This window comes from Cornus florida, unplaced genomic scaffold (assembly GCF_030987335.1).
Source record: "Cornus florida cultivar Cherokee Brave unplaced genomic scaffold, ASM3098733v1 CherokeeBrave_3.0.0_Hap2_Chr02, whole genome shotgun sequence".
Classification (NCBI taxonomy): Eukaryota; Viridiplantae; Streptophyta; class Magnoliopsida; order Cornales; family Cornaceae; genus Cornus; species Cornus florida.
The window spans coordinates 3,687,673-3,830,230 of record NW_026775572.1 but is presented as its reverse complement, the minus strand read 5'-3'; the positions used below and the strand labels follow the sequence as shown (position 1 = coordinate 3,830,230).

Genomic DNA, 142,558 nt, shown 5'->3' with positions numbered 1-142,558 from the left:
GAAACTGGGGCTGTCGATCAGAGCACACCATGATTTCAATACGCATCTGAACCGAAGAAGGGATTTCACCGGTAATCGTGAGAGTATGTCGGCGATCACTTCCACCGGAATGTCTGACATCTTTAGGGTTTGTGTGTGTGTGTGTGTGTGTGTGTGTGTGTGTGTGTGTGTGAGGAGAAGAGCAAATGAAATGGCAGAAGGGCGTTTGGGGTTTTGGAACAAAAGTGGGGGTTTTTGAACAAAAGTGGGGGTTTTTGAAGAGACTAAATTAAAATAGACTTTTTCACTAGCATTTATCAAGCCCATCAAATAAAGTCTGTTTGTAAAAGAAAGAAAAAGGTCAATAATAATTTTGAATTAAAATAAAAGAGACTTTTTCACTAAACATTTATCAAGAAAGTTACAATTAATTATCATTCTATGTTCATAAAATTTTATAGAGAAATAATTTTATTTTTTATTATTTATTTTTTTTTGCAGACAGATCTTTTAAAATTAGGAATGTTTTTTCATGGCCAAGCATTATTAGATTTATCAACGAAGTATTCAAACCCAAATATCTTCCCAAAACCAACAATACTTTTTCCAAATACAAGCTCATTGGCGCCACGATTTAAATTGATTAGAGAGAGAATGAGATCCACAATAAAGAAAACAATTCTTGCTTGATAGAGATATATTTTTTTTTACTTTTCTAAATTTTTATTTTTACTTTGTCTTAAAAGCATTTTAAGTTTTTAGCATGTATTTATCTGCTCAATTTGAAAATGTATGAGGTTTTTTTTTTTTTTTTTTTTTTTTTTTTTTTTTTTTTTTTGCAAAAAATGTTACATGGCCTTTGCACGTTTTGCAAACAACAAGTGAGCATTTTTTCACTTTATCCTTGACAATATTATAATGACTTTATATATATGCCCCTTAACATTGATTTATATATATACAATGTGCCACCGAAAAAAATTTCTGCCTCCATCCGTGGTGTTTAGTGCACCCCGTGAATGAAGTACCAGCCGCAGCCTTTGCTCATGGACTAATAACCTTCTTCAAAGAATGGCCTCTGCCCCTTTTGGTTTTTTTAATCGATTATGGTGGTATGAAGATATGAACAGATATCAATAAAATTCCAACTTTTTTTTAATTAAAATTAAAAAAAATACTAGCCCCAATTGCTGGATTCATGTACTTTATTGTTTATTTTGTATCAATAAAATTACCCACATTCAAGAAAGAAAAAAAATTAAAGAAAAATGGCTTACCTGAATTCTCCCTGCAATAACAATGGTTAGTGGCCGTAATAACTGATAGCAATGGTGAGGCCAAATAGAGAACTTATATTAATGGTGAGGACAAGCAGAGAAAAAACCGCGGTGGGTAGTTTTTGTATTTTTTATATAAAAAAACACTATCAATCCTATTGTTATTTAGTTGACTATTTATTGACTAATAGAATTATTTAAAAGTAGGATGAATCCCTAACATTTTTTTTATAAGAAAGTCCAATAACAAAACCTCTACAGAATGGCGGGAGTTAAAAGTTAAAAATAATAATAATAATAATAAACCAACTTTATTTAATGAGAAATTGATGATAGCATGCATTGCTTTTGACATATAATCTTATTTCATCAATACGAGTGTTATTTGATAGTGCAACTGACCATAACTAAATCTTTATAGTTACTATATATATATATATATGTATATGGGGATTTGAATATCTCTCTCTCTCTATATATATATATATGGGGATTTGAATATCTCTGTACACTTATTTGAAAAGTTGAAGGTTCCACTAATTAAGTGAATGAGTAATATCCTTTTATTTATTATTTTAAGCTCACCCTATCGGCTAACTTTGTAGAATGTTCCATTGCTTCTCGACATTTTTCACAAAAACAAATTACATCTCATATGTAACTTTCACAGTGAAAAGGGGAAGACAATTTTTTTAACATGACTTTGAAAAATGAAAGAATTTATTTTCAAATATCGAAAATGAAAAAAGAAACACTAATTTGGAAATGAAAGAGAGTATTGAACTTAGTCACATAAAGCGAGAGCGAATTAAAGAACGGGAGCGTGAGAGCGGCAAAATTATATCATAAATAGTGAGAATTTGAACAAGAGCGTGCGTAAAGCGTAAGAACAGGAGCGTGCTCGGAGCGTGAGACACACCTCTTGAAAAAAATTGTGTGACTTAAGTGTTGAATAACACTAAGATCACTACAAAATTATGAATTTATGCCAATTCCTAGATAACCAAAGACCACCATCTCACCAATCCACAAAAAAAAAATTCACATTCCCTTACCATAAAACCCAGCAAAAATAAACATTTTCTTTTTAGAGTGCATCATTAAAAAGATAACAAGATTATTTAAGGTTTCAACATATGTCTCATTTTTCTTTTCTTTTTTAGAGTGCATCATTAACCTTACTCCGTCGTAGACCTCTATTATCGTTACCGTCCATAGAAAAAGTCAGTTCCCTTGAAATCATTTAAAATAAAATAAAAATTCGGTACTTGCCTAGTATACGTGAAAAAGGAAACTAAACATGCAGCGGTATACTGTATGGTGCTCTAAAAGTCATAACACCACCACTGTCAAAAAAAATAAAAATAAAAATAAAAATAATACCTCTCTAAATAGGTGATTGTGTAAACTTGTACAGTATTATTCAAACAAATGACAAGCTTCATGTTATAATTATTTTTTATAGAGTAAATAAAAATTTACCATTCCATTTTTCTAATTAATTGGATGATGGATGAGTTTTGTGTTTTCTTTATTAGAATTGACTTCAAAAGTTAAAAAAAAAAAAAAAAAAGGAATCTTTCTTTCACTTCACTATGAGAATTGATCATAAATGTGTGTGTGAAATGTAGAATTTAGTGAGTTTAATTATAAGAGGATGGAGAGGAAAAGATATTACAACTGTTTATTTTTGGCAAGGAAGAGATTAAAATTGTTACCTCTCACTTTGTCTTGGATAGTTAAGAAAGAAATTTTGGAGAATGGAAACGGAAATAATGGAAGCTTTGTTATGTGAGTGAAAAATAAAAAAACACAAATTCATTTGTTAAGTCCTTTCACTTTTGAAACCATCCCTGAAACCAAAAAAAAAAAAACAAAAAAAAATTCAAGAAATTAACAGATTACAAAACTTGATAACAAAACTTACTTACCCAAAAAAAGGAATAACAAAAATTTAAGAAATCAAGAAGCAGAATAACAAAATATCATAAAATAAAATAAAATTTCAAGATATCCAGAAATATTTGGATGTCGAAAAGATTATTTAATAATTTGAGAAAAGTGGTCAGATAAAAGAGATCAGATAAATCCATTTTGGGTCAAGCCAAAACATTGAACAAACTTCAAGGAACAAAATAGGATGCAAACATAAAATTTACCAAAGAAAAAGTAAAAAGATGCCCATCATTTGAGGTGAGGTGACAACTCTCAAAACTACAGTTAAGTTTCAGTATGTTAAAGATGAGATCTTTTAACTACATGACTATGGCTGCTTTAACCAAAAACAGAGTACGTAGCATATTGGAAGTAAAATTCTTCAATCATATTCCCTTGCTTCCATCCTCGGACTTTCTAACATGCCCAATTACTGCCTAATCAATAATTCTGATTCCCTGCGAGAGAAACATATTGTTATATTAGATATTGAAATGAAGCAAAATGATAGAGCAGATGAAGTATAAAATGGATCTACTCATATAGCCAATCTCTCCTATAGCATCAAATACTCAAATCTCTTCTCTGTTTCTATAATTATCATATCATCTATACGACAGAATGCCATTAAAGTTAAATTAGTCCATATAACCAAGTAAAAGCCAAAAAATTACTCAACAAAGTATTGATTTGAAAGCTACTACAAAAATAAATTACCCATACCTCTGCACCTTTGTTCTTCCATTTGCTCAAAGTACGAGTTTGAACCCCTCTGATAGAAAGTCATCTCTAATAAGAGAAAAAAAAAAGGCTACATGTAAGGTTTTGATAAATTCAATGTAAATATAAAGTGCATTGCGAATTCTCGCTTGTTGGTAAAGAGCAATTTAATAATGAGGGTGCTCTTACCATGAATGAACTCACTCCCACATCCATTGGATGAGTGTGTGGCATCATGGAACACTGATGGGAGCTCACAATGGAATGCCCTCACGAAAGCTTTTCCCCATGGTAAAATGCATGCTTAGAAGGTGTGAACTCAATACTTGGCCTCCGCATGTTAAAATGTAGCTCCAATACTAAAGATACTAGCTCCTATTCCAAAATATATTTGCCGTGTGATTTAAAGAATCAAAATTTCTAAGGTAAAGTGTGGAAAATAGCCTTATAGTATGTTTAGGGTGCATATCATACCCCTTGCGTGCGGAAAACAACATCCCTAAAGTATCAATTTGTATAAATAAGTCTTACCTCACATTTAAATTAAAAATTGTCCTTACTGGGACATTTTATAAATTATTTAAAAATACATTATTTTGTGAAATTGGAGAAAAGGATACAAAACAGTCTGCATCCTAAAATAAAATTTTAGGTCCGCCACATGGCGTTTGCCGATTGGAGGGAAAGGTGAAATAGTCAATTGAAGATTGTTTCCTTTTAGAATCCTATTCAAAGATAATTACCACTTTGGTATTATTTGCCAAGAATAAGACAAATACAAGTGACAAAGTGACAAACATTATGCAAGTATAATGCCAATTCATCAAGATGTTTAGTTTCATGTGCAAATATGTTAACTTCCTCCTCTTTCTTTTCCTTTGCTGCCTATTTCTTCAAAAGCAAACTTCTAGAGACAAATTGGCTACTTATAAAATTGAATTTATTAAGGAACCAATCAATACTTTCCTTGAACATCCATATTCTTCAAGTTAAAGCCACACATATCTTCACGTGCTAATTCAAATTGCTCCAGAATATAATTCTTTAAGTACTAATCTCCATATGTCATCACTTGTCCTAAAGAAAAAACAGCATATCTTCTCCAATCACCTAGGGCCATGTGGCCAAACTTAAAATCTCCTTTCCCAATTGCCTCACACCATGTGACCAATCTAAAATTTTATTTTAGAGTGCAAACAAAACGAAGTGACGTCGTATGGTTTAAACACATGTAAAGTTCATCTCCACACTGTCACCCTTTTTGCAAAAAAAACAAGATCACCTATAAGCTTGAGTATTGCTAAAGCAAAGAAATCAGGATCACTGAAGGACTCGACGAGAGAATCACTTTCTCAATGACATTGTTATGCATATGCTTCATATTGCAAGTGTAGACAACTCCAGCCTGTGATCGGCGAAAGTATTCGCGATGGATGTCGGAGAAATTGAAGCCAATAACGTTCGCAAATGATGATAGCGGAGGGAGGTGAATCTTGGAGCTGCTCAGGGGATTGAGAAGGTAGATCTCCAGCAACTTGTGGAGGAATACAAGCCAGCCATGGGAAGATCCGCAGGCTCGCAGCGGCGATGGTGGTGGTTGGGGACATCAGGTAGATCGAGGAGGTGGATTTTGTTGGTAGAGAGGTTGAAGAAACCACAGGCATGGCTTTGGTGGGCCAGGGAAATGGGGAGCATCAGCCATGGGAGTTGGCAAGGGAGGTGGAGAGGGGTTCTAGAGATTGAAGATCTCCAGTTGAGGCATACAGCTCGGAATCAGATGTAGTTGGTGAGGATGGTGAGTTTTCCGGCGATGGTTCTGAGCAATTCTGGTGGGAGTTCAGACCAATCAACGGCCATGCATTGTCCGTCGGTCTCTCTTTGCGTTGGATGGGGGTTTTGGCAGAATTTACTGTTGAACTAAAAAAGAACTAATGGGATTGAATTTTATAAAATATACCCCTTTTTCAAATTAAATGTGTACATTTTCATTTTTGGCCCGTCTCAAAATAAATGTTCCATTTTTAAAGTCAAAGTACTGTTTTTTTTCAATATTACCAATATAACCTTCCTACATTGAATTTATAAAAAGTAAACCATCACATCCTATGGATCCACTATAAACATAATTGGTAATTCATTCACTACCGATACAATAAAAACTATTAAAACTCACCTTCTTATAAAGTTAAATTCCCGAAAAGGAACATTTAATTTGAGATGGAGGGAGTACATCATAGGAAATTTCATTAAAATATTATATATCATTGGATTATTTATTTATTTTGGGCCTTATTTCATATGAAATTTATCACAAGTGAAATTTACCGTTTATCTAACTCTCTATCACACTTTTAGTATTTTAAATTTCAATTTATACTAAAAGCATTAGGACTCATGCGAATAAAACTTAAATTTTTAAATATTTATATCTCTTAAAATTTAAACTATACACTGCTAGAGGAAGTATAAAGAGAGAACAACACTAAAGGGGTAGAGGAATATATATATATAGAGAGAGAGAGAGAAATAAATAAATAAATCTTCAAATGTGGGTTAAATTTAGTTTATGTGCACGTAACATCCCTCTACTAAGAGATTATTAGCATTCACACCCCCTTGGCATTTTCGGAAGGCTAAAAGGGCAGACATCAAAGCATTACTTTATGTCAAAGATTTGTAAAAAGTAATTTAAGGAGTCTTTCCGAACAATTTTAAACATTAAGGGGGATAATAACACACGTTTTAAAATAATGGGTGAAAGTGCTATGAGCAGAGGCCGAGCCAGAAAATTTCATATGGGGTCGAAGTAATAATATAAAATTAAAATTTGAAAATAAAAGAAAAAAAATTGTAAAGATTTTTTTTTTTTTTTAATGTACATTTTTTAGAGCATATTTATAAATGATATGAGAAAAATAAAGAGAGAAAATTGTTTAAGATAGATGAAGTTGTCAATTGTCCACCTCTCTTTTTCTTCTCTCTTTAAATCATAAAAAATAATTTTTACAAATACATATTATATATATATAATATATATACACACACAAACATAGTAGTAATATGTTGTAGCAAGGATTGCAACACTTTTTTTTATTGGATTTGAAAATTTAAAAGCAAGATTAAATGGATTTAAAATTTTAAAAGGAAGATTAAAGATTTTCAAAGGATCACAAGGGTTTCCTTTGCAAACCACAGCCCGAGTATACTTTTAGGGGTGTTTTTCTCACTTTACCCAAATTTCTATAAAACCAATGCCAAGCAACATCAAGTAAAGCAATGAAAAGAAACGCAAAAATAATAATAACACGAGTTACCTCATCTTTCTATTCATTTTCTTCTTCTTTTCTTTTGTAGTTGCTCCTTCTTACCATCCATTTCACCATCACCACCACGAAGCGGAACAAGGCTTGCCACACAAATATAAGGTTCTATTAAATGGTCTAAACCATGAATCCTAACATTTTTTACTGTTTTCCTTTCTAAGTCATACCAAACAAGCTTTTTCCCATCCTGTTCCAAAAGTATTTCCCCACCACTCCTCGAATAATCCAAAGGCCTCACATAATCGAATGACCTAATCATACTTGGTTGAGTAACAGAAAACAATTTAGTCCAAGACTCTTTAACCCCATACTCCTCCATCACCCATATCTCCACACGAACCTCAAAATAATTGCAAAGTAGTGACAGACATCCTCCAAAATCCTTCAAATTCATATGAACATTCTGATCCAAAAGCTCAGGCAGTGGCACCAACCGATATTCCTCAACCCCAAGATCAAAAGCAGCAATCAAGTTGGCCTTATCCGACTCCGGTCTTCGACTCACAAGCCAATGCAAAGCCCCATTAACCACCATAGCATGCTCTCGCTTGTATCGAAGGTAATAAGGGAAATCTTCATCGCCATGTATTCGATTTTAGACTGTAAACCTTGACTTCACTATCAAATGAATCATCACCTTTGCCATAGAACTGTACCACCCTCACCACCTTGTAGTCATCACTCACAGAATCATACCCAAACCCATAAACAATGAACTGGCAAATGCCGAATCCACCCGGGAACTCAATCGGCGTGACGGGTAACTTCTGGTGTTTTCGGGTGGAAGGGTTCCATAGGAAGATGCCATCCTCTTCGAGGAGATTGTTGCACAAACAGACCAGGCCATCGCAAGAACCCATCACTTCACCTCCATCGACTTTTTTTCAAGGGGTGGTCAAGCTCTACGGCGTGATCGAGAGAATCGAAGTCTATGGAGTAGAGGTCGCAATCTCTGCAAATGATGCTGCGATTGGTTTTGGTTTCGATTGATCGATTCAGATGCGATTTGATGAAACTTGGACTATCGATTAGGGCACACCATGGTTTTGAGACGAACCTGAACTTTAAAAGGGGTTTCACCGGTAATCTAGAAAGTATATCGACGATTACATCCGCCGGTAGTTCACACATTTTGATTTCCAATGAATTCTAGGGTTTTGGATTATCCAACTGAGAATATATAGGAAGAAGTAACTGTAATATAGAGGCCTTTTTTCAGGATTGTTTTTTTTTTTTAGTTTTTAAAAATGGCTGCTTCCACACCATAATGTCATAAATGGAATTATGACTCTATGACATTAAAAACTGGAACAGGAAGTGCCACTTACTTTATTGATTGTAATACCTCACAGTCCTCATCTGTGACAACACTGTATTCATTTTTTATTGGTTAAGTATATTAAAAAAAAAAAAAAAAGGGGATAAAGTACGTTAAACCAAACCCTATGTGCCATGACCTAATTGCAAGAAACCTTTCTGAAGGAAGTGAAACCTTCCTAAACTGTCATTTTGTTGCATTCATTGATCAACCGTTAACTAGCTGTTAACTAAAAATTGAAATTACAGTTTAGCCCTTACCCCTGTTGAATGATTTTTTACCTTTTCCAAGTCAGAGTTAAAGGCCAACGAGAAAAAATAATAATAATAGGGAGAGAGGAGAAGGAGGAACAATTTCCATCAGCGAAGGTTGTGGGTGTCGGGTGGTGGCGGCAAAGGTGTGGGTGAAGCTCCACTCTTGACTTTGTAGGTATGGTTAGAGGACAGAACAAATCTTCACCCTCACCCTTGAGTGACAGAGACAAAACGACGCCGTCTGAGCAAACCGGTGAAGACATCGGTAAAGAGTTCAGATCGTTGGAATCCAATTCAACCTGCGACGGAGACGGTGGTGGGAGTGTATCGTTGGCTACAGCATTCTTTCCAACGTCCCATTTGGCTTTGCTGTTATGAGTCGGAGCCGGAGATGGTGTTCCGACACGTCTGAAATCTGAAGGTCCACCGGAGAAGCTCGGCGTTGGAGGGTTAAGTGGGTGGAACCAGATTCCACCGGCGACGGAGACCCATGTCGGCGTGTATCGTTGGTCACAGCATCCTTTCCAACATGCCCTTTGGCTTCGCCGTGATGATTTGGAGCCGAAGATGGTGTTCCTACACAGCCGAAAAACTGACTACTCACTGACTTTTTACTGGAGCATCTCGGCGCTGAAGAGTTTGAGTGGGTGGAAGCAGATTCCACCAGCGACGGAGGCGGATGTCGGCGCGTATCATTGGTCACAGCTTTCTTTCCAACATCCCCTTTGGCTTCGACGTGATGATTCGAAGCCGGAGATGGTGTTCTGACACGGCTGAAATTTGTAGATCCACCGGAAAACTGTCTACTCGCCGGCTTTCCTAGGGACAAGTTCCTCGCCAAAAAGTCCAAGGCTTTGGAAACAGATTCGGCCGGCGACGAAAAGGGCGGTCGGCGTATAACTTCGGTTACATTATCCTCACCAGAAAACTGACTATTCACCGGATTTTCATCAGAGAAGCTCGGCGCCGGAGATTGAACAACAGTGTTTTGGGAATCTGAAGATCTATCAGGAACTGCAGGTCAAGATGATGCAAACTCAACCCAGTCCTTGGAGTGATGCCTAAAGAAATGAAAGAAGGTGATGTTTTACACAACAAAGACCATATGAGATAAATTAGTTTTTAGGTTTGCAAGTGGGAGGAGGGATATGTGGCTCAATTGACCAACGGCAGAGACTCAAATTCACTCCGGCGAGGGCAAGTGTTTTTTATCTCATGTCATAAGGGCCAATTTTGTCCTTTAAATTTTTTTTGATCCCTCACTGACTTAAGTGCTCTCTGTTTCTGTTAAATTTACAACGGTAGTTAACATTTGCAATAAATGGAATAGTTTAGGGGGTTAAGTGTCTTTGTCATAGTTTAGGGGAGTTTTGTGAGAAAAAGAAAAAAGTTCAGGGGGTTTAATGCATTTTACCAAAAAAAAAAAAAAAAAAAAAAAACAAAGAAATTGATAATAAAATGTGGTGGTAAGGTTTACAAAATTGTGATGGAGGAGGAAGTACTTTCAATGTAATTTCAAAATAGAATAGCTGATGGTTTTTTTAGTTTCAATTTAGACAAAAACAAATTAAAAAAAGAACAATAATTGTCTATTTATTAAGGAGTAGTTATTCATTGGTCCAATTAAACAAACCTTCTATAAAATTAGGAAGGTGATAAAAAAAAAAATAAAAAAAAGATTATAATATTTTTCAACTTAGTAATGATAATAAAAATTGAGAGATTTTTTGGTCACAAGTATATGCATCTTACAAATTATAAATTAAGGTATGTTGTGAACAAAAATAAAATGATAGACTCATGCCACGTGCGAGATTGAATCGCCGGACCGGTCAATTCTTTCTTTTGCTTTCTATTCTATTGCCCGTGGATGCATTGACATTCTCCTTTTTTTTCAATCCAGTTATTGACATGGGAAAGAATGACGACAATTAATATCTGTGACTAACCCCTCTTTTCTCCTTTTTCCCTTTTTTTTTTTAGAATAAGGGAGGAAAGAGAAAAAAGAAAAGTAGATTCATCATCTGCGACACTCGGGTTCAAGTTCGAATTAAATTAATAATAAAGGTAGAACGAAAAATACGGGACTAGGACAAGAGTATTATCCAAGATACTTAAATGAAATACTGTACTTGTACTTAATAAGACATTCATCTGCTTTCATTCGTAAAGGCGGAAGTTAAGACGAAAACAAAAGAATCGACCGTTCAAGTATTCGAAATTGCATGGAAAAGTTAAAAGAAAGAGAGACATATATGGGGTATATACCCATCTATATTGAATTGCGGATACAGAAATGATAGAATCAAGCTACATCTCCTAAGTCCTAACCAAAGCTCAAATTTGAAAATATTTTCAAGTATAGATTAAAAAAACATATATATTAAAAAATATTATGTAAATGTTTTACATAGTGCATTACTAGATATTCAAAGACAAACACATTTTTTAACTGCTTAGGAAGAAAATGAGATTAGATTTCGTACCCTTCACTTGAAAATATATATATATATATATATAAGTAACATTGTGTTTGAGAAAGTTGGTGAACGAAAATGGTAAAAAATGAACAAAATAGAATTTCATTAGAATAAAATGAATAATAACTAAATTGTCTAAACTTGAGCCTATTCTTCAATCTTATTTTTTATTTTTTACCCAAGATAAGTACCCTCACTTTGCCCTTGCAGCAACTTAAGAGTTTACGAATTATTCAAATGCATTGTTAGAGTGTAACATTAACACTAAATTGTGATTCAATCATAGTTCGTCTTATCATTCAATATGCTGCAGTTACACTAACTTTGTCCAAATCCGTTAAACCGCAACCGATAGTGCAAACTTATACTAACTATACTCGAGTCCGTTATACCGTAACCGATACTGCAAACCATGCATTCAATACAATTTGTATTGTTTCAAATTTTGAAATAATAGTATTGACCTTTGCTTCAACACATTAAATTGTAATTTGATAAAATTATTTTGCGTTTCAAAATAATTGTATCGAACCACCAAATAATGTATTACGGCCTTTACAAAACACAGGGGCGCACACAATCATATAGCAAAGGATCATAATCCATCAATCAAAATTCCAACTGGAACCAAGTTGAACTTTAAATGAAATTGGACGACTCTTTCTATTACTCTTGTCGATCAACAATTTTCAAAATTTTAGAGAGACGTTGGACACTTAAAATCACTTTTTTTTTTAGATTATCTCACTAAATTACAACTTTTTTTTTTTTTTTTTTCGATAATTTAAATTACAACTTTCCTTAAGGCATGCATTACTCATTCTCATATAGTAGCTTTTACATTGTCAACATACAATGTGTACTCCGTTATTTCTGCCAATAAATAGTCTGAATCAGAGTAGCCAAATTATAGAGGTTAAATGCAGCAACAAGATCAATTGAAAAAACCTACAAAGCTTTTTCCACTTGACGCAAGGGAATAGTCCTGCTCCGAAGCCGGCGAGGACACCCTCCCATGGTCAAAAACAATTAGGAAACCCATAAATTCATATTCCTAAAACAAGAACATTAATTTAACAAAAAGATTTATGATCAACAAAATTTCAAGCAAAATAATTAAAAAAAAAAAAAAAAATCAAACAAAATTATTAGAAATTCAAGAAACTCAGAAACACTTAGATGTCTGAAAACGAACTAAAATTTTGACAAATGTTGTCTGCTAAAGTCCAATGATCAGGGTTTGGACAGAGTCAAAATGTCCAGTACAGATTTATCAACTTATAACCAAGCTTAGATAACCAAAAACTTATCATGGAGAATTCACCAATCCACAAAAAGGCAATTCGAATTCCTTTATCACAAGTCTCAGTAAAATACATCTAAGAGGCACATAGTAACAACAAACCTTCATGCATACTGTACAAAAGAAATTATAAAATATATATTACACATTATATGTATCCTGACTCTTTCACACCTGTCGCTTAACTCAATTATCATTGGTGAACATTAGACTCATAATATATATATATATACACACACACACACGCACACATAACTTAATTAAGAAGCAAATAACTAGGGAAGCATATACGCTATAATTTAAAAGGGTATTTTTTTTTTTACTCCTTTGAAAATCAATAATAACACAATCAAATCAATGACAAATCACAGAGTTAATTTACAACATTTCTGAACGTAATTTTGAATCTTTAAGCTTGTTCATTGAAATGACCATATGAAGTATGAACCTTATCTGGGCTTCTCTATTGTTAAATGACACCTCCTTCGAAAAGATGAGCTCAACAAGAGCATCCTCGTACAATTTGTAACCTGCATACATGGTTAATTGAAATAAAGATTGTTGCTCTACTTAAAATCTAGTTGTTAGCTTTTGTCATTGAAATTTACAAGTTGCATTTTGTTTATATCTGAAGTTTGTCCAAATCACAAAGTTTGGGAAAAGTATGCTAAATGTTGGAATATGAACGTAAATTCCTAAACTGAGGAAATCAGTGAATATCACCTTAGAGAGAAAGACAATGAAATTCTAACGTTCACCAATTAGGAAACCTAAAAAATCATATTCAAATTGAGAACGATTGTAAGATGAACAAACTTCTAAAGAATTTGAGAAATTTCAAAGGAGATGAAAATTAGTTGAAACATTGTTGACAGCCAAAACTCAATGGCAAAATGGAAAACTTCCATTGGATCTTTGTCAATGTCTCGCATGAAATTGATAAAATAAAACTATGCACGAGACAGCCAAAACAAACCACAAAGAGTCATATTCCTTTCTCAGGAAACCCAGAAAATGAAAGGATGCACCACCTGCATTATGTCGTCACAAATCACCTAATAATGCAAGCCACCTTATAATACATAGTTTTCAATCCCCCATTTATAGCATAGAATTGTCCTGGATCAACCCAAGCCAAGTGGAACAAACTCAGAGCCAAAAATAAAAGCACATATGCATTAAATCTAAAAGTCTTCAGAAACACATAGAATTAAGCATTGCTCACAAGACATTATTCAGAATTTAATATTGACGTCAAATGTCTGAAGAATGCTCAACTGTTCATTTACCTTGATGAATAGCACTGTCTTTCTGCCTTTCACCAATAACATGTTAGAATGGAACAGATACAGAGCTCAAGAAATTGTGAAGGTGCATGGCATCCAGTGGAAGCTCCCATTCAATTGGCATCTACCTAATAAAACATAAATTTACACAATCAATAGTTCAAGGAACAAGCTAAAAAGTCCAAACAAATTTATTAGAAATTTAAGAAACTCAAAAACATTTAGATGTAAAAAAATGAACTAAAGCAATTCTAAAATATATTGGCGGTTAAGTGACATTTTTTTTTTTTTTTTGGGACTTAACCCATTTGAAAATCAATGACACAAGCACAGCACAGAATGAGTTTACAACATCTGGGCTTCTATTGTTAAATGACACCACTTTCAAAAAATATTCAACAACCACTACATCTCCCTCCAAATATATTCAGATTAGTATGAAACATATGAGCTCTAACAAAGGTATACTTGTACAATCCCCTAATGTTGGATACATAAACACGTGTAGTTCAAATAAACATCATTGCATGACACTGGACGCTTAAAACCCAATTGATCTATGTTGTCATTGAAGTTTGTAATTTATCTTAAACATGTCACTCCTTATATAGCTTTAATAGATAATGCACATTTTGTTACCTCTCTCTCATACAAGAGGAGTAATAATTATTATTGTTCGTAAATAAACACGAAGTTTGAGAAATGTTGGTACAAGGACATGAAGCAGCGGGGATGGTGGAGATCACGTGTCAGTGGGGTGATCTACACCCTCTCCATTGCATTGGACCATCCCCAATGTACAAGAGAGAATCCTAATTTATATGAACAGAAATTACTAAATTGAGGAACCCATTGAATCTTGCCTAAAAAGAGGGAGAGAAAAAATGAGAAAAAAGAATGAAATTCCAAAATTCATCAATTAGAAAACCTAAAAGTTCACATTCAAATTGAGGATGATTTTAAGTGAACCAACTCACAAAGGATTTTGAGAAATTTCAAATGGGATGAAAATCAGTGATAACATGAGAAAATTTAGGTGAGAAACAAAATCCTGACCAAATCAGTCATGAAAACATTTTTCTGAGCCAAAAATCAAATGCCAAATGGAAATGTCTGATTGGATCTTTGTCAAAGTCTGACAAGAAACTGATGAAATTAAAACAATGTAAAAGAGTAGATCCATTGCAAACCCACAAAGGGTCATTTACTTCCCTCTCACAAAACCCACAAAAAGAAAGGAAGCAACCTGCGTTAAGTAGACATAACAGATATTTAAAAATCAAATTTAATGTCACAAATCACCTACAAGATGCAAGCCAACTTATAACCCAGAGTTTCAATCCTCATTTATAGCATAGATCATCCTTGATTAAACCAAGCCAAGTAGAACAAACTAAAAGCTAAAAATACAAGCACATATGCCTTCAACAATGGTATCTAAAAGTCTTTAAGCACTGCTCACAAGACATCATTCAGAATTTAATAGCGTCAAAAAGTCTGAGGTTTATACCTTCATGAATTAGATAAGAATGCACTCTCATTCACCAATAACATGTCAGAATTGAATGACTACAACGCTCAAAAAATTGTGTAGGTGCATGGCATGGCATCCAGTGAGGGCGTTCAATTGTGTGACGGCCCGAATTTCCATAACCCGGAGCGCGAGTAACCCAAAAACTGACCTGATAATGAGTCCGAAATGGGAAAGCAAGAAAAGAAAAGGAGGTCTCTAATTTGGAGTTAGAATGAGTGAAATATGAAGTTTCAAAGTTTGGTTAAAAAGCTGCCAAAAAAACACCCTGTTCCCAGGTGCGATCTACGTAACTAACAAAAAAAAAGGCACAAAATTATGGTGCTCAGGTGCAATCGATCGTAAAAAAAGTGCGATCGATCGTAGAGTACGAACGATCACTTGAAGCTTGAAATTTTTGAAAATCATTGGGAAGATGAGACTTTTTGGAAAAAAAATTGTTAAGTAACACCCCTCAAATTTGATACTTAGGTCCCTATGGTCCATACCAAGAAAGATAAGTTAAATAAAAAGAAGAAAATGCCTCCAAGTGCATGAAATGCAAAAAGAAAAAATGAATATTTGATACAAAGCGCCCTAATTTACATACATTGAAAGTACTTGGCCCTTGGCCTCATCACATACATGTCAAGTTAACATAAAAGAGAGTACTTGGGTGGAAGTTACACAAACAAAAAGAAGCTAAGCAAGCTTCTAAATATATTACACATTGGCAACCCCAAAAGATACATACAACATGCTAACACTTGCATGTGAATATTACACAAAAGATGTTCAAAACATAAACATAAGTCCGAGCTAAGGATGACGTGCATCCAAGAAGAGTACCTCCTTGCCTGAAAAACAATGATCAATTAGGGTGAGTAATTTGAATTACTCCGTAGGACAATGCATATGCGTATAACCTAAAGTTTCAAAAGCTTTGCAAGCGTAATATAGACAAATACATGTGGATCATGCCTCCTAACGTCTAGTTTCAAGGTGAAACTAAGGAATCATAATAAAACTAACTTTGAAGCATTTTAAACATAATCCACAATAAGTAATGCATTTAACAATATTGGAACATCCAATGCAAAACAACAAGTTACAATTACAAACTATTGTCAACTTGAAAATAAAATGTGAAATCAAACAATAGGAATATCTTGGACACGGCGTCCGGTTATGAACATCACGGCCAAGACAAATTAGCTATTTTGGATTACTAGCCCGCCGGCAACTACCCAAGTGGCCACTATATTGGGGAGAACTCGTACCTTCCGCACTAGAACCGTACTCAAGCCATGTCACGAAATAAATGCCCCAATAATCCAAAATCAACAAATAATGTCACAACGTATACATAAGTATACAATGCACTTAATCACTTCCCATGCACAATCAAGGTTGGAACCACACATTCCATGCTCTAAGTCTTCAAGACTAATATGGCATTATAATGACTAGTCCACAATGTGAATAATACTACACTAGTGTAATGATATCAACTTATGAAATCAATTCATGCTAATATAGTAAGCCTTAAAATTACATAATATTGTCAACTTGGAAATAAAATGTGAAATCAAACAATAGGAATATCTTGGACACGGCATCCGGTTATGAACATCACAACCAAGACAAAATAGCTATTTTGGGTTACTAGCCCGCCAACAACTACCCAAGTGGCCACTATATTGGGGAGAACTCGTACCTTCCGCACTAGAACCGTACTCTAGCCATATCACGAAACAAATGCCCCAAGAATCCAAAATCAACAAATAATATCACAACGTATACATAAGTATACAATGCACTTAATCACTTCCCATGCACAATCAAGGTTGGAACCACACATTCCATGCTCTAAGTTTTCAAGACTAGTATGGCATTATAATGACAAGTCCACAATGTGAATAATACTACACTAGTGTAATGATATCAACTTATGAAATCAATTCATGCTAATATAGTAAGCCTTAAACATTTGATTAAACAACACATACTATTAAGCTCACAATGAAATAATTGGCAAGAATCATATAAGAAGTCCACAATTGCAACTATATGAAATTACTAGAGATTAATCCTCCACCAAATTAAACAACACATAGTATCAAGCTCACAATGAAATAATTGGCAAGAATCATATAAGAATTCCACAATTGCAACTATATGAAATTACTAGAAATTAATCCTCTACCAAATGAAACAACACATAGTATTAAGCTCACAATGAAATAATTGGTAAGAATCATATAAGAATTCCACAATTACAACTATATGAAATTACTAGAAAATAATCCTCTACCAAATGAAATAATAAGAGCTTTACGAGGGATATATCATACACATGCTTGAGTAATATAAAAACTTAGGTCAAAACAAATACAACCCTTATCTATATGCAATCCTACAATTCATATAACATGCATACAATATATATTAGATTTCAAAAACACAATAAAACACTAAACTTATAAACATAGTACACCCCCTACCTCACTAGAGAAAGTCTCCCTAGAATCCAAAGGAAATGTGTGCAAAATGATTCCAAGACAAAGATGTTAAAGACAATGGTGTAAGGAAGCTTTTGTCTTGCAAAGGTTAGGCCAAAAGGTGAAAGGAAGACGGGCTAAATCAAGGTATAAGGTAAGCTTCAATGGAGGCTTAGTGAGAGAGGAAGAAGAAGATGAAGTGGAAAATCACAAGAAAATCCACTAACTTAGTGATATACATACACTTTAACTACACTAGCACTACCTCTCTCACACACACTCTAATCACAACCCTCCACTTGTCACAATCCAAGGCATCCTCACAAGACTTAAAATCCACCTTACACTTGTCATCATCCAAACCCTCCAAATGATACCAACCAAAAATCAACACTTGGTCCAATGAAAGAGTGACACTTGTCACACTTTCCAAAAATTGAAAAAAAGTCCCTCTTCAAAATATCTCACAAAAATAATTGCAAAAAGGTCTCTAACCCAAAAATATTTCAAAAAGATAATCGCACAAATAACCCCAAAATGAAAATGTCTCCCAAAGAAAGAATGCAATTATACCCCCAAGAAATGAAAATAAACTATGCATTAACAATAAAATAAATTAAAGTGAACGCATGAAATGTCGGAAATCAATCTCGAACACAAAACCCCACCTTGGGTCCTACAAAACCCTAAGATAACAAGAAGCGAAATAATAATAATAATAATAATAATAATAATAATAAGAGCGAATTGCAAAAGATAAAGAAAAAAAAAAAAAAAAAAAAAAAAAAAACCCTTAACTATCACTCACTTGCAAAAAACCCCCCTTATAAATACTTTTAGCAAGAAACTCTCCTCAACTATTCTGAGGGCGGTATTTTAACTTAACACTGTGTAATGATTTTTTGAGGTAATTTTTTGGACCAAATTACCCCTCAACATTGTGGATTTGGGTCATGAAAAAGCAGACGAATTTGGCAGTCCGACCAAGCCACTCCCCCTCTCTGTTCGTTTTGGTACTGCAGTAAGGTTTTGATAATGGATGAGAGAGATGTTGTAGTGGTGGTACGGAGAGAGAAAAAGTTGGGTGCGGTGGGGGTGGTGTTGAGAGAAAAAGTTGGGGAATAGAAAAAACGCTACTTCTTCTTCGCATCTTAAAAAATAAATTTCTTGCAAACGTAACCTCTCTCTCCCTGTTATATCCAAACAAAGAAAACTAGGATGAGGGATCAATAATGTATGATGAAAGTGAGGACAATGTAAAACTAAGATAAAAAATAATAAATAAAAAATAATAAATAAAAAAAAAAAAAAAAGAGAGAAAGTGAGAGACATAGAGAGAAAAAACAATTGATGAGCAGATGGTTTTAACATGTTTTGTCAATAAGTTAATTACTTCTTTGAGTTAGCATTATAACTGTGGTTGAATATGTAATGGAATGGCACAAAAATCTGCTTTTTTATTTTCTTTTCTTTTTTTTTTATTATAAATAGAGTCTGGAAGGCTACCGCATCTGGAACTTCTTAAAGTTCCAATTAGTTAATCTAAAACTTGATTTTGATGAAATTCGCACCATTTTGATCCTTCTTTGACATTCCCAATGGTGAATACTTCCATTGACTCTGAAGGGATTAACTTGTGTTGCATCACTTTCCCAAAATAATTCAGCGGCAGCACAAGAAAAATGCAAATGAAGGCAGCAATATAGAAAATTCGGATACTGTGCAGAAGCATTCCAGCAACTGGGTAAGTAAACTAAAAAATTGAACAACGGAAACTAATTTGACAAACATGCAAGGTAAGTGAAATTAAACACATCCAAGGAAGATGTTTGCAGAGGTATCCGGTTCTTAAACCGTTACGGCGTGAATGTGAATGGGGAAGAAGGAGGACTGAACATCACCGGATTTAATGGAAGACTGAACAATGACCCAATCCACAAAGTTGAGGGGTAATTTGGTCCAAAAAATTGCCTCAAAAAATTATTACAGTGTTAAGTTAAAATACCCCCCTCAATACAGTTGAGGGGGGTTTCTTGCTAAAAGTATTCATAAGAGGGGTTTTTTGCAAGTGAGTGATAGTCGAGGGGGGTTTTTTGCAATTCGCCCAAATAATAATAATAAAAATGTCGGAAAAACGGAAAAAAGATGACATGGTCATCACAAATTGACCCTAATAAAAACATTAATTTACAATCAAAATTTCAAGCATGAAGATAAAAAAATCCAAACAAAATTATTAAAATTTCAAGAAACTCAAAAAAATTTAGTTTTTAAAAAATGAACTAAATATAAACAAATGTTGTTTTCTAATCCAATGATCAGGAACCATGATCTGGACCAAGTCAAGTACAGTACAAATTTATGAATTTATCACCAAGAATAGATAATCATAGACTTATTATTGGCAATTCACCAATCCAGAAAAAGGAAATTTAAATCCCCTCATCAAAACTCTCAGCAAAATACATCTAAGAGGCACAAAGTGAAACAAACCTTCACGTGTACTGTACAAAAGCAATTCTAGCATATATTTACACATAAAGTGTATCCTAACTCTGTTTCACACCCTCATTTAACTCAATTACCATTGATGAAAATTAGACCCATAAAAATAGATCAAACTTGAGAGAACTAGGATGCAAACAGGCCATGATCATTTAAGGTGCCAACTCTCAAAACCATAGGAACTACACAAGTAAAATAGAAATCTTTAACTATGCAACCTGACTAATGACTTCACAAAAAAGAGTATATTGGATGTAATAATAACAATACTAATATAAAATATTCCTAATCTTCTTTTTGTAACTCCATCATCAAACTTCGTAACATTCCTAACCTACCCAATCAGTCCTGTATCAAATCCTAAGAGAGAAATTTTAATATTAGACCCTTAAGGAATGCAATGTAATTAGGTAGGTGAAGTATACAGTACATTCTGTAAGGAAGACTACTAGAATGCATTCCATTGTAAGATGGAATCCAATACTGTCGGGTTTTTTTTAAAACTTAAATTTTGATGCTGATTTTAGTTCTCACTCTGGATATGCTGCTGGTGGGATTGTATTGAAAGATGAATTCGGTAGGGTACATAAAGTTGTGGTCCGCTACTTCCCCCTTCAATTGGTTCTTCTGTTGTGGTAGAGGCTATGGTTGCTAGAAATAAGGGCAACTTAGGGTATGATTGAAGTAGTGGAGGGGGACTGCAATTTAACTGCAATATGATGATCATTCGAGATTTGGATGGGTCAAGAGAAAAGGCAATGGAATAGCTCAGGGCGAAGCTAAATATGCATTTCAGAAAAAAGAGAACAATTAATTTCACGAAGCTATTCCTACCTTCATAGAGGAATTGGTTAAACCTGAACGTACACTGTATTGCCTCTATTCCTGTTATTAAAATATCATAATAATAAAGAATACCATAAACTAGCCAATAAAACCAAGTTAAAAGAGAGAGAAATCGACCCTATTGTGTTTACTGCTTCTCCTCATCAATTCCACCTTCACCACCGAAGCGGAACAAGGCTTCGAAAACATAAGTCAGCTTCCATTATAAAGTCTACACCCTGAATCTCAAAATGTTTGATTGTTTTCATTTCTAAATCGTACCAAAGAAACCTTTCACCGTCCTGTACCAGTAGTACTTCCCCACCAGTCTTTGAAAAAGCCAGAGGCCTCACATAATCAAACCACCTGAGGGTACTGGGTTGAGCAATAGAAAACAATTTAGTCCAAGATTCTTTAACTCCATATTCCTTCATCGCCCAGATATCAACACATAAATCAACACCAACCATGCGATAGTCAGTAACTAGACAAAGCCATCCTCCTAGAACCCCCAGACTCATCTCAAAATTCTCATCAGAATAATCAGGCTGTGGCACCAATCGATATTCCTCAACCCCAAAATCAAAAGCAGCAATCAACCTGGACCTATCCGAATCCGGTCTTCGACACACAACCCAATGCAAAGATCCATTAGCAAGCAAAGCATTTTCCCCATCCCAGAGGTGATAAGGGAAATCTTGAACCCTTCGCCACAAATTCAACTTCAGACTATAAACCTTAACTTCAGACTCAAACGAATCATCACCGTTGCGAAAATACTCTATCACTCTCATCACCTTGTAGTCATCATTGACAGAATCATACCCAAACCCGTATACAGTATTCTGGTAAACACGACGTTTGCGCGGGAAGTCAATCGGTGCGACTGGTAATTGGTGATGTTTTCTGGTGGAAGGATTCCACAGCGCAATGTCTTTGTGTGAATTAAACAAACAGAGCACCCCATCACAAGAACCAATCAATTCAGTATCCTCCTCTTCATTCTTCAACGGGTGGTCAAGCACTACCGTACCATCATCGTCGACAGAGTCCAAATTTAAGGAGTAGAGCTCATTTTCCATGTAAATGATGCTGCGATTGGTGTTGGTTTCGATGGATCGATTTAGATGCGATCTGATGAAATGTTGGCTGTCGATCAGAGCACACCATGATTTTGACACGCATCTGAACCGTAGAAGGGGTTTCACCGGTAATCTTGATAGTATGTCGGCGATTACATCCACATGAAGATCTGACATTTTCGGGGAATTCTAGGGTTTTCTATTCAGAAGTCTAAGAGAGGAACGGCGCTTGGTACAAATAGGCTACTACCACATAGGTAAGTAAGGCCCAATCGATTTCCAGAATAAAATGGGCCTCCACCTTTGATCCCCTAACAATTAAACTTTCGTAACTACCTAATTCTTTTATAAATGTTAAAGAATCAAGACATAAGTCACATAACTAACACTTAAAACTCTGAGCCTCAACACTGATAAAATTAGTAGATTATTGTTTTCCTACACATCCTCTTAAGATTAGAATTATATTTTTATTTCTATTATTTATAATTTAAATATTTAATTACTCTTTTACAATTTTATCCTTTAATTAATCACTAATTTGAGTTATTAGTTTGAGTGGGTCACTACATACCTTCTTTCTCTGTTTCTTTTTCTTCGTCACCTTTTCTTTTGTTTGCTGCTTCTGCCCAACGCTTCCACAATCCCTATCCTCTCTCCCTATTCTACGTTTGCATTCCCATCTTAATAAAAGTAACAAATTTAAAGTGAAAAATTATTATTTTTTCAAATTACACAACCACCTTTTTAAATTTGAAATGATCATTTTGGTGATGTTTGATAAGACTAAAAAGATTTTAACTAATAACTAAAAAATAATATTTTTTATATCCTTTTTAATTTTCTTCCGCCTCTAGTGACAAAGTAATATTCATGTCACTTAAAATTTTATCATTTTTAAGTGGCCCGGACTATTTTTGTGATATTAAAATTGAATTAGCAAACAAGCTTAATTAAATAAGTATATTCGTTCAAAATTAAGTGTTGAATTTAACTATCAAACAACACCTTTGTCTTCCCCTCTCTGATTTTTTTTTTTTTTTTTTTTTTTTTGGAGGGGGGTCTCTTTTGGCAGGACAAAAATAAAAATAAAATAAAAAGGTTAAGAAAAATACTCAAAAAAAAAAAAAAAAAAATCAAAAAACAGAAAATTTTAATTTATTATTATTTTTTTTAATAAATTGTCTATTTTGACGGGAGCATCACTAAATGAAATGTACCCAAAGTTAAGAGTGTTACCATTGTTATTGCTATTTACATATGTAGTGTCTAACAATAACTCTGTGTCCTGTTAAATAAAATTGGATTCAGTGTTCAACAATGACTCTGTCCCTAAGACAATACTTGTCTATTTTAGTTTTCTATAAATAATTGTAGAGATAATTTCTTTCCTAATGTTGTAGTTTAATTCAACTCTCTTAATTTATTATCCTATTTTGATTCAACTTCCTTTATTAGTTATTTCCTTTGCATATCTTCTCCAATATTAATTTCCATTTTATTCCAGTTTCTTGCAATTTCAATTCACGTTAATATATTTCCAATAGATTTTCATTTTTTTCAATTAAGTTTATGTTTTATTGCAATTCGTTTCCACTTTAAATCATTTTTCATCCAACGCAATTAGAACTCATTCTACAAAGTTCCATGTTCTCTCTTTCTTTAAATCATTTGTGGTTGTAAATATGAAATGAGTAGGAATTAAATGATAATAACAATTCTAGTTGGACCAATTTAAAATTTAGAATGAAATAAATTTCAAATTGAATTCTCTAAAATATCCCTAATAATAACAAATAAATTAAATTAACAAAATGACATTCTCTAATAATTTTTTAAAAATAAATAGTGGCAGTGATGATGGTGGAAGTGGAAAGTGATAGTTGTGTAGGTAGTGGTGTTGGAAGGCGACAGTGGTAGCAATGGTGGAAGGCGGCGGTGGCAATGGAGGAAGACGACGGCCGTGGTGGTGGAAGACAACGGCAGTTGTGTGGTGATGGAAGAAAATAATTGTATTGGAGGCGATGGTGGAAGCCAATAGAGGTGACTATGGTGGTGGTGGAAGGCAGTGGAGGTAGCGGTGGTGGCGGTGCTGAAAGGCGGTGGTGATAGTGGTGGTGGAAGGTGGTGCTGGTGAAGGAAGGCGGTGGTGGTGGAAGATGGTGGCGGTGGTGGAAGACAGTGGCGGTGGTGGTGGAATGCGATGACGGTGGTGGTGGTGGAAGGTGATGACAGTGGTGGTGGAAAGTGGTGGAAGGCGGCGGTAGCGGTGGTGGTAGACGGTGGTGGTGGCGTAAGGCAGTGGCGGAGGTGGCGGCAACATTGGAAGGAAGTGGCGATCGAAGGCGGAGGTGGCGGCAACATTGGAAGGAAGTGGCGATCGAAGGCGGTGGCCGTGATAGAAGGTGGTAGTGGTGGTGAAAGGCGATAGCGGTGGTGGCAGTAGTGGTGGAAGGTGGTGGCTAGCATTCATGCACATGGTACAGAAGCAATTCTGACATAATATAACCTATTACTTGTCTCCATACATTATTGATTCACACCCCATTTGAGTCAACAACCATTGCTAAAGATTAGACCTGTGAGATTCTTATAAAAAATAAATAAATAAATAAGTAGAGGAGCAGAAGAGGATGCAAGTCTGCCACCATCCAAGGATGTTCCAATTCTAACAAAAGTGAGTACATAGCTATTATTCTTTCCTTCCATCTGCGAACTATGAAATTGCCCAACTATCGCCCCGTTAATCCAGCATCAATTCTGAGAAAAAACAAGAATTTTCATATTAGGAGCAAAGTGATCGATTATATGATCATTTCATCTCTGTTTTATACCCAAAATATACAAGAACATTAAACATAACAACGTCAATAACAAGAAGTCAATATATATCTCTGCATTTGCTTCAACTTCATTTCTTCATCCAGGTGCTTAAAGCACCAATTCAAACACCATTGACAGAAAATCAATTCTTGGAAAATGTACTGCTAGAGGTGAGGATCAATAATGGCCTTAACAATGAAATACAGCATTACTCTTCACAGAACACAGATATTAAAGAGAGAGAAAATCTAATATCAATCTATAATTTACTATAGATAACAACATAAATTAAAGGATCAAAATTTTTATGATGCAAGAAATATCAACTTAAGCAAAGTAAGGAAAATATGCAGACGAAAAGATTGAAAAATTTCAACCCGATGTCAAATTTGGGTTCGATGTGGCACCTTTCATGTTGTACAAAGGCATTCCCTGATCGTAGACTACCCTTCCCTATCTTGACTTTATAAGTGAAGTCCTTTGATGCGCAGGTAACTGTCTGAAAGTGAACGGTTTTCTTTCACTAGTTATGAGATTTCGAAATCTCGAATCGTGAGACTAGAAAAAGCTAGGATGTGGCTCTGAGACTAACAAGCTGGTGATCCTAGGTATTGTGACTTCACTACAACGCCATTATTATGCTATATAGAATGAAAAAATAAATACATAAATAAGAAAATAAGAATGAGGCTGACAACATAATTAATTGCATAACTGATGTTCCAAAAGAAAGAACCATCATACAAAAATTGTCTCAAGGAAAACATTGAGAATAAACCACACAATCACATAATTTTTCTTTTTCCCTCAGCAAATTACTCCTGAAGATTTGAACTCTCCACCTTCCACTATGAAAAAAGTCAATATATATCACAAAGCCACATGACTTGATGGTACACGATAAAGTAGTTTAATTGAATATGTTTTCCTATGTTAAATTTGAATCGGCTCATTCGTAGAAAGTGTCATATGAACCCTGCACGGGCTCCTATTGGCAAATGATGGCTCCTTCAAATATTCAATAAGCCCTATATTTCCCTCTAATATATTCAGATTAGTCTGTAACAGATGAAATCTAAAAAAAGTACACCTGTACAGTCCAGTAGTGTTGTAACATGCATCAACTAGATGAATGGTTTTCTCCCTTTCCCCAAATAAGCTTTCTACCACCAGGATGACAAACATATGTGTAGTTAGAACAAAGATTGTTGCTTTACGGTGACACGGGACACTTAAACCACTTGTTTCTAGGTTTCATCACAGAATTATAGTTTTCCTTAAGCATGCATAACTCATTCTTCTATAGTAGCATTTACATATTGTCAATCGATAATGCCTATTTTATGATTTTTGGCAAAAAAAAAAAACTCTGAATCCCGAATCTGACAGTTGCTGAATTAGATCAGAGATTATATAGATTATATGCTAGGTCAACTGAATGGATTACAAAAATTTTGCCACTTGGCCTAAGGGAATTGTCCCACCCCTGCAGTGGGTGGAGAGTGTTATCACCCAAAAAAAATAATAATATTAAATGAGAGAAAACTTTTGCATCACCTTCCAAACAAAAATATATATATTCTTTTGCATCAATCAGCAGGATGAGGATGGCGTACAAGGGATAGAAATCTTCTTTTTTTTTTTTCTAAGTGTTCAGTGAGATTATTGACAAGCCTAACCTTCTCCCAAAATCTCCATATCACCACTCTTTATGAGATTTGAGAAATTTCAAAAGAAATCATGCTGTTTTATAGTTTGGAGGAGATGGAAATCAGTAAAAACAGGAGAAATCTAATGTAGAACAACAAAATCCTGACCACATAAGCTAGCAGATGAACCAAGTAAAAAGGAAATAAATCAACTCCACTTAAAAAAGAAGCTGCTAAAATTTATTAACCTACTCTCCATCTTGCTCCTACGTTGTTACTTCTTCAAGTTTCTTATAGCACCGGTCAACAGTGTGAACCTCTTGGACAGGAAAATATGTCTAAGAAAAATAAAAAATAAAAACCTCTTGTAAAATGTACTGCTAGTAGGTGAGAGCCTGATACTGGCCTTGGGACTTGCAATGTGATAGATAAAATACTTCATAGCTCTATACAACACCAAAGAGACCAACTCTTACTGCAAAAAATATATTTGATCATGTCACTTAAAGGATCAGAATTTCAAAGAAACGAGATGCCAAGCAAGATTAAGTAAAGCAATGTAAAGAAATTAGGCATGGGAATGAAAAGCACAATTACTTGCCTTCTCTGGTCTATATTTTTCTTCTTCGCCTTCTTTCTGTCACTCACCATCATCACGATTCACGAAGGGGAACGAGGCTTTCAAAATAAATCTCAACTTCATCTGGTACAAGCCGGCTGCGAATCTTCAGTTTTTTAATTCTTTTCTTTCCTAGGTCATACCAAAGAAGCTTTTGATCATCCCGTTGCATTAGTACTTTCTCACCCGTCTTTGAATAAGCCAAAGTTCTCACATAGCGAAACGTCCTAATAATAGTGGGTTGACCGTTGAGCAACACAAAATAATTTAGTCCAAGACTCCTTAACTCCATACTCCTTCATCACCCATACCTCAGCACGGACCCTGGCATAATTGCACAGCAAAGAAAGACATCCTCCTAACACATCCACATACATACGGAAATTCTCATCTGAAAATTCAGGCAGTGGCACCAACCGATATTGCTCAATCCCAAGATCAACCTGACCGTATCCGAATAGGGTCTTCGACTCACAACCCAATGAAAAGCCCCACTAGCAAGAGCAGCATCCGGCCGATTGTGCAAGAAGTAATAAGGGAAATCTTGAATTCTTCGCCATGAATTTGATTTGAGACTGTAAATCGTAACTATAGAATCAAATGAATCATTATCATCTTTGTCATATAGTTGTGTTATCCTCACTACCTTGTAGTCATCATTGACGGAATCACAGCCAAAGTCGTAAGCAGTATTCGGACAAAAGCAGCGTTCAACACGGCCGTCGTCCGGGCAAGGGCAACGTGGTTCACGAGGTACCTCAACCGGTGTGAAGGGTAACTTCTGGCGTTTTCGGGTGGAAGGGTTCAGCAGCACAATGTGATCATCTATGCTAAGAAAACCGAGCAAGCCATTGCAACAACCAATCATTTCAGCTCCAAAGTAGTCGTCCCAGTTGATGGGGTTGTCAAATTCGAGCGACTCCAAGTCTATGGTGGCACCTGAGTCTTTTAGAAAGAGGCTGCGGTGGTTGTTGGTTTCGATGGATCGATTCAGATGCGATTTGATGAAAGCTGGGCTGTCGATTAGAGCACACCACCATTTCGAAACGCATCTGAACCGTAGGAGGAGTTTCACCACTAATCTTGAGACTATGTCGGCGATCACATCGGGCGGAAGTTGTGACATTTTTTTTCAGTTTCTATTTTAGGGTTATACACAGTTTTGCAGAAGGGGCGAAGGAGACTGCAGAGGGTTTCGATTCTAAGGTTAGGGTTTTGGACGACTATAAATGTTTGGTACGAAACAATGGTCCGCATGGAGAACAAAATGGAGTAGTGCTAATTTATTTTACAGATTATTGTATGATAATGAGTATTATATTTTGTATTCCCATCAATGGTTGTAATATTGATTCTAACTTGTGACTATCAAATGGCTTGTTATGATTTTTTATTTTTCTCGAAATAATTATTACTTAATATATATATATATATATATCAACTTTTCTATTGGCTATCGCAAAATAAATCTCTCATTTAAAAGCTTAAAAAATTATTATTGTTATTTATAACATTATTAATTTAATCTTATTACATTAAATTTATAAAAATTAAATCGACCCATTATAAATATTTTAATAATTTATTAACTACTAATATATTAAAAATATATATTAAAGCACATTCTCTTTAAATAGCTAAAATTCCCAAAAAGGAACTTTTATTATGATCAGTCCACGGCTATGCATGGATCTCACGGGTGAATCAAACGTTGGCCTGTGTCGCATCTATCCACGGTCCCCCTGAGCAAAAGCTTGGTTTCAAACCCCGATTCAAATACCAAGCTCTACGAGCAGAGCCCGTGATGATATAATTTGGGAAAAACAATGGAGTAAAAAATAAAAGATAATATTAATACTTCTTTACATAAAATATCATATTTATAGTTTTCTTAATATATTATATTTCTCATTTTCTTTTGTCTTTTTAAATATTTGAGTGGAATGCATGTTGGTATGGTAATCTACAGTAATTTAATAAGAGTCACAGAGCTTTTGCCAACATAAAGCCATAATGAAAGCAACTTTAAATTGGAATTGCTCCTCCTCTTCAACATAAATCTCAAGAAGCAAAAAGGATATCACAAAATTCAACCTATATAACATGTATAAAGCAATCAAATCATGCCAAGATCACACTTCCTGTTACTGCACCTATATTATCGCCATCAGTTCTAAGGTCATTATTATATATAAAAGCTTCACTATAGTGGTCATGCACAATTACAAAAATAATTCATGCTATGGCAGAAAAATATTCAAACATAGTAATTACCAATTAATTGTCCCCAACCATTGTTTCACATCCTCATTAACTAGAATCAAGTCAAAAAGTTTGGTATAAATTACAATAATAATCAAGCTTGGATAACTAGAGACTCATTATGGACACGTCACCAATGCACCAAAGGCCATTCTCACAACACTCAACAATGTACATCTAAGAGCATCCGGGGCGGAAGGTGTTTTAGAGGGTTTTAGTGTCAATGTAGAGAGAGGGGGGTGATATGCAAGAAGAAGTAGAGTGTTATTTTTGTGGGCCCTACAGTAATAATCTATTGGATTGTCTAAATATAGAGTGCGATTTGGAGAGTACTTTTTAATTTTTTTGCTTTGTTTAATTGGTTGTGGCTGCTGTGTATTGGATTGTCAAATTTTTTGTGAGCCCTATAGTGACAATCTATTGGATTGTCAAATTTTTTATTTTATTTTTAAATAAAATATTAATAAAATAAGAAATAGAGAATGAAATAATCGGGTTCTACACCATGGAACATATAGATTAAAAAAAATAGAGTACCACATCATCACTTTTTGACTTTCGTGACACACTACTTTTTAAAAAGTAAATAGATAACTTGAGTTACCCACACTTGCTCTGTAAGACATGACAGGTATAGCATGGCAATCAAATCATGCCAGGATCACATTTCCTGTTACTGCGCCTAAATTGTCACCATCAGTTATTCTAAGAAAGACATCATGGTACAAAAACAATTCTAACATGATATAACCTATTACTTGTCTCCATGCATTGATTCACACCCTCATTTGAATCAACAGTCATTGCTAAATATTATACCTATGAGATTCTGAAAATCTAATGCACAACATAGAAATTAAAGAGACAAAATCTAATTGCAATTAGTAATTTAAATTATATATATAATAACGTAAATAACAGGATTGAAATTTCTATGATGCAAGAAATATCAACTTAAACAAAGTAAAGAAAACATGCAGACAAAATGAATAACAAAATTTTCAACCCTATGTCAAATTTGAGTTGGACGCCGGCACCTTTCACGTTGTTATTAGGTATTGTGGCTTCATTACAATGACAATTTCACGATATCTAGAATGAAAAATAAAAAATATTAAGAAAATAAGAATGGGGCTAAGAACATAACTAATTGCATACCTGATGTTCCAAAAGAAGGAACCATCGTGCAATACATTGTCTCAAGGCAAACATAGAGAATAAATGACCCCACACACACATTCCTCTCCCCCCCAAGCAAATCACAGAAGACTTGAACTCTCCACCATCCACTATATTTTCGCATGTTAGATTTGAATCACTCTACTCGCTCGTCAATAAGTGTCATATTAACCCTGCAATGGCTCTCATTCGAAAATGACACCTCCTTCAAATATTCAATAAGCTCTATATTTCCCTCTAAATACATGCAGATTAGTTTGTAATAGATGAACTCTAACGAAAGTATACATGTGCAATCCCTACGGGTTGTAACAATTGCAGTTTCGACAAATAAGCTTTCTTCCACCAGGATGAAATAAGCATGTGTAGTTCCGACAAAGACCATTGTTTTACGTTCACACTGAATACTTAAAACCACTTGTTTTTAGATTTCACCTCATTCTTATATGGTAGCATTTACATATTGTCAACCACACATATTTTATGATTTTTGACAAATAAATAAATAAATAAATAATGTCTGAATCCCGAATCTAGAAGTTGCTAAAATAGACAAGAGATTATACGCTAGGTCGACTGAATGGGGCTACAAAGCTTTTGCCACTTGGCCTAAGGGAATAATCCCACATCCGAAGCGGGTGGAGAGCCATTATAATACAAAAAATAAATAAATAAATAAATATAAATTAAAAATTAAAGCAGTAAACTTTTGGATCTATGATTTTTGTTTTTTTTGGGGACAATTGATTGGAGGGTGTCAGCACCACTTTTGGGGGCAGGACTATTCCCCAAAATTACAGGTAACCCTGACCAATTAATCATAAAAGATGTCATTTGTTAGACATGAATCAATTATCAAATGGAAGTTTTGATTGAGTCTGTCTACGACTGGAATGAAATTGATGAAATAAAACCATTCACAAGTCAGACGGTAGCATCTAACTACTGCAAACCTACAAAAGGTCATTGACATTCCTTATGATAAAACCTAGCAAATGAAAGGATGCAAGTCACCTCATAAGACATAGTATCAAATCCTCATTTACACCAAATTTCATTGTAATGCCAAATGTAACAAACTTAGCACCGAAAAATACAAGTACATATGCCGTAATTAATGGTATGTAAAACTTTTCAAAAACCAAATTAAGTATTGCTTACAAGACATCATTCATAATTTAGTATTGGTACCTAAAATATGTAGTACGCTGAACTATTCATTATACATTATGAATTAGATAAGAAAAACATGTTAGAATGGAACAGATAGCAGGGGTGCACGGCATCGACTGAGCGCCTGCCATTCAATTGGCATCTACCTAACAAAACACTGCCACTAATATTGCAAAGATTTAATAGGAAAGGAAACAAAGATTCAACTGTATTTCTGCATTTAATCGGAATTCAGATACTACAGCCCAAAATCTGTCAATATATCTCTGCATTTGCTTCAACTTTATTTCTTCATCCAGATGCTTAAAGCACTACTTCAAACTCCGTTGCCAGAAGATCATCCCTAAGAAATGCAGCATATAATGCATTAGGCATCACATTAACGAAAGTAATTTCAACTCTTTGCTAGAGGGTGAGGATCAATAATGGCCTTAGCAGTTGCAATGTAACTAAATGAAGTAGAGCATCACTCTACACAAAACACAGAAATTAAAGAGAAAAAATCTAATTGCAATTAATAATTTAATATAGATAATAGGATCTTAATTTATAGGGTAAATTACGCTGACACCCCTTCATGTTAGGTCAAATCTCAATTAGATGAACATTTTAGTTTAATTTTCGTCATATTTGAAAGAGTGAATTTGTATCTCACTTACACCTCAAATGTCAGTTTTTTTGTGATTTCACAGTACTTTTAAATGTAAAATGACTATACTACCCTTTTGACTTGCTGTTGACTTGGGAAAAAGGTATTTGAATTTTTTCATGACAAAAATATCAGCAAGTGACAAAGTCAAAACCCATCATCACCACCCCACCCAACACCTCTCCATTGTAAGACTGAAAAATTAGAGTCACAAGATCAATAGAAGAGAGAGAAAGAAAGAAAGGTAAGAATAAATAAAAAAAAGGTTGTTACAAAATTATATATAATAGTAATTAACATAACATAGTTATAATTATTCTGCTATAAAAAACAATAACCAACTACAAAAGAACTTATTTTGGATCTGCAACATATGAGATGGTATTGACATAGAAAATCAATAAAATTGTCTAATAATTTTTGGGATAGAAATCACTAAAACTCTTAACAATTGCTAAACAATGACAAACCTGATTGCACTGGATTGAGACTTCTGGGACACGTTCAACAAGAAAGAGAAGTACCGGCTAGGGTTTTAAACATGGTTGAGAGAAGGACAGAGATTAATTATTTACACAGATTATTTTGGTGAAAATCCGGCAATCGGAGATATTTGTTCTTGCATGAATACGGTAGGTTCTTATTTGGTAGAAAGAGGATTTGAGAAACTAAAACTAATTTAGTTATTGTTTGACAGCAAAGTTTACGCATATACCTCCTTATATATAACCAAAGAAAACCCTCAATCACTCGTAAAAATCCATAGCCAAAACCCAAACACCAATCGCAACCCCAAATGCTCAACCAATCAACCCATCCACCCTTTACCTTCAGAACTTAAGCCAGGAACCCAGCAGCAACAAATAGCCACCTGGAACCTAAGACTACCATCGTCGCCTTCACTGGAGTCTTCCCCTATTTTCACCAACGCCGATCGCTGTTCAACGCCGATAATTGGCTTGGTAGTCTAGCTCCGCCATCGCCCGATCCCAAAATCGACGATGCGAATCTTCATCACACTGTAGGTGGCTTCGAGGATTGCTTGGTTTGCCGTCAAATGGGCGAATTTGGAGTACGGTGAACTGGAATGGGCAGGGAATCTGCAATTACCTGAGAGGACTCGCCGGCGATGGCGGCTGTGACTTGGAGTGGTGCTCCTCAATCACTAGAGGATATACATTTATGTAGATAGATAGAGAGAGGAGAGAGAGAAAGAGGAGTATTTGGAATATTATACATAGGGGATATTTTTATCATTTAAGTTTATAGATATTTTGTATTAAATGTAATTTAAAAAATGGGGGTAAATAAGTCAAATCAAATGTGTCAGAGCAAAAGTAATTTGGGATGTAAGTGAAAGTTAAAACCAAAATGTTCATCTAGGTGAAATTTAACTTAACCTCAAGGGGTGTCAGTGTAATTTACCCTAATTTATATGATGCAAGAAATATCAACAGACAACTTAAGCACAACAAAGAAAAGCACAGACAAAATGATTGAAATTTTTTACCCGACGTCAAATTTGGTTGGACGTGGCACCTTTCACGTTGTTATTAGGTATTGTGATTTCATTACAATGACATTTTTACGATATGAAGAATGAAAAATAAAAAATAAAAAATTATTAAGAAAACAAGAATGAGGCTGAGAACACAACTAATTGCATACCTAATGTTCCAAAACCGGAACCATCATGCAACACATTGTCTCAAGGCAAGCATTGAGAATAAATGACACAATCACAATTTTTTTGCCCTCAGCAAATTACTCCTGAAGACTTGAACTCACAACCTTCCATTATCAAAAAAGATAATATATATCACTAAGCAGAATCTCTTGATGGTACAATTACGTAATTAAATGACTACATTTTCGTTTCCTTAATTTGAATCATTCTGCTCGTTCGTCGATATGAACCCTGCACGGGATCCTATTGGCAAATGACACCTCCTTCAAATATTCAATAAGCCCTCTACTTTTTTTTTGATGAGTAAATTAGTATTAGAAAGCATTCAAATGGGGAATGCAACCCAAAAAACTACACTTAGGCCAAATGGCCAATAATCTCTATACTTCCCTATAAATTTATTCAGATTGGTTTGTAATTGATGAACTCTAGCTAAAGTACATTTGTACAATCCCATAGTGCTGTAGCATGCATCAACTGGGTCAATGGTTTTCCCCAAACAAGCTTTCTTCCACCAGGATCACATAAACGTGTAGTTCAAACAAACATCTTTGCTTTACGGTGAATCAGTGACCATGACACTGGACACCTAAAACCACTAGTTTCTAGGTTTTGTCACACAATTATAATTTTCCTTAAACGTGCATTACGCATTCTTATATGGTAACATTTACAGATTGTGAACCGATAAGATGCATATTTTATGATTTTTGGCAAAAGAAGTCCGAATCCCAAATAGTCCAAGACTCCTTTCCTCCATACTTCTTCATCACCCATTTATCAACTCGGCCTCCAGGATATTTACAAACAATACAAAGGCAATCTCCTAAGGCAACAACAATCAAACCAACAATATCCTCATCCAAACAATCAGGTTTTGGCACCAACCCCAAGATCAAAAGAAGTAATCAAACTCACTGTATCGGACTTGGGTTTTCAAGTCACAACCCAGTGCAGAGCCCCATTAATGGTGATACCAGGCAAAACCCTGTATAGATGGTGATAAGGGAAATCTTGAACCCTTCACCATGTATTTGATTTTAGACTATAAACCTTAACTTCAGAATGAAGTGAATCGTCATCTTTCCCAACAAACTGTATAAACCTTAACTTCAGAATGAAGTGAATCGTCAATTCGTCATCTTTGCCAACAAACTGTACCATCCTCACCATCTTTTAGTCATCACTGACAGAATCATACCCTAACCCCAAAGCAGTAAAATCGATAAAGGGACATCCAGACGGGAACTAAACCTGTGAGACCGGTAGCATCCGGTGTTTTCGAGTGGAAGGGTTCCGTAGTATGACTTCGTTGTAGAAAGGGTTGCACAAAAGAACCAAGCCATCGAAAGAAACCAGCAGTTTGGTTTCTTCTTCATTCTTGATAGGATTGTCAAGCTCTACGGCATGATCGAGAGAATCCAAGTCTATGGAGAAACGGTTTTCAATTCTAAAGATGAAGCTGTGATTAGTGTTGGCTTTGATCGATCGATTGAGATGCGATTTGATGAAATGTGGGCTGTCGATCAGAGATTTCAATATGCATCTGAACCGCAGAAGGGATTTCACCGGTAATCGTGAGAGTATGTTGGAAATAACTTCCACCTGAATGTCTGACATCTTTAGGGTTTGTGTGTGTGCGGAGAAGAAGAGCAAATGAAATGGCGGAAGGGCGTTGGGGTTTTGGAACAAAAGTGGGGTTTTTTTTAAAAGACTAAATTAAAAGAGCTTATATAAACAGGGGAAAAAAAACAAGAAAATGAAAATATTATAGACCAGTAATACAAGCCAATCAAATAATCATTAAATCTATTTGGAAAACAAAGAAAAAGACAATAATAATTTTGAATTAAAATAAAAAGAGACTTTTTCACTAGCATTTCTCAAGAAAGTTACAATAAATTATCATTTTATGTTCATAAAATTTTATAAAGAAATAAAAAATAAAAAAATTCCCAGCAACACAAATCTTTTAAAGCGTCAAACATATATTTTGCTGTCATAGTGTCATCTTGTTATCTTGTCCATGTCAAAAATTAGGAATATTTTCTCATGGCCAAACATGATTAGATTTGACAAAGAAGTCAATATGTATCTCTGCATTTGCTTCAACTTTATTTCTTCATCCAGGTGCTTAAAGCACCAAATCAAACACCATTAACATAAAAAGATCACCTCAAAGAAATGCAGAATATAAATTAGGCATCACATTAAACAAACGAAAATAAATTACAATTTAAATTCTTGGAAAATGTACTGCTAGAGGGCGAGGATCAATAATGGCCTTAACAATGAAATACAGCATTACTCTACACAGAACACAGATATTAAAGAGAGAAAATCTAATTTCAATCTATAATTTACTATAGATAACAATGTAAATTAAAGGATCAAAATTTCCAAGATGCAAGAAATATCAACTTAAGCAAAGTAAGGAAAATATGCAGACGAAAAGATTGAAAAAATTCAACCCGATGTCAAATTTGGGTTGGATGTGGCACCTTTCATGTTGTACAAAGGCATTCCCTGATTGTAGACTACCCTTCCCTATCTTGACTTCATAAGTGAAGCCCCTTGATGCGCAGGAAACTGTCTGAAAGTGAACGGTTTTCTTCTTTTTCACTAGTTATGAGATTTCGAAATCTCGAATCGTGAGATTAGAAAAAGCTAGAATGTGGCTCAGAGACTAAATAGCTGGTGATCTTAGGTATTGTGACTTCACTGCAATGGCATTATTACGATATATAGAATGAAAAAATAAATACATAAATAAGAAAATAAGAATGGGGATGACAACAGAATTAATTGCATACCTGATGTTCCAAAAGAAGGAACCATCATACAAAAATTGTCTCAAGGCAAACACTGAGAATAAATGACTCAATCACATATTTTTTCTTTTTCCCTCAGCAAATTACTCCTGAAGATTTGAACTCTCCACCTTCCACTATGAAAAGAGTTAATATGTATCACAAAGCCACAGGTCTTGATGGTACACAATCACGTAGTTAATTGAATATGTTTTCGTATGTTAAATTTGAATCATTCAGCTCTTTCGTAGAAAGTGTCATATGAACCCTGCACGGGCTCCTATTGGCAAATGATGGCTCCTTCAAATATTCAATAAGCGCTATATTTCCCTCTAATATATTCAGATTAGTTTGTAACAGATGAACTATAAAAAAAGTACACCTGTACAATCCCGTAGTGTTGTAACATGCATCAACTAGATCAATGGTTTTCCCCCTTTCCCCAAATAAGCTTTCTACCACCAGGGTGACAAACATATGTGTAATTAGAACAAAGATTGTTGCTTTACGGTGACACAGGACACTTAAACCACTTGTTTCTAGGTTTCATCACAGAATTATAGTTTTCCTTAGGCATGCATAACTCATTCTTCTATAGTAGCATTTACATATTGTCAATCGATAATTGCGTATTTTATGACTTTTGGCAAAAAATAAAAAAATAAAAAACTCTGAATCCCAAATCTGAGAGTTGCTGAATTAGATCAGAGATTATATAGGTTATATGATAGGTCAACTGAATCAATTACATAACTTTTGCCACTTGGCCTAAGGGAATTGTCCCACCCCTGCAGTGGGTGGAGAGTGTTACCACCCAAAAAAATAATAATAATAAATGAGAGTAAACTTTTGCATCACCTTCCAAGCAAAAAAAAAAATCTTTTGCATCAATCAGCAGGATGAGGATGGCGCATAAGTGATAAAAGTCTTTTTTTTTTTCTAAGATTTCAGTGAGATTATTGACAAGCCTAACTCATCTCCCAAAATCTCCATATAACCACTTTTTATGAGATTTGAGAAATTTCAAAAGAAATCATGCTGTTTTTATAGTTTGGAGGAGATGGAAATTAGTAAAAACAGGAGAAATCTCATGTAGAACAACAAAATCCTGACCACATAAGATAGCCGATAAACCAAGTAAAAAGGAAATAAATCAACTCCACTTTAAAAAGATGCTGCCAAAAATTTATTAACCTACCTCTCCGTCTTGCTCCTACGTTGTTACTTCTTCAAGTTTCTTATAGCACCAGTCAACAGTGTGAACCTCTTGGATAGGAAAATATCTCTAAGAAAAATAAAAAATAAAAACCTCTTGTAAAATGTACTGCTAGTACGTGAGAGCCTGATACTGACCTTAGGACTTGCAATGTGATAGAGAAAATACTTCATAGCCCTATACAACACCAAAGAGACCAACTCTTATTGCAAAAAATATATTTGATCATGTCACTTAAAGGATCAAAATTTCAAAGAAACAATGCCAAGCAAGATTAAGTAAAGCAATGTAAAGAAAATAGGCATAGGAATGAAAAGCACAATTACTTGCCTTCTCTACTTTATATTTTTCTTCTTCACCTTCTCTTCTGTCACTCACCATCATCACGATTCACGAAGGGGAACAAGGCTTTCAAAATAAATCTCAACTTCATCTGGTACAAGCCGGCTGCGAATCTTCAGTTTTTTAATTCTTTTCTTTCCTAGGTCATACCAAAGAAGTTTTTGATCATCCCGTTGCATTAGTACTTTCTCACCCGTCTTTGAATAAGCCAAAGTTCTCACATAGCGAAACGACCTGATAATAGTAGGTTGAGCAACACAAAATAATTTAGTCCAAGACTCCTTAACTCCATACTCCTTCATCACCCATACCTCAGCACGGACCCTGGCATAATTGCACAGCAAAGAAAGACATCCTCCTAACACATCCACATACATACGGAAATTCTCATCTGAAAATTCAGGCAGTGGCACCAACCGATATTGCTCAATCCCAAGATCAAAAGCAGCAATCAACCTGACCGTATCCGAATAGGGTTTTCGACTCACAACCCAATGAAAAGCCCCACTAGCAAGAGCAGCATCCGGCCCATTGTGCAAGAAGTAATAAGGGAAATCTTGAATTCTTCGCCATGAATTTGATTTGAGACTGTAAATCTTAACTATAGAATCAAATGAATCATTATCATCTTTGTCATATAGTTGTGTTATCCTCACTACCTTGTAGTCATCATTGACGGAATCATAGCCAAAGTCGTAAGCAGTATTCGGACAAAAGCAGCGTTCAACACGGCCGTCGTCCGGGCAAGGGCAACGTGGTTCACGAGGTACCTCAACCGGTGTGAAGGGTAACATCTGGCGTTTTCGGGTGGAAGGGTTCAGCAGCACAATGTGATCATCTATGCTAAAGAAAACCGAGCAAGCCATTGCAACAACCAATCATTTCAGCTCCAAAGTAGTCGTCCCAGTTGATGGGGTTGTCAAACTCGAGCGTGTCAAAGTCTATGGTGGCACCTGAGTCTTTTAGAAAGAGGCTGCGGTGGGCTGTCGATTAGAGCACACCACCATTTCGAAACGCATCTGAACCGTAGAAGGGGTTTCACCGCTAATATTGAGACTATGTCGGCGATCACATCGGGCGGAAGATGTGACATTTTTTTTCATTTTCTATTTTAGGGTTTATACATAGAGTTGCAGAAGGGGTGAAGGAGACTGCAGAGGGTTTCGATTTTAAGGTTAGGGTTTGGGGGAGCAAATCCTCTTCTGTGTGGTTTCATTGCTGTCTCCTGCAGTGAACTTTTAGTGGAGTTAGTTTGGCCACGATTTACTCCACTCAATACACCACCACTATTTGACAATTGCACTACCACTATTTATAAGAAATATTTCATCACACCATTCACAAGTAACATTATAAAAGCTTAAAAATAATATCACATGAATTTAAAAAGTAACATAATCATTTGTAATTACACCACTATTTATAAGTAACATTTTATCACCATTTATAAATAATATCACATAAATCTAAAAGTAATATCACATAAATCTAAAAAATAACATTACCATTTGTAAGAGGGTAACATCACTACTTAAAAAGTAAAAGGTTGTTAACAGTCAAATACCTCGTAATCCCTTTCAAATTCCTCTTTAAATTAACATGTAACTATTTTTTTGGATGTCGATTTTTATGATAAAATTTAACTTAAAATATATATATATATAACATGTATAATTGAGTTAGATTTATGTGTGACTATTAATTTTTCAACACTATGTAAATACCTTTTTTTGATGGTGAAAGTGGTGAGTGTGACAATTAATATTAAAATTTATCAAATTTTTTCTTTTGATGGTGAAGGTGGTGTGTGACAATTAATATTAAATTTTGCTAAATAATTTTCAAAGATATGTTAAATAATTTAAAACTAAGTGAATGTTTTTTCAATATTTTGAAGAAAAAAAAAAAATATATATATATATATATATATATGGCTCTTTTCGTTATTTTTGGAAACAACGAGTGTTTTGTTTGTTGTCTAAAGTTAATTCAAGTGGTTTAAATTCTTTAAATTAACATGATAAAGTGTTTTTAAAATACTTTAATTTCAAATTATAACATAAATGATATGTTGAATTGAGTTACGTTTGTATGTGACATTACTTAATTTGCATTATGTGCATACCTTATTTTAAGGGTGAAGATACTTATGAGTGGTAGTGAAATATTACTTATAAATGGTGGTGAATTGAGTTACGCTTGTATATAACATTACTTAGTCTGTATTGTGTGAATACCTTATTTTGAGGGGTGAAGATACTTATGAATGGTAGTGAAATATTAATAATAAATGATTGTGTAATTGCCAAACAAAGTTTTAGTGTATATTGAGTGGAGTAAAATATGGCCAAATCAAGACCACTTAACGCTCACTGCAGGAGACAGCATGGAAACCGCACAGCAGATGATTTGCGCCATCCTCTGCTATAGATTCCCAAGTTGTCCCCTACTATAAGTTCTTATGTGGTTTATGTTTGGCCACATCATTCACCACTATTTGACAATTGAGACCGTGTTTGGCAATCACACCACCATTTATAAGTAGCATTTCACCATCATTTATAAGTAACATCACAGGATTTAAAAAGTAACATCACAGGAGTCTAAAAGTAACATCACCATTTATTTGCATACCTTAGGCAATTGAGACCGTGTTTGACAATTACACCACCATTTATAAGTAACATTTCACCATTATTTATAAGTAATATCATGTAATCTAAAAAGTAACATCACATGAGTCTAAAAGTAAAATCACCGTTTATATGCATACCTTAATTTAAGGGTGAAGATACTTATAAATGATGGTGAAAGTTACTTATAAATGGTGGTGTAATTGCCAAACACAGTATATTGAATTGAGTTAAGTTTGTATGTGACATTACTTAGTCTATATTATGTGCATAACTTATTTTGTGTGTGAAGATACTTAAAAATGGTGGTGAAGAAGGATCCAAACGCTGCCTCAATTCCACTCAAACGCTGCCTTAAGAGCTATTAAATGGACAACGATGTGGCAAAATGTAGGCCACTTAAAACTCACAGCAGGAACTGCATAAGAATCTCACAGCAGAGGATTTGAGCCCTTTGGGCCCAGGGTTTGGACTACTATAAACGTTTGGTACGAAAAAAATAGTCCGAATGGAGAGCAAAATAGAGTAATTAGGGCTGGGCAAAAAATTCGCGAATTCGTGGATCCGATCCGATCCATATTGCTAAACCCATGGATCGGTGGTGGGTTCAAAAAATGTGAATCCGTAGTTCACGGATTGGATTACAGATTACCCTGTCAAAAATCCGATTCGATCCGTGAATCCGATCCGTGGCTAATCCGTATATATATAATATTAATATTATACAATATAATTTATAATTTATAATTTATTATTTATTATTTATTACTTTGGGAGTTGACCAGTGGACCACCGACAGATTTGTAGAGCAAAGAGAAATCAGAAAAACAATTCATCAAGCACACATAGCTATTAGCCTAGCTATTAGCTTCATCTTTTAAGTGTTAGAACAAGTCCCCATGAATTGAATCTGAAATTATCTTTAAGCATCTGGAGACCACAGTGTTGCTTGGAATTGAACAAGTCCTCTCGAGAGAGAGAGATCACAGCGAACCAAGGTCACATGGCTAGTGAAGAGTCAGTCGAATCGGTTTGAATTTCTTTCGGATTTAGGGTTCAGTTGCGACCGAAGAAATCAGAGACTACCAATAGCTGATTGTTCTTATTCTCGTTGATGATGAATCGATGAGATTGAGAATGACTTGAAGAAGAAAATCAACATGATGGAAAGGTCTGGGTCTCATTTGTTGATGATGATGATGATGAGAGAGAGTCGAAAAAGAAAGAATGACCCTAATAGAAGTCGGAGAAGAAGAAAATCGGTGGATTAGACGCATGCGAAAAGACTGCGTAACCACATGAACCCTAAGAGGAGATTGGAGAAGAAAATGGAGATGGAGATGGAGATGGAGATGGAGATGAGATCGGCGGATTGGATTCAATCCGATCCGTTATTTCACAGATTCGATCCGATCCGATCCGTAGGCTAACGATTGGTGGCAGATTCAAAATCTCCTAATCCGTTGCGAGCGGATCGGATTAGAATTTATGCCTAATCCGATCCGATCCGATCCGTGGCCACCCCTAAGAGTAGTGCTAATTTATTTTACAAATTATTCTATAATGAGGAGTATTATATTTTTTATTCCCATGGATGGTTGTAAATTGTAATATTGATTGTAACTTGTAACTACTATTCAAATGGCGGGTTATGACTTTTTTATTTTTTATTTTTCAAAATAATTATTACTTATCTAACCCAAAAAATATATATATATATGTATGTATCTACCATTCTATTGACTACCAGTCTACCTCAAAATAAATATTTCATTTAAAACTTTAAAGAACTAGTATATATATATTTTTTAACATTATCAATATAACTTTCTTACATTAAATTTATAAAAATTAAATTATTAAAGGCCCACCATATTAAATCACTTAATGGCCATTGTACCCTTCTAAATCCGTAGGAGTTGGACGTTCGTAGTCTTCACCCTCGCGTCCACAGTTGTACGGCCACCAAACTGAGTTTCAATTTTCTAGGCACGTTGCTAGAAATGGTCTCCAATTAAGGCTGCAATTCGGGCAGGTTGGACAAATTTGAGGTATAATTTGAATCTAATTCATCAAATAAAATGTTAAACCCAAACCCAACTCTAACTATATTTTCAATCCTAACTACTCAACACGAGCCCAACCCATTATTCTATTTTTAAATTCGAGCTTGTAATTCGGGATTAAATTTCATATTAAAATTTTGAGTTAATTCGAATTACTCATATATCTAATCTTCACACCAAAAATTTAATATGATCTTGAATTACTTTTAGATTAAATTACTTTTAAACAATAAAAATTACAAAAGTTTTTTTTTTGTAGATTTTTAATAAATGACAAACAAATTTTTAGAAAATTAATTTTTCTAAATGTTAACATACAGTAAGTTAAGATTTAATAAAAAAAGTTAAAAAAAAAAATGGTAATCATAATTTAAATACTATATATATTGTATTTTAAAGTAAAAATATATATAAAAATAATATTATAATTCGGGTTCGAGTTGGTTCGGGTTACTAACACTTCAATTCAAGCCCAATCCTAATTTAAATCGGGTTAAAAATTTTCAATCCAAACTCAACTCTAATTATAAAAATGATTACCTAAACTCGTGAAAAATTAGACTCGGTTCGGATTGAGTTCGGTTTTCCAACTCAAATTGCACCCCTAACTCCAATCTTCCCGCCGACTAATCCCAACTCTATCCCTAGAGCATACCAAGCCACCCAAGTAAGTCTCTCTCTCTAAACCCTGACCCTAACTTTCTCTCTCTATCATTCTGAACCCTAACCCTAACTCTCTCTATCCATTTTTCTGAAAGGCTTTGATTGGTAATGCTCGGATAAGAGGTTTAAGGATGAATTGGTTAGTAGAAGTGATCTATAATTGAGACCTGTTAAGAAAATATAGTAGTTTAATTGATGAGTAATTCGAGACTGCAATTGATCCAAAAGAATCCATAATAGAGGGAATTCTAGACAGTTCTTAGGATGTAGGACATCTACCAATCAAAGCCTTTCAACAGTAACACAACCCAACCCAGCCACCGGAAAACAAAACGAGGTGCCTGGCAAGAATTTTTTTCAAGTAATAGTGTAACACAAAGCAGGGGAAGCAACTTATTTGTTGAGATGAGAAGAATTTCCTTCGATTAATAGTGTAACACCAAGGGCATAATTGTCATTTCAAAATAATTCATTCAGGTTTTATATTAATATTAAATTATGGAGGCCAATTTTATTATTTTACATTTCAAAATCATTCATTCAAGTTTTAAATGAGGGAAAATTACACTGACCTTCCTTGAAGTTTTATCAATATACACTCACCTCTCCTCTTGTTTGTCAAATTACACCAATCTCCTCTATTATAGATGTCAAGTGAAATTACATATATGTCCTCATTATAATTATTGTATTTTATTTACAAAAGGATGAACATTAAAAAGACAAAATTATCCATATGTCAAAGATGAATAATTTGGAAGGATATATATAATTTGTAGGCCAATTTTGTCATTTTACATTTCACTTAACACTTCCGTCACGAAATGGAGCCATGGAGGCAAAATGATATTTTTTTTTTATAATTCAAGGGGTTATTTGTTAATATAGGGGATAATGTGATATTTTTGAATAGTAAAGGAGAGTTTTATCATTTTAATTCTAAAATAAATATTAAAACATATTCTCAGTAAAATTCCCTAGACTTTTATTATTTTTTTACCTTAAATTTTGTAAAAAATTATATAGTGCTTCCTAAATTTTGTAGTTTCTAAAATTATCTCTTTATTATTTCTTTATTTTCTCTTTTCCTCTTCAAATTCCTTAAAAGAAAAAATCAAAATTTTCTTACTCAATTGAAACTCTTAACTTTTTCCTTTTATAATTTTCTCATTTTCCTTCCCCCCCCCCCCTTTTTTTTTTTTTTTTTTTTTTTCTACTTATACTTTTTAAAATTCATATTTGAATAATTTACTTTTTATTCTTCTTTTGTCTATATATATATATATATATTGTGCACTGTGCCCCGAACTTAACTTAAAATCCTGACTGCTCAAAATCTATTAACAAGAAGATGTAGGAAAGATATCAGCACCCTCTATTCAGAACACAGATAATAAGAGACAAATTCTAATTCCAAGTAAAAAATTTGCTAATACACTTCATAATGTAAATTAATGGGGAACAAAATGTGTACAATATCAACTTAAGCAAAGTAAATTCGAGCTAATGCTAATTCTTGTCCTTGCGGATTCCTCCCATCATTTGTATCTATCACCAATCACAAAACTGTAACCATGCTTTCGAAACAAATATCAGCTGCAAGTGACTCCGACCCATCATAAATTTCAACATTTGTTACAGTTTTCTTTTTCAAGTCATACCAATGCAACCACCTCCTCTGTCCCAAAAGGACTTCCCCACCACCCTTTGAATAGCCTATAGGCTTCAATACATCACCCATCGCCACCGGCCGACTGAAACTTGATTTCTGGATAGCAAATAATTTAATCCAAGATTCCTTAACTCCATACTCCTCCATCACCCATACATCAATGGTCAAAACCAGAGTACAAAGGATACAAAGACAGCCTCCTAAGGACCCGACATTGATCCAAATATTCGTATCCAAATATTCAGGCTGTGGCACCAACTGAAATTCCTCAACTCCAAGATCAAAAGCAGCAATCAAGGTCAAGTTGGCAACACCCACCTGTGCCTGTGCATGTGGTGTTGAAGTCAGAGTCCAGTGCAAAGCTCCATTAACTAATACACCATCCACCCCACTCTCTTCGTATGGGTGGTGGTGGTGATCATAAGGAAAATCTTCAACCCGTCGCCAAGAATTCGATTTCAGACTATAAACCTTCACTTCAGAATCAGAACCATTCAAACACTTTACAATCCTCACCACCTTGTAGTCATCATTCACACCATCATACCCAAACCCGTAAAGAATATATCGGCATCCGCAGAATTGGGTTATTGGTATCAAGTTACAACAATGTTGGGGAGTAGATCGATGTGGCATCTCAATGGATGAGAAGGGTAATTTGTGGCGTTTTCTTGTTGAAGGGTTCCACAAGACAACATATTCGTAGTGGTCAAACAAACAGAGCAAGCCATTGCAACAACCCAACACTTCCTCACATGGTGGCTGATCATCAACTGGATCCATTCTATCGATACTATAACCCAACCCATTGAAGACTACGGGACACCCTTTGAAACCTATAGGACTCGCCCAATCCAAGTTTACGGAGAATAAATGGCAAGCTCCCAAATATATGTATCGTTTAAGAATGAGACTGCGATTGGTGTTGGTTTCGATGGACCGATTTAGATGCGATTTGATGAAAAATTGGCTGTCAATTAGCCCACACCATTGTTTTGAAACGCACCTGAACCGCATAAGCAACTTCACTGGTAATGCTGATAGTACCCCGGCGACTACATCCGCCGGCAGGTCTGCCATTGATAGCCACTCCAAGGATTTATACAGAAATGACTTCAATTTTGGTTAATGGTAGGGGTTGGCGATTCTAGCATACAAAAAGAGAAAGAAAAGGGATGGAAACAAAAGAATTTGTTAATGGTAGGTCTTCGTGATTTAGTTGGAGTGAAAAAGGAAGCATACAGATACAAATATAGAAACAAAAGAGATGGAAACAAAAGAAATTTTTTTTCAGAGAAGAGTAGAGATAAAAAAGGAGAGAAACCAAGAGCTAGTGGTTCAGCGATATCATTTTTTTATTTTTTTAAGGAAGGTAGTGTTAGGATATGTGTGCCCTAATTCTAATTTTGAATTGTAAAAGTCATGGTTTCTTATCTGGATATTATTATTAAAGCATTATACAATTGATGAATGGAATGTATTATTTTTCGATTCTTTATGAAATTAATGGTGTCCGCTTGATTACAAAATATATTTATATACGTATGTAATGGCAATTAATACTATGATATAAATTAGTAATCATAAATGGTTTAAAGTCGGTAATTATGGATGGACATTTAATTAGTTAAGACTTAAACCGAGTCCACGATAGATTATATTGCGAGAGCTGTCGTATGCAATTGCTCTCTATCACAGTCATGACTTTTGACTCTCAAGCATGAGAGAAGCATAGACTCTTTTATTAATTAATAATTACTTTGATTTGTTCGGCGTATACCTCGGGATCCTTAGATCGACACATTGGGTAGTTATGTAATTAATAATTAGAGGTCTATATTCTCAATATTTGCATCAGTGCTATTTGTATTTATTTTGTTTTGATTATGGTTGATCACAAATTAAATTCGAAGGCCTTCGTATGTTTTAGACAAATGTTTTCTATATATATATATATATATATATATATAATAAATTATTATTATTTTTGTCAAATAAATATTTTATTGTGATCGAGCCGGAAATAATCAAAGGTAACAAAATAATTATATTAATTATGTTGTCGGATTGATGGCTTTAATTATCCGATAAATAATTAAGCATAGAGGGGTCAAAGTGCAACATTAACTTAGAGGTTATTTACTATTTAATTGGAGTGCAATTAATTTCTTTTAGTGGAATAGAAATTAATTTATGAATTAATTGAATTGGATCCATGGTTTAATGGACCGGACTAATTATTAATTTATAAGAGCCAATAAAATAGTAAGCCCAAAAGGATTCTCACCAATAGCCCAAGTTGATATTGGAGTCATGTTAGAATTGAGAAAGTTGAATTAGAGATGGAGAATGATTTATTGTTTTCTTATTCTTATTTTTATTTTGCCTATATATACATGAGTTCATGTATATTTTTGGTGTGACTTGGAGAATAAGAAAAGGGAATATACTTTCTCTCTCTAGATTTTAGGGTTTTGTTTTCTCTTCTAAAGGAGGCTACCACCAGTCTAGATTCCAAGGTCATTCATCAAGGCATATTGGTGATTCCTAAAGGGAAGATAATAATCAAAAAGAAGGAGAAATGATCTTGCTAAAGGGATCTACAATAAGTGAGAACATTCACTTTAGAGGAAAGTTGAAAAAGTTTACTCAGACCTTTGATGTAAGTATTTAATCTGTTTATTAAATTATGCATCATCTTTTATTTATCTTTGCATAAAACTTGTCTCTATGTGATGAATCAATATCTATGATTACAAATCCCTCAAAAGTTTTAAAAACTTGCACGTTTCCTAACAGGTAGAGGTTCAAGTCTCAGAAGAGATATACGTGTGTAAGTATTAATTACGACTAATCAGAGAAAAAAGAAGAGATCTATTACAACAGATGATGATTAATTTTGTCATTTGATTCGTGAATAAATAAAAATGAAGCGTCTACATAATTTTGGAGCGCCAATAAAAACTCCCTTAATTAATTATCATTAATTAAGATATTATTGATGGTTGCAATTAATATTAAATAAAAGATACATGTTGAAAAGGAAAAATATACTGAAACACAAGCATGGTTCACTAGAATACTCTTCTACCGAAGAGTAAAATTGCAGATGCTCGTTATGTGACAACGATGGCACAGTCTATATAATATATATATATATATATATATATATATAGTATTTATTTTTTTCAGTCAATATGTATGATTGCGTACACAGTTCCATTCTGGCTAGCTCTCTGTATATATTTTATCCCCTTTTTCGAGTTTCATTCGGATATTCTAAATTATTTTGAGTCACTCAAGTTCCGATCTGTGGCCGATAATTTCTTCACATTTTGCTAATTTTGTTCCCATGACAGGGACAACTTACCTGTATCTAAACAAATGACATTGTGACAAAATTGAAAAGATATGAGCATAAACTTCAATGCTACCGTATCTTTACATACACACAATACTATATATATATCTATATATATACACACACAATGTTGTTACATCATTTCCAAGTGAATAAGCCAGCTTACCTACCATTATACAAATAAGACTTTAATCTTTTTTTCTTTTCTTTTTTTTTTTTAAAAAAAATTATGTTAATACTATAAGAGTTTGTATATGTTTGACTCTATTATTGTCTCCACGGAGAAACCTTCACATGGAATCATTCACATATTACATCATTTAAAAAAAAAAAAAAAAAAAAAAAAAAGAAAGAAAAAAGAAAAAAAAAAAAAAAAAGGAAGAAGAAGAAGAAAGAAATTAAAAGAAAAAACAAGTCTTAGCTAGCTCGGTAGATTTTTGCGCCATCAAATAAGGTGAATCAAACATATAATACATATTACATATGTATACATGTAATTAATGAATGTTAATTTAATTACTTTCTTCAACTATAATTAAACAAGTTTCATTTGAACTTTTTCTAATACAAACCTTCCGTCAAATATATTCTTCCATGCTCAGTCTTTATGCTACCATTTTATTTAGAAACAATAAAATATAGTACAGTATATTACAGTAAATTAATATTTCGTGCACGCGACAGGCTTGGATTTATTTTATAGGGTGTCCTTGGTCAATTTAATTATAAAGTCTTAACAGTAACATATATAATATTTTAATTTGAATATAGTTGTCCATGCTCGTCATATGCTTTGATAACTACTAGTATAAGCTGAAAATTAAGCCCCAGTACACGTGTGTGTGTGTGTGTATGTATGTTCAACTCTGAATTTTCTCTCTATCCTCTCTATTGATCATCTGTAGCAGGCTTTTGAGAAATTGAAGCTAGCTAGGCCTCCATGGCCTCTTCAATTTTCTTATACAATTCTCTCTCTATTAGGCGTTTATCAGATTCTTTTAGAGGCTTGTTCTTCATGCACATTAGCTTAGCTTTCATTACCATTTTTATGATTTTCTTCTACATCTCTTCAACCTCGAAAATTCTGATTCAAACACAACACATCGAACACAGAACCCCTCTTTATATAAAACAATCACTAGGGTCTCCAACCAACCCTCCACTCACCAACTTAAGTATGAAATTAATTTCATTCCACAAACCTTTTGGCGCTAAAAGTTCATTTTCCGATGTGCTGAAAGCAGCCGAAGAAGGCGGCGAAACCCCTCCCTTCACTAGGGATGGCGGTGAAGGAGCTAAGAGAAGGTGGTCAACTGGAGTACGTCATGATCAAATGAGCCTAAATGGTATGGATATTAATTTTGAGCATTATGTTCTTTGTTTCCTTTTCGTCTCTCTATCCTATCACAATTAACTATGACTTTTGATTAAAATCTACAAGTATTATGACTATGACTTGTTTAAAAGCTTCAAGTTACTTAGCATGATTTTTTTAAAATAGCGAAAAAAGAAAAAAAGAAAAGAAAATAATTAATTACATACTTTGAAATGCAAACGTAACTTTAACGCTGTTGATGGTTGATTCAATGTTGAATAAACACATGCAATTAAGTTGAATGTTTTGGATGGTTTGGTAATTTAATTTTTCAATATCTAACATGGTCATTGATTTGGTGTTCATACCCAATATTAGTCAAGTCTTCCCTAACTCGGCTTCTGTTGCGAAAAAAATAAATATAAAAACACCATAAACATTAGTATTGCTATAAAAATATACTTAAACATTAGTTTAATAAAAATACTTAAAAACACTAAAATAGAAAAAATAGCAACTTTAAACTTTAGAGGTCATATGCGTTGATAACTACTAGTATAAGCTGAAAATTAAGCCCCAGTATATATATATATATATATATATATATGTTCAACTCTGACTTTTCTCTCTCTATCCTCTCTATTGATCATCTGTAGCAGACTATCTAGAATTTGAAGCTAGCCCTCCATGGCCGCTTCAATTTTCTTGTACAATTCTCTCTATATTAGGCGTTTATCAGATTCTTTTAGAGGCATGTTCTTCATGCACATTAGCTTAGCTTTCATTGCCATTTTTATGATTTTCTTCTACATCTCTTCAACCTCGAAAATTCTGATTCAAACACAACACATCGAACACAGTACCCCTCTTTATATAAAACAATCACTAGGGTCTCCAACCAACCCTCCACTCACCAACTTAAGTATGAACTTAATTTCATTCCACAAACCTTTTGGCGCTAAAAGTTCATTTTCCGATGTGCTGAAAGCAGCCGAAGAAGGCGGCGAAACCCCTCCCTCGACTGGGGATGGTGGTGAAGGAGCTAAGAGAAGATGGTCAACTGGAGTACGTAATGATCATATGAGCTTAAATGGTATGGATATTAATTTTGAGCATTATGGTCTTTGTTTCCTTTTCATCTCTGTCTATCCTATCATAAATGAACTATGACTTTTGATTAAAATCTACAAGTATTATGACTATGACTTGTTTAAAAGCTTCAAGTTACTTGGCATGATTTTTTTAGAATATAGTAATTAATTGAATTCACAGCTATATTTACCAGTTTGTGGGGGGACAGAACTATAATTTTTATCAACTTGGTTTGAAATTTAATGTAATCTTATGGACAGATTTTTTTTGTTTTTTTTGGGTGGACAAATCAAGCTTGTTTGATTGATTGTCTTGGGTTCCGAAAAAAGAAAAAACAGAAAAGAAAAGAATTAATTATATGAAATGCAAACGTAAATTTAACGCTGTTGATGATTGATTCAATGTTGAATAAACACATGCAATTAAGTTGAATGTTTTGGATGGTTTGGTAATTTAATTTTTCAATATCTGACATAGTCATTGATTTGGTAATTCAAGGCTTCTTCTGTTGCGTACTCAATACTATTCAAGTCTTCCCTAACTCGGAATTTGTTGCCAAAAAAATAAATATAAAAACACCATAAACATTAGTATTGTTATAAAAATATACTTAAACATTAGTTTAATAAAAATACTTCAAAACACTATAATAGAAAAAATAGTAACTTTAAACTTTAGAGGTCAAAATTAGATGCAACATATATGGTGAACCCATGTGGGTCCCTTTCTGACGAATTCCACCGCTTATTTTTATAGGCCAACATTTATGCTGAAATGCGGGGCGTATAAAAATGGGGTGAGATTTGTATCCAGTACCACAAATAAGATTCTGGACTTGAATAGTTGAATCTCATCATCATCAATAAAGCCTACCTCACAAAAGACAAATCTAGCATAGAAGTCCTCTAGTAAAATTTCATAATTGAAGCTATGGTCCATTTTTCATGTGTTTTAAAAAGAGCGTCTCTTTCAGAAAATCGTACTCTTGTGATTTTTCAAAAGAAATATTTTTTTTTTTGGACAGCGAAAGTATTTTATAAAAGTAAAGAATCAAAATTATTTAAAAGAGACAATTTTTTTTGAGGCGGAGGATATTTTGCAAGAGCAGAAAGTCACGGTTATCAGAAGAGACACTTTTTTTGAGGCAGAAGAAATATTCTGCAAGAAATTTATTTTATGTATCTCAAATATTATATTTATCTGAATTGTATGTAAAATTAAATTTTAAAACAAGATCAAATATTGCAGGAGAGGATGAGAATGAGGTGTTCCATGACAGAGAAATGTTTGTAGAAAACTACAAGAGAATGAATAGAAGCTTGAAGATATATGTGTATCCTCACAAAAGAGACGATCCCTTTGCCAACATACTCTTGCCAGTGAATTATGAACCAGGGGGTAACTATGCAAGTGAAAGTTACTTCAAGAAAGTGCTTTTCAAAAGCCATTTCATCACCAAAGACCCTTCAGAAGCACACCTCTTCTACCTACCATTTTCAATTGCAAGTATGAGGCATGACAAGAGAGTTGGTGTCGGTGGTATCCAAAATTTTATCCGAGACTACATCTTCAACATCAGTCATAGCTACCCCTACTGGAATAGGACAGGTGGGGCTGACCACTTCTATGTTGCTTGTCATTCCATTGGGAAGGTAGCTATGGAGAAAGCAGTGGAAGTGAAAATCAATGCCATTCAAATGGTCTGCACATCCAACTATTTTATACATGGATATGTTCCTCATAAAGATGCTTCTTTGCCTCAAATTTGGCCAAGACGAGGAGATCCCCCAAATGTTGCACCATCCAAAAGGTATCTTTTTAAGCTTTTCAAGTACCTAACTCGTGTTTTTTTTTTTATCATATCCAAATTTGATCTCTCGACCAAAATATTAGGATTTCAAAGGAACAAGATTTCTCTCATCCTAAATGTTAAGATTCAATGATTCTAGATTCCATTTGTCTAAAGTAATTCATTAAATGAGACGACTCTCTGAAATAAATTTAATTTAAAAGATAATCTCATTTAAGAAAGGGAAAATGATACTTAGGCAGAAGACTTATGTTCAACATCTTATCCAATTGGTCTCTCAACTAAACTATTAGGATTTCAAAAGAACAACGATTTCTCTCAACCTAAAAATGTTTTTAGATTCCATTTGTCTTCGTTAAATAAGATGAGTTAAAGTTAACTTAAAGACAACCTCATTCAAATAAGGGAAAATGATATTTAAACAAAAAAAACTTTTATCAAACCTTGTGCATCCCTTGGATGCAAAGTGGAAGATCCACTTTGGGTTTGTCACTATCAAGGGTGGATTTAGAGGTGGACTTGGACTTTGAGCACACCAAAAAAAAAAAATTATTACTATAGCCAATTATCGTTCAGCTCCAAAAATATATATATATTATTATTATTAGTATTAGTTCATCCCATTGACAATTCCTGAATTCGCCTTTGATCGCTATGCAATGACTTTGAGGTTGAAGTCGCAGTGTCCTTGAGAAAAAAGTTGACTCTGACCACCAAGAATATAGTATCCCAACCCCAACGGTGAATTGTTATTTTGTAATATTATCAAAGAAAATGGAGAGTTCTGATTTGCCTGGCACCCTACCCTGGGGTATTGAAAAAAAAAATCTCAAAACATAGCTCGTGTTTCTAAAATCATCATTATTGTGGTTGGTTCAGCAAGATGAACTCATTTAATTTAATTTTGTCTAAATAAAAATGACACTATTCCAGGAAAAAGCTTGCCTTCTTTGCTGGAGCAATGAACTCCCCAGTACGTCAATACGTCCTCAAAGTATGGAGAAACGACTCCCAGATCTTCGTCAACAATGGCCGGCTCAAAACGCCTTACGACAGAGAGCTTCTTCGGAGCAAGTTCTGCCTCCATGTGAAGGGGTTTGAAGTGAACACAGCACGCATTGGGGATGCTCTGTACTATGGTTGTGTCCCTGTGATATTGGCTGATCACTATGACCTCCCATTTGCAGACATTTTGAATTGGAAGAGCTTTTCACTTATTGTCACCACTGCAGACATCCCATTGCTGAAGAAAGTGCTTCAAGGGATAAGCTCTGATGAGTATCAAAGGTTGCAAAGCAATGTGTTGAAGGTGAGAACGCATTTCCAGTGGTATGTTTCTCCAGTTGAATATGATGCCTTTTACATGGTTATGTATGAATTATGGCTCCGAAGAAGTCATGTAAGAATTTCTTTTTAGTGTTTTAATTTGTTGAATCCCAATCAATAAGTATATGTTGATATAGTTGTGTATATATAAATGTTTAAAAATTAAAATTTCTTTACAAGTCCTTCTGCAATAAAAATTAGTTGATTATCGACAATTTCCATTAGCAAAGAATTTTATTTTTAGAAGGTTGATTAATAATTTTTTAATATCCAAATTTGGATAAATATTAGAAGGTTGCCATATTAAACAAATCAAAGATTCTGGCCAAACTATAGTGTTCTATGACTTCCACACATAATTAGACAAAAAAACAAAAAAACCTTCAAGCAGATTCTAGTTTGTCCACTCTGCACAAAGGCACAACAATAAGTACACATTTGAAAGCAAGCTGTAATTTCTGATCTTTTTGATAAACATCAGGGTGGTTCTGTAATGAACAATCCCGACGTTCAGTTAGTATAGAAAAATAATAATTCATTAGCAAGCTGAAAAAATTGCAGTAGAGAGAGTCCATAAAGAATATCCTTTTCAAAATCTACATGAAAATACGCATTCTATTGTAAAGAATAAGAAGTAAATCTTCCAAATAAATATGGCACACGATCAACTTTTGGGACCAGAATCCGTAAGGATTCAACATCAGTTCTTTTATATTTATACATTTTATATGGCAGAGGTATATCACCCTGATGGTTGTGGACCACCGGGACCACCACCAGGTCCACCACCCTTATTGCTCTTCCATGGCTTTAGCACTCCCACAACAATGATTGCAACAATGATAAGAAGTATGAGGATGGCGATGCACATCCATTTCCTGGAATTTCTTTGTAAACTTTTCGCCTTTTGGAGAGCAGTATTCCCAGATTGAACATGGTCAACTGCGTTTGAAACCTGGATAAGTGGGAGGTGGAAAACTAAGTAAATCATAGGCTCAAATATAAAGGCTCGGCCTAATATCTACTCACACAATGTTCAACAACGCCAAAAGGAAGTTCATATATATTTCAACCAATTTTTCACACCATGAGCAGAAAACCATGCAAGCCATTACGTCAAGGAACAAAATATCAATTACCATTGATTCTATGTTGTCGAGCATGTCTCCTTGAGCATCCACCAACACCGCCATATCTAGGAATATCTGCATATAACATTGAGGTGTGGATTAGAATCTGAAAATACAATTAATCTGCCATCTACCTCCCAGGCAATGTCCCATCAAGGTATCTCCTAATAACGTTATAGCACAGTGTAGTGCAAAAGGCGGCCTGTATAAGTTCCACGTGTAGACAAAACTACACTAGATTGGACTCCTAAGGCGCATATAATCATTTCAAGACAATCAGATTGCAACTTATAAGAGCACACTAACTGAAATTAGTTCCCTTGCAATGCATGACAATCTATAGGACAGGACATAGAGTGACGCTATAAAGCAACCATGTCAGTTCCATAATCTTGACAGTACACACATGTAAGCCCTTTGGTTCAACACATATAACATATAGGTCAAGCTACCTTCAAGAAGTTACAAATTACAATATAAGCTTTTTCAATCATTTAGATCATAAAAACTAAGTATGAGTTTATGTCAAACAAAAGCCAATGATTGAGCAAAAAAAGTGAGCAGAGCCTCACCAAGCTCTTTCAGCACTCAGACAAAACTTGCACAATAAGTGGAAAAAGGTAATCAAACATTAATTACTGATAACTGAGTAAGACAATCGTCAAATAAAGCCCAGAACCGAACCTGCACCTGCTCAAGCTCAAGCTCATTTTACTTGCACAAAAGTTCAAAGTCACACTTGATATCCATAACTTATATATCCCAATCAATGGAGAATGAGGAAAATCTCGCATACCTTCCATCTTATAATCAGATTGAGATATGACCATTGAATGTACTCTTGGAGAGGAAAACCTCTAATCAATAAAAACTAAAGCAAAAATGATCAAGTCCTTTCCACAAGGCATTGCTGCATACAACAGATGACTGCAAGAAATTACTTCTTACACAATTTGGCACCAGTCTACATCTAGATTGCGCCCTTGCCAGTACTTATAGGGCAGGGGAAACACCTCATTTGGCCAATACTATAATCCATTTGATGCAGGAGTAACAAGAAGAAGAATGCAAGCCCCTAGAAGTTACATGCAGTAGTTTGATATCAAAGGAAAGAAAAAAATTCTTTTTTTATGCACATGAGGCATTGGAATAAATTTCTCGATACCATTTTTTTGTATTTTGGATTTTTTTTTTTTTTTTTTCTCCTTTCAAAATAATAGGAATTTCTGTTTAACAAAGTTTGCATAATGTTAAAATTTATAGAAGACTATTTAAAAGACTGTTGATAGGTTGAAGAACTTATGGATAATTTTGTAAGCCCTACATCATCCCTTGGGATGACCTAGAAATTTGGAGCTCCATTATACGCCCTCGATCAGATTACAGTATCCATTTTAAATCTGTTTGATCAATTTAGACTAATAAATTGCCTGGCTGAGCCGCTCTTAAGGTGGCTTGCTGTTACCTGGCATCGCAACTGGTATGCCAAATTCCTTCAACACTTTTAGGCAGTTCAGGTTATTAGATTGGTCAAGATGGAATTTAGGTAAGATGAAGTAGACAGGACATTCAGCTGATGGTCAACCCAACATCATACAGGTGGTTGAAAGTCCTATGGTATGTCAAGAAGGCAAAGAAAAAATATATAAAAAAGGAAAAACAACAAGAACCTACAGTCAGAGCAGTTAACATGCAAATAATTTTTAAATTATAAGTCACGATTTAACAAAATGTACAATGCTAATATTTGACATTCTGATCTAATTCATATTTAGTAGACATCAACAAAAAGAAATGATGATACCTGTTGCAACTCAAGAAGTTTCCTTTCCACTTCTCTGACTGCATCATGGCGTTCTTGAATTTCAGCGAGGGTGTCCATTATCTGCAAAAGCAACGTAATGCCAATAAATACAGTATGACCAGCTTTAATTAGTTAATCTTCCAGTATAAAACAGGCATTGCCACGCAGTATATCACTGACTGCTTTGTATCAGAAGCAGAGTTGCAGCCACTTCACACACACACACACAGACTCTTGCCATATTTACAATATTTTAAACTAAATCTACAGACTAGGAGTGTGTCAGGATTGAGAGTTGAAAGGAAAATAAATGGAAGGCAAAGGAAGGATAGATAATTTTATGCCTGGTTTAAAAATGAGTATGGAGGACAGGTCTGTTAACCTCCTAGGTAGTTACTTCTGCTATCCTCCCATGAGAAGAGGATTTGGAGGGCAATGATAGGGAATCAGACTTGTTTATATATTTTTACAGCAAGAAAATTCCCGTTTCACCTCTTTTCACTCAAATAATAAAACATTCCTTTCATTTCCTTTCCATCTAGTATCTCTTCCAAACATGAAGCAAACAAATATCCTCCTTTCTTTTCCTTTCCAGTTATCCAAACAAGATGAAGAGTGAATATTGTGTTCTCATGTCCTTTCTTTTTTATCAGAGAAAATGTTTTCCTTCTCTTTCTTTTCACTACTGCTAGTACCAATGCCATAATATTAAAATCTTTCATGGTTGTACCCCCAATGGAGAGACTTAAAAAATGACCAGACCAAAAAATTGAAAAGAAGAGGGAGAGAAGATGAAAAAACCTGGCCTCGGCCTTGTTCCCGGATTGCTTTTTGGAATATCTGTTCACTATCCCCAGTCTCTATCAAATTGTCAATCGTCTGAAAAGTTATTGAACAATCAGAAAATATGTTTATCTCAGAGATACAATTTCAATGAAAGTTTACAACTTAAAGGAACATCACCTCTTCATCAGCTCTGGTGCCCGTTACTGAATCACAGAAACCAGGATACAAAATCAGTAAGATGTACATCATAGGAATGCCAGTGCATCAAGCAGCAAATAAAGTATTAAAGAAACGAATCCAAAACCTGTATAAACACGCCTCTCAACAACCTCGCGATACTCTTGATGGATGCTTTCCCTTAAAGACTGCAAAATATTTTTAGAAAGAAATAAATAAATATATATATATATATATATTTATAAGGAATTTTCAGAAATAAATATAAAGGGAATGCTTTAGAAGTGAGAGAAGATAAAAGGCCCTGAATAATTCACTATCTGACCTACCTGAAAGTCAGACATCTTGTCTTTGAACTTCTTTTTCAAGGCACTGCAATCAGACATAACCACTTAAGAAGCATGATATCTGACTTGCTCAATAAATTTTATAAGAGCCATGCAAATTGGCAAATAATTAAAAGAATTGGTGAAAGTTGAATTAAACAAACAATGTTAATACTTAATACTAGAATCATTAGCCAGTGTGGTCCCCGTTAATCAAGAGTGTTGAGAGCTATAGACGGGATACTGACTTAACCTTTGGCATTATTTGAATAAAATGGCTGCTCTTAGCATTCGAACCGGCGTTCTCACGCTTTACAGCTCGAGCGTTTTACCAATGCACTAAGCAAAGGCCCCTCTAAATAATGATAATACTCCTTCAAAATTACAGAGATTAATTTTCATGATCTTTAGAGATAGAAACTAAATTCCACCCGACTTTTCTAACTATTGCAAGTAAAGAGCCCTTTATAAGCAGGCAATTCATTTCACAAGAAATAAGCAAACTAATTTTGGGGAGAATTTTAGAGAAAATTTTAAACATTAATAGGATAAATGGCTGAAATAGCATGAATGTTAATTTCCATCAAGGTAACTCCGACTATCAATCTGGATGTCACTTAATTCATTAGTAGTTCAATTTCATAATTTTGTTGTATTCAGTGGGCTGTTTAGGTATTGGTTGTGCTTGTGATCATATTAAGTCTTATCTAATGAAGTTGATTTGATAAATCAGTCTTGACTTATTACTCCACTTAACCTGAATTTTCTTCCTTCGTTTCTATTTGGTAATTTTTTTATTTTATTTTTTTAAGTTCAAGCTAATGCACACAACTAAAATATTGCCCCTAGCAGGGCTTGAACACTCAATCTCCCCAAAGGGGAGGAGAGATCATACCATCAGGACTAATACCCATTCGTTTCATTTCTATTTGTTGTTCATGCATATTAATTGATTGGTAGCTTAAATTTGAATCACATAAATTCTTCCAAAATCTCTAGAAATTTGAAGTAAACCTAGGCTGCATGAAATACAATGAAATCACCATTTGATTGTTACAAATATTAATTTGTCTGTGCCAGGCAAAACTTCAAGATGCAAATTATTCGTGGTCATTCAGCAAAAATAAAGAGGCAAATGGAAATGGAGTCTAAATTACAGTGTTGTTGATGTTCTTGATCGGTCTACCGCCGTTCCTTTCCCGCATCCAGGCTTCTGCCTATTTGCTAAATTCTGGAACAAAATTTTTTCGAGATCATCATATAAGAAGACCAAATGACCCAAAATTACTAGAAAGAAGCAGTATATGGTCTTACCTCTCTGTCAAGCTCCTCAATTTTTGATTTAATAAAACGAGCAATTTTTTGAACTTCATCAACATCTTTCTCCATTCGTTGCTTGATTGCTGGAGATCATGATAGGATCAATCAAGATTATTGAGGTTCAAAACAATTGCAAATATATTTATATTTTAATGAATTGACAAAGAACATGAGAGAATGTAAAATGGTTTTCCATGCAAAACTGGGATGCAAAAGAGGAAAAAGACAAATAATATAAATTTCAGCAAATAGAGTGGTTCCTGATTCAGATCCATACATAAAAATCATTAAAATATTGTCCATGCCTCAGATAAAAATAGCAACCAAATTTTAGATGGATAAACCTTTGTAGTATTGTTCAATTAGCATGCTGAGCTTCAACATGTGTAGGTATCACAGTATATTCCTATTTTCAGAGGTGCAATATGATATTTAGGAGATCTACCAGGGTTAGGTGAGATACGCAATAAATATAAATATAATATCTAATTTATAATAATCCTATATAACCTAACTTAAAAAATTAAGTAAATTTTAAATTAATGAAAATTCATCTATACAGACAAAAGTGTTTATGCATGTATTTAAAAAAATAAAATAAAGTAACAGATGATAAATGTACATATATACTTTTTACACGAAGATGTGCATACATGCAAATATCTCTGTATGAAAAATAACAGCTCTCTCTCTCTGTCTCTCTCAATAGATATTAATTGGTATGTTATAGTCATCCTGGTCAAGGTAGAAATGATTGAAGTGGCTTTTAGTCAATAAGTCCAAGTAGATTTCTATTTCTCCTATATCAGGAAGGTTTTATATTGAGAACAAGCAATCAATATTAATGCTTAATTAATACTTCCCTGTCCCAAGATTCTTGTCTCTTTTTCCATTTCAGAATGTTCCAAAATTCATGTCTCATTTGAAAAGTCAATGTAGAAAGTTCTTATTTATTTCCCAAAATATCCTTTTTTAAAAACTTTTCCCAACCAACAATATGAACTTCTAAGCTTAAATGGGTAGTTTTGGAATTTCAAAAGGGCATAGTGTATTAAATCCGTGTCCCCTTATAATATTGAAACCCGAGTGACAAAAATATTCAGATGGGGGTGGTAAAACATTTGTGGCAGACAACAAATGACTTGTTTACAATACTCATGCAACTAAATTGTTTATTTCTATTTTGACACAATTCATGAAGTTGAGTAAGCATACAATGTTATGCTTAAAAGTTTAGTTAAAGATTACAAGCATCCCCAGATGCTTTTAGAAGTTCATTAACAGTTTTGCGATACAGAAATATTACATATGCATATTCTTTAAAATAACCATCTTAAGGAAAGGATCAAGTCCCACAACATTAACATTTACAACCTTTATACATCAATATAAATCCAATAAAGAAACTTTAAAAAACTGCGCATGCCATGATTATGGAAGCACTTTATATGATTGCTATTTTGCATGGTCACAACAATGGATCTTATGATCTTTCCGCAGACTTTAACAAGTGAAACAAAATTTTACATCAACTACAACAAAAGCAAAGGACTAATTAACAGTCATTATTTAAAAGATATTACTCCATTTGTGCAGATGCCAATTTGAATTCATATAAACAGAAATGCAACAAAAGCGGATTACCTTTCATGGCGGCAGCTTTGGTGACAGCCATAGATTCCTCATGGGCATCCTGCATACACGATTTGCAAGATAATTAATCAAAGATTCAGGTCAATGGACACATCAATTCCGAAATGTATCACTAGTAATTAAGATGTTCACATTTGGTAAGCAACATTTTGACCACAATGTTGAGGCCACTAATATTCAGGTTGAATTGTCATCTCTAACTGTAAGAACAAAATCTTTACCTAAATAAAGTGAAAGTGTACAAATAATTTTCTAAAGCAGAACCCATCACATGATAAATGCATAAAATTGAAACCAAAGATAAATAGAGAGAGAGAGAGAGAGAGAATTTCCACATAATTTAAACTACCAAAAACTAAATGTATTGGTGCTAAAAACATATTTAAAATTCTAGAACACCAACAAGAACAGACCAATCCAGAGGATTTACAAAGTGTAACAACTCAAATGAATGATGTGAAGCTATGGCACGTTTCAAAAGATGAACTCAACGCCTTTCAATTCAAGATGTTTCATCCATGATCAACACAACATTGCATTGAGAAATGCTTACACCACAAAACTTGGAGAAATAATGTGAATGCATAAAAAGATTACAATTTTACTGTACTGCAATATGTCCCTCACTTGATTCAATCTCATAAAGGGGGAGAGAAACTAAGAGAAAGAAATAGAGAAGAGGATGAAGATCCTTTCCCCGTATTATGAAACATTTAGCTAATTCGTCATGAAAAGCTGCCAACTGACAAATTAACCAGTAAAAGGGAGAAAAGGGGAGCAAAACCCATACCTGGAGCTTTCTGAGTAGCTTATTCAGCTTATCATATTGTTTGTCAATATCTTGAACCTAGCAAAGAAACAAACAAAGACATCACTCGATGACATCAGACGAAAGATGATTTAAACATGCTCTTAAATTCAATACGCAGAGAAAATTAAGGAAATATGAAGGAAAGAGGATTGCCGATCAAGAGAAAATGACAATTCTTCTTGCTTAGTCAACCAAGGAGTAGCTAATATAAGTTGACGCCACCTGCTTAAAAAATTTGTCCAAGCCTAGTTCTCCTGAATTCGCTGGATGATTTGTTCCCATTTCGATATCGCCATCCGTTGAAGCTTGACCCCGGGGAATCTCAAAGGAATGCTGCAAAATATATCATGTGATATATAAAAGAAAATTACAAATAAGAACAAGAAGATGGCTAATTCCTTTTGAAAGTTTGCGAGGACATGCCAAGAAGCGAAAAAAGATGTTGGTCTAGCTCCCCAGTATTTACGAGGATGCCACAAAAATATGTAGAAGCATCGCAATGTCTCAAATAAGCTTAGATTTTGTGGTCATGTGAAAGAAAGTCGAGTCCACAATAAGCTGTACTTGGAAAGATTTAAAATTCTACAGCAGATGGCACAAAAAGACAAAAAGTTATTTAATTTTTTCATGCTGCATTTGACCATTAATAAATAATAAGTGATGATTGTAATCTAATGAATTATTCATCTTATAATTTATATATAATATTGCAATGGTTGTCACAATTAGCCGTATTTGAAATTTTTTATGCAGACAACTTCTGGGTGAGTACTAATGTATATTACAACTGTAAGGATGGACCCTTGGAAACTAGGTACTTAAAGTGTTAAATTAAATTCTATAATTTTCGATCTTTCATGTGTTCAGGCTTATTCACTACAAGAACCCTTAAAAAATAATAAAAAATAAAAAAAGTACTAGCTTTCTCATACTTTAAAATATGCTATTCTAGATCCTATCTTATAACTAGATTCAAAAGACCTACAATTGATCTAACATGGGATATTGATTTTAACAATATTTGTACTAATTATATATATAATTAATAATTAATTGAAACCAAATCACCTTAAAGCAGTAAACTGTGAGTAAATGAAAAATGATGTTAGAGATATAAATCACAATAAGAACTATAAATGCATAATATAGATCATGTTCACAAATTGAAGCAACAGATCTGAATCAGAGACGAAAGGAACAGGAAAAAAAAAAGACAAATTAAAACGTAAAGATCTAAATTGGTTAGAACATTAGAAACAAATTAAAAAAATAAATAAATAAATAAATTTGTTGGAGCTAATTTGCCAACAGTTGTAGCGGAATTAAACGAGATCCAAAACCAATATTAAAGATTTCATTAATGCTACATTGGTTGCTGAGAAATCCTACAAAAATATAACATCCTAAATTTGTTAGTCTTGTGTTTTTTGTCTTTAGATGCATTCGTCAAACAAGCCTATTTCAAATTATCAATTAATTAAGTCTACCACACAACATATATGTGTGTGTGAGAGAGATTCGGAACTTGATTTTTTTCTTCTCTTTTTTTTCTGCGTTTTCTCAGCAAACAAACACATTGAGAAAAGCAATTCTAAGGGAAAAGGGGATGAAAATTACCGTTAAAAGGTCGTTCATGTTGGAGAGCTGTTGAGAGGAGGCGAGGTGGAAGTTGAAGAAAATATAGGAGAAAACAACGAGTTGTTTGGTGGGTTTAGAGAGAGAGAGAAAGGAAAGACAGAACAAGAGTTTGTCTTTCTAGGATTGGAGACCTGGTTTTTGGTGTATTTTGTAAAAACCAGGTCTAAGGGTTTCCGGGAGAGAGAAACCCGAGAGACAACCAAGGAGAGAGAAACCCGAGAGTGTATCTCTCTGTTGAAACGATGACGAGGAAAGAGAATTAGAAAGATCAGTGGACTCACCGTGATTCCGTAACGGCATGTACATGGGAGTATTTATACTCCCTCTGTACTTTCCTTTTTGGGTCCCAAATAATTATTTACTTTCCTTTTTTAAATAATAAATTTTATTTTATTTTTTTCAAATAATTATTTACTTTCTTTTTTTAAATAATATATTTTATTTACTTTCCTTTTTTAAATAATAAATTTTATTTTATTTTTTTCAAATAATTATTTACTTTCTTTTTTTAAATAATATATTTTATATTTTTTTATATATGTTTTTTAAATTTTAAGTTTTCAAGAAAGACAATTCATATTTCACATGTCCCCTTAAAAATTATTACTCTCCAAAAGCAACACTTAAATTATGAAGATGGAGTATTTTTTACAAAGACATGTCAATTTGGTATAATTAATCTCTTTCTAAATAAAAAATATTTTAAAATCAGAGTTATACTAAGTTTTTTATTTATAACTTTTAAGAAATATTAATTCCTCCGTTAATTAATTTGAACTCTTAGATTAATTATAAAATCCAAATATTTACAAATCATACGTATGAGAATTGAACAAAGTTAAAAAGTTTGCCTAAAATAAAGCCACATAAAGCGAGAGCCTAGAAGAGAGAAAATTTAAAATTTAGGGACACAATGTCAAGGGAGAAAAAAAAAAAGTGATAGAGAGAATATATGAAAAAGAAACATAAAAAATAAGAATTTAAAGAAGTAGAAGGGGAAAAAAAGAAGAAAGAAAACAAAAAAAAATAAAAAAAAATATGAAAGATAAATGACATAATTTAGAAGGAAAAAAATTAACTTTAGAAGAGTGAAAGAGAAAAGAACAAAAAAAAAATTAATATATATATATATATATATTACCATAAATGTTTATTGGGCGCAAATACCTCCGGGCATACACCGTCCGCCCAGAGTGCTCGTACACTTATGTGCTACTAAATATATGTATATGTATAAAATATTTTTCATATTAGTACCTATGTTAATGACCGCTATACCTTATGGAATAATAAAAATATATTTAATAGCACGAGAAAATATTTTTAAATTATATAATCTTATTTATAATATTAATTATACTTAAAATACAAAAATTGTAATAAATTTTTTATTTCTTAAAAAATGATACGTAAGAAATATATATTTATTATATATTATTTGTAAAAATATATTATTTAAATGAGAAATCGTTATGAATTTTATGATTCATAAATTGAATTCGATAATTAACAAAATTGAATTCTGAGGAAGAATTTGCTCTAAGTACCAATTTATGTAATGAAGTTTGAGAGCAAAACTCATTCAGAAGAATTATGTAACTCATGTATAAAAAACTTAGTATTCGCTAATGCTCCAATTAAATGAAGTAATTTCTTTATGGCATTACATACATTCTAGGTGGAAAGTAAATAAAGTTTTAAGATTATGTCATTTTTAGTTTTAAGTTGGGTGGGTACTTTTTAAATATTTTTTTAGTTCATATTATTTGTCTTTTAGATATGTAATAAATAATTTGGCATAAAATTAAATAGCCACACTTTTAGATTTCTTTAAGTTCAAGTAAATCTAAATGAGTCGTGATACTTATAATGGATTTGTTAAGTAGAATTCATGTGACACAAAAAGACAAGTAAAATCTAGATGTGAATTAAAATGTTTATAAATGGGTAGATATGTATCGTTACTCAACGGGTTAAGTTTTTTGGTTAATGGGCAAGCACCTACTCGTTACAATTGGTATCAGAGTCAAATCCAATCCTTGATCCGGTATCATGCCAAGCACCCGGTCCAAATGGCGTTCGGATTTTCACCCATGATAGATAGGGTGGCCTAATCGTAACGAGGGTGTTAGCTGGATTCGGATAAGAAAGAATGTTACAAGTGGAACTTGTCCCACTTCAAATTTAGATGAGAATTAAAATGTGTATCAATATGTGGATAAATGAACAAGTGTCCATCCATTATAACAACCAGATATATTATGTTAAACAAATCTCCTTATTCCTTTAATGTAAGTATCATTTCCAATCTAAATAGTTACAACCTACTAAAGAAGATACATAAAAATAGATTTCATAAAGTCTTACAATAATTAATTTTCATTTAAAAGCTCCTTTAATAGACATAAGTTTTCAAGAATACACATTAAATAATAAAATTGACAAAATGTGTATTACATCATGACTTAATGCTCAAGTTATATATAAGAATTTAAAATATATTGATTTAAGTTAATATAATCTAAATTTAGATTTAACAAATTTGATTATATTTAAACAACATGGATAATTGAATTTCAAATAATAAAGTATAAGAAATTATTTAAAATTTATGCTTGCAATCCACCAAATGCCCCGTTAGTTATCTAAAAGTTAGGATTCTTTTACAACTTAGAATTAAGAATGAATGTCTATTCTTACAAATCCGAAAAATGGATGTTTGAATTTAAATTTTAAAGTTCTTACCCTTCTTTTAAATTTTCTAAGGATTTAGTTATAAGCTTTTGGTTTATCAACAAAATAATAATAATAATAATAATACTAAAATATATATATATACACACATTAAGAACCTCAAAGTGATAGCAGCGGTAAAAGTCACGCGTAACACGTCACATTCTAAGGTCAGAAATACATTGTTAATACTTTAGTGATAAGATTTTTTTTTTTTTTTTAAGACATATATGAGTCTCACAACACATTTTAGTGAAAGGTTTACCTTTCACATTTTACAACAAAAAAATTAGTATATTCTGGAGACCACAATAAAAAAAACATTGATTTTATTTTAAAAATCATTTTATTTTAAAAAAATGATTTTTTTAAGTTGTCCCGTGTTAGATGTTCCGTTTGAGGAGTAAAGCTTTTTAAAGGGACGTTGTAATTATTGTATTGTCCTTTTAAAAAATTATTAAGTTACTATTCTAAATTTGAATATATAAAAAATTAACATTGATTTTATTTTTAAAAAATGATTTTTTTTTTATTTTTTTATTTTGAAGATAGTTTATGAAAATATATGAAATATGGTGTTTGAACTTTTAAGTGGATAAATGTTTTGGGACAACTTAAAAAAAGAAAGATGAACAATTAAATTAAAAAGGAGGGAACAATAATTAAGGGTGGCAAAGTTTGACACGATCACTAACACGGCTCAATTACGACACAAGTTAAACGAGTTTGTGTTGACTTTAAACGAATTCGATTCGTAAACGAATTGACACGATTAACTCATTTAGTTGTGAAACCTGTTTAACTATGTGTCATAAACAAATTTATATTTAACTTACAAAATAACTATCTATACTTATGTCTTATAATTTATTCTTTTATAAATTAGATACTATTTAGTAATTTGGTTGAATTAAAATTTATATTTTTTTAGTATTTATTATTTGATTAACTATATTAATAATTTAAATAATAAAAAATTTATTTTAATAAATAAGTCATTAAACAAATTACAATTGTTGTCCGTTTAATAAATAGATCGGATTAATATTAAAAATTCATAATATAAGTATTAAACGAGATAATATTCAAATTAAATTATTTAATACAATAGTCTTGTATCGACACACCAAACGATTATAATTATCAACAATCACAAATTTTGAACCCTACCGCGTATGAAGTGTATTAGTGGGTACATTATGAGTTGTTTTAAAGCACTCGGAACACTAATTATTATTATTTTTTTATAAAAGGAAAATTACCTTCCTCTATGACATGTAATCATAATTCGGTTGTTGTACCGGAATAACGTAAGGATTTATGTGGTTCCCACGGGAAGGAGATTGATGGAAAAGGTCCGCGGCGAAGAATGCATTTATGAGTTGGAAGTGGGTCCCATTTGCCCATTAAGCACGTAGGCTGAACGAAGTGGGTCCCACAATTCTATCTTACTTAACACTCCTAACGTCCGCCAATCCCAATCCCAACCTGTCAACAGCCGTTGCTTATTAAGTAATCTTTAATTCAATCACTGCCGCTTACCTTCAAACCTCCACGTAGTTGAAAAAGCTATCGAGTTGCGACATATTTCAACGAGGCAGCGATTAGCTAGGATCAAGCTCACTTAAACTCTGATACACACCCATTCTTCAATTTCTTTGTAGAACAGAAGTCAATAATAAGACAAAGGAAAAGTTATAACTGAAGTGTCACCCCAGTCTTGGTGGAGTAAATTTTAGGATAAATTTCATTCACACCTTCCAGGTTGATCAAATATTAAATTGAAATGCTTTTAAAAAATTGTTATTATTCACTTTATAAATGTTTGGTCCGTTTTTTATTCACACTTTAAACATTATTTTTTAATAATGTCCGTATACATTTTGCATATAAAATGATATTGCTACCCTTTTGACTTTGTGCTAATTTTAAAAAATATTATTTTAAATATAAAATGACATAACTACCCGGTTTCAAGTGAAAATTAAACCCAAAAATGAAGAAGATCGAAGGAGGAAAGAGAGCACATTAGTTTACCTACTTAAATAGACTTTTCATAGTTAGATGTTTAGTAACCAAGTTACTTTGATTTCCTAGTTCTATTCATACACTGGGACACTCAAAAAGTTAAGACCTCACAATCCACTATTAATTGCTAATGTCGAGACTTGAGAGTAGCCTACCATGAATTGATTTTTTTGGCCGACTCCAATTAGTTGGTTTTCAACAAGAACTCTTACAACCATCAATATTAATGGAATACTGATTCTTGTAATAGGCCGTCTACACAAGGTTAATAAATATGGTAGAGGGTTTAAGTCCCTAAAAAGTGGAATTCTGTAGTCCAAAAAAAGGGAAATACAGTACAGGGTTCAAGTTTTACTATTGTGGAAATTTTTTATTTTTTTTAAAAAATTATCTATTTGAAATTTTTTCAACTAACAGACTCTTATTTTCTTCCAAGATCTCATATTAAAGGTGGCAAGATTTCAACTAAACAGTCTCTTATTTTCTTACAAGATTTCGTATTAAGAATAATAAAAAACCTATCTATTTTTTAAAAAAAATTCATACTAAATTATTTAGTATACGTTTTGCTTACAACATTTATCTTAATGACGGTCACATAATTGATAACAAAAATCTAGTAGAGTTTCTATCACTTTTTATACTTTAAAATGAGACTAAACAATTATCAAAAAAAAACCCAGAAGTTTTATGTGACTTATTCTAAACAAAATATGATATAAACTAATTTTCCAGAAAAAAAAAAAAAAAAAAAACGTATCATCTACAAAATGCCCATTATCTAATCTAAATCAAAATTAAGTTGACAATGCCAAGGAGGAGAAAACGTCACATAGCTCCTAAGGGTTAGTTTGGTTAGCGTGAATTAGCGAGGAAGGAAAAGAAACATAAATTTTTTAAAATTTTTAGTCGTTTGGTTAGCGTGAAAAGAAAAGTTTTCAGGAAAATAATATTCCCGCAGCTGTTTGATTTTCCTTAAAATGTTTCCTCTATGAAACACGCAAAAATTTTAGTTTCGCGTGAAAGTTATATCATTATATATTAATTTCCTCTTATAGCCTTGTGTAAAATATTTCTTTTTGTTTCTTAATACTCACAAAAGGAAAGTTTTCTTACACAAATTAATACTCCTAAATTGATTACAACTCTTTTACTCTTGAAATTAAAATTCTTGATTACACCTACAAAATAAAGTAAACTAATCTAATAGCAGAGTCCTAATATAAAATGAAAACTTCAAAAAATAAAAAAAAAATAACGATATAAAGAGACACATACATATCTAGACATATATATTTATTTATAAATCCAATTATATACATTATTTTATCACTATTATTATTATTATTAAATTCATAAGGGTAATTTAATTGTATATATTATTTTACTAATATTATTATTATTTAATTATATATATTATTTTTATTTTATTATTAAATTCATAAGGGTAATTTTGACATATAAAATCATTTTCCTTTCATTCTCTTGCTATCAAAACTAATTAAACAACATTTTCTCACAAGTTTCTTCAAAAAAATTCTTGGTAACCAAATGCACAATAGAAAACTAATTTTCTTTTTTTGTCACTTCACTTTCCTTTCTTTTACTTTCCATCATCAATTTTTAACTAACCAAATGGACCCTAAGGAGTGGTGGGTTAGTGCCATATATGATAGACAAGGGCAATTTTGTCATTTCAATTTGTTAATATTTTAATTAAAAAATTTAGGGGCAATGAAGGAAATGTAAAATTAGACCTAAATGATAGTAATTTTTGAAAGATATTTCAACGTGATATTTGGCCAAACCGAGTGTCATTGAAATTAACCCTACATTTTATTAATGTTTTCAAATTTCAAAAATAGTTATTTTTGCGCAAATAATGTTAGTATTAGACAACTATGTTTCCCCTTGTGTCTTATTCAGGGGTGCACAAAAATTTGGTCAAAACTGAAAATCCAAAACGGACCAAACTGGACGGGACAGTTTGGTTTGGTTTACTAATAGTTTGATTTGGTCATAGTTCTAAATTTGTAAAATCGTAAAGATACGGTTTAGTTATGATTCGAGGTCCTTTAGGACTGAACTAAACCGAACCGAACCGTTATGTTTTATATATGTATGTATATATATTTATATAATGTTAAATTATACGGTATATATAATATAATATAATTCTACAATTCAAATTACTTAGAAGTTTGTAGCAATTATTAATCCTATGGTCCACTCTTAATTTTTTTAAGTCTTATCAATTTATTACATGATTTATTATTATTATTATTTTTATAGTGGCTGAATTTTGAATTGTGGTTGATTGTTTGTTGTTGAATTAATAATTCTAAATGTATTAGATTATTAGTAATTTTGAATTTATTCTAGAAGTGCTAGAGAATAATGAATTAAAAGTTCCAAATATATTAATAGTTCTGAATGTGTTGGTAAAATAATTTATACTTTATAGTTGTGCATGTGGATTTTGAAATACGAATACTTCTGTAACAAGAAAGAAAAAAAAAAAAAAAAAAAAGGAACCGTGGAACCGAACTGAATCGAACCGAACCGAACTGTTTTTTCTCGATTTGGTTTGGTTTGGTTTGGTTCTTTTGGTCAAATGGTTCGGTTCGGTTCCAAATTTTATGAATTCGTTAAAATTGATTTGGTTCCAAAAAATTCTTAAACCTATCCAAACCGAACGATGGGCACCCCTAGACTCTTATCCTACTATAGTGTGCCCTAAAAATTTTCTAACACATTAATTGAATCCTAGTTCTAAGGCATTTTTTTTTACTGTTTAACAAATATTTTGTGTTGAACCAACAGTCAATAGTTTAGCAGTATCAGCCTCTTACTTCTCAAAGGGAGATCAGGGTTTTAAATCTTAGAAGAGATGTGTGTGTGTAATTAGGAAAAATTATATATATACACATATATATTTTGTGTTGAAACAGGATTTAATATTAGAATAGGGACCAAGAAGAAAAATGGGCTGAGAAACGGGCCTATTTGGGCAACAGTGATCCATTTATTGTAGGTGATGGGTCAGATTCTTCTAAGATGGATCAGGCCCACCCATACTCGCCACTACACTCGTAGAAGACACGTGTCATGGGTGAATCATCCAGCTGCCGGACGCGTACGCCACGCGCCGAGTGGGGGCTACTAGCTAGCAGTTGCGGAATTGGATTTGACTTTTGACTCCTCTCCCACACGGAAAGAGACTCGTAGTTATTCTCTGGTTCCTTAACCACGAAGTTCCCCAAAAATTGTTATTGAAGCAACACCGCAACTATATTACCGACTGGCACGCGTTTACGCCTCACAGCCAATTATATCACAGTCTCAACTCCCCATAATATGCCGCGTCACCTACTTTATGTCCTCGACGGATAACATTATCAAATCTCCAAAAATCTACTATAAGTACTCCAGCCCTTGGATCTTTCCTCGTGTATCTCTAATCTGATTGTGAAGTCGCCGAAAGATCTGCATCAAATATCATTGTCTGGAGTGGAGCTTGCAAGTTTCATCACTTATATACACTATACATACAGGTTCGCTTCCCTTTCAATTTTCTTAATATATACCTGATTGTGTGTGTATATACTAATTTTGTCACGTTTATTGCTTGATTTTCTAATAGAGTTTGGATATGATCGTATGATTTATGATCTGTTTTGCTGTTGGTAAAATTAATTTTGGGAACCGAAATGAAAACTGGGAAGTATCCTAGCTGGTTTTTTTTTTTTTCCTTTAGATTTTGGATATGATCGTATGATTAAATTAGTTAGATATGATCTGTTTGGCTGTTGGTAAAATTAATTTTGGGAACCGATATGAAAACTGGGAAGTATTCTAGCTGTTTTATTTATTTATTTTTCGTATATTCTTTTATATTTATATAATTTCTCCACAACCAAACGGAGTCTTAACAACTTGTTGTGTTCTTCAATCTCCGGTTAATTCAACTTGTATATGAATCTGATTGAATATCAACTTAGGGGTTGCTCTCTCTGCTCAGGAAACTTTATTAATTTAATTTTATGACACAATTAAAGTTAAATTAGTCCATCACTGCACTACTATTTTCGACCTTGTTATCTGCCCTCTGTAATCTGAGAACAGAAGACGGTTTCTAGGAACTGTGCCAAACAGATCCACAATGACTGGGAAACATATTTATGTAATATATTGTAGAATATATTATTACTATATTTTTCAGTTTTCTAGGATACTTTCCAGATTTCATTTCGTACACCTAATTTTAGGCGTTTATCCTATATTCAGGTGTAAGAACGTGTTAGAACATATTATAGAATATATTATTAACATATTGTATAGAATATATTATAACCATGTATAGGTTTACCATATAGGATTTAGGTTTCTTACTCTCTCCACACATCTCGTCACCTATATAAACCCTTTTGTATCTCATACTCATACATCAATAGTTCAATACATGTACGTTTTAATACATGTACCTTTCTCTCTCCTTTATATTTAACAGAAGCAGACTTTATTAATGGTCCCTTAGCTTATTTTTTTTTAATCTTTTGCATTTTATTATAGCTTATTTTTTGATCTTTTGCATTTTTATTTTTTCAGATAATTTGGAATAAAGCAAGAAAGGTTACATATTGTGGCCAAAAATCTTGAGATGGCGGACAAGTCTGAAGCTATTGTTAAAGGAGAAGAAAAAAAGGTGAAGGAAGAAGTTCATCTCGAAGTTGAGAGCAAGATTAAAGAACCAAGTGAAGCGAAGGAGGAAAAGACTGAGATGGAGCTTGAAGTGAAGACCAAATCACTGAAGGAAGAGCAGCCAAAATGCAAGGAAAGCAATGAGAAAAAACATAAGGAGAAAGAGAAGAAGAAGAAGAAGAAGAAAGATGATGATGATGATGAGCAGAAAGAGATAGAGAAAGAGGATAAAAAGAAAGAACCAAAATCAAAGGAAAAAGAGGAGAAGAAAGAGAAAAAAGACAAGGAAGTTAAGGAGAAGAAGAAGAAGAAAGATGATGATGAGGAGCACAAAGAGAAAGAGGAGAAAAAGAAGGAACCAAAGGTGAAGGAAAAAGATAAGGAAGTTAAGGAGAAGAAGAAGAAAGATGATGATGAGGAGCAGAAAGAGAAAGAGGAGAAAAAGAAGGAACCAAAGGCGAAGGAAAAAGATAAGGAAGTTAAGGAGAAGAAGAAGAAGAAAGATGATGATCACGAGCAGAAAGAGAAAGAGGAGAAAAAGAAGGAACCAAAGTCTAAGGGAAAACATGAGAAAGAGAACAAAGATAAGGAATGCAAGGAGAAAGAACAAAAGAAGAAGAAGAAAACAGATGATGACGAGGAGGAGCAGAAAGAGATAGAGAAAGAGGAGAAAAAGGAACCTAGAAAGTCGAAGGAGAAAGAAGAGGAAAAAGATAAGGAAGTCAAGGAGAAGGGAAAAACGAAGAAGAAGAAAGATGATGCAGGGGAGGAAGAGGAAGTAGAGGTGAAGAAGAAGGATGAAGTTGGGGATTCGGAGGATAAAGAAGATGAAGAGGAAGAGGAAGAGAAAAAAGGGAAAAAGGAAAAAGGAAAGAAAGAGAAGAAGGAAGATGAAGTAACAATGGAATGCAAAGATGAAGATAAGGAAAAGAAGAAGAAGAAGCATAAAGATGATGAGAAAGATGAAGTGAAGAAAACAGACAAGAAAGGGAAGAAGGATAAAGAAAAAAAGGTCAAGGACAAGGAGGGGTTGGGGGAACAATCCAATGAGGAAATAGAAGAAGAAGATAAAGAAGAGGTGAAGAAGAAGAAGAAAGATAAAGAAAAGAAACATAAGAAGCAGGAGGAGGAGGATGTAGATGAGAAGAAGGGCAAAGGTGAAGTTACCTCAAGGGACATTAAAATAAATGAAAATGAGAAAGAATCAGATGGTCAAGCAGATGGAAAACAAAAAGAAAAGGGAAAGAATGGTAAGGATAAGAAAGAGAAGGACAAGAAGGACAAGTGTGAAAAGAAAAGGAAACTCGAGGACAAAAGCAAGGGCAAGGATCATGGCAAGCTGAAACAGAAATTAGAGAAGATCGACGCCAAACTGGTAGCCCTCCAACAGAAAAAGGCTGACATCATGAAGCTGATTAAAGAAGCCGAGGGTGAGAGTCAAGTCACCGCTGAGAAGCCCAAAGATACAGAAGAGAAGCTCAAAGAAACGGAAGTGGCCACAGACAAGGTGGCATAGCAGTATGTGGTAGACACTTTCTACTGCACTTTTGGCAATTTTGTTACATATCTTGTTTGTACTTATCTATGGTTTTGTGTAATATAAAATATAGTACTTCTTAAGCTGGTGAAGAAATGAAATGTTCTGTAAGTATGCAAATCTCATGTTCTACCCTTCTTATATTCTGAAGCATGAAAAACTATCCATCTTTACTACTAGTCAAAGTCTAATGCCAAGTGTTATTTGTTGGCCGTTTTTTTTCTTAGGGCTTGATTGATATACAGGGTACTTGGGTAAAGTAGTTGAGGAATGAGGGTTCAGATAATTTATACTGCATTTGATACTATTTCGTATTGTTGAGCTTTGCTTGTATTGACAATGCAAGTGGTAAATTAAAACGGACATGCCACCAAAGACTCTAGTTTAGTGGTATATCATCAGCCTTCTAAGGTTTAAGGTGAGGGTTCAAGTCCCGTTAGGCAGCAGTAGTTTTTGGAAAAACAACTCAGCTGAATAGGTCACGATCCTAGATGGTAAGAGGCCATGTTCTGCAAGTGCGCATTGAATACAGTTGCAGAAATCAGCAGATTTGAAGGAGCTTTTCTACCTGGCTGGTTCAGTCTCAAGTCTCAAAATTGGATCGAGGAGCATATTTCAAATCTGTGATATCCCAGTAATCCCCTGTATGAAATACTAGAGTATAGTTTTGCCTAATTTTACCATATTGATCCAATGATATAATATTTTTCACACCAATTAGAGATTGGGCTTTTGTTGCATAAATTCAGCTTTCATCGTTGGATTATAATGATTTACGCACTTGTAGATATACAGTGCCTTTATTACATAGAGACTACAATGTGGTTGGTCCGTCCTCACACGCTTTCTATACTAATGTTAAATAGTAAGCACTAATTAAAAAGCCATTGGATGGGAGTGATTTGTCATAAACAAAGTACTCACACTACACATTAGTAGGTGTGGTAGTGAGTCCAAATCCAAATGGAAAGAGGGGATCGTAATGTGGATCCCCAACATTCATTGGGAGCTGATCAACAGTCTTGAACCAAGTCCGCGCGAGCTTGCCGGTGAAACCATGGTCACCGAATAAAACATCTGCAACACCTTGACCTTCAGTTCCAGGAAGCCAAGCAGCTACAAGGGCTTCAATTGTGGCAAGATATGGTTGAATAACTACAGGACGGCCAGAGATGATGACGACAACACATCTCACAGCTCCACATACATTTTTTATGGTGCTCAGGCCGGTGTCAGGGATTGTCAAATTCAAGCTGTCACCATATCCCTCTGCATAGGGGGGTTCTCCCACTACAACGATTGCATGGGAGAATTTGTTGGACTTGACGAATTCAGCATCAGGGTTCTCTTTATAGATGAGTTCAGTTGTTGGATCAATAGTGTTTCTTATAGCAGTGAGGATTGTGGTACCTGCTCGTGAAAAGGTCAAATGTATTGGAAGATCAACCAGAAAAAAAAAAAAAAAAAAAAAATTTAAATAAAAAATTAAATAAATAAATGCTGAATGCCTATGTGCATAAAGAGTATGAACCCGTAACTAGACAGTCGAAAAGGGTGATAGTAATTGTACCAGTTGTGAGGCCATTGCCACCAAGTCCCTGCCATGTGATTGTCCACCCACCACATTGGTAACCAAGGTTATCTGCATGGCTTCCTGCAACGAGTATTTTGTATGCCTTCTTAGGAAGGGGTAACAATGACTTGGCAGATTTGCCACCATTCTTAAGTAGCACAAGAGATTTTCTCACTGCTTCCCTAGCCAATTCTTTGTGCTCCTGTTCAAGTAAGAGTTTTATTTATTCTTTCATTTTGCACCAAGGAGATCCAAAAAAAACTCCGAAGTAACCAACTAACAGAATGACCTGGCTTCCTATGTACTTGGCGAGGCTAAGATCAGCAAATGGATTCTCAAACATGCCCGTCACAAATTTGACCCTCAAAATCCTCTTCACTGCATCATCAATTCGGCTCATGGGAATGGATTTATTCTTCACCAGGAACGTTAGGTCATCAATTAATATTTTATAGTTATAGGGAGCCATGACCTGCAACCAGTCCGCAACACTATATGAATGCATGGTTAACAAATTGACTAAATTTTTTCTATTGAAAGGAAACTTTTTGATAGTTTTAAATTTTCAGTCAGAATATTACTATCAAGCACGAAAATCAATCCACAGAGGACTGACCATGTCAATGCCGGCATTAATTGCAACTTTAATGGAATGCGAGTAGTTAACGTGAGGTGGAGTAGTGATCAGATCCACACCCCCTGCATCTGAAATGACAAAACCCTGGAACAATTCATAGTTCATACTTGATTAGTTTAATTTCTCTTCAATGAGAGAGAACACACACACACACACACACACACACGTTGAATTCATACAAGAAATGACTTACTCTGAAACGTAAAGTGTTCTTAAGAAAGCCAGTGATAAGATCATGGTTGGTATGCATTTTTATCCCATTCCAGCTTGAGTAGGATACCATAACAGTTGCGACACCCTTCATAATTGAATTGTAGTAAGCTGGCATGTGGATATGTAGCAATCCCTCCCTGCTTATTAAAGTGTTGTTCTCGTTCTGTCCTTTGATTGTTCCACCATCACCCACATAATGCTTTGCACATGCTGCGACCTTTGTTCTAAGAAAAGAATTACCAAATTAAGGAAATTAATGAGAATTTTAAATAGTATTTAAATGCAAAAATTTGTTAGTTTCATTAAAATAAAAATTTGAACAGGAGAATGATTACCCAACATGGTATTCAGTTCTTTGGTGATGTTTATTTTGAGTTATCAGATTGGACAATCAGATCTTCTGTCAAATTAAATGTCAAATGATATGGATGAAATAACAGATCCATCTGCACTGTTTAGTTCTTTAAGGATGAATATTTTATAATCGCTACGTCGTGTTCTGATTTTGGTTATTAGTAAAGTAAGCATATCACCAAGTCTGATATCTTGATCTCAACATGCAGCTAGTCCCTTTTTTTTTTTTTTTTTTTTTTTTTTTTTTTGTCATCCTCATTCCAATAACTAGTGGAACTGGTTTTCTACCACCAAATCCTCGACCAAACTCACAGTTCACAAGAGTTTCTTTCCCATGATCATGGTGGAAAACTTGTCTATCATGGAGAAGCCATCTTTTATAGACTCTCCTCCATCCTCAGCAAAAAAAACACCTAGTATTCGACCTGCACAACTCCTGTCAAAACATCAAAGGAACCAAAAAGTTCTGTGATTCTTGACGAGCTCAAATCCTGAGTGGATGTGATAAATGACAGATGTCATACGCAATGCATGGTAGTGGACCTATCTTAAATCATATAGCCAAATCTCCAAGAAACTAACACCAATTGTCATGTAAACTGGAACTATGTATTCTCTTGTAATTTCAGTTATAGAACTACAAATTTGTACAATTAATTTCCAAAACAGTAGTTAAAGCACAAGTGTAAAACCCATCTTATATTATGATGACATCCAGTACATCCACGTGCATAGCAAAACAGGTGAACTCTTTAGGTTCTTCTATTTATAGACCACAGAACTAGGTATTGCTTTACTTGATCAAGAAATGAGTATATCACTTAGTTATGTTCGTAGCTAGAAAATAATTAGTTCGCAAATATCTTACTTGCCAGCAACAAAGGGAACACCCTTTGGGAAATTAGCAGGAACATCTCCTTGCAGTCCTGATATGATCTCAGTCATTGCTTGAACAATCTTGGGATCTTCGCTGTAACTCTCATAACACCGACCCCACCTTGGATCTCTGCAAACCTGTATGGGGATAGAAATAGCTTAAGGATAAAGATGAGAACTTCAATTAATTAAATGATCTTACTTCAGCAGCAGCGTGTCCTTAAATTTAATCTATTTACCGCAATACATGGAGCAAAAACATAAGAAATTCCTGTAGCTCTAACTTCAAGTGCAGTTGCAGCTCCAATTTTCTTGACAAGTACAGGGTCCCTGGTTAAAAAGAAAGCAGTGAATCATAGGTATAATACAAAAAAGCGATAGGACTCACGAGAACAAATCTTATTATATCTTATTTATTTGTTTTCTTGGGTTTCTGATTTTAAAGCCACTAATGTGGGCTAAAATCATGTAGCAATTAAAGAGGGAGCTTTTAGATTCTCAACTTCATATTGTTGCACATATGAGTATTGTAGTTAAGCCTCTAATGCAAATTAATGATCATTTGAGTATTCATGTAACATGTACATGAAACACAGTCCTTGTACATTCCATCTATGATTCCTTCTATTCCTCTTAACTTATTTTTTCACGTTTTGGCATGAAGTTATTATTCCGTAGTTAGTTAAAACCTGAGATAGCACTTTGTGCTACTTCCATGAAAATGATAATTTAGATCCGACCATTTGTTTTTCTTTACTCCCATAGTTTCTAAGTTCCTCTTTCTACCATCGTCTTAAAGACAAAGCTAGAATGATACGGAGAAATGGGATGACTATTTGTATGGATTCTTGGGTGCCTAACATCTTCTCCTTGTATCCAATATCCAAAATCCACAAAATTGGTATTGTAGATAAAATTTTTGAGTCAATATACATAAAAGGACAATTCAAAATATGTTCAAAGTAAATACAATTTTCATAAAAGGACAATTCAAAATATGTTCATAGAAGAAACCCCTTTTCTCGAAACTTAAATTCTTCCAAAAAGGTCCCTTTAGGTGACCTAACACACCTTAAATCAATATTAGGTATACAAAATCTCTTAAATTGTGCTACATGACCCTAGTTAATGAAAAGACATTGCCGTTGCATTAAGCAGCCCCTACCTCTTACAATTTTTCTTTCTTAAAAACAAACCCATTTTAGTGAAAGCTGGAGTAGGAGAGTACATGGTTAACAAACAATCTGAAAAGATATATGTTGATACGTCTATGTACTTGCCTTGTAGCTCCAAGCCCAACATTGTGAGGAAAAATGGTTGCCTTGTAAACGGTGTTGTGGCCATGAACAGCATCAATCCCATAAATCAATGGGATCCCAAGACGAGTTGATAAGGAACCCTTCTGGAAATCGTTCACCATGTTAACCCAAGTCTCAGCAGATGCCTCTTTAGCTGGAGCACTCCCACCACCACTCAATACACTTCCTGCCACAAAATACAGAAGAATTTATACTATATTCCATACATGCATATATGCGCAATTCCCATCACATAGTTATAATAATATTCATTAGACAGAAAAAATATAAAATTGTTGAAGTACTTCACATGGTTATATGCATAATTCCTATCACATAGTTACCGATGAAGTACTTCTTCATGACCTCAGCAGAGGCATCATGCCGTTCAATCTGCACCATCTGGCCTATCTTTTCCTCTAATGTCATCTGGCTTATCAGGTCCTTGATTCGAACACTCAACGGCTGCTTTGGATCTTTGTATTTCATGTATTCTGCTTCTGCCATGGCCGCCCAGCAACACATTACCAGAATCCCCATCAAGAAAGTGGTAATCCTCTCCATTTTCTTCTCCATATTGCCTTCAGATTGAAAGAATAGTATGATGTTAGATTAGACTGACCGTACACTTTCAATTGCTTCTACTAAAGGAAACCAAAAATTTGAAAAATTCCATAGAAGAGAGAGAAATTAAAGAAAAAGAAAAACGTAATTAATACGGAGTATATTATTAGTACACGGATGCATCATCAATCAATCTCGTCTCAGCCGGGCAAGTGAGTCTTGAAGAACACAAGAGGGAACATAATTTGATGATGAATTGAAAAAGAGCAGCATTCAAAGAAAAACATTTTGTGCATTCATCTTATGGCATGAGTATTGGTATAAGAAAAACATACTATCATCCAATTTTGGGTAGATGCAAAAAGATTAATCCGGGAAATGGTATTATAATTACAGCTTCCAACAAATGGGTCACACACAACATGATAGAAAGGAAAATAAAAAATGGAATGCATAAAAATTGGAAATGCATAATATATATAAATTGAAGAGTTAAAAGTAGAAAGAAAATTTTAGAAAAATATCAGCATCTATTATCATTCTCACCCAATTTGAATATCAATGTAAGAGTTGATAGTTTCATTACATTTCACTTTAGCTAGTTTAGAACAGTATGAAAGAATTAAAAATTAAAAATCAGATAATGAAAAGAAGAGACTGTAATAGTGCAGAACACAATGCATGCATTTTGATCGAGTGAGTAAAGATACATGGGTCACTTACAGACAGGGACCTAGAAATGCTGCATCCTGCAACCTCCTGAATTTGATTTTGTATATATATATATATATATATATAGAAGGGTGGTGAGGGTTTTTAGTCTTATCGAAAAAATATCGAATTTGATTCTCTCCCCAAGGAGGGTTCATTGGAGAGAGCATCGTGTTCGGCTCTTCCATCGATGGCCCGATGGGTCCCTCTGGTAACAGAGACCCACTCACACGTGTACCATGCAGTACCACAACGGTCCGAATTCAAAAAAATGTTATTGAAGGGATAAGGATTACGGAGTATAAATTTTCTCATTTTCACCTATTAAATTCACGGTTAAAATCATAAAACTCTAGTCACTCATAAATTTTGATCATAAAATTTCAACCTGTTTTAAAATTTTTTTACATATTTAAAAAGTGATTTAGACTATCCTAATATTCATATCACACATGTTAATCAAATTATGAAATGACAAATTTAACCTTATTATTTTAATATTAAATTAAAAAATAAAAATTATTTTTTTAAAAAATTACAAAAATACCCTTTATCTGTTTTAAATAAATTGTAGTGGTTTATGATTTTAATTAGGGGTGACAAATTACGACACAACCCGTCAACACGACTCGAACACTACACGAGATAAGTGAGTTTGGATTGACCTTAAACGGATTTAGGTTATAAATGGATTAACATGAATTCGTTTACTTAATCGTGTCAGGTTAGGGTTGAGGAGATTCAACACGTGTAATCTGTTTATAAATGTTTAATTCAACATGTCACATGAATATGACGTATGTAATATGTTACCAGTTTAAACCCAATTATTATAAATAATTAAGTCATTTTAATATAAACATTGACTATGTCTTATGACTTTTCTTATGATTTTGAATATTTGAGTTAATTGTAAAAAAAAATTTCTAGTAGTTATTATTTAATTGAATATTAAATGTTTCATTTTGATAAATAGATCATTAAATGGGTTAACACGTTAACCTGTTTAATAAATAAGTCATATTAGTGTTGAGAATTTCTGACATGATTATTAAATGGGATAAGTTTGGGTTTGGGTTAACCTATTTAGTAGAATACCATTACATCGATACGATACGATTATGATCCATGAATACGAATTGCCACCCCTAATTTTAACCCTTAAAATTACAAAAATACATTTTTTCCCAAATTCGAACTAAATAAGATATAGATTGAAACATTCAATTCGATAACCATGATCCAAATTCGAGGATCTGTTACCTTAACAAATCGGATATGAACTTGATCGATCCGATCCTAGTCCAATCCGTTGACAAACCCTGATACATAATTTTTTATAACATAAATCGGTAAATAAAAATTTTTATTGATTTTTTTTTTTTTATAAAAAAAAACCTTTCAATACAAATAAAGATTTATTCATGAATTTAGGTAGTTGTCTACTAAAGACGCGTAGTAATTAGACTTTTACAAAATTAGTAAATAATAAGAAACTTAATTATTAAATATATAAAAATAATTAACCATATATATTTTTTTTCCTATTTAACACTATCACACCCCTTGAGTAATTGGTTGTCAAGAGATGCTTTATGAGACGCTACGATCAAATTCTTATCCACTTAAATCAACCTTTGGAGTTCGTTTGGTTAGCCGAAAATTGATTGTGGAAAATGAAAGGAAAAGAAAGTGAAGTAAAAGAAAAGAAAATTATGTTTCTATCATGCATTTGGTTAGCATGATTTTTTTGTAAAAAATTTGTGAGAAAATGTTGTTTCATTAGTTTGGTTAGCAAGAAAGTGAAAAGAAAATGATTTATATACCAAAATTATTCTCATGAATTCAATACTAAGTAAAATACATCATACAACAAGGATAATAAAAAATATAAATAATTGTTTTATGAATACAAATATATGTGCGTGCATATATATATATATATATAGTCCTAATTTAAAAAGTCAAAAAATTATAACTTAATTAGGAGTCTTAATTTAAAGAGTTAGAAAGTTAATATAAGTAGGAGTTCTAATTTATCAAAAAGAAGTCACTCTGAGTGTAAAAAGAAGGAAGAGAAATAACTACCGAGGGTATAATTGGAAACGAATACATGATGATATAATTTTTACGTGAAACTGAAATTTTCGCGTGTTTTATAGAGGAAACGTTTTAAGGAAAATCAACCAATTGCGAGAATATTATTTTTCTAAAAAATTTTCCTTTCACGCTAACCAAATTACTAAATAATTTAAAAATTTTCCAAAAATAAAAAATCAGAAAGTAAATCTTAAAATTACAAAATATTATTTTATGTACATATAAAATACGTTACACATATAAAATAATAGGCTTAAATTAATGGTTTTTATTGAATAAATAAAATATTAGCGCTTATTATAGCATAAAAAGGAAATTTGGTTGAGTGGCAGAACTACTAGAAGTCTTGCAAGGATGGGCTGTTCGACATTGAATTGATGGGAAAATCGGTGAGAGTGAAATGAATGATAACAACAGAAGCCTCCGTCATGTCTTCGTTATCTATGAGCGTTTTTAAGACCCCGGTCCCACATATGTCCATTTGACGGAATGATATTTCCAGAAAAAGGTGGCCATTTGATGCCTTAGGGAGAACCCCTGGGTCCCACACAACAGCATCAAATCCTACCAACCATTCACTTCCTCTTCAATTAAGTTGATTCTTGATTTTTCACACACGGAATCATTTTTCTAAATCCAAATTACACTCTTTTAAAATTTTGTTAATATATACTATTTTCTCTTCTTATTTATTACACCCACATCGAACACTGCACTGAACTTTTTAATTGAATTTTAATTAATTATTTATATCAAATACAATTAAGTAAATGGTTTTACTTTCTTATTTATTATATAATTGACTAATTAAAAAAATAAATCTAACAATAATTATTTGATACAAGAATTATTTTCTTTTATTAAATTACACTAACTTACTTGCCAGACTTATTAGATTTATAATTACAATTTTATCCTCTTATATATATTATATTTTATTACAATAAATATGTCTTCTAAGAATATAATTAAAATTAAAAAATTATTCACATTAGCATTTTTTTTCATTGATCATGTTGACCCTTAATGAAAAAAAGGGATCTGTTTTTTATGTACACATCTCAAAAGATGTAGGTATAATTTGACAAATAAAAACAAAGATCAATATATACTGAAGAAACTTCAGCAGAGGACAATATAATTTACCATTTTTATAAAGAACTTTGACTCTGTCTTTTCTTATATATTTCGTCATTCAATTTTCTTCTCCAAACTTCATTCTCAATGCTCCACCCTAAAAAAAGGCCACTCGCAACTTCTGTATAATATTTTTTTAATATAACTTACTTATAATATGTAATATTTTTTATTTTGTAAAATGTAATTATTTACTGTGAAGATACTATATATGCATAATGCATTGTTCACCTATATATGCCATTAAGGACTTATAAGTTATAACATAATGGTAACTTGCCATCCTCCATTTTCTTATCTTTCTGATCCGTCTTTTTTTGAAGAGAAATGGGACAAACTTACCAATACAAAGTATGTAATTTATATTCATTTGTAAGAGTTTGCAAGGGTTTTAAGTCTTATTAAGGGCAAAATGTAAGTACATGAATTTGTCGTTAAAGAAAATATATGGACATATCATTACGTCAAAAAAAATATATCCAAGCCAAAAATGTTTGAACAGAACTTTGTATGACAAAAACCTAAACCTTGCAACTATTATTATTTAATATCTTGTTATTCAGATACCAATGTGTTTCTAACAAATGTGAAACAATAAATAGAAACACCAACTGAAATGCCAACAGGCAGGACTTTTAGTTGGTTTTGGTAGGTTTGGTAGTGAGTCCAAATCCAAATGGGAAAAGGGGGTCGTAATGTGAATCCCCAACATTCATTGGGAGCTGATCAACAGTCTTGAACCATGTGTGCGCGAGCTTGGCAGTGAAACCATAGTCACCGAATAAAACATCTGCAATACCCTGACCTTCAGATCCTGGAAGCCAAGCAGCTACAAGGGCGTCCATTGTGGAAAGATATGGTTGAATAACAAGAGGACGGCCGGAGATGAGGACCACAACACATTTCACAGCTCCACATACATTTTTTATGGTGCTCAAGCCGGCACTGGGGATTGTCAAATTCAAGCTGTCACCGAATGTCTCTGAATATGGGGGCTCCCCGACTACAACAATTGCATAGGAGAATTTATTGGACTTGACAAACTCAGCATCAGGGCTCTCTTTGTAGACAACTTCGGTTTTCTTGTCAACACTGTTTTTTATTGCAGTAAGGATTGTGGTACCTGCAGCACATGAACAAGTCAATTGTCATTTCCAAATGAAATACATGTCCCACAGGGTGGTGCTATTATTGCTAAGGCATTATTTTGAGATAGTAGAAAAAAATTGAAGGTGTCTGATCAGAGGGAAAACAGTAGGGACTGGGACAGGAAACGTACCAGCTGTGATATTGCCACTAAGACCTTGCCACTCAATTGTCCATCCACCACACTGATTACCAATATTGTCTGCATGGCTTCCTGCTACGAGTATTTTCGATGCTTTCTTAGGAAGGGGTAACAATGGCTTGTCAGTCGATTTACCATTTTTCAGAAGCACCAGAGATTTTCTCACTGCCTCCCTTGCCAGTTCTCTATGCTCCTGTTCAAGTTATAGTGTTATAAGAAGATAAAGGAATTTATTTTTTTATTTTTCCATCTTGCACAAAGAGGAGGATCTAAGAAATTCCAAATTAAAAAGACTAACCTGGCTTCCTAGGTACTTGACCATGCTAAAATCAGCCAATGGGTTCTCAAATAAACCCATCACAAACTTCACACGCAAAATCCTCCTTACGGCATCATCAATTCGAGTCATGGGAACAATTTTATTCTTCACCTGGAAGGTTAGAACATCAATGAATTCTGTATAGTTGGAGGGAACCATGACCTGCAGCATGTCCACAACAGAGTGAGTACATGGTCATAAATTAACTATAATAGTTTGAACTTCAAATTTTAATATCTTTAAGAATCAAAACTGACTACTTATGACCCACCATATCAATGCCAGCATTAACTCCAGCTTCAACGGAGTACGAGTAGTTAGCATGAGGTGGAGTAGTGATCCTATCAAGTCCCTCCCAATCTGATATTACAAAACCCTGAAATAGTTCACCCATTCAGACCTCATAAGTCGTATCAGTTGCTTTTGTTCATATGACAGGTCACAAAACAAATGTTGAATTTAAATATAAAATGATTTACCCTGAAACGTAAAGTGTTCTTGAGGAAGCCAGTGATAAGGTCACGGTTGGTGTGCATTTTTATCCCATTCCAACTCGAGTAGGAGACCATAACGGTTGCCACTCCCTTCAAAATTGAGTCGTGGTAGGCTGGCATGTGGATGCTAAACAAACCATGCTTGCTTATTACAGTGTTGTTCTCATTGATGCCTTCTGTTGTTCCACCATCGCCCACATAGTGCTTAGCACATGCTGCAACCTTTGTTCTGAAAAATGAACCACCAGAATTGGGGAAATTAACATATATATTATCATCATTATCTTAAAAGCCATTTGACATTTCCATTAAAAATAATTTTGAAAATTAGAATGATTACCCAACATAACATTCAATTCTTTGGCAATCCTTCTTTAAGTTATTAGATTGGCCAGTCAGATCTTCAGTCAAATTAAAATACAAAGATATGCGCAAAATAATGGGATTGGGACTATGCAATGTTGGGTATTTTCTTAACTGATGCACATTTTAAGACGACCTAGTACAGTGTTCAGATTTTGGATATTATTAAACAAAGCAAATAACCAAGTCAAAATCTGGAGCTTGAACATGCTTTTCTTTTTTCCTTTTCTGTTTTTGTGTGGGTATAGAAATTCGGACGTGCATTTAGGCCTGTCTTTTGTTTTTACTGGACCTAGTGGTGCATAACTAAGTCCTCAATAAAACGGTCCAAAAGGGCTGCTTTCAAGTGACCACAATGGCAATCTTATCTGTCATCCAGCGGATATCCTTAGCAAAAGAACCCAGAAGTCAGAACTGTCACACATTGAAGGTAGCAAAAGTTGACTCAAATCTTGGGTGGACATTATAAGTGATAAGGTGCATGTGTACCACTAACAATATATGACAAATTTCATATGCAATACATCATTACATTAAGCAACACATGTTGTGAACCACTCTTCAATCCAATAGCCATATCATTAAGAAACTGACAGTGACTAATGCAAAGCTAATCTATACATTCTTTTATAATTTCAGCGAGTATTAATAATGAATTAAAAAGCAGCCAACAAAAGCTCATTCTAAAATTCCATCATATTTCCATGTTTTCTAGCTTGATGAAACCTAACTGTCACATGTAGAGCAGGTAAAAATGCTTCAGTTTTTGCAATTTAAGGAGGGATGGCTTTGCTATTGCCTTAGTTGATCCTGATTGTTTGTCACTGTGTTATGTTCATATATAACTAGAAACTAGAAACTAGAAAGCAGTTACTGATTTACAAATACTCTTACTTGCCAGCAAGAAAAGGAACACCCTTTCGAGAATTTGCAGGAATATCTCCTTGTAATCCTGGTATGAGCTCGGTCATTGCTTGAACAATCTTGTGATCTTCACTGTAGCTTTCATAACACCGACCCCATCTTGGATCTCTGCATACCTGTATAAACACAAAATTTATCTTAAAAATAAAGATACCATCACGATATGAATTAAACATCCTCTTCATCCGACAACATTTAGATTTTGGATTTTCAACAGTACTTACCGCAATACATGGTGCAAAAGCATAAGGAATGCCTGTAGCTCTAACTTCAAGAGCAGTTGCAGCTCCGATTTTCTTTACAAGTTCCGGGTCCCTGGTTGGCAAGAAAGAAGTGAATCAAGGGTATTAGACAGATAAGAAAATCCGATAGGATTGGCTGAAGCAAATCCTATTATATATTAATTGTTTCACTGGATTTTGATGTTCAAGCCACTAAGATTGGCTAGAGTCTATTGAAAATAGATTCTCTACACCTTGTCCTTGCACATTTGAGAATCGTTGTACAGATCCTAATGAATTTTCTCATCACCATTTCAAATGGAGATTCAACAGACAGATTGACATTTATGGGCTTGACTAATCATTTCAAATGTGTAAACTTAATTGGTTTCATCTTTTAACCATCATTTGTGACAAGAGTTTGGTTTTTTGGTTGTTCCATTTTCAGATTGATTCCCCGAGAAACTTAAAACCACACTCTAACACAACTCAAGTCATAACAAATTTGGCTTACTGGTATATTCAATTATGCCTCAGACACAAATGATTAAGTACATGTTTAACATAACATTTTTGCTTACTGTGTTTTCACTTACCTCGTAGCTCCGAGGCCAACATTGTGAGGAAAGATTGTTGCCTTGTAAACATTGTTGTGGCCATGAACAGCATCAATCCCATAAATCATTGGGATCCCAAGACGAGTTGATAATGACCCCTTTTGGAAATCATTCACCATGTTGATCCAAGTCTCAGCAGATGCCTGTTTGGCTGGAACACTCCCACCACCACTCAGGACACTCCCTGAGCAAATACAAAAAAATCTTATACAATATATGCAGAATATGCACAATTGTTACCACATAAAAAGAAAAATGTTATTGATGTGTTACCAAGAAAGTATTTCTTCGTGACCTCAGACGATGCAACAGTCCTGTCAATCTGCGTCATTTGGCCGACCTTTTCCTCTAATGTCATCCTGCTCATCAGGTCTTTGATTCGAACATTCACGGGCTGCTTAGGATCTTTATATTTCATATATTCTGCTTCAGCCATGGCTGCCCAGCAACACATTACTAGAATCCCCATCCAGACTGTTGAAATTCTCGCCATGATTCTTGCCTTCAGAAAGAAAGAACAGGGTGTGTTAAATTAGATTTCCAGTATGCCTTCAATGGCAATCTCTTACCATTGATCATCAAAACTTTGAAAAATTCAACAGAAGAATAAAAAGATTTGAGCGGGTTGGGTTGGAAAGCAAAACTGATATACTGTCAAAAAATAAAAAATAACAAATAAAATCATCAATTAAACAGTGCCTGCCAGAACAGTAATTCGAGAAACCAAACTCCAAAGGGAGCATAAGATAGAAAATAAAGATCTGAAAGACCAAACTTGAAAAAATGAACTGAAAATAGCAGCATTCATAAAAAAAAAAAAGAAGGTATTATCTGCATTCACATATCCAATTATAGGTAGATGCAAAAATATGATCTGTAAAATACGGTGCAATAAGTTCCAACAAGTGGGTCACATAAAACATGATATCAAAAGAAATGGAAAACGCAAAAACCCAAATGTGTAACTCACAAAATGAACAATGATATATAAAATAAATAAAAAAATTAAGAAAAATATTAGCATCTATATATATCATGAACCACTCTCAATCTCAATAGGAATTTTATAGTTCATAGTTCATTATCACTCACTTCAGGTCAAAGAAGAGACTATTTTCCAGAGGTCAGATCAACTAACTATCTAACAAAAAAACAACAAAAACCACTAAACCCATAAATAGAACAGCAACAACACGTCATTAAAGACTACAACAACGATTCATGACTGTATAGTATAAGCATTTCAACAAATTACTTCAACACAAAATTACAGAGGAAATGAGCAATGGGGTCTTACTGAGTTAGATCCAGAAACACTGTAGCCTCAACTATGATTTATATATATATATATATATGTATGTATGTATAGAAAGAGAGTATAATAGAGAGAGATTTTTCTCTACTGTCTTGCAGTGGCGACTTGGAAGAGTGGGAGGGATGGAAGGATTTAAAGAAAAAGTGTTTTAATTTTTTATTTAGTTTTATTTCTTTTAGGTTGATTTTTTTTCTGTCTCTACTTGGATAAAAGCTGTCAATGGGAGTGCAAATCCTGTGTGCCATTGACCCTAACTCTTCTGTGCACCTACATTCTGACTGGGCCACATCAGTTTTACAAAGATGTTGACCTTTTCAAATTGCTTATCCACATTTGCTAATCTCTGGAAATTGTTGTAGGTAGTAGTAATCTCTTAAAAAATTACCCAAAAAATTAAAAACTTTTAAAATATTTTTAGAAAACTTAATACTTATTAGTTGGGAATACTAATATTTAAACTTAAATTAACCCAAAATCCACTTAGGTAAGAATAACAAAAGAATATTTTTAATCTTAAGAATTCAGGTATTTGAATACTTCCTATATCTCATATTAGATGTGCAATGTCCGTGTTTAAAAATTAGACTTTTTAAAGAGACATGTAATTAATGCATTATTTTCTTTTAAAATTATTAACTTGTCCTTTTTAATTTAGATACGTATAGTTACCCATGTCCCTCACACAAATTGATCGAACAGCTGAAGTGGGAAGTTCCGAAGTCTTATTGATTCGCCAGATTGGATCTTGGCAATCAACCTTCTTTGTCTCCACTCCAGAAAATGGAAAAAATTTTGAAATTTTTAGGAGTGTTTTCGGGAGAAAAGTAAGATTGTCGAGTTTAAATTTTTTTGAAATTATAAATGATAATAATAAAAAAATAAGACTTATTTACTTTGATGAACAACTAATTTAAAATATTTAAAAATGAGACAACTTAGTACATTGCCATTAGACTCATTAAAGCTTTACAATAATGATATTCCTAGTCAATTATTAAACAGAAAATAAGCTATGGGGGAGTTACTCGGACTATTTAGAAACACTGTAGCATCTGCTTAGTATATAAACAGAATTAGTTTTATTATTATTGTTATTATTATTATTTATTTGTTTCGTTGAGCTTTTTTCTGCTCTACTTCACGGAAAAAAGAAGAAGAAAAAAGGCCGTCAAAGGGAGTGGAAGTCATGTGTGCGATTAATTTGTACCGTTTATGTGCACCCCTCTTCTGATTGGGTCAGTCAGTTTTACAAATCTGTTGACATTTTCTAATAGTACTTATCCACATATTGAGCGGTACCATAATTGGATTATACATTAAACTTAATTAGATCAGTTTGTGAAAATTGAATTCAATCAGTTATTTTATAAATCGGATCAAGCCATTTTTGGGATCAAATTGGTCTGTTTTTCAAATACCCTAATGTTCTCTCTGTCTTAAAATTTCCCCAAACATGATATCTTTTCAGAGACAGAGGTAATAGTATAATTTTTAACCATGACCTAATAGATGAATTTTCGACATTAGTAAGATTTAAATGTAAGTAAAATTTATAATAATAATAAAAAAAAAGAAATAGTGGTATATATATATTTTTGCATAGAACGGAAATCATTAGGCTAAAAAATCAATTCAATCCACACAAATCAAATTAGTTTCACGAATTGACGGATCAATTAAACACTTCTTGATTCAATGACCTCTTGGAATTGTAATAAACTCTTAAAATATTTTTAGATATTTTAATAAATCATATTATAATCTTATTAGTTGCTAATATTACCGTTATACTAATGTTTAAACTTCATATAATCCCAAGATCTACAAGAATTAAAAAAATCGAGAATATTTTACTCTAGAAAACTGTAAACCCTCGGAAATATTTTTAAGTAGCATAAAAAAAATTCTAACTTAAATTCGACTTAAGTTAATAATTGTAATAAAAAAAGTTGAATTGGCTCACCTTTTGAGAAATGTTTTTAACATCTAGCTCAAACTCAAGAACATGTGCGTTCATCTCCCCTTTTATTTAATTGAAGGGGATCATGGAAAGAAAGAAAATAAATGATGTCATTATTTTATTAATACACTTTTAAGTATATATATTTGTACATTAAAAGGAGGGTAAGGCTAATCTTTGTGTTGTATCACCATTCCACTTATTACATTTAACTTTTTAAAATTATTTCTAATAATTTATTGCTTTCTCTCTCATTATAATCATGTACAATTACATATATTAAATTACAAATTTAACCATTTGAAAGATGATTATATGAGAATTACACTGTCAGTCAAAATTTCATAATAAAATACATTTGAATGGAAGCCAACGGCACCATTTTTTCATTTTCTTCAACTTTCTCTCCTGCCAAACAAGGAACTCTAGTTCCATCCTTTTTCTTTTTTATCTTTTCTCTTCCTTGGTAGTAGATGAAACGTTAGTATAACTCCAAAATGGATAAGAATTAATAAATAAGTGGAAAGAAAGGCTGAGAAAGTTGGATTTGTTGAATACATGGGTTGATTTGTAAGTGATCATCTTCTCTTCTAATTTTTCGGGTTATGAATTCAAATCTTATCCTTCGGGAAAAAAAACACACACACACCTTGTCTAAAAATAGAAAACCCAATATTTGCACGTGGCTGACACCAGTATTTATCAAAATAGGAAACATTATTTTAATGAAGTAAAAGTCGCACATTTCAACCCTACTTCTTTTATTGAGGACGGCATTGGAAATTTGGAAGTAACTTTTATATATATATATATATATATATATAATTATTTTGAATGTATATCATATTTTTGTTAAGGACGGCGTCCTTCAATTTTTTCATTAAATTAATTTCCGAACCATGGGGCATGTCTCCAAGTGTTTGTATACATACCTTAACAATGCGATTCTCCACAATGCATATTATGATTTAATCAAATTTAAAATGAGTTAACGATTTTTCAGTGTATTGTATTCCAAATTGCATTATATATTCATTCGCCGTTCCAAGTACTCTACGAAATACTTTGGAATAGGTTTAAAATAAAAAATGAATTAATTATTCTGTTGTTTTGACATTTTCTATTTTATTTTTTTAATAAATATAATTATCTGATGTGTGTGTATATATATATATATATACCCTATAAAAGTGTATTCAATTTTAATTTTTTATATACGTTTTAAAATAATTTTTTTAATTTACAAAAATATTATACTTTCACGTTTTCTTTTTACACACTGTTTTTATTTTCTTTCTTTCTTCTTTTTTCAGAAAGAGTCGACGTTTCCTTTTTTAAAAGGTATCAACAGTGCCTTTCTTTTTACACACCGTTTTTGTTTTCTTTCTTTCTTCTTTTTCCCAAAGAGACGACACTTCCTTTTTGTAAAAGGCATAAACAATTAAGACGCGTTTTTACTTTTATATTTGAAGGAGACGTTTATTGCGAAAGGTTGTCTGTCGCTTAAATATACCTACGAGTTATATGATCTCAAAACAAAAAAAAAAATTCTTTCATGTTATCTTCTTCTCTGCAAAAACTTTTTTTCATTTTTAGGCCAACATTGTAAGTGCACTATACCTCTTAAATAAATTATATATTGAAGTTACAATTCTTCTCTCCTCTAAAAACTTTTTATGTCTCTGTATTTTTTATATTTATTTATATTTTCTTCTATATCACATTATTATTGAAATATTTTAGAGTTTCTTTTACATATAACTTTTATTCAATATACTGTAATTATTACCTGAAGAGTTTTTTTATAAAACTATCTCTATCCTTCTATGTATATACATTTTTGTCGTTACTTCTCAATAAGTTAAGAACACTGCCAATAGTAGATATAGTCAATGTTGCGATTTTTTATTTATAGATAACAATTTATGATTATGATATAATTTTAATGTTTCTGATTATCTGTAATTTTTTTTATTATTTTGAAGTATCGTACAAGAAGTGTTATATTTAAAATATAACTCTTAGAGTGACAGATATCATAAAAACACAATTAAAATAAGTGTTTCAATTGAAAAAGGTCACTAACTCATTATTTGGGTGTTCATAATTGATCAATTTTATAAATGACCTGCCAAATAACAAAAAACATGTAAAATAACTAAAATTATAATTAAAACATTGATAAAATAGTCAAACACTAAATGGATTATGATAGAGAAAAAAAACAAGATATATTATAATTGTGATGAGTTGTGTATTTTAGAATTTTTTTTTAAAACAAGATATATTTGTGTAATGTATAATGTTATACTAAATTTTTGAATTCATGGAATATGGTAAGGAGAGGTGGGGTTCCCATTTTTCTTAGAAGTATGAAATCTTATTTGCTATTCAATTTGAATTTTTCTTCTTCTTTAGTCTGTCATAATATGACTTTGGAGTATTGCCGTAATATTTTTGTGATAATAATAAAAATAAATATAATAATTTCCATCCAACTTTTTTTTAGCTAAGTCACACTTGGTACTCATTTGTCCCAATTGGCATGTTGCACATGTTCCTTGCATCATTTATGTGATAGACCTACGTATTAATAAATTCTTCAAACTATACATAATAAGTACAATTAATAAAGGTGGTGATATATGATAATTATACTATGCAATATTAAGATTCTACATAGTTATCAAAAAATTTCTATGCATTTTTTTTCTTTATCATGTATCAATAATCATATACCGACTTTCTTTATCACTTCAAAGTTTTATTTTTTAAGTTATTTATTATTGATTGTTTACGTAACTTTTATATATTTATATATATATATATATAAATATATATATATAACTAAACTACTTAATGAGTTACAAACTTAACAACAAACACACCTTTTAAAAGTCAAATCCTTAATGCAAAACACTTATAATATTTTTATAATTAGACAGAAAGATGATTAAGACCCTCATATAAATCATGTTATTAGTTATGTGACTTTTTTAAATTCTTTGTATTAATAGTTATCACTCAAAAAATTAATAATAATTATAATTAAATTATTTTCTATTTGTATACAATTTTATTAATTAAATATTAACTTAAATAAGTTAATAAAAAATAATTAAAGAGATTTTAAATTTACATTATTGTTATTAATAAGTTTAATCTGAAACAACACATTAATTATTGAAGGGCACGAACGTTCATATAAATGACACAATCTTTCATTAAGGACACATATATCGGATAAAATAGTAAAATAATAGTTGTTCAATAAATTCAATACAACAATTAAAACTAAATGATCATGAAATAAATAACAAGATTAACATAATATTAACAAAGGAGAAATTAGAAAAAGTCGCATCACCATTCGGTAAAAATGAACCAAAAAAAATTAAATACCAATTAAAAATGATTTTTCTACTAAAAGGAGTCATTGTGATAAAAAATATTATTAGTTAGTCAATTTTTCGTGATAAAAAATATTTTCTTTTTTCATTTTTTGGTTTGGAAGATTCAAAATTAAAGTTAATTTTATTTTATTTTGAGATAAAATAATATATAAAATACAATTATTTATCCAAAATATAAATTTTTATTTACGTGCATTGCACGTGTCCATTCTCGTGTGTATATATATATATATATATATATAGGATATAACGATTAAGAAAATGGAAGGACGCCCATCGTTTACATATATATATATATATATATATATATAAATAATTTTATTTTCTTGGGTATTTTTATTTTTATTTTCTAGATTGCTTTAAAAAAAAAAAATACTTAACCATTCTTCTCTTCCGACAAAACTAAATTTTTAAACAAGGAACGAACTCCAATGAGTTGATTTGACGCCTACCAATTAAGAGAGTTGCAATCCCATGTAACTGATTCAACCCCGCTCCACAATTTCATCATAAAAATCAATATCTTGGATAATAATTTCTTTTCTTTTTTTTCTAATTTTTTTTCTTGAGCCATATCATATTAATTTAAATGTAAAGTTTCCATTAAAGAATTTGCTTTTGTTGCTATTTTATATCCGAAGTAAAACTACAGACAAAAAAGAAAAAACAAAAAGTATATGATTCCAAAATAAACTTGCCAATAGAGGACCCACTTAGCTGTGTATTGTTTGCCAGTACGTGTACTAGTTCATGAATGTGTTTTTAACATTTTTGTAAGAAAAGGGGCAAAAAGGGTATATCCATTCCTTTCTTTGAATCCAAGAATGTTTTGACTCAATCTGGACAAATGAAAAAACCAAAAGTTGCCGGGCCTGGTAATGCGGGCCTGTAACCCTAGTGAGGCTCACCAACGAGGTTGGTTGGGCTCGGATGGGTCACTCTGCATTAAATTGTTAATTTCCGAAATCCCAAAAAAAAAAAAAAAAAAAAAAAAAAAAAAAATTCAAACGTGGATTCTAAGTTAGCATCTTGACCGACATGAATAAGGCGCGTCACTTTAATATTATAATTGAAATCCATTAAATTGTGGTTGTGTATCTTCATTTTATTTTAATACGGACTTTGTGGCCTGCAATGATATTCTTTGATGTTCAAAACAGCTTCTAACATAAGAATATTGATTACCAAACTATAGTATAAAATGTAGTTTATAAAAAATAAAAATAAATTAAAAAATTTGTTGTATAAAATATACTTAATTTCTCATAGAGAGAATTGAGAATTCGTATACTCCATATATGGCCTAACTTGGGCCAAAAAAAAGACTAAGATAGCTGATGTTGTGGGAGAAGAATCGAATAGAAACACCATCTGAAATTCCAACAAGTAGGACTTTTAGTTGGCTTTGGTAGGTTTGGTAACAAGTCCAAATCCAAATGGAAAGAGGGGATTGTAATGTGCATCCCCAACATTCATTGGGAGTTGATCAACGGTCTTGAACCAAGTCCGCGCAAGTTTGCCGGTGAAACCATAGTCACCAAATAAAACATCTGTAATACCTTGACCTTCAGTTCCGGGAAGCCAAGCAGCTACAAGGACTTCAATTGTGGAAAGATACGGTTGAATAACAACAAGACGACCGGAGATAATTATCACCACACATTTCACAGCTCCACAAACATTTTTTATGGTGCTCGGGCCGGGGTCAGGAATTGTCAAATTCAAGCTGTCACCAGCCGTCTCTGTATATGGTTGCTCTCCCACTACAACAATGGCGTAAGAGAATTTGTCGGACTTGACAAAGTCAACATCAGGATTCTCTTTGTACACAACTTCGGTTTTCTTGTCAACGGTGTTTTTTATAGCAGTAAGGATTGTGGTACCTGCACATGAACATAGGTCATTTGTCATTTCCAAGTTAAGGAAACAAATAGTAGTCCCATTGGTGTGGTGCTATTGCCAAAGCACGATATTAAAACAGCATAAAACTCTAAATACACACTAACACAACTACTTGAAGTGTGTGTGACATCAAATAATTGGAACCCTCTTAGGCAATATCACTGTAGAAAAAAATTCAATGTGTTTGATGACAAAAGAAGTAGGAACTCGAGCATAAAATGAAGGGATGATTGGAAATGTACCGAGTGTGATATTGCCACTTAGACCTTGCCACTCAATTGTCCACCCACCACACTGATAACCAATATTATCTGCATGGCTACCGGCTACGAGTATTTTCGATGCCTTCTTAGGAAGGCGTTGAAATGGCTAGATTTTCAGCAGCACAATAGATTTTCTCACTGCTTCCCTAGCCAGTTCTCTATGTTCCTGTTCAAGTTACAGTGTTAAAAGCAGATGAAAGTTATTTTTTTACATCTTGCACAAAGAGGATCTAAAGAATTCCAAATTAAAAACACTAACCTGGCTTCCTAGGTAGTTAGCCATGCTATAATCAGCCAATGGGTTCTCAAATAAACCCATCGCAAACTTCACACGCAAAATCCTCCTTACTGCATCATCAATTCGGCTTATGGGAATGATCTTATTTGTCACCAGGAAGGTTAGACCATCAATGAATTCTGTATAGTTGTTGGGAACCATGACCTAGCATGTCCACAGCAACGCAAGTACATGGTAAAAAATTAACTAAAAAAAAACTAAACTTGCTGACACCCCAACCCCAAATGTGAGAGGGATACGGGTGTGAGCCATGTCGTGGAGCCCAGATCCCGTCCCCTCTCACAGTTTGGGTTTGGGGTGTAGGCACCCCTAGCATTACTCAATTAACTATAGAGCTATGACACATGCTCTGATATCGATATTGATGACTGTCACATATGTGGTGGGCCCCAAATAGTATCGGTGTCGGGCTCTTCAGAGTTTTCATTAACTACAAAAAGTTTGAACTTCAAAAACTAATATCATTAGGATTGAAAGCCGGCTCATTGTGACTCACCATGTCAATGCCAGCATTAACTGCAACTTCAATGGAATATGAGTAGTTGGCATGAGGAGGAGAAGTGGTCCTATCTAGTCCCTCCCAATCTGATATTACAAAACCCTGAAATAGTTCACCAGTTACCTCATAAGTCATATGAATTGTTTTTATTCACATGACAGGATTAAAAACACAAGTTGAGATTTACTCTGAAACGTAAAGTGTTTTTAAGGAAGCCAGGGATAAGGTCACGGTTAGTGTGCATTTTTATCCCATTCCAACTCGAGTAGGAGACCATAACAGTTGCCACTCCCTTAATAATAGAGTTGTAGTAGGGTGACATGTGGATGCTTAACAAACCATGCTTGCTTATTACAGTGTTGTTCTGATCGATGCCTTCTGTTGTTCCACCATCGCCCACAAAGTGCTTAGCACATGCAGCAACCTTTGTTCTGAAAAATGAACCATCAGAATTGGGGAAATTAACAAATAGATTATAATCATTATCTTATTAGACATTTAGTATTTCCATTAAATTTAATTTTGAAAGTTAAAATGATTAACCAACAAAACATTCAATTCTTTGTGACACTTGCATAGCAGGTATATGCTTCAGTTTTTGAAAATTAAGGAGGGCTGGTTTTGCTCTTGCCTTAGTTGATCCTGATTGTCTGTCACAGAATTATGGTCATCTACAACTAGAAACTAGAAAGTCGTTACTGATTTACAAAAACTCTTACTTGCCAGCAAGAAAGGGAACACCCTTTCGAGAATTTGCAGGAATATCTCCTTGTAATCCTAATATGATCTCGGTCATTGCTTGAACAATCTTGTGATCTTCGCTGTAGCTTTCATAACACCGACCCCATCTTGGATCTCTGCATACCTGTACGTACAGAAAATTAACTTAATTAAAGATAATATCACGATACAAATTAAAAAAATTATTGATCCAACATCATTTTAATTTTGGAATAGTACCGCAATAGATGGTGCAAAGACATAAGGAATGCCTGTAGCTCTAACTTCAAGAGCAGTCGCAGCTCCGATTTTCTTTACAAGTTTAGGGTCCCTGGTTGAGAAGAAAAAAGGGAATCAAGGGTATTAGCAGAGAAGAGAATCCGATAGGATTGACTGAAGCAAATGTTATTATATTTTCATTGTTTCTTGGGGTTCTGATGTTCAAGCCACTAGAGTGTAGTGAAACATATAATTTTTAGATTCTCAACCCCTTGTCCTTGCACATTTGAGAATTTTAATAAAGCTCCAAATGAATACTCATCACTATTTCACATGGAGATTCAACAGAAACAATTTTTAGTGCCTTTAGCAGATTGTTAGTTATGGTCTGGACTAATCATTTCAATTGTGTTTCATCTTTTAACATCATTTGTTTTAGTGACTTACTTATATGCTTGTTCAACCATTTTACACATTGATCCCATTAGAAACTTAAGAACCACACTCAACACAACTCAAATCATAACTAATTCAGGTTACTTTATTATCAATTGTCTCAGACTCAAATAATTAAGAATATGTTTAACAGAATGATGTAGAATGGGTTGTTGATAATTATGGAGACTGTTTGGACCTTTGAAAGGCCAAACGGGTGGGCTAACATTTTTTTAGGACAATTTTGATGAGTTCGTTTTGACCCGAAAGAGCCTATTTCCGATTGGAAATGGGCCATACTCAAGAGCTAAGCTTTTCACATATGTCATTTTTGGTCAAATTCCATCGTTTAGGGTCTCAAAATAATAATGTTTTATGTGTAATAAGAAGACTGTTTGAATATTTTTGTTACTGGTCTAAATGGAGTCTAATTATTCTGATTTTTGGTATTCACTAGGTTTTAGTGATTAAGTAATCATATTTTTCAGAGTTCTCTTTACTTGCACTCTGTGAATTCAAGGTTTATGTTGTTTTTCTGTGAAGGTTTATATCTTCTCGTTCGTCACAGAAATTTTTTGGCTTTCACTTGCCTCGTAACTCCAAGGCCAACATTGTGCGGAAAGATGATTGCCTTGTAAACATTGTTGTGGCCATGAACAGCATCAATGCCATAAATCAATGGGATCCCAAGACGAGTAGACAAAGAACCCTTTTGGAAATCATTCACCATGTTCACCCAAGTCTCAGCAGATGCCTGTTTGGCTGGAACACTCCCAGGACCACTCAGTATGCTCCCTGACCAAATACAAAACAATCTTATACTACCGTATATGCACAATTGTCATCACATAAAATTATAACACACCATTCATTATACAAAAGAAGGATTAACGTTTAATGATGTGTTACCAATAAAGTATTTCTTCATGACCTCAGCCAATGAAACTTTTCTCTCAATCTGCACCATTTGTCCAATTTTTTCCTCTAATGTCATCCGACTCATGAGGTCCTTGATTCGAACATTCAATGGCTGCTTAGGATCTTTATATTTGATATATTCTTCAGCTTCTGATATGGTTGCATAGCAACACATTACTACAATCCCCATCAACAACATTGAAATCCTCGCCATATTTTGTCCCCAATTGCCTTCAGAAAGAAAGAACAGAGTGTTTGTTAAATTAGATTTTTAGTACATCTTTCACGGCAATATCTTAGTTACTACTGATCACCCCCGAAACTAATAAACAATGAAAAATTGAACAGAAAAGTTCAAAGAACAGTAATTCGAGAAGATAACGATCTGAAAGAATATAAAAATGATGTGAAAATAGAAGCATTCATAGAAAGATATTATCTGCAATATTCACATTAACCAATTATAGGTAGATGCAGAAATACGATCAATCCGCAAAAGGAGGTACAATCAATTCTGACAAGTGGGCCACATTATCTGTATCATTCACGATATGAACAATAATAGCAGAAATAGAAAATTTAAGACAAGTATTAGCATTTATACAAAACAATAATGATCTTCATGCTCAACTATTCTCGACTGTGTAAGCTTTTAAACAAATTACAGAGGAAATGAGCTATGGGGAACTTACTGAATGAGATCCAGAAACACTGTAGCCTCTACTATGTTATAATATATATATATATATATATATATATATTCTCTACTTCCTGGCAGTAGCGAGTTGGAAGAGTGGAGGGGTTTAAAGAAGCTTGTTTTATTTATTTTGGTTGATTCCCCCTCTATTTCTGTGTGTATTTGAAAAACAGCTGTCAAAGTAGTGGAAATCACGTGTGTGCCATAACCCTATCGTTTTTGTGCACCGCTGTTCTTCTGATTAAAGAAGTTACCGTATTAGAAGTAATACAAAGTATTGCAAACGAGAACTACATGTAGCATGGCATGCATGTTGTAAACGAGGGAGGGTTAGGATTCCAAACCTTGAAATCCCAAACAAAGCAGCAATTTTGAAGCACATTTGGGAGCTCCGATCAGACAACAACAGTTGGATCAGTCGGTGTAAGCTCCACTCATCAAGAGGAATTTCTGGAGCCTTGAATATTCCTCACTCCTGCTGCTCTTGGAGTTGGAGCAAAATTCTCCAACAAAGACACCTACCAAGGAACTTCATTAAGCATAGCAAATTCGATCCCGAAACTACTGTGTTTGCAAGTTCCATCTCCATTCAGAGACGACAAACTGAGTTGGACAGCCTCATCAAATGGATATTTTTTTAGCTTGAAACATACCTCCAGTAAGCTTGCAGGCTCGTCCCATGGTTTAATCTGGTTCCAACCCTCTTGACAGCAAGTCCATGGCTCAGCACCAAAATGTCTGTGCACTGTGCAGGACCAACCCCGATACGCATGACCCACCTCTTCTTCAGCTGCAATGGAATTTTTTACTGGGAGGATCTACACAAACCGACACAAAATTGGGATCAATTGGATCAGCAATAAATGTAAAGCGACCGAGTGGGTTCTGTTTATTACAAGAAAGAAACGAGCACATTTTTAGTGGTAGAAGATCATCACAGAGAATCCTTCAAGCCAGAATTTGCAGCACTATAACGGATTCACAATAGGGCTTCTTCGTGATTGATGGTGCACCATCTCTCTCTATTAGGGCTCCAAGTTGGGCTGGCCCAATCCAGCCCAGTTATAACCCAATCTCAATTTGAATTGAGTTGAGCCAACTTAAATTGTACCCAACATGAATTATGGTCAAAACCCAGCCCGAATATATATATATATATTATATATATTTGATTATATTATTATTAAAAACAAAATATTTATATTATATTATATATATATATATTATATTATTATTAAAAAACAAAATATTTTTTAGGGCAAATCATTTCAGCCTCCCCAACTGCCTCCATCTCTGGTCTCATTCTTAACACTCTCCTCTATCTCTCTCTCTCTCTCTCCTCTATATGTAACTTCAAACTACAAAATCTACAAGAATCAAAAGTTCAAAGCCCATATATTTCAGACTTTCAGTTTATCTATCTGTTTCCAAGAATCAAAATTAAGTTTAAAACTTATTACCTACATCATAACCCATATCGGCATATCATTTCAGATTGTTCAAAAAATCAAAACCCATATCTTTCAGTTTCCATTGCTCGCTGTTCCAGTTCGGGTTCACTGTTCGCAAGCTTCAGTCGCTGTCTCTCAACTCTCAAGCTTGCCCCCCCTCTCTCTCTCTGCAACTGCTAACTTGGGTTTTCTTTTAATTTTTGGAAGTGACGGCGGCGTCAAAGGCGGAGGGATGGTGGCAGAGAGAGAAAGAGAAAGAAGAGAGAGGAGAGAGAAAGGAGAAATTTTTTTAAAATTTTTTTTGGGTTTTGGCTTGGGTTCGGGTTGAGCCCGAGCCCAACCCGAATATGTCTGGGTTTTGACAAAACTCAATCCAAACATGAACCCGATTTATGAATTTTAAACTCAAATTTCAAAATTTCTGGGTTAGGGTTGGGTAGGGTTGGGTCATCCCGCCCAAGTTACAGCCCTACTGTAACCACCTAAATCCACTGCATCCGGATCATTAAACGGGTCCTTGCCCAACCCAGAATCATCCAAGGGTATTATGGTCCTTTTATGTTAAAGTTATATATAACAGTCCAACAAGGACGAAATAGTCATTCGTCACAATTCTATTATTTTGAGACTTCAGGGGTATAATAGTCATTTATTTATATCACATAATTAATAATATAAGGTCCGGGCAATAAAGTCTTTTCTGTGTTAAAAATATAATTATTTTATTTTAATTGGGTCATAAAGTAAATACCCACAACATTAATTGGGTGCTAAGGAGTAATTAAGGGAAACTAAATTAAAAATATATGGAAAAGGAACCGGTCGACGTATATTCATTACACGTCAACTGGTTTGGGTTATGCACAGTAACATCACTCACTGCCAGGATACGTGTGGGGTATTCACGTCGACTAGTTTGGGACGTGTATAGTGAAAAACTCACTGTCAGGATACTGGTCAACGTGTGGGAAGCTACACGTTGACTGGTTCAAGCTATACGTCGACTGGTTCACGCTATACGTCGACTGGTTTTGGGTTATCCACATTCGCAATTCCCACTGTCCCATATACACCAACTTTGATAACCAATCACCCAATTACCACGATTGCACGTGTACGTATTTATATACAATTCAAAACCCGATAACAATATTGGTAATAAATATTTTGAATGATACATAACACGTACCAAGAAAATGCACTAAGAAGAATTTTGTGAGATTATAATTAATTGCATCACCAAATACAAGTCCAATACATCATTTAAAGACCGAATTACATAAGTCTCATTTTATACAATTTCCAAGGTTTAAATACAAGAACAAGGCCTCCATGGCCAATATTTACAAAGCTTTAATATAAACAAAATGGAAGTGAATTCCTAACTATATCAATGTTCATGGACGTCATCAATTACCGGCTCATCCCCGCATTCCTGAAAAATGTTAATAATGATAGAGTGAGCTCAACAGCTCAGTAGAGTAAGCCTAAATCACATTCCTAAAAATCCTGTAAGCCACAACTAAAGAATGGGAATCAAATAAAACGGATCATGGGATTAAATCATTTCAACATTCATGGAATTCACAATTTCACAAGTTGTACCATCAAGTATGAAATGCAATGTCTCTTTCTTTCTTTCCACATTAACCTTCATCTTTCCAACTCACCCTCATGCCATGAATATGCATGTCATACAACCATTCATCATTATACAAGTCATAATTTACATTTAAGTTATCATATCAAACATCCAAACCCAGAAATTGATGACATAGACCATACTTTTACATTTTCTCATAAAAAAGTAGTATACTTGGCACAAATACAAGAAACCATCATTTTTCTCATCCTTCAACAATTAAATCATCACAATTCATGCTTAATATCACAACCAAAATTTTAAAAATAATAATAATAATAAGCATGCTTCACAACCTTAAAATCATCATGCAAGGAGGCATATAGAAACTCACTCAAACCATAGGAATTTGTAAGTTAGACTTCCCCTACCTCAAGATAGAAACTCAAACTCGAGGCTCCAAACTCAAATCCCACCAAACGCTTGCAATACCGGTACCAAGACGTAGTCCTTGCAATGGTCTATGATTTGCCAACAATGGCTTAAACCAAATCCTCTCTAGCATGAACAAATTTTATAGAGGATAGAGAGACCAATATAGAGAGAGAAAGAGAAATGTGGAGTGAGAAAGCTTATAGCCCGAAAAATGAAGGAAAAAGGAAAGAGATGGGCCAAATGGAGACATCTCATTGTCTCTAGAATTTCCTAGGCTACTTCATGGGGCTAAAATGACGAAAATGCCCCTAAAACTTATTTAGAACCTCAACCTTGCCACAAAATACCTCCTTCCATATAATACTATTAATATAAATACATACATGTGTATAAATACACATACACATGTGAAATGCCGATAACGCCCCTTGGAGCCCTCGTGGCACGCAAAACGAGGCAAGTATTAAAATACTCCAGAAAAATCAAATAAATTCTAGAAATTAGAAAATAGGAAAAATCGGTAACGTTACACCTACTTTCAATGGAATCTTTCACCACCGGATTAAGGTCCGATCTCTGATTCTCTGGTTTTGCGTTACCATAGGGCTTGTTACCGGATTCAGAACTGAATATTCAGGTTTAACGGTTTTAAGTATATTCCGTTAGCCCTAGATATTTCTTTCACATTTTGGGCCAGGCTTGTCCTTTGGTTGGGTAGAGTTCAGTTCAATTTCGGGCTTGGGTCACCAGGTTTCTGGGTTGTAATAGGCCAGGGCCTTTTTCTACACACTGTAATAATCTTTTATTTATACTTGCTTAATCTTTCGGGAAAAAAAAAAAAATTTAAGAATGCAACTACCAAGTACCAACATTCAACACGTAAAGTTATTAAATTAGACACAATATAGACATTAGACTGGAGGATTTCTTCATATATAGTTTATTATTATTATTATTTTTTTGGTTTTTTTTTTTTCTCTTTTTTTCAGGTAGGTTAATGGTATATTGAAAAAGTAAAAATGTATAAAGAAGACCCAAGGACTAGGATTGCAACTTGAGCGGATCGGAGACACAATTTGACCTAACTTGATATGTAAAATGTTCAACTCTAATTCGACCTTCAATCGTAACTACTTAACTCAAGTTCAACCCATCATTCTATTTCTAAACTCGAATTTGTAATTTGACATGAGATTTCAGATTAAAAACTCAAGTTATCCATATGATGAAAACAAACAAAGTTTTAACAAATTATTCTAAAATTTTAATAAATTACAAACAACATTCCTAGATTAAACAAAGGAAGTTAAAAATAAAAAAGTTATTATGATTTGAATATTATATATAATGTATAAAAAATATAATATATATGAAAATAATATTAAAATTCTAATTCGAGTTGGCTTAGATTTTTAGTAACTCAGCCCAAGTATAATCCTAATTAAGTTCGAGTTGAAATCTAAATGTGATTCTAATTCCTAATCAGAAAAGTGGATGTCCAATTTCGTAAAAAATTGGCTTGGCTCAAATTTAATTCAAGTTGCTACTGGGAGAGGAATGCGCGTACCTTCTCCGAGAAATATGCTAATCCGATTGTGTTAATCAAGCCGATTGATAATTACATCAGGAACAAGCTTCTGTCTGTGAGATTCATCGACTGTCAAAGAGCGAGGTCGATCGCCGGTGCTTGGTCCCTTCCGAGCTTCTGTGATTAACGGAGCTCCCATTGACGATAACTGAGGCCGTGTCTTCAGTTTTGTTTTTCCCATCCTCTGCTTTGAAATGCAGTTGATGTAGCGGACTCCATGTTGGTGGGTTGGGTTTGTTTTTGGTTTGCCGTTTGGGCTTGTGTCCTTTATGGGCTGTTTCTATGGGGTTTGCCCTGTTGTGTAGTTCATTCTTTTGGTTTATAAAGTTTATTTATGGTGAAAAGAAAAAAAAAAAAGGCTAAGAGATCCACAGGCCCAAAGGCAAACCTAACTTTAAAAAACAAACAAAAACTACCCAAGGCCCAAGCCACTAACATCGACCGTTGCACAAACAGAAATTTGAAAAAAAACTGTTGGGACAAAGGACAACGGGGAAGGGGAGAACGTAATGATAAACACAAACAGAGCTCGGAAGGCTCCAAGTCGCAAAATGATTTTGTTCAAGAAAGGATGCGCACACTTTAGGTTGTTTTGATAAGTTTACATTCCCAATATAAAACTTTTTTTGTGGAATCTTTCATATGTTTATTCCTTAAACTTTTCCCATTTCTATCAAACCTTTGGATGCGTATTATTCCAATTGGCCTCATCTAGTTTTAACAAACACTTGGTATGACAAAAATCCCAGTCCTCAACTATATGTAAACACTAAACTTGCAACTATTGTTTAAGATCTAGTTATTCAATTTTTATGTAGCAACAATAATTTAACAAAATCCCAGAGTGTTTCTATGTTTCTAACAAATGTGAAACAATAAATAGAAACACTATATGACGACATTCCAACAAGTAAGACATTTAGTTTGCTTTGGTAGTGAGTCCAAATCCAAATGGAAAGAGGGGGTCGTAATGTGGATCCCCAACATTCATTGGGAGCTGATCAACAGTCTTGAACCAAGTTCGTGCAAGCTTGCCGGTGAAACCATAGTCACCGAATAAAACATCTGCAACACCTTGACCTTCAGATCCGGGAAGCCAAGCTGCGACAAGGGCGTCCATTGTGGAAAGATATGGTTGGATAACAACAGGACGGCCAGAGATGAGGACGACAACACATTTCACTGCTCCACATACATTTTTTATGGTGCTTGGGCCGGGGTCAGAGATTGTCAAATTCAAGCTGTCACCAGCCGTCTCTGCATATGGGTGTTCTCCCACTACAACAATGGCATAGGAGAATTTGTTGGACTTGACAAAGTCAGCATCAGGGTTCTCTTTGTACACAACTTTGGTTTTCTTGTCAACGGTATTTTTTATAGCAGTAAGGATTGTGGTACCTGCACATGAATTTTCATTTGTCATTTCCAAATGATGTGGAGCTATTGCCAAAGCATGATTTTGAAACAGCAAAAAAATTCCAAACATACACTAACACAACTACTTGAAGTGTGTGTATCATCAAAACAGTAGAGATTCGAGCAGAAGAAGAAGGGATGATTGGAAACGTACCAGCTGTGATATCGCCACTAAGGCCTTGCCACTCAATTGTCCACCCACCACACTGATAACCAATATTATGTGCATGGCTTCCAGCTACAAGGATTTTTGATGCCTTCTTAGGAAGGGGTAACAATGGCTTGTCAGTAGATTTACTATTTTTCAGAAGCACGAGAGATTTTCTCACTGCCTCCCTTGCCAGTTCTCGATGCTCCTGTTCAAGTTATAGTGTTGTAGGAAGATGAATTATTATTATTATTATTATTTATTTTTTAATTTTCATATTGCACATAGAGGATCTAAGAAATTCCAAATTAAAAAGACTAACCTGGCTTCCCAGGTACTTGGCCATGCTATGATCAGCCAATGGGTTCTCAAATAAACCCATCACAAACTTCACACGCAAAATCCTCCTTACTGCATCATCAATTCTGCTCATTGGAATGACGTTATTCTTGACTAGGAAGGTTAGACCATCAATAAATTCTGTATAGTTGTATGGAACCATGACCTGCAACATGTCCACAGCAACATGAGTACCATGGTCATAAATTAACTGAGAAAATGTGCCAAACATGCCCACACCCCCGATCCCGACTGTCGAGTGGAGGGGGTGTCAGCCCCACAATTCCCTCTCACAATCGGGATCGAGAGTATTAGCGTACCTAGCATTACTTAACACTACCGACTCCTCACATTGTGGGTCCCAGCAGTAGCAATGTCGGGTTCTTTAGAGTTTTCCTTTAACTATAATAGGTTGAACTTCAAAATTTAATATCATTAAGAATGAAAGCGGACTACTTATGACTCACCATGTCAATTCCAGCATTAACTGCAACCTCGATGGAATATGAGTAGTTAGAATGAGTTGTAGTAGTGATCATATCTATTCCCATCCAATCTGATATTACAAAACCCTGAAATAGTTCACCAGTTCATACCTCATAAGTCGAATCAGTTGCAAGACAGAGTACAAAAACACAAATTGATGAATTTAAACATAAAATGTTTTACCCTGAAACGTAAAGTGTCCTTGAGGAAGCCAGTGATTAGGTCACGGTTGGCGTGCATTTTTATCCCATTCCAACTCGAGTAGGAGACCATAACGGTTGCCACTCCCTTAATAATAGAGTTGTAGTAGGCTGGCATGTGGATGCTTAACAAACCATGCTTGCTTATTACAGTGTTGTTCTCATTGATGCCTTTTGTTGTTCCACCATCGCCCACAAAGTGCTTAGCACATGCCACAACCTTTGTTCTGAGAAATGCACAGCCAGAATTGGGGAAATGAACATATAGATGATCATCATTATCTTATAAGCCATTTGGTATTACCGTAAAATTTAATTTTGAAAATTAGAAAGATTAATCAACATAACATTCAATTGTTTGTCAATACTTCTTTAAGTTATCAGATTGGACCCAGTGGTGCAAAACTAAGTCCTCAATCACAAAATTAAGGACGGATGGTTTTGCTATTGCCTTCGTTGATCCTTATTGTCTGTCACAGAATTATGTTCATCTACAAGACTACAACTAGAAACTAGAAAGTAGTTACTGATTTACAAAAACTCTTACTTGCCGGCAATAAAGGGAACACCATTTCGAGAATTTGCAGGAATATCTCCTTGTAAACCTGGTATGATCTCGGTCATTGCTTGAACAATCTTGTGATCTTCACTGTAGCTTTCATAACACCGACCCCATCTTGGATCTCTGCATACCTGTATAAACACAAAATTATCTTAAAAATAAAGATAATATCACGATACGAATTAAACAACTTCTTGATCCGACAACATTAAGATTTTGGATTTGCAATAGTACTTACCGCAATACATGGTGAAAAAGCATAAGGAATGCCTGTAGCTCTAACTTCAAGAGCAGTTGCAGCTCCGATTTTCTTTACAAGTTCAGGGTCCCTGGTTGACAAGAAGCAAGTTAATCAAGGTTATTAGTCAATTTAGACAGAGAAGAAAATCTGATACGATTTACAGAAGCAAATCCTATTATATATTCATTGTTTCTTGGGGTTCTGATGCAGCGATGCTAAAGCCAGTAAGATTGACTAGACTCATATAGAATTTTTACTTTTCTGCTTGTTCAGCCATTTTACAGATTCATCCCATAAGAAACTCAAGTCAAAACAAATATGGCTTACTTTAAAACTTTCTCACTCACAAATGATTAAGTATATGTTTAACACAATGATGTAGAATGATTTATCTATGATTATATATGGAGATTGTTAGGTGAGATTCCATCGTTTAGGGCTTCAAAATCACACTATGTCTTATAAGAAAACTGTAGAATATTTTTTTTAGTGGCCTAAACGAACTCTAATTATTCCAATTTTTGGTATTCACTAATTTTTTGTAATCAAGTGATAATATATTTCAAAGTACTCTTTCATATTTTCCAATTTCTCACTGAACAGCTTTGGTTAACATACTTTCACTTGCCTCGTAACTCCAAGGCCAACATTGTGTGGAAAGATGGTTGCCTTGTAAACATTGTTGTGGCCATGAACAGCATCAATCCCATAAATCATTGGGATCCCGAGACGAGTTGACAAAGAACCCTTTTGGAAATCATTCACCATTTTCACCCAAGTCTCAGCAGAGGCCTTTTTGGCTGGAACACTCCCACCACCACTCAGTACACTCCCTAAGAAAATAAAAATAAAAATCTTATAGCATATATATACAATTGTTATCACATAATTATAAGATGTATCAATCATTAGACAGAAAAGAAGAATTGATGTTATAGATGTGTTACCAATAAAGTATTTCTTCATGACCTCAGCCGATGAAACATTTCTATCAATCTGCACCATCTGTCCAATCTTTTCCTCTAATGTCATCCGACTCATGAGGTCCTTGATTCGAACATTCAAGGGCTGCTTAGGATCTTTATATTTCATATATTCTTCTGCTTCTGCCATGGTTGCCCACCAACACATTACTAGAATCCCCATCAACAACACTGAAAGCCTCCCCATGTTTTGTCCTCCCAATTGCCTTCAGAAAGAAAGAACAGAGTGGGCTTAATTAGATTTCGCGGCAATCTCTTACTTACCATTGATCACCAAAACTAATAAACTCTTAAAAAAAATTAACTAGAAAAGTAAAATGAATAATAATTCAAGAATATAACCATCTGAAAGACTATACTTGAAAAATGAAGTGAAAATATCAGCATTCATAAAAGGATATTATGTGCATCCACATTATATCCAATTTATAGGTGGATGAAAAAATATGATCTATATGTAAAATGGGGAGCGGCTCCGATTGTTTGGATGTAAAATATTATTCAGAAAATATTTTTTTTTATTTGGTTGTCATAAAATATTTACGAACACAAAAAAAATATTTAAATCTAACAAAAATAAATTACTCATCATTTTTTGGCAAGTTATTTTACACACCCGTCCCTATATATTCTACTTCAATCTCGGCCCAGACCTTTATCAAATACTGAAAAAAAAATTTATTTTACCTGAAAAAGAAAAATCTATTCAAAGGAAAATATTTTACACAGAGCCTAAATTCCGAAATGTGGGACTCATTAAACATGATAAATATATCAAAAGAAATGGAATATGTAAAACCGAAACAAATAATTCACAAAATGAACAATCATAGTCAAAAGACAAAATTTAAGAAATGTATTAGCATCTATAACATAAATCTCTCTCAATCTCAATAGGAATTTTTTAGTTGATAGTTCATTATCATTCACTTAAGCTCAAAGAAAAGACTCAAATAATTAAAAGCAGGAAAAAAAAAAAAAAAAAACTACAGGCCAGATCAACTATCTAACAAATAAATAAATAAAAATCAATTAACCCAAAAAGAGAACATCAATAACATTCAGGCATTTGAATCCATGGTCATAAAATATTACAACATTAATGATGTTAATTCATGAATCATGCTTAATGATTCGTCACTGTATGAGCTTTTAAACAAATTACAGAGGAAATTAGATATGGGGGACTTACAGAGTATAATCCAGAAAAACTGTAGCCTCTGCTATATGTGTGTGTGTGTGTGTGTGTGTGTTTGCGTATAGATAGAGAGAGTGCGTGTGTGTGAGAGTTTTTCTCCACTTCTGGCAGTGGCGACTGACCGACTTGGAAGAGTGGGATGGATTGAGGTGGTATTTAAAGAAGAAAAAGTTCTTTTTATTTATTTCAAAATAAAAATAAAATAAATAAATAAATAAAAACTCAAAATTATTCTTAAGACAAAATGAAAATAAGAACACTAATTTCAAAATTTAAAGGTATATTAAGTGTATTTTTGAGTTCTTATAAAAAAAAAATTAAAATTAAAATTGGCCGTATTAGAGGAGTATTTTGGATATATTTCTAAATGTTAGAAATTTATATGCTCAATCTAAATTGTAAGATTTTTTTTTATTTTTTATCCTTTATTTATTTATATTTCTTTTTGGTTGATTTTTTATCTGTATTTGGAAAAAAAAACTGTTGGAGTGCAAATCTTGCGTGTTATCCCTATCGCTTCTGTTTCACAAAGATGTCCACATTTATTAGTTATCTATACCCTCTAATTTTTTTTTAATATAATTTAATAAATACATTGTATATAATTAAGAAAAAAAATGAATGCGTACCACCACATTAATACATGATAAAGATATGGATGATAACGAGAAGCTCCTAATAATAAAGGTTATAATAATATTTAAACCTATATTAACCCAAAAATCCACAAGAATTACAAAAGTCTAGAATATGCATTTGAATACATTGCTCGGGATAGCAGTAAACCTGGGAATCACATGCTAAATCAGACAAAAGAAGACAGTATTATTAATTAACTTGCTTTAAAAAAAACATTACCATTCCTCTCTTTCCATATAAAATAGAGACATACCACAAAACTTAATTAGTAAACCGGGAACAAATTTAAGATAAACTTAATCAAATCAATCTAATTAATATTTTGTGAGTATAATTTTATCAAAAAACAGATTGAATACTTAATATAATAAGCTGACAATTTTATCCAAAAATGAATTGAATACTTAACTTAAGAAACTGATATAAAGGCTTATATATAAGTACAGATTAATTTTCTTGCTCCATAGTAAAAAAATTAATCCACACTTTTTATATAGACCATTAGATTAAATCTAATGGTCAAATTTCAAACCCAACTATGGTATTTCTTTTTAACATAAAACACTCTTTTTAGTTTTTATATTTAATTTTACCATTATCACCTACTATAACAATAAAAGGTAATTATCAAAATAAAAATAGAAACTTTTGAAAAAAAATAATACCAGTATATTTTACTAAAAAATTGCTTTTATTTAGATATTTTTTTTGAAAGAAAAACAATACCCATATCTTTCAATTTTGCAATAATAGTATGATATTATAGCATTTTTCTAAAAAAATCTTGTTATTTTAAGTATAAGTAAATTAATATATTTCTTTAGTATAAGTAAACTAATATACTTCTTTAGTATAAGTAAATTTACAACAAATATACTGTAATATTGCATTTTGGAATATCGAATTAATTATTGGAATTGAAATTGAAGAAAATTTCATCTAAAGTTTGAACAAAAATTCTTTTTATTTCTATTTGAAGTTGGGCATTTGGTGAAATTCATTATTGAATCTGTGAATTTGTGAGTTTGATTATTGGATGATGATGATGTACTGACTATGGTGGGACGGCAGAATCCACTTCAAAAACAACAAGGTAACTCAAAAAAAAAATGGGTGAAACTCTTTTCACAACCTTATCCATGGAGAGTAATCATTTGTCCATACTCTTGTCCATGGATTCAAATACAACGCAAGAAGAAATGGAGAGAGAGTTGATAAGTGGTAATGGTAAAATTAAATATAGAAACTAAAAATAAAGTGATAGTGATTTTGTGTTAAAAGGAAAGGCTAAAGGTGGGTTTGAAAAATGACCGTTAAATTTAATCTAACGGTTTATATAAAAAGTGTGGTATATATATATATATATATATAGTATGGTTGAAGGTCCTACAACTTTTTGTCAATGACAGCTCTGGATATATTCAGAAGAGAGGGAAGGTGAAAGACCTTTACCACGTCTAATAAAGAAGCTCGAGAAACGTGAAAAATGGAGTGTGAAGAATTTTTGGTCTATGAGAAATATTTTTGCCTTGTTGGAATGTGATGAAGGGCTTATTGAGAATATTACAAAAATATTTAATCTTACTATAGAATGGAATGATCATTTCATAGGTTTAGTAATGGAATGGATTTTCATTCCCCGAAATGAATTTTCATTCAATTGGAATGGTCATTCAATTGGAATGGTACCAAACAAATAAATGGTTAGAATGGACATTTCATTCCATTCCTACACACCAAACGTAGCATTAAGAGAGTTCCAATTCATTGCAGCTGATTGAAAACTGCTCCATTATTTTTAGTTTTATTTTTTTAATCGTTGCGATTTAGAAGAGAGGGAGACTCAAATACGAGCATATCCACAGAGATCACGCTCTACTATTTCAAGATCCAGGAATTAGTATCCTTTTTAAAACAGTTTTATTACGATATAGTTTGTACTCATTTGTAAGATAACAAGTAAAAGCTGTCATACAATTGATACAAATGCTTGATTTATTAATCACAAGGGTTGGTTTAAATTGTAAGTCATTTGGGCTTGATACTCATGAAGCCCAAACTTGGGGCTGCGTCTGCCGGTAAAAAGTCAGAACTTTATTTAGGGCTGGCTTTGGGCCTAGGTGACCGCCATTCGGTTGCCTAAGGCCTCCAATTTGGGCCAAAAATTTTGTATTACAAGGGTTCAAAATTTTGTATTACTAAGAGCATCTCTAATGTTAAAAGTTATCTTTAATTGTCAAATCTATATTTTAATAGGTGTTACAGTGTTAAAATGTTACATTTTAGCAATTCTGTTCCAATGGTTCATTTCATGCAAAATGCTTTTTTTTTACACAACCACCATTCTTTTTCAATTATCATTCCCACCATTCACATTAACATTACTAATATTAATATTAAGCACATTCCAAGTTAAGTTGTAGACATTAGAAGGAAACTAAAATTAAACCTAATTAAAAAGAAACAAAAATCTAAAATATCTGGTCAAAAAATGACCAATATATATATATATATATATATATATATATATATATATATATATATAAATTTATATATTTGATTATATATAAATTTTTTTTTCTTTTTCGGAAATTCATATATATATTATATATATATATTTGAGTATATTATTATTAAAAATATATATATTTTTAGGGCAAATCATTTCAGCCTCCCCAATCGCCTCCATCTCTATTCTCGTTCTCAACTCTGAACTCCCCCTCTCTCTCTCTTTGCAATTGCAAACTTGAAAACCTACAATAATCAGAAGTTGAAAACCCATATATTTCAGTTTATCTATCTGTCTGCAAGAATCAAAAGATCAAAACCCATATCAGCAAATCATTTCAGATTGTTCAAAAACCTATATCTTTTAGTTTACATCGCCAGCTGTTCCAGTTTGGGTTCACCGTTTGCAAGCTTCAGCCGCTCTCTTAACTCTCAAGCTTCAGCTGCTCTCTCTCTGCAACTGCTAAATTGTATGTATGGGTTTCATTTTAATTTTTTTTTTCCTAAATCAACTTATCAAGGTCTGTAATTCTTGTTTTGCAAACTAAATCCTATTTGGTGAAATTTTTTATGATCTTTTTTAAATATATATATATATATATTTATATAGACGAATTTGGGTTGAAATTATGTGTGTGTGTGTGTGTGTGTGTGGTGTGGGGTCGGTGTCAGAGAGCTGATATTTGAGAGAAATTTCGAGATTTTCAAATTTTGAGAGGCCAAATGAAAGACCATTGGAGTGACTTTTTTTTACCTATCTCTCAAATTATGAGTTTGAGAACTCAAAATGAAAGAGTATTGGAGATGTTCTAAGGGCTCTCAAAATTGAGTCTCACATTCACCTGAGACCTCAAAAATATTAGGCCTCTAAAGCCGTGACTTTATTCGGTCATTGTTTGAATAGTGTCTCAAAAGACTACCTGATTACCGAAAAAACAAAAAACTTGATTTATTTGCACTATTGTAACGTAACAAAATGGTTCCCTCTCTCTTATATTTTTAAATGGGCAAACACTGAAGGAGATTCTAAAGGCGTAATTGAGATTTCTTCAAGCAAAAAATTTAGAATGCCTAAAGACATAGGACTCATTATAAAACTAAGCAGCAGTATATCTTGAACTTGGGGATTTTACGTGACTTGATGAAACATAACAACATTAGCAAAGTTTGTTTAGCTTTTGCATTATCAGTAAATATTTTGAATTTCCAACTTTATTAAGAAAATATTCCATATATTTAATTGCATGCAACATGAATGGGGTTTTAGGCCACGGGACACATTGCGAGTGTATTGTTCACATTGGACCATGAATGTTTTGTTCTTGTATATTTTACTTACCAGGAGAAAAAAGAAAAATGAAAAATGAAAAAAAAAGACACATTGCGAGTGTGGGCTATGTTTTTTTCTTTTGGGTTTTGGACCTTTTATTTGGAAAATATGGCATTGTGCTCCAAATTTAATCAAAATATCGTTTCATATTTTGTTGACCTTTGTGCTACTGTATAATGATTTTCCTACACCTAACCAGTAATATGCAATTGTTTACCCACTTATAGACATGCTATATATACCATATGCAATTTTCTCTTGGGCTTTAATTTACTTGTATCTCCTTTGCATGTCCAGATTTCAAATCCCGTTGTGAGTGCATGAATTTTTTAGCATGGTTAAAAAAAACAAACAATTAAAAAAATAATTATGTCTAGCTAAAAAGTTTGAACAGAAAAAAAAAAGAAGGTTTGAACAGCACTTGGTAGGACAAATACCTCAATTGTTAAATATATCAAAATACTAAACCTTGCTACTGTTATTTTATATCCTGTAATTCAGCTTTATTTTAATAATCACTAATCAAAATCCCACAGTACTTCTAAGTTCCGGACATATGAAACAATAAAAAAAACACAATCAGAGATTCCAACTAGTAGGACTTTTAGTCGGCATTGGTAGGTTTTGTAGTGAGTCCAAATCCGAATGGAAAGAGGGGGTCGTAATGTGAATCACCAACATTCATTGGGAGCTGATCAACAGTCTTGAACCAAGTCCGTGCAAGCTTGCCGGTGAAACCATGGTCCCCAAATAAAACATCTGCAACACCTTGACCTTCAGTTCCGGGAAGCCAAGCAGCTACAAGTGCTTCAATTGTGGAAAGATAAGGTTGAATAACAACAGGACGGCCGGAGATGATGATGACAACACATTTCATAGCTCCACAGACATTTTTTATGGTGCTCGGACCGGGTTCAGGAATTGTCAAATTCAAGTTGTCACCGCTATACTCTGCATATGGATGCTCTCCTACTACAACAATGGCATAGGAGAATTTGTTGGATTTGACAAAATCAGCGTCAGGTTTCTCTTGGTAGACAACTTCGGTTTTCTTGTCAACACTATTTTTTATAGCAGTAAGAATTGTGGTACCTGTAAATGATCGAATGGGTCATATATACATGATTTTGGAAGAGCAGAAAACTCTACTAGACACTAATACAAGCACTTGTAAGTGTGGATATCATCAAATAATTGGAACCTCCTTGGCAAAAACATTTTGTAAAAAAATTGAATGTGTGCGATGACAAAATATAAAGTAGGAACTCAAGCGGAAAATGAAGGGATGATTGGAAATGTACCGGGTGTGATATTGCCACTTAGTCCTTGCCATTCAAGTGTCCACCCACCACACTGATAACCCATATTGTCTGCATGGCTTCCAGCTACGAGTATTTTTGATGCCTTCTTAGGAAGGGGTAACAATGGCTTGTCAGTAGATTCACCATTTTTCAGCAGCACCAGAGATCTTCTCACTGCCTCCCTTGCCAGTTCTCTATGCTCCTGTTCAAGTTACAGAGTAATTATAAGAAGAAGATGGTTTTTTTTTATTTTTATTTTTTATTTTTTTATTTTTCATCTTGCACAAATAGGCTCTAAAGATTTCCAATTAAGAAGACCAACCTGGCTTCCTATGTAGTTGACCAAGCTATAATCAGCCAATGGGTTCTCAAATAAGCCCATCACAAACTTCACCCGCAAAATCCTCTTAACTGAATCATCAATTCGGCTCATGGGAATGATGTTATTCTTCACCTGGAAGGTTAAACCATCAATGAATTCTGTATAGTTGTAGCCAATCATGACCTGCAGCATATATGTCCATAACATGAGTACACGGTCATAAATTAGCTAGAATAGTTTGAACTGTGAAATTGAATGTCATTAAGGAAGAAAGCCCACTTATTATGGCTCACCATGTCAATGCCAGCATTAACCGCAACATCAATGGAATATGAGTAGTTAGCATGCGGTGGAGTAGTGATCCTATCTAGTCCCTGCCAATCTGATATTACAAAACCCTGAAATAGTTCACCGTTTCATTCTTCATTACTCATCAGTTGCTTCATACCACAGGATAAGAAACAAAAGTTAAATTTAAATATAAAAAACGATTTACCCTGAAATTTAAAGTGTTCTTAAGGAAGCCAGTGACCAGGTCACGATTGGTATGCATTTTTATTGAATTCCAACTGGAGTAGGAGACCATAACTGTTGCCACTCCCTTAATAATCGAGTTGTAGTAAGCTGGCATGTGGATGCTTAACAAATCATGCTTGTTTATTACAGTGTTGTTCTCATCAATGCCTTTGGTTGTTCCACCATCACCCACAAAGTGCTTAGCACATGCCGCAACCTTTGTTCTGTAAATTGAATTGGGGAACTATTTATAAGCCAGGTCTTCAAGAAACTCACACAGAGAGTAATGCAAAGTGCAAACCTATGGTCCTATACATTGCCTTATAAGTTCTGCTATGCGTATTAAAATATTAAAAAGCAGCCAACTAAACCCCGTGCTTAATTCCATTAATTATACTTCCATATCTTCTAGCTTGATGACACCTAACTGTCACATACATATATAGCAGGTACATATATTATTCAGTTTTTGCAATTTACAGAAGGATGATTTTGCTAATAATTGCATTCATTGATCCTGATTGCCTATCACTAGTTATATATGCCCATAATGAAGAAACTCGAAAGTAGTTACTGATTTACAAAAAGTATTCTTACTTGCCAGCGAGAAAGGGAACACCCTTTCGAGAATTTGCAGGAATATCTCCTTGGAATCCTGGTATGATCTCGGTCATTGCTTGAACAATGTTGTGGTCTTCACTGAAGCTTTCATAACACCGACCCCATCTTGGATCTCTGCATACCTGTACATACACAAAATTAACAAACTTACAAATAAAGATAAGTACCATCATGATACAAATTAAACATCTTCTTGATCCAACAGCATTTAGATATTGGATTTGAAATAGTACCGCAATACATGGTGCAAAAACATAAGGAATGCCTGTAGCTCTAACTTCAAGAGCAGTCGCAGCTCCAATTTTCTTTACAAGTTCAGGGTCCCTGCTTGACAAAAAAGAAGTGAATCATGGTTGTTAGACAGAGAAGATGGTCTGATCAAATATAGGATTGACTATTTTCACTGTTTCTCGGGGTTCTGATGTTCAAGCCACTAACGGTTTGAAATGTTGAAATTTTATGTTCTCAACCCCTTCTCCTTGCACATTTGAGAATTGCAGTAAAGCTCCTAGTGAACACTCCTCACCATTTCATTTGGGTAAACCTATTTTCATCTTTTAGCAACATTTTTTTAAAGTAACTTACTATTCTGCTTGTTCAACCATTTTACAGATTCATCCTATTTTTTCCATAACGTTTGAATTCAACGTTGATATTGTTCTTTCGTGAAGGTTTACAACTTTCCCCTTCATAGTACATTTTTGCTTAATGCTCTTTCACTTGCCTGGTAACTCCAAGTCCAATATTGTGGGGAAAAATTGTTGCCCCGTAAAAGTTATGGTGGCCATGAACAGCATCAATCCCATAAATCATTGGGATCCCGAGACGAGTAGACAAAGAACCCTTTTGAAAATCATTCACCATGTTCACCCAAGTCTCAGCAGACGCCTGTTTGGCTGGAACACTCCCAGGTCCACTCAATAGACTCCCTGAGCAAATACAAAAAATTACAATAAAATATCTTATAGAACCACATATAACACAATTCATTAGACAGAAAAGAAGTAACGTTATTGATGTGTTACCAATAAAGTATTTCTTCATGATGTCAGCCGTTATATTAGTCCGGTCAATCTGCACCATTTGGCCAATCTTTTCCTCTAATGTCATCCGACTCATCAGGTCCTTGATTCGAACATTCAGTGGCTGCTTAGGATCTTTATATTTCATATATTCTTGGGCTTCTGCAACGGTTGCCCACCAACACATTACTAGAATCCCCATCAACAACATTAAAATCCTCGCCATGTTTCGTCACCAGTTGCCTTAACAAAAAAAAAAAAATGAACAGTGTGGGTTAAAGTACAAAGAATTGAGGGGTTTGTAAATACCAACCATATATTTGGACCAGGAGGTTTCGGAGCTAATGGAATGGCAACTTTTTTCTTTTCTTTCTTTTTGTGGTTCCTATTTCAATTTTCAATTAACTAGTTCATCCAACTTACGTGCTTGACTAATAAAAACTGATAGCGAATTTGTGCTGTCTTTTGCTGAATTTTTTTCACGCCTAATTGGGTCCTGCCTTGTCAGAACCATACAATTTGATCCCCATACGTTACGTGACAAGTTGAAATTCAACATCTGTTCAAATAAATGAATCAAAACGGAGTCTTAAGATTCAACCTATTTGAAAATTCAACTCTTCAACATCAAAATCCCTAGCAAAATCACGATCCTTTTCTCTCTCTCCACCAAAATCACAATCTCCATGGTTGTCCGCATTCGTCTTAAACGTCACATCCTCTCCGTCGATCGCCAGAGTGTTCATCGACATCCCCATCGATTTGATGTACCGGAACGCAAACATCACTTTTTCCGACCGTCGGAGCTTCGGATTCAGCGGACGATTTGTCAAGACCGAAATGCGGAAGGGTTAGGGTTTGGAAATGGAAGAGGCGGCGAACACCGGAGGTGGTGAAGGTCAGGTAAGGAGGTTGGGCCGCGGATATATGGAGATTTGCAGATATTTGTGGATGTATAATATATATATATATATATTACTTTTTAACAGATGTCAAACTTTCATTTATCCACGTCACCTATCATGACCAATTTGGTACTAATTAAGGAAAGGCCCAAGTGTTATAGTTTAAATAAGGGCCCAATCCACTCCTAAACTGAGAAATTATTAAATAATTTTGTATATTGTGGTGGCATTTTCTTAATCAAAGTCCGTAATTAAATTCAGTAAATGAATCACCATATTGAAGAATAATAATATATAAACTATTAAATCAATTTATCATCGAGAATTGAATAGTATAATATAGAAAGATATTTTATCTATACCAAATTCAAAATTTGATTCATGAATTTTTTTTTATTTATCTATTTTATCATTTTGGATCAAACTAAATTACTAAGTGTCCATGTAATAATTTTTCCTACAAAAGGAAACACAAGAAAGGAGATAACAATATGAAAGACAATATTGTTATCTATACCAAATCCAAAGTTTGATTCATGAATTTTTTTTTTTATTTTTTATTTTTTATTTTATCTATTTTATCATTTCGGACAAAACTAAATTGCTAGGTGTCCATGTAATAATTTTTCCTACAAAAGGAAACACAATAAAGGAGATAACAATATGAAAGACAATATTGTTATCTATACCAAATCCAAAATTTGATTCATGATTTTTTTTTTTTTAATCTATTTTATCATTTTGGATAAAATTAAATTACTAAGTGTCCATGTAATAATTTTTCCTACAAAAGGAAACACAAGAAAGGAGATAACAATATGAAAGACAATATTTTAAAGAATGAACTAAAAATGGAGTAGTAATAATCTGAAATGCATTGTTCACCAAATGAACAACCATACTAGAAAGAGAAAATTTAAGAAAAGTATCATCATCTCATCTATATTAATATATTATCATGAACCTCTCTCAATCTGAATGGGTATTTTGTAGTTGATAGTTCATTATCCTTCACTTCAGCAAAGAAAAGACTCAAATGATTAAAAGAGTTAAGACTACATATTACAGAGGGCAGATCAAGTATATATCTAACAAAAAAAAAAGACTGAACCCAAAAACAGAAAAACTAATATCATCTAGGCATTTGAATCCATGGTTAAAAAAGATTAAAACATTAATGATATTAATTCATGCTTAATGATTCATGACTGTATAAACTAGCTTTTAAAACAAATTAGATAGGAAATGGGCTATGGGGCGACTTACTGAGTGTGATCCAGAAACACTGTAGCCTCTGCTATGGTGTCAATATATAGAGAGAGAGAATTTGTGTGTGTGTGTGTGTTTTTCTCTACTTCTGGCAGTGTGCGATGGATAGAGCCTAGAGGTGGTACTTAAAGAAATGAAATGTTGTTTTCTTTATTTATTTTTTATTCCTTTTGGTTGATTTTTCTCTGTCTCTATTTGGAAAAAAAAAACTGTCAAAGGAGTGCAAAGTTTGTGTGGCCACAATTTGATTGGGCCACATCAGTTTTACAAACTCTGCTTACTTAATATTAAAAAAATTAAAAATAAAAATGTGTGGACCTGGACTTTGGGGGAACAAAAAAACTAATGACTTCGATTAGTCACTCGAAAAAAAAAAAAAAAAAAAAAATTTAAAGAACTCAAGAAAATAGAAAAGCTAATTTAAGATAATTATAAAAGACAGCTATCATAAAATAGAATATTTTTATAGAAAAATGACCCAAGTAGGCCCTAAATTTTTTTTTTCTTTTAGATTTTTGGCTTTTCTGATTGAATCGTCATAGAATTTTTTAATGTCTTACAACTTGTACCTTCTTTTTTGGACAAATTACACTGACATTTCCTCTTCACTTTCAAAAATAACACTGTCTTGTCAGAATAATATTGAATTCCTCCGCTATAAATGAAATATCTTGTCTAAAAAAAATTTGAAAACTCAATTTTGACTTTAGAACGCTTGAAAAGACATTTCAGTCCATATGTTATAATAATAGAAGTATATTGAATATAATTGTCATTTTTTGTTTGAGTAAACTACAAAGAGACCCTCTGAGGTTTGAGGAAAGAACAGACAGATGAAAATTGGCTTGTTTTTGGACAAACACACCCCCTTGTGAAATTTGCCCTCCAAACAGAGCCTTAAATCAAGTGAAAAGTCCATTTTACCCTTCACTATTTTATTAATTTTAATTATAAAATATTTAAAACTTAAATAGCCAAAATACCCTTTTCATATATACTTATATATACACACACACACACACACACACAACCAGTCACCACCGCCCCCAATCTCCACCAACCCCCAACCTCCATAATCACCACCCACTAAAGAAGACGCCAAAAAGGAGCTCTGCCACTGCCACCTCCTCGACCTCGCCGGAGCTCAGCCTCGGTTCGGGCGGCGAACTCGGCCTTGGACAAGCCGGGTTTGACCGGGATTGACAGAGACGTTCCCCACGCCGGCGTCTTTCATTCTTGACAGCGGTAGAGAGTTGATGTTTGAGCTTGCAGGGAAGATTTGAGGTTGAGATCGGTGCCGCCGCCGCCGCCACCCTCTTCCCCTCTCTCATACATACGCACACACACACACACATATATATCACCCCCTCATCTGTGCACATCACCATCCCCAATTCTCACCTTCGCACGGAAAAAGGGCTCTAATTGGACTCAAAACGGACGGCAGAAGCGATGGCCACTTCAGCCTCCTCGGCCTTGCAGGTGACGGTCGCCGGACTGTGCTTATCTGAACCTTGTCTTCATCGGAGCTTGGTCCTCGCCGGATTGTTTTTGCTCGTCGATCTCTTGTTGCTCGGTTTCTAAACTTCGCCACACTATTCAGTCCATGGCCGTATCGTCATTGGAGTTTGGTCCTCGCCGGCAATTTTAGGGTTTCGCCGATGCTTCTGGGTTTCGCCGCCACTGTCACAGTCATCACCGCCACCCCCACTGTCGCAGTCATTGCCGATGCTTCTTCCTCTCTCTTCTCTTCACCTCATCTCTTCAACTATGGCCGCCCCTCTCTTCCCCCTCTCTCTACACCCACCACCGCGGCCACAACCACCATCCATCTGATCTCCCTTCTCTCTCCTCTGGTGAACTGTATAATATACGTAGGCGGGTTCGGGTTCGGGTTTGGTTTCGGTTTGGGTTTAATCAAATGGTATTTAAGTCAATTAAAATGTTAATTTTATTTGAAAGGGTAATAAGGTCAATTCATCATCTTCAGGGTCTCTTTGTCCATTTTTCAAACTTGAAGGGGTGTCATTGTCCAAAAACATGCTAACTTTCCTCTACTTGTCCTTTCCCCAAACCTCGGGGGGTGTCAATGTACTTTACCCTTTTTGTTTTTAATAAAATGACAACACTGGTAGGAGAGGTACATTGTTATTTTTAAAGTCTTGTTATTTAAATATTTTATTTAAAAAAATTAGTATAATTAATATTCTTATTTATATCAAAAGTTCATGTAAATGTGCACACACTGTACTATCCCCCAATAAAATTCAAACAATTTCACCTTGAGATTAATGGCCATTGGTGTTTATAGCTAGATATTACTTTTCATACAAATTACTAAAGAAAATGCAACCCTGTTATGTATGACAGTATGAGGTTTTTAAGAGCCTTTCCCACACAAATATTCAAACACACACGTGAACATTTGATGAAATTGTATAAAGATCCAAAATCGAATGAAATAAATCAAATGTTTTGGTCAAACTTTATATATATATATTATATATATATATATATTTCACTTAACCAAGTTTGACCAAATCAAATCATCAATTTTTATCATGCATAATTATATTCTTAGATACTTTGATATACATAGTGAAAAATAAATTATCTACTCCATCCGACTAGTTCTGGGTTCGAATCCCGGATAACCCATTGTCATATCAAAATCATATAGATATAAATCCGTATTCTATTTTTGCAGTCTATTTCATTCATTTTAAAAAAAAAATTATACCTAAACAATGTTTAGATCCTGCTCTATCCAAATTTTTCTAGTTCACCCTAACATTTCTCACTTGTTCGACTGTTACTGAGCAGTTTTTGAATATCAAACGGACCTCTCCAGAAGGTAATTTTAATGTGACCAATTTCCCTTCTTTTGCAATCAGTTTCGCTGGAGTGATGACTTTTCTCTACTATTTTTTTAGTTTCCCTTTCTTTTGAGGAGCCATTGACTAGCTGGAGAAAGCCCGGGCTTGTTTGTGGAAAGTGGAAATGGAAGCAAATTAGTTTCGCGTGAATGGATACCATGAGATAGGGTGAGAAAAATTGAATTTGATTAATTCAACTTATAAGACTTTAGAACAATTAGAAAATTACAAAAATGAAACCATTAATTTTGAACAACAAAGGGCAATTAATCAAGTACGACAACGGATTTGCCAACAAGCCCGACAGGGAGAATTTATTTTAATTAACTATTTTAATATTAGGCCTACGGGAATATGACACGTTCATAACTCTCAATAATCCAAATAAACTAATGAGGTCGAATTAAATCATGTTAATAAACTTCATTTAGAACACTGAAAATGGATCACGGATCATGGTCAGAGTCAGCTTGGGCCTAGGGGTGCCCCCGGACCTATATATATAGAGTACGTAATTTATAAAATATCACTTTGTGCTCTCTGAAATATATTTCTGTTTTATTTATTTATTTTTTTAAGTTAAATTTTCAATATATAAATATGTACAAAATGACATAGGCCCAATAGGCAAAGTTAGCCCAAGGCTAAACTACAAGACATGAGAGGCCCAATTAGACCGAACCAGGGCCAAAAACCCAAACAGAGCATTGAAACACTGAAGAACATGACCGTCATAGGCCACTATTAGGCATTCCGGTGACCTTGCCTCCAAATATATTTCTTTATAAAACACCCCTGACCAGAAATTTTTTATACATATAGATCATGGTCCCAGAAAACAATAAATTTAATCCATCGTGTTGAAGCCGTTGTGACTCACATTCATGCTAAAGGCTTTATTGATGTTCCTCACCAGAAAAATTGGCAAGTGAGCTTCTTGTGGTGGTATAAAAAATAAAAAATAGATATAAATAAATAATACTATGTCGAAAAGATTAAATGTGGCCAAAAATTAATCAAAAACTAAACATTGCAACTATTATTTAATATCCAATTACTCCATTCTTACATAGTAGTAGTAATAATCACATATCTGTCAGTGGCCTAACAGTATCAGCTTCTTACTTTTTAAAGGAAAGTCAGGGGTTCAAGTCTCAGACGAAACAAGTGTGTGTAAATACTAACAAAAAATAAAAATAAAAAAATAAAATAATCACATATCAAAACCCAAAGTGTTTCTAAGCAACAACAAATAGAAACACTAAACAACTCGAAATTTTAGATTTACCAAAAACAACAACTAGGAATTTTAGTTGGTTTTAGTAGGATTGGTAGCTGGTTTTAGTAGTAGTAGGTTTTGTAGTGAGTCCAAATCCAAATCGAAAGAGGGGGTCGTAATTTGAATCCCCAAGATTCATTGGGAGTTGATCAACAGTCTTGAACCAAGTCCGCGCAAGCTTGCCGGTAAAGCCATAGTCGCCGAACAAAACATCTGCAACACCTTGACCTTCAGTTCCCGGAAGCCAAGCAGCTACAAGGGCTCCCATTGTGGAAAGATAAGGTTCAATAACAACAGGACGGCCGGAGATGAGGACGACAACACATTTCATAGCTCCACACACATTTTTTATAGCGCTTAGGCCGTTGTCCGGGATTGTCAATTCTAAGTTGTCACCGTCTGTCTCTGCATATGGGGGCTCTCCCACTACAACAATGGCATGGGAGAATTTGTTCGACTTCACAAATTCAGCATCAGGGTTCTCTTCGTATACAATTTCGGTTTCCTTGTCAACAGTGTTTTTTATAGCTTCAAGGATTGTGGTACCTGCACATCAACATATATATGTATATATAGGTCATTTGTCAATTTTTATGACTTAAAGAAGTAGAAAATGAAAGGATAATCGGAGATATATGTACCAATTGTGCCCTTGCCACTAAAGCCATTCCAGTCAATTGTCCACCCCCCACACTGATAACCAAGATTGTCTGCATGACTTCCAGCTACCAGTATTTTCGATGCCTTTTTGGGAAGGGGTAACAATGGCTCATCACCAGATTCACCATTTTTCAGCAGCACCAGAGATTTTCTCACTGCCTCCCTTGCCAGTTCTCTATGTTCCTGTTTAAGTTACAGTGTTAAACATAGGAATATTATATATATATTTAATTCCAAATTAAAAAGACTAACCTGACTTCCTAGGTGGTGTGTCATGCTATAATCAGCCAATGGGTCCTCGAATAAACCCATCACAAACTTCACCCTCAAAATCCTCCTCACCGCATCATCAATTCGGCTCATGGGGACTATCTTCTTATTCACCAGCAAAGTTAGATCTTCAATGAATTCTTTGTACTCGTAGGGAATCATGACCTGCACCATAGCAGGTCCACAACAACATGAATACATAAATGGTCATAAATTAACTCCGAAAATACCAAAGGATCCAACAACCCCAACACCGACTGTGAGAGAGTGGGGAGGGGTGTGTGGGCTCTACAATAACGTCCTAATCATGACTCTCACCATGTCAATGCCAGCATTAACCGAAGCCTCGACCGAATATGTGTAGTTAGCACGAGGAGGAGTAGTGATCCGATCTATTCCCAACCAATCTGATATTACAAAACCCTGAAATAGTTCACCAGTTCATACATACAGCATAAGTCAAATCAGTTGCTTTTGTTCAGGGCAAAGACACGAATTGACAGACTTTAAAAATGTAAAATGTTTTTTTTTACCTTGAAATTTAAAGTGTCCTTGAGGAAGCCAGTGATAAGGTCACGGTGGGCGTGCATTTTTTTCCCATTCCAACTGGAGTAGGAGATCATAACGGTGGACACTCCCTTAATAACAGAGGTGAAGTAGGGTGGCATGTGAGTGCTGAACAAACCATGCTCGTTTATTACAGTGTTGTGCTCATTGATCCCGTTTGTTGTACCACCATCCGCCACAAAGTGCTTGGCACATGCCGCAACCTTTGTTCTGAAAATTGAAAAATGAACACAATGTTATAAATTAAGCATTTTTTTTTTTCTCTCTCTCCTGGAGAGGATGAGCACTCGAAAATAGGCACACCCGCCTCAGGGGTCTACCAATTAGATCAAATTTTGAATTTTTACTATCTGTATTTAATCCATTGCCGAAGTGGTGGCACAACTGAGCCCTCAAACAAACACAAAGTCCACCATAATGGCAAACTTAGCTATCAGCCTGAAAATAGTTCAGATAAAATTTCTTTCTGCTTCATCCTTGGCAAAAGAACGCAACTGTCACACATTCAGGGTTGCAAAAGTTGACTATATAGGCCGCCTGTTGTCACAAACAGTGTAGGACACAGATTTCATATGCAAATAAATCATTTCATTACGCAACTAATGTTTTTGGACCAATCTCCAGCCTAATAGTCACGTCTTCAAAAAAACGGACGTGAATACTTACCTAATACCACCCAAATCCAAAAGCAAACTAATCCGTACATTCTTTTTATAGCCGGAACAAAATTTCCAGATCTTCTAGCTTGATGATACCTAACTATCACATGCATATATAGCAGGTATATGCTTCAGTTTTTGCAATTTAAGGAGGGATGATTTTGTTGATTGTGTCTCACTGGGTTATGTAGAAATTATAAAGTAGTTACTAAATTAGAAAGAACTCTTACTTCCCAGTAGTAAGAAAGGGAACACCCTTATGAGAATTTGCAGGAATATCTCCTTGGAATCCCGGTATGATCTCCGTCATTTCTTGAACAATCTTGGGATCTTCACTGTAGCTTTCGTAACAACGACCCCATCTTGGATCTCTGCATACCTGTATATGCACACAATTAACTTTTAAAAATATAAAGATAACATCATAGTACAAATCAAACATCTTCACGATCCAATTTTGGATTTGAAATAGTATTTACCGCAACACATGGTGCAAAGGCATATGGAATGCCTGTAGCTCTAACTTCAAGAGCGGTCGCAGCTCCAATTTGCTTTACAAGTTCAGGGTCCCTGCTTTACAAGAAGGAAGTTAATAAGATTGAAGAAACTTGGTTTCATGGATAAATAATCTGTATTTAGTATTCCCTTTGTCTTAATTTAAATGTCTCTTCTGATTAGTAGAATTTTTAAGGGGACATGTGGGCATGCCTTGTTTTCCTGAAAAGTTACTAATTTGTCATATTAAGTTTTGAATATAAGTTTGAAATTTTAAACTCCAAGACATATATGAAAAGATGTTTTTTTTTGAGATAGAGAGAGTAGTTTTTAGTGATTTTAAGTTTTGTTTCATATATTTTTTAATGTCAATAATTTTTTTTTGATGAACGCCCTTTGACTTGCCTCGTACATCCAAGACCAACATTGTGGGGAAATATGGTTGCCTTATAAACATTGTTGTGGCCATGAACGGCATCAATCCCATAAATCATTGGGATCCCAAGACGAGTAGATAAAGAACCCTTTTGGAAATCATTCACCATGTCGACCCAAGTCTCAGCAGATGCCTCTTTGGCTGGAACACTGGCAGGACCACTCAGTATGCTCCCTGAACAAGTACAAAACAATCTTATACTACCATGTGTGTGTGCGTGTGTGTATAACAATATTTATATGACAGAAAGAATAATTAATTAATATTGTTATAGATGTGTTACCAATAAAGTATTTCTTCATGACCTCGGGCGATGAAACATTTCTCTCAATCTGCACCATTTGGCCAATCTTTTCCTCCAATGTCATCCGAATCAGCAGGTCCTTGATTCGAACATTCAATGACTGCCTAGGATCTTTATATTTCATATATTCTTCTGCTTCTGACATGCTTGCCCAACAACACATTAATACAATTCCCATCAACAACACTGAAATCCTCGCCATCTTTCGTCCCCAATTTCCTTCCTTCAGAAAGACAAAGACGGGTGTGTTAAATTACAGTTTTAGTGCCTGAAAAGTTAAGATCTTTGAGGGCTTGGGTTGATACATCGTTAGTAATTCTGCCAAAAAGGGAACACAAGAAAGAAGAAAAATATCTGAAAGACAATGCTTGAAACAATGAACTGAAAATTCATGAACATACATTATTTGCATTCACATTAAAAAAACCTGATTAAAATACGATAGGTACTCTTTGAAAAAAGAAAAAAAAAAAAAAAAAATGTACAATTAAGATTCAACAAGTAGGCCACACAAAACCTGATTAATATTCAGGCCTAGCATTTCGATAAATGTTATACATTGCTGTTAAATGCTATATAGAGGGATGATGATACTTAAGTCCACATGGGTCGCTCTCTATAGCTAAGCCTCAAATATTTCCACCATTAAATTATAGAAAGGGATGATGATACTTGGGTCCACATGGGTCCCTCTCTATAACGAAACCTCAAATATCTCAATCGCATTTGAATCCATGGTCATAAAATATTACAACATTAATAATTCTAATTCAGACTTAATAATTCGTGACTTGACAGGCTTATAAGCAAATTAAAGATAAAATGAGATATGGGGGACTTACTGAGTATGATCCAGAAAAACTGTAGCTGTGTATATATATATATTTAGAGAGAATATTTTGAGAGAGAGAAAGAGAAAGAGAGAGAGAGAGAGAGATTTTCTCTAGCTTTGAAGGTGGATACAGGACGATTTGGAAGAGTATGATGGAGGCGGTATTTAAAAGAAAATGTAAATGACACAATTGACACGTAAGCAACCAAAAGGGTTAACGCTTTACCCTTTATTGCTCCCACACGCCTAATGTGCGCTGAAGTGGGTTCAGTAGTTCACGATTACTATTTCCGGAGGATTACCCTTACGCTTTATTGGCCCCCACACGCGTAATAATGTGCCGAAGTGGGGGTTAGTCATTAGTGGGTTCACGATTACTATTTCCAAGGAGCCTTGCTCACGATGTTTTTTCACTCCTCCAAGGTTTCCAATTCAAACTTTTGTCCTCCGTCCAATTCTTATTCAGTGTCATGGATGTCTCTCTTTTTAAAATCTCGATAATATTTAGATATTATTTTTTCTTTCTATAAAAAAGTTATATTTATTTACTTTTTACTCTCCCTCAGTGATCCATATTGAAAGAGTAATTTAATTAAATAAAAAAAAATTAATATGTAAGTATATATTTAGGTTTGGAAATTTTAATAAGTTCAAAATATATTTAAAGAAAAACACATTTTAATTTTATTTAATTAAATTAAATAAATGACACGAAGTGGGGGTTAGTCATTAGTGGGTTCACGATTACTATTTCCAAGGAGCCTTGCTCACGATGTTTTTTCACTCCTCCAAGGTTTCCAATTCAAACTTTTGTCCTCCGTCCAATTCTTATTCAGTGTCATGGATGTCTCTCTTTTTAAAATCTCGATAATATTTAGATATTATTTTTTCTTTCTATAAAAAAGTTATATTTATTTACTTTTTACTCTCCCTCAGTGATCCATATTGAAAGAGTAATTTAATTAAATAAAAAAAAATTAATATGTAAGTATATATTTAGGTTTGGAAATTTTAATAAGTTCAAAATATATTTAAAGAAAAACACATTTTAATTTTTTTTGGAAAGTTTAAATGGAACAAGTATATTGGAAGGGTAAAAACCAAACAATGGACAATTAAACGGTATTTGTTTTTGGTTGATTAATTTTGGTGATCCGAACAAATCCATCGTGTCATTGTCATTGTTACATGGTCGCTTTTTAGGAATAAAAATTTATCCTCTTTAAATATAGATATGTATAATTTACTAATACATCATATAACAGTAATGGCTATATAATAGGAAATAATCCATATGGCCAACCTTATCTATATACCATATAAGATGGCGTTGCTAATTAATAATGGGATTATACTAGTAATATTTATACCTAAATTAATAAAAAATGCACAACAATTACAAAAAGTCAGGAATAGTAAGTAAACCCTAAAATTTTGTAAGTCCTAAAATATCATAGAATAATCCTAACTCTAAATCCAAACTATGGGCCCTTAAATATCTAGGCTTTTACAGTCAAACCTTCAAGCCTAATTTGAACTAGTCGCATTTTTTTAAATCCCAAAACAAACTCAAATTACATAATTATATGATTGTATTGTGTATGAACATTTGTGTATGTAATGTAGTTGCTACTATGATTAGTCTCGAACTTCAAAAAAAAATAAAATAAAATAATTGGAAAGAGTGAAAAAATTGGATTTGATAATCATAGAAATGAAACTTCAAAATGGATAAGAACACAGAAATTAAAGGAAAGAGTGAAAAAATTGGATTTGATAATCATATATATAATGTGGACGGGGCTGAGTTGTAGACGATTATCTTCTCTTCGATTTCTTCCCATTCCAATTAAAACCTTATCCAACCAAACGATGAAAACCTGTCAATTTCATCAAAATAAGAAACAGCATCTTAAGGTACGAGTACGACAATAAAAGTCGAGCATGTAAAGTTAAATAAATTAGCTGTCATTATAGAAATGGAAATGGAATTGGAATCTGTCTTTTCATTGATAAGCTGTATTGATGTGAACATTCAAACATCAAAAACAACCTTCGTTACTTCAACTTATCAAGAAGAATAAGAAAAGAAAGAAATATATATAATAAAAAAAAAATACAAGCAAAGTGCATATAAAATCACAAATTAATTACAATGATACCTCCTGAAATTTATCGTATTGATAGAGATTGGTTATTTTTTGAACACTTATACCCGTGTCAGAAATTTAAGCCAAACAAGTCTTTAAAGTCTGTGAAAAGATAAGATTGCCCTTCAATAAAATATCAATTATTAATTTAAAATATTTTTAAAAATTATATGACATAATTACCCTTTTAAAATACGGAGTAATGGATTTCTCTCTACCCTCTGCTCCAAAAAAAATCCAAAAAATTTTGTTCTTCACCAATCCCCTTTTACACACACACACCCCAATCCATCTTTGTCAAGCTCTTCACCAACACTCCCGAATTGGTGATGCGATGGTGGTGGGGTTATGATGTGGTGGCGGCGGGTGTGGCAGGGTTGTGGAGTGGTGGTGGGGCTGTGATGTGGTGGTGGTGGTGGGTGTGGCAGGGCTGTGGAGTGGTGGCAGGGCTGTGAAATGGTGGTGGCGGGACTGTAAGGTGGTGGTTGCGGGGTTGTGATGTGGTGGTGGTGGTGGTGGGGCTATGATGCGGTGGGTGTGGGTAAGAGGAGATGATATATATATACACACGTATATGTATTCGATGTATGTATATGGTTGTAGTGATGTGGCAAGTTTGGTTAATTAAAATTAGTTAGAAGGTTAACTTTGTAATTTCAAAATCTCAATAATTTAATTGACAAGTCAAAGGGTAAATTAGTCATTTTTTTATGTGTCACGGTATAAATGGTATTAGGGGGTGTTTTGTTAACTTTATCAAATTTCAGGAGTTTCATTATTCAAAAAAATATTAATGGTATTAGGGGGTGTTTTGTTAACTTTATTAAATTTCAGGGATTTCATTATTCAAAAAAATGTTAATTTATATATGTCTGTTAATACGATAGACCTCAGGGGTATTAACCCTAAAATCATTTTAATAGGATTTAATTTTTTTAGTTGACTATTAAAGATAAGTGACAAAAAAAACTACTAGCAAAGTGCATATAAAATTATTTTAATAGGATTTAATTTTTTTAATTGACTATTAAAGATAAGTGAAAAAAAAAAACTACTAGCAAAGTGCATATAAAATTATTTTAATAGGATTTAATTTTTTTTAGTTGACTATTAAAGATAAGTAACAAAAAAAACTACTAGCAAAGTGCATATAAAATCATTTTAATAGGATTTCATTTTTTTAGTTGACTATTAAAGATAAGTGACAAAAAAAAAAAAAAAAAAAAACTACTTTATCGGTTCAAAAAATATATATATATATATATAATTTTTTTAAAAAATAAATTCTATTAATAGTGAATGAATTATTATATTTATTTTTAATAGGTTTACACTCACAGTTATAGTTATGTGAATGTTTATTTTTTTACAAATATAATGTAATAAGGTTAAATTAATAATATTAATATATATATATATATAGTTCATTCACTTTTTAAATGTGATACTTATTTGAACAGGATAAAGATAATTAGATGAATTCTTATTTTGGGCCAGCCGTAGTAAAGTTGCCTAACTTTTGCATTTTCAATAAATATTTTGTATTGGAAAGGGCGGTGACAAATGGACCCTGTCCTTTTGTTGTTAGGATAAGTTGATGTGAAATGACCGCAGAGCATTCAAACTATCAAACATCAAACAAAACAAAAGGTTCTAGCAAATTGCATATAAAATCATTTTAACAGGATTTAATTTTTGGATAATGTTTGATCTTGTCTTATGAGGACAATTTTGGTTCGGCAAATTGAGTTTCACATCTCTTTTCAATATTAAAAAATATAAAACATGAATTATATTAATTTATTTAGGATTAGACCCGTTTTGTTTCTCTCTCCTCTTATCGGCAAATATTTTCTTTCCTTTTTTGTTTTTCTCATATCATGCTCAGATCCTTATTTTACATTGTGGTCTCCATTCATAAATCTGAACTTTAGAAAGCAATTCATTGATTTCAGACAGTGTTCTGCTCTTAGCAATCATTGATTCACATTTTTGAAACTAGTATGTTCAAACATTATATTTTGTAATACAAATTATTTTTTCTTCTTTCAAAGGGCTTAAAATCAAGTATGGGTATTGTTGAATTTTTGTTCAAAATGATAATTGAAACTCTAGACCCTTATTTTTTTCTTCTTTCTCATTATTATTGTTGTATAATGTTTGTAGGAATCTATGAAATATTACCGAAGCCTTCCACAAAGCGCAGAAGAAAGCAACAAGTTGTGTCAAGATAACTTGTTGGGATAAAATTTGCTCAAGTGTTAGTGTCATTATGAAGATAACTTATTTCAATCATATAAATATTTTTACTCTATTGATTTGCTGCAATTTTAGGCGTAAGTTTTGGTTTATTGGGCTTTGCTTATGTGGTTAGGGCAAGATATTGGAAGATGGGAGCATCTCATAGAAACAAAAAAGAAAAGGAGACAACATACACACATGAGAGGAAAGAGAAACAAAATGGGTCTAGTCTAAAGTAAATGGATATAGTCCATGCTTTATTATATTTTTTAATGTTAAAGAAAGGTGTTAGCTTTTTATTGGCCCAATTCAACTTGCAGGATAAAAATTGTCCTGATAAAGCAGGATCTAAGTATTATCCTTAAATTTTTTAGCTTACCAATTATTATTATTATTATTGTTATTATTATTATTTTGTCATTATTTTGGCTTACCATGTAGTTATACATTTGTAATAAATTTTCATTTTAAATTATTTTATTTTCATTCTATTATATATATAATTTTAATTTTCACATGAAGTTTTACATTGAATTTTTTTTTATATATTAATTACATTTTTCAAAATTTTAAGTTTACAAATAATTTTTCAGATTTTGTAAAAGTGATGTTCAATATTCATTTGGTTAAATTTATTCCATACCCACTGCATTAAATTGGTATTTCAAAAACACAAAACTATACTTTATTTAATAATCTTCACAACCATTATTATATTTTTACCTCTTCCTCATTATGCTTCCGTTGATGCTATATTCGTATAAGAGTAGTAATGTTTAGATCACAGTGTCATAAAGAGTTATTTGATCGAGATCTTTTGATTGGTCATATTTAACAAATAAAAAAAAAGGTCAAATGTAGAAAATAGTTTTAAAATATGCTTATTGTACATATTGACGTACAAAAAATATTGGAGGATGTCCCCCTCATGCAACCCTCATGCAACAAAACACTCTTAAAATTTTAATTGATGCAAATAAGTTCATCTGATAAATTTAAATTTTAAGTTGACTAAATTACCCTTATTAAATTATTTTATAAAATATATAAAAATAAATAATTTTATAAAATGATCGAAAATGACACTATTGAATTTTTGCAAATTCTGAAAACTAGTGCACACTGATATTGAAAAAAAAAAAAAATGGTTTAACCTTGTTGGCAAGAAAAAAAATAAAATAAAGAAATAAAAAATAAAAAATAGTAAACTGAAATCTCAAAAAATTCAAATCCTTATTTTACAAATTTTCAAAGTTTATATATATATATATTTAGAGATATATATCTCTAAATTTAAAAAGAAATTAAATATATATATATATAATGTGCACAAACACTTATACTATGAGATTAGTATCATATATAACCTCTTGGGCATTTTCAGAAGAATAAAAGGACAAATTTACAACACAAATTTATGTAGAGAGTAAAAAAAGTGAGATCTCGCAACAATGGGATCTCTACTTTTTTTTATATGGACTCCTAAATTAATGTAAAAATACCCCTAGTAAGAATATACAACATACTCTATGCTAATGTGAACCAATAATAAATATACGTGTGATCTTTAATTACTAAATTAAATATGGAATGGTAGATATTCACTTACCAAATCAGAGCCATCTATGACTTGGTTATTAAAATAGGACGTGTCCATTTATTATTGATCCACATCAGTAGAATCAATAATAATAAATAGACATGTGATATTTAATTACCAAATCTAATATGGTAGGGTAAACATTCACTTACCAAATTAAAAATGGTGATTTCAGTACCATCTATAATTTGATTATTAAAATAGGATGTGTTCATTTATTATTGATTTATATCAGTGAGTATGTTGTAAATTTTCACTAGCTAGGACCTGAATATTATCCCAATAATAAAATCTAATCGCAACTAAAAATACGGGTATGTGAGGTTTCGTTGTTAAATTGTTGATGATTGATGAACCAAATTCTTAGAGAAAAAAAAATGATTTTCCATATATACAAGATGGCTCACAAGGAAACAAAATTTAGGTGAAGCACATGCATCATTTTTGTACTTACCGGGAAAAGAAAAAGAAAGGCAAAAGTGCAAAAAAACCTCTGAACTATTCAGTTTTTTGCAAATACCCTTCTATAGTACCAAAGTGTGCAAATACCCCCCTGAGACTCACCGGATCAACTTTTCCGGCATATGTTGATTTAAAATGACCGAAATAACCCTACTTATTACATTATATATATATAAAAAAACCTAATTATAAAATACCAATTATACCCCCATTGGATGACGTTAAGAAGAGTACCAAAAAAGCCATTCCTTGACCTCATCGTTAGATTCTCTTTTTTTCACTTAAACATATATATATATATATATATATATATATATATATATATATCAATATCATTCCCCGGACAGTGTAAGAATCGGATGGCGGATCTTCTACAGCCACCGGAGGGTCAGATTAACAGCGGAACTAATTTGATGGTGACTTCATAAGAGAACGTTGGTACGAAACAGCAGCGAAGGCCGAGTGTCTTCGATTGGGGGACATCGGTGATCACCAGTACGATTCGCACGTCAATTGAAGAAGCAAGCAATGGAAGCTTCCGATGAAGGAGTCCGGGAAGGCTTCAAAGACACGAGCATTGATGAATTTAAGCGGTAGCGGCGGTGGAGGAGGAGGAGGAGACTATCATGAAAACCTTCTAAACGACGAAGACAGAGAGGGCAATCTGAAATTGTTGGTGGCAGCCATTAAATCCGCCAGCTTAAGTTTCACAAGCGGTTTCTGGAACACCAAAACCTGAACAAGCTTGTACGCCCTCAATTTCTCAATCCAACTATATCATCATCCCCTCTTTCAATCCAATAGTAACCATTCTTGGCTCCTCCAATTCAACTTCTTAAAGCACCACCGCCCCAACCCAAACCCTAGCAACATCCACACCCCGGCACCAAAAACACCCACTGTAATTCTAATTGCGAGATTCTTATTACTCAAACCACCACTCTCCCCAATTGGATTCCTACAAAGTCCACTATTCCTAGCAAAATCCCTCGCATCAAAATCTTCAAAATTCATCGGAATTGTGCTGGAAAGATCATTGTTTGCAACAGAAACTTCTTTCCAAATTTGATAATTTGAATCGTCAGTGAGATTGTTACCGAAGAGATCGAGAGATTGCAAGTTATGACAGTAGTGTAGAGACTCCGAAATTTCGCCAGTGAGATGCATACCGTGAAGCCCGAGGCTGAAGAGACGGTTTTCAAAATCGTTCCAGCATGAAACTCCGACGAATTCACACAGAAAGCGAATTGAACTGTTGGTGAAAGTCCATGAATTGAGCTTGCCATGAGGGTCAGTGAAAGAGTTCTTCACACCTTGTAAGCACTTCACACCGTCTTTGGGGATGGAAACAAAGACAAAACAGAGAAATGCAATGGAAATATAGCTGAATAATCCGTAAAATTTCATGAGATTGTTGTTGATTAGAGGTGTGAGATTGAACTGTTGGTGCCATGAGTCTCACAGGCAAGTTTTATAATTAACTCTATCCCTTTGACTTGTGTTCTTTGCATCTCTGACTCAATTCCAGGAACGGATAAAGATCTAAAATCAATCTAGTTTGCATGCTTGCATTGTTTAATAAACATTTGTTCATAAACTGTTAAATTGTTTGTTTTGCAGTTTTGTTTGTTTTACAATTTTGTGTTACATAATTCATGAGGTAAGTGATGCCAATTGATGGATTAAGAGTCTTATTAGTTCTAAAACATATTGGGAAATCTTAAAATTAATTCGGATCGCAAGGCTAAATACTTGAAACAGAATGTGTTCTTGTATGGGTTTTAATCCGTTTTAAAACTGTTTTTACTTGATTCTTGTTCCAATTGATTTTGATTAATAAGTAATGAATTTAATTAACTCTGGAAAACACTAGGGTTTAGTTTTAATCAGTAAGGAACTTGGTTTGGAGGATCAACATAGCCGGACACCGCCGAAGTTAGAAAAGATGACGCACAGGGGAGGAGCCTGCTCTATTTCAAGAAGAGCAGGCTCACCAAAGAGTAGAGCCGGCTCTTTGGGCTCTAGAGGCGGCTCCACCTTGTGTAGAGCTGGCTCTACTAAGTGGTGGAGGCGGCTCCACTTTGTGTAGAGCAGGCTCTTTGGTTTGTAACGTTACCGATTTTTTTCTATTTTCTAAATTCTGGAATTTATTTGATTTCTCTGGATTATTTTAATCCTTGCCTCGTTTTGCGTGCCAGGCAGGCCCCGAGGGGCGTTTTGGTCAATTGTTGAGCCGAGGGTTTTAGAAGTGTATTTTTAGTCATTTTAAGTCAATTAGAAGCGACGGTGTCATTTTTAGAATTTTTGGAGGTCGGCACGATTCCCGGACTCGGGAACTTCTCCTAGTTTTCTCACCTTAAGTGAGGGGCGTTTTCGGCATTTCATATGTGTATGTGCATATTTATACATATATGTATGTTGTATTAGTGGTATCTTATGGAAGGAGGTATTTTATGGCAAGGTTGAAGTTACAAAGAAGTTCAAGGGGCATTGTTATCATTTTGACTCATGGAATAGCCTAGAGAATTCTAGAGACAATGAGGTGTCTCCTTTTGGCCCATTTCTTTCTTTCTTCCCCTCATTTTCGGACCAACCCATAAGCTATCTTCCTCTATTTTCTTCTTTCTCTCTCTATATCTTTCTTCCTTCCCCTCTAAAATTTGTTCATACTAGAAAGGATTTGGTTTAAGCCATTATTGGCAAATCGTAGACCATTGCAAGGGCTACATCTTGGTACCGATGTTGCAAGCTTTGGGAGGGATTTGAGTTGGGAGCTTGGAGCTTGGAGCTTAAGTTTCTATCTTGAGGTAGGGGGGAGTCTAACTCACAAATTCCTTTGGTTTTAGTGAGTTTCTATATGCCTCCTTGCCTGATAATTTTAAGGTTGTGAAGCATGCTTATTTTTTAAAAAAATTTTGGTTAAGATGTTAAGCATGGATTGTGATGATTTAATTGTTGAAGGATGAGAAAATAATGGTTTCTTGTATTTGTGCCAAGCATGCTACTTTTTTATGAGAAAATGTGAAAGTATAATCTATGTTATCAATTTGTATGTTTGGATGTTTGATATGATAACTTAAATGTAAATTATGAATTTCATGAATGTTGAAATGATTTAATCCCATGATCCCTTTTCTTTGAATCCTATTCTTTGGTTGTGGCTCACAGGATTTTTAGGAATGTGATTTAGGCTTTACTCTACTGAGCTGTTGAGCTCACCCTATCAATATTAACATTTTTCAGGGACTTGGAGATGAGCCGGTAATTGATGTACATCCATGGATATCAATGTGATAGGACTTCATTTTTTTTATATACCAAAGCTATGTAAATTTTGGCCATGTAGGCCTTACTCTTGTATTTAATTCTTTGTATAAAATGAAACTTTTGTAATTCGGTCTTTAAATGATGTATTGGACTTGTATTTGGGAATGCAATTAAATATAATCTCACAAAATCCTTCTTGGTGCATTTTCTTGGAACGTGTTATGTATCATTCAAAATATTTATTACCAATATTGTTATCGTATTGGGTTTTGAATTGTATATAAATACGTACACATGCAATGGTGGTAATTGGGTGATTGGTTATTAAAGTTGGTGTATATGAGACAATGGGAATTGCGAGTGTGGATAACCTAAAACCAGTGTAGCATGAACCAGTCGACGTGTAGCATGAACCAGTCGATGTATAGCATGAACCAGTCGACGTGTAGCTTGAACCAGTCGACGTGTAGCTTCCCACACATCAACCGGTATCCTGATAGTAAGTTTTTCACTGTACATGTCCCAAACCAGTCGACGTGAATACCCCACACGACCGGTATCTTGGCAGTGAGCCAATCACTGTGCTTTACCCAAACCAGTCGACGTATAATGTGTACACGTCGACCGATTCTTGTTCCATAAATTTTTTATTTGGTTTCCCTAATTATTCATTTATTTAAAGTTACGAGTATTTATTTTATGACCCAATAAAACTCAATAATTATATTTTAACCACAGAAAAGACTATATTGCCCGGACTTTATCTTAATTATTATGTGATATAAGTAAATGACTATTATACCCTTGAGGTCTCAAAATAATAGAATTGTGACGAATGACTATCTCGTCCTCATTGGACTGTTATATATAAATTTAACTTGAAAGGACCATAATACCCTTGGATGATTCTGGGTTGGGTAAGGATCTGTTTAATGATTCGGATCCAGTGGATTTGGGTCGTTACAGAATGGTATCAGAGCCTTAGGTTCGAAAACCTAAGGACGACGGGTAGGGTTGACCTAGAAGAGTTAGAATTGGGTTTGACGACATTGCATGCGTATGTGATTATTACTTTTTGGTTCAAAAACATGACTTATTGCTATATGTTTATGTGCTTACATGTTACTATGTTTAGTATAAGTCTCCGTATTCATTGTTCATTAAGTTTATTAATTGTTGAATGGAAAAGCATAATCAACTGTTAATGTTAAAGGTATATGTGCAGCTACTTATATGATTAAATTTGTCTAAAGCATGCTTGATTTGCTACATGTTTAATTGTTAATTGTTATTGTTGATGAATGAACGTTTAGTTCCTATCGAACGAATAGTGTGAGCACCGTAGCTTGTGGATTAAGCTACTTCATGTATTCTTGTTGATCGTTTAGTTGTCATTGTAGAACCGTGTTTAAAGACTACGTGAAGTGATGGACCCAAATGAAGTTGGACAGCGAACAGGTGAAGGGCCATCCCAATCAGAAAGGGTTTCGATGGGACAGGTTCAAGGAAGATAGGTGTATAATAACCCACAAGTATTGGAGGACGAAGTTCTGGTGGCAAGGGCTATAGCTTCAGCCTTTCAGAAAATTGCAAGTACCACAGTTCCTCAAGTGGTACCGCAATCGGCTATTCAGCCGCAGGAGACGGAGATGGATCAGAATTTTGAATATCTGCTTCAATTTAACAAGCTCATGAAAGTAACATTTGAAGGAGGTCCTGTGATGACCTTGTGGGCGAGAGTGCCATGGGCGGGTGCGAGAGACACTGACAGACTACCACAC

At 33.7% G+C, this 142,558-nt stretch overlaps 16 protein-coding genes, 1 long non-coding RNA gene and 1 pseudogene across 30 annotated transcripts in view; 2 read left to right on the top strand and 16 right to left on the bottom strand.

Annotated features, from left to right (window-relative positions):
• The window catches only part of LOC132289320 (F-box protein CPR1-like), a 1,195-nt gene extending 1,053 nt beyond the window's left edge, over positions 1 to 142 (bottom strand). Inside the window, exon 1 of the mRNA XM_059789953.1 lies at positions 1 to 142. This exon is cut by the window's left edge and continues 1,053 nt beyond it. Within this exon, the coding sequence (XP_059645936.1) occupies positions 1 to 120 (120 nt within the window). The 5' untranslated portion in view covers positions 121 to 142.
• A 3,242-nt stretch (positions 143 to 3,384) lies between these two features.
• LOC132293177 (uncharacterized) lies at positions 3,385 to 3,975 on the bottom strand. Its single transcript, XR_009477790.1, has 2 exons — positions 3,915 to 3,975; positions 3,385 to 3,649 (listed from the first exon to the last, which is right to left on the bottom strand). It is a non-coding gene; the product is annotated as an uncharacterized LOC132293177 (long non-coding RNA).
• A 3,255-nt stretch (positions 3,976 to 7,230) lies between these two features.
• On the bottom strand, positions 7,231 to 8,586 carry LOC132289304 (F-box protein CPR1-like). The gene is made up of 3 exons (XM_059789952.1): positions 8,103 to 8,586; positions 7,931 to 8,001; positions 7,231 to 7,807 (listed from the first exon to the last, which is right to left on the bottom strand). Exons 1-3 carry the CDS (start codon positions 8,363 to 8,365, stop codon positions 7,239 to 7,241), a joined length of 903 nt encoding a protein of 300 aa, XP_059645935.1. The 5' UTR covers positions 8,366 to 8,586; the 3' UTR covers positions 7,231 to 7,238.
• A 554-nt stretch (positions 8,587 to 9,140) lies between these two features.
• On the bottom strand, positions 9,141 to 13,129 carry LOC132289287 (uncharacterized). The gene is made up of 3 exons (XM_059789951.1): positions 13,022 to 13,129; positions 12,235 to 12,340; positions 9,141 to 9,820 (listed from the first exon to the last, which is right to left on the bottom strand). Exons 1-3 carry the CDS (start codon positions 13,127 to 13,129, stop codon positions 9,141 to 9,143), a joined length of 894 nt encoding a protein of 297 aa, XP_059645934.1.
• Positions 13,130 to 15,942: 2,813 nt separating this feature from the next.
• LOC132293175 (F-box protein CPR1-like) lies at positions 15,943 to 22,560 on the bottom strand. Of its 3 annotated transcripts, XR_009477789.1 has the most exons (3): positions 21,355 to 22,560; positions 21,226 to 21,276; positions 15,943 to 16,242 (listed from the first exon to the last, which is right to left on the bottom strand). XR_009477789.1 is itself a non-coding variant. In XM_059790531.1 (2 exons), exon 1 carries the CDS (start codon positions 22,473 to 22,475, stop codon positions 21,393 to 21,395), a length of 1,083 nt encoding a protein of 360 aa, XP_059646514.1. In that variant the 5' UTR covers positions 22,476 to 22,559; the 3' UTR covers positions 15,943 to 16,242; positions 21,355 to 21,392. The 3 variants fall into 3 exon arrangements, 1 of the variants encoding a protein (XP_059646514.1); XR_009477788.1 differs by having other exon boundaries at positions 21,226 to 22,559; XM_059790531.1 differs by lacking the exon at positions 21,226 to 21,276 and having other exon boundaries at positions 21,355 to 22,559.
• A 5,056-nt stretch (positions 22,561 to 27,616) lies between these two features.
• Positions 27,617 to 28,515, bottom strand: LOC132289271 (F-box protein CPR1-like). The gene is made up of 2 exons (XM_059789950.1): positions 27,833 to 28,515; positions 27,617 to 27,713 (listed from the first exon to the last, which is right to left on the bottom strand). The coding sequence occupies exons 1-2, from the start codon at positions 28,513 to 28,515 to the stop codon at positions 27,617 to 27,619; spliced, it is 780 nt and encodes a 259-aa protein (XP_059645933.1).
• Positions 28,516 to 31,910: 3,395 nt separating this feature from the next.
• Positions 31,911 to 39,967, bottom strand: LOC132293174 (F-box protein CPR1-like). Of its 6 annotated transcripts, none has more exons than XR_009477783.1 (3): positions 38,696 to 39,966; positions 36,841 to 38,542; positions 31,911 to 32,346 (listed from the first exon to the last, which is right to left on the bottom strand). XR_009477783.1 is itself a non-coding variant. In XM_059790530.1 (2 exons), exon 1 carries the CDS (start codon positions 39,571 to 39,573, stop codon positions 38,749 to 38,751), a length of 825 nt encoding a protein of 274 aa, XP_059646513.1. In that variant the 5' UTR covers positions 39,574 to 39,967; the 3' UTR covers positions 31,911 to 32,346; positions 38,725 to 38,748. The 6 variants fall into 6 exon arrangements, 1 of the variants encoding a protein (XP_059646513.1); XR_009477785.1 differs by having other exon boundaries at positions 38,348 to 38,542; XR_009477786.1 differs by having other exon boundaries at positions 38,503 to 38,542.
• A 5,660-nt stretch (positions 39,968 to 45,627) lies between these two features.
• On the bottom strand, positions 45,628 to 46,821 carry LOC132289255 (F-box protein CPR1-like). The gene has a single exon (XM_059789949.1). It carries the CDS (start codon positions 46,819 to 46,821, stop codon positions 45,628 to 45,630), a length of 1,194 nt encoding a protein of 397 aa, XP_059645932.1.
• Positions 46,822 to 49,910: 3,089 nt separating this feature from the next.
• LOC132293172 (probable glycosyltransferase At5g03795) lies at positions 49,911 to 54,824 on the top strand. 2 transcript variants are annotated; one of them, XM_059790526.1, is made up of 4 exons: positions 49,911 to 50,448; positions 51,409 to 51,510; positions 52,758 to 53,319; positions 54,253 to 54,824. In XM_059790526.1, the coding sequence occupies exons 1-4, from the start codon at positions 50,043 to 50,045 to the stop codon at positions 54,734 to 54,736; spliced, it is 1,554 nt and encodes a 517-aa protein (XP_059646509.1). In that variant the 5' UTR covers positions 49,911 to 50,042; the 3' UTR covers positions 54,737 to 54,824. The 2 variants fall into 2 exon arrangements, with proteins under 2 accessions (XP_059646509.1, XP_059646510.1); XM_059790527.1 differs by lacking the exon at positions 51,409 to 51,510.
• A 339-nt stretch (positions 54,825 to 55,163) lies between these two features.
• LOC132293173 (syntaxin-132-like) lies at positions 55,164 to 64,589 on the bottom strand. 2 transcript variants are annotated; one of them, XM_059790529.1, is made up of 13 exons: positions 64,270 to 64,589; positions 62,875 to 62,985; positions 62,632 to 62,688; positions 61,833 to 61,881; positions 60,183 to 60,271; positions 60,026 to 60,099; positions 58,872 to 58,914; positions 58,670 to 58,730; positions 58,543 to 58,568; positions 58,381 to 58,458; positions 57,580 to 57,660; positions 55,785 to 55,850; positions 55,164 to 55,587 (listed from the first exon to the last, which is right to left on the bottom strand). In XM_059790529.1, the coding sequence occupies exons 1-13, from the start codon at positions 64,285 to 64,287 to the stop codon at positions 55,456 to 55,458; spliced, it is 885 nt and encodes a 294-aa protein (XP_059646512.1). In that variant the 5' UTR covers positions 64,288 to 64,589; the 3' UTR covers positions 55,164 to 55,455. The 2 variants fall into 2 exon arrangements, with proteins under 2 accessions (XP_059646512.1, XP_059646511.1); XM_059790528.1 differs by having other exon boundaries at positions 55,164 to 55,600; positions 64,270 to 64,588.
• Positions 64,590 to 72,451: 7,862 nt separating this feature from the next.
• On the top strand, positions 72,452 to 75,372 carry LOC132293171 (uncharacterized). Its single transcript, XM_059790524.1, has 2 exons — positions 72,452 to 72,605; positions 73,660 to 75,372. The coding sequence occupies exon 2, from the start codon at positions 73,712 to 73,714 to the stop codon at positions 75,266 to 75,268; it is 1,557 nt and encodes a 518-aa protein (XP_059646507.1). The 5' UTR covers positions 72,452 to 72,605; positions 73,660 to 73,711; the 3' UTR covers positions 75,269 to 75,372.
• Positions 75,373 to 75,993: 621 nt separating this feature from the next.
• On the bottom strand, positions 75,994 to 81,649 carry LOC132293169 (uncharacterized). Of its 3 annotated transcripts, none has more exons than XM_059790523.1 (10): positions 81,528 to 81,649; positions 80,585 to 80,821; positions 80,223 to 80,427; positions 79,182 to 79,272; positions 78,935 to 79,080; positions 77,693 to 77,936; positions 77,479 to 77,583; positions 77,152 to 77,334; positions 76,860 to 77,064; positions 75,994 to 76,699 (listed from the first exon to the last, which is right to left on the bottom strand). In XM_059790523.1, the coding sequence occupies exons 2-10, from the start codon at positions 80,814 to 80,816 to the stop codon at positions 76,215 to 76,217; spliced, it is 1,896 nt and encodes a 631-aa protein (XP_059646506.1). In that variant the 5' UTR covers positions 80,817 to 80,821; positions 81,528 to 81,649; the 3' UTR covers positions 75,994 to 76,214. The 3 variants fall into 3 exon arrangements, with proteins under 3 accessions (XP_059646506.1, XP_059646504.1, XP_059646505.1); XM_059790521.1 differs by lacking the exon at positions 81,528 to 81,649 and adding an exon at positions 81,351 to 81,402; XM_059790522.1 differs by lacking the exon at positions 81,528 to 81,649 and adding an exon at positions 80,978 to 81,232.
• A 3,608-nt stretch (positions 81,650 to 85,257) lies between these two features.
• LOC132293168 (uncharacterized) lies at positions 85,258 to 90,430 on the bottom strand. Its single transcript, XM_059790520.1, has 10 exons — positions 90,276 to 90,430; positions 89,252 to 89,480; positions 88,958 to 89,162; positions 88,365 to 88,455; positions 88,111 to 88,256; positions 86,839 to 87,082; positions 86,631 to 86,735; positions 86,339 to 86,521; positions 86,032 to 86,233; positions 85,258 to 85,875 (listed from the first exon to the last, which is right to left on the bottom strand). Exons 2-10 carry the CDS (start codon positions 89,469 to 89,471, stop codon positions 85,388 to 85,390), a joined length of 1,884 nt encoding a protein of 627 aa, XP_059646503.1. The 5' UTR covers positions 89,472 to 89,480; positions 90,276 to 90,430; the 3' UTR covers positions 85,258 to 85,387.
• A 6,631-nt stretch (positions 90,431 to 97,061) lies between these two features.
• Positions 97,062 to 101,134, bottom strand: LOC132293170 (uncharacterized; annotated as a pseudogene).
• A 6,458-nt stretch (positions 101,135 to 107,592) lies between these two features.
• Positions 107,593 to 111,238, bottom strand: LOC132284980 (uncharacterized). The gene is made up of 9 exons (XM_059787132.1): positions 111,013 to 111,238; positions 110,694 to 110,898; positions 110,063 to 110,153; positions 109,810 to 109,955; positions 109,246 to 109,489; positions 109,044 to 109,148; positions 108,560 to 108,742; positions 108,244 to 108,445; positions 107,593 to 108,071 (listed from the first exon to the last, which is right to left on the bottom strand). Exons 1-9 carry the CDS (start codon positions 111,233 to 111,235, stop codon positions 107,593 to 107,595), a joined length of 1,878 nt encoding a protein of 625 aa, XP_059643115.1. The 5' UTR covers positions 111,236 to 111,238.
• Positions 111,239 to 117,148: 5,910 nt separating this feature from the next.
• LOC132293167 (uncharacterized) lies at positions 117,149 to 122,823 on the bottom strand. Its single transcript, XM_059790519.1, has 10 exons — positions 122,677 to 122,823; positions 120,509 to 120,748; positions 120,208 to 120,412; positions 119,717 to 119,807; positions 119,460 to 119,605; positions 118,843 to 119,086; positions 118,640 to 118,744; positions 118,347 to 118,529; positions 118,025 to 118,226; positions 117,149 to 117,815 (listed from the first exon to the last, which is right to left on the bottom strand). Exons 2-10 carry the CDS (start codon positions 120,729 to 120,731, stop codon positions 117,328 to 117,330), a joined length of 1,887 nt encoding a protein of 628 aa, XP_059646502.1. The 5' UTR covers positions 120,732 to 120,748; positions 122,677 to 122,823; the 3' UTR covers positions 117,149 to 117,327.
• Positions 122,824 to 126,567: 3,744 nt separating this feature from the next.
• Positions 126,568 to 131,178, bottom strand: LOC132293166 (uncharacterized). Of its 3 annotated transcripts, none has more exons than XM_059790517.1 (10): positions 131,068 to 131,178; positions 130,205 to 130,448; positions 129,891 to 130,095; positions 129,470 to 129,560; positions 129,221 to 129,369; positions 128,298 to 128,541; positions 128,083 to 128,187; positions 127,747 to 127,929; positions 127,476 to 127,677; positions 126,568 to 127,380 (listed from the first exon to the last, which is right to left on the bottom strand). In XM_059790517.1, exons 2-10 carry the CDS (start codon positions 130,425 to 130,427, stop codon positions 126,875 to 126,877), a joined length of 1,908 nt encoding a protein of 635 aa, XP_059646500.1. In that variant the 5' UTR covers positions 130,428 to 130,448; positions 131,068 to 131,178; the 3' UTR covers positions 126,568 to 126,874. The 3 variants fall into 3 exon arrangements, with proteins under 3 accessions (XP_059646500.1, XP_059646498.1, XP_059646499.1); XM_059790515.1 differs by lacking the exon at positions 131,068 to 131,178 and adding an exon at positions 130,743 to 130,819; XM_059790516.1 differs by lacking the exon at positions 131,068 to 131,178 and adding an exon at positions 130,627 to 130,700.
• Positions 131,179 to 137,898: 6,720 nt separating this feature from the next.
• On the bottom strand, positions 137,899 to 138,917 carry LOC132289239 (inactive LRR receptor-like serine/threonine-protein kinase BIR2). Its single transcript, XM_059789948.1, has 3 exons — positions 138,373 to 138,917; positions 138,145 to 138,282; positions 137,899 to 138,070 (listed from the first exon to the last, which is right to left on the bottom strand). The coding sequence occupies exons 1-3, from the start codon at positions 138,915 to 138,917 to the stop codon at positions 137,899 to 137,901; spliced, it is 855 nt and encodes a 284-aa protein (XP_059645931.1).
• Between the last annotated feature and the right edge of the window lie 3,641 nt (positions 138,918 to 142,558).

Bases quoted from the DNA above. Each gene is read 5' to 3' on its own strand.
- LOC132289239 (XM_059789948.1), bottom strand. From the start codon at position 138,917: ATGAAATTTTACGGATTATTCAGCTATATTTCCATTGCATTTCTCTGT. The intron at 138,283-138,372 runs GTTTGGGTTGGG...ATGATGATATAG, and splicing joins GGGGTGTGGATGTTGCTAGG to TTGGATTGAGAAATTGAGGG. The intron at 138,071-138,144 runs GTTTTCATGATA...GTGTCTTTGAAG, and splicing joins CTGTCTTCGTCGTTTAGAAG to CCTTCCCGGACTCCTTCATC.
- LOC132293168 (XM_059790520.1), bottom strand. From the start codon at position 89,471: ATGGCGAGAATTTCAACAGTCTGGATGGGGATTCTAGTAATGTGTTGC. The intron at 87,083-88,110 runs GTAAGAGTATTT...TTCATTTTTCAG, and splicing joins GTTCCTTTTCTTGCTGGCAA to AACAAAGGTTGCAGCATGTG. The intron at 85,876-86,031 runs GTACGTTTCCTG...CATGTGCTGCAG, and splicing joins TAGTGGCAATATCACAGCTG to GTACCACAATCCTTACTGCA.
- LOC132289255 (XM_059789949.1), bottom strand. From the start codon at position 46,821: ATGGCAGACCTGCCGGCGGATGTAGTCGCCGGGGTACTATCAGCATTA.
- LOC132293166 (XM_059790515.1), bottom strand. From the start codon at position 130,766: ATGCTAGGCCTGAATATTAATCAG. The intron at 130,096-130,204 runs GTAACACATCTA...GTACTTGTTCAG, and splicing joins CATGAAGAAATACTTTATTG to GGAGCATACTGAGTGGTCCT. The intron at 127,381-127,475 runs GTACATATATCT...GTTGATGTGCAG, and splicing joins TAGTGGCAAGGGCACAATTG to GTACCACAATCCTTGAAGCT.
- LOC132293175 (XM_059790531.1), bottom strand. From the start codon at position 22,475: ATGTCAGATCTTCATGTGGATGTAATCGCCGACATACTATCAAGATTA.
- LOC132289287 (XM_059789951.1), bottom strand. From the start codon at position 13,129: ATGTATGCAGGTTACAAATTGTACGAGGATGCTCTTGTTGAGCTCATC. The intron at 12,341-13,021 runs GTCATTTCAATG...TTCTTGTTTTAG, and splicing joins TAAGGTTCATACTTCATATG to GAATATGAATTTATGGGTTT. The intron at 9,821-12,234 runs GTTTTTTCAATT...CTTGACCTGCAG, and splicing joins AAGTGGAAAAAGCTTTGTAG to TTCCTGATAGATCTTCAGAT.
- LOC132293167 (XM_059790519.1), bottom strand. From the start codon at position 120,731: ATGGCGAGGATTTTAATGTTGTTGATGGGGATTCTAGTAATGTGTTGG. The intron at 119,606-119,716 runs GTACTATTTCAA...GTGTATGTACAG, and splicing joins TTTTTGCACCATGTATTGCG to GTATGCAGAGATCCAAGATG. The intron at 118,530-118,639 runs GTGAGCCATAAT...TATATGCTGCAG, and splicing joins TTAATGCTGGCATTGACATG to GTCATGATTGGCTACAACTA.
- LOC132293171 (XM_059790524.1), top strand. From the start codon at position 73,712: ATGGCGGACAAGTCTGAAGCTATTGTTAAAGGAGAAGAAAAAAAGGTG.
- LOC132289304 (XM_059789952.1), bottom strand. From the start codon at position 8,365: ATGTGTGAACTACCGGCGGATGTAATCGTCGATATACTTTCTAGATTA. The intron at 8,002-8,102 runs GTGAAGTGATGG...CGAAAACACCAG, and splicing joins TTGAAAAAAAGTCGATGGAG to AAGTTACCCGTCACGCCGAT. The intron at 7,808-7,930 runs GTATGATTCTGT...ATGGCGATGAAG, and splicing joins TTCATTGTTTATGGGTTTGG to ATTTCCCTTATTACCTTCGA.
- LOC132284980 (XM_059787132.1), bottom strand. From the start codon at position 111,235: ATGGGGAGGCTTTCAGTGTTGTTGATGGGGATTCTAGTAATGTGTTGG. The intron at 110,899-111,012 runs GTAACACATCTA...TTATTTTCTTAG, and splicing joins CATGAAGAAATACTTTATTG to GGAGTGTACTGAGTGGTGGT. The intron at 108,072-108,243 runs GTACGTTTCCAA...ATTCATGTGCAG, and splicing joins TAGTGGCGATATCACAGCTG to GTACCACAATCCTTACTGCT.
- LOC132293174 (XM_059790530.1), bottom strand. From the start codon at position 39,573: ATGGCTTGCTCGGTTTTCTTTAGCATAGATGATCACATTGTGCTGCTG.
- LOC132293172 (XM_059790526.1), top strand. From the start codon at position 50,043: ATGGCCTCTTCAATTTTCTTATACAATTCTCTCTCTATTAGGCGTTTA. The intron at 50,449-51,408 runs GTATGGATATTA...TGCTGAAAGCAG, and splicing joins TGATCAAATGAGCCTAAATG to CCGAAGAAGGCGGCGAAACC. The intron at 53,320-54,252 runs GTATCTTTTTAA...ACACTATTCCAG, and splicing joins AATGTTGCACCATCCAAAAG to GAAAAAGCTTGCCTTCTTTG.
- LOC132293173 (XM_059790528.1), bottom strand. The intron at 60,272-61,832 runs GTAATCCGCTTT...CATGATCTCCAG, and splicing joins CAAAGCTGCCGCCATGAAAG to CAATCAAGCAACGAATGGAG. The intron at 58,459-58,542 runs GTGATGTTCCTT...ATAACTTTTCAG, and splicing joins GCACCAGAGCTGATGAAGAG to ACGATTGACAATTTGATAGA.
- LOC132289271 (XM_059789950.1), bottom strand. From the start codon at position 28,515: ATGTCACAACTTCCGCCCGATGTGATCGCCGACATAGTCTCAAGATTA. The intron at 27,714-27,832 runs GTTGATCTTGGG...CAATTATGCCAG, and splicing joins CCCTATTCGGATACGGTCAG to GGTCCGTGCTGAGGTATGGG.
- LOC132293169 (XM_059790521.1), bottom strand. From the start codon at position 81,387: ATGAAACTATCAACTCTTACATTGATATTCAAATTGG. The intron at 77,584-77,692 runs GTAAGTCATTTC...GAATTGTTCCAG, and splicing joins AGAACACTTTACGTTTCAGA to GGTTTTGTCATTTCAGATGC. The intron at 76,700-76,859 runs GTACAATTACTA...TTTCACGAGCAG, and splicing joins TGGCAATGGCCTCACAACTG to GTACCACAATCCTCACTGCT.